Below are 144,179 nucleotides of genomic sequence, written 5' to 3'. Positions count from 1 at the left end.
ATATATATATAGAACCAAACAAAAACACACCAAAAAGGTCCTTTTTTTTGGAAGTTCCTTGAGGAAAATGACAATGCATACAGTATTATTCAAAGTAAGAGTTCACGTTAAAGAACACTATTCACCTGATTCCGTGACTATGGTCGCAAACCACCCCTTGTATATCCACATTTGAGCAACCTGGTCCTATGGATATGCAGTCATCCCCTGTGAATTTACACATACTCACTAACATAAGTAAAATGGAACATATCAATCAGCCAATCAATTCTGTAATTAATCTTTTTCCAACGCCACGTGGCCGCATAATATTGTAGAGAAAAATATTATGTAAAGGAATTCCAAGTTTGAAGATTGCATATTATTAAATTTAAGCACTTGCGAATTATTAAATTTAAATACTAAATATGTAAATATGTTTGATGTGTTATAACGGCACAAAATCCTAAGGAAAGATTAATCTAGTAGAAAATTATAATAATTTTTTTGGGTGCTATACTAATATTATAAATAGCAATATAACGACATACTTACCATTAGCAATCATGGAGTTGTAAATGCCAACATTTTTGGTCTCTTGAACATGGATGCCATCAGTGTTGGGGCTAAATTGGGGAGAATTAATTTGGAGCTTGTTTATGAGTACCCCATCACATCCATCAAACTTTATGTGAAATTGTGGACTATTTTGAATTCTGATCCCACTTATCTGCGTATTATTGCTCAAGAAGAACCTAATCATCTGTTTCAACATTTAATTATGAGTAACACGTACACATATAATTACAGAATAATAGAACAATCATTAAAATGGCTTGGTCTAATAATTATAATTAAAATGCCGTAAATGATAGGTCACACATTCAAATCTTCCACTCCTTTTTTATACTGCCATCGTGATTCATATATAGATATGAAAGTATAAGAAATACTACTAAATTCTCTATATGCATATGAAATCATCTTCTGAAATATTCTTTTGACTTCTTGTTGTTTTGCATGGACCATCGACTACTAGATAAATTGACCGTTTTGTCCTCTGTAGATGCTTTTGCAGAATTGTTCTCCCTTTACAGTTTACAGGTGGTTGAAGAGCAAATGTGGAAAAATATATATCTATCTGAACTTTTTTTAATAGTAGTATATATTTTATGGTTAAACTCTGAAAACTAACCACTTTTTGTTACAAACATATATTTACGTGTGGTATTTTCTAAGATGTACATTTTTTGTAATTTTTACTCAACTTAGAAATTGATGTTATTTAAAAAGACTGAAGACTATAAGAAAACAAATGAAGTAATTTTGTTTCTGAAAGGAAATGGTAATAAGAAAGTGTAAAAGTAAGTTATAGTTAACTTACAGCTGGGCTATCACATGGTCCAGGCAATGTTGATCCATGTGGACCCTGAAAACACAAACAAAACAACACAAACTGTAAATCTACATATGACTTTATTAATTTATTATGGGACTTGGAGCAACAAAATTTATGTTTGCATTAGCAATAAAATAATAAGTATAAGAATTTGTTTAGATTATATATATCTCCTAAATTCCCAACATTTTTAGAAATACTCAATTACTAAATTCCCTCCATTTCTTAATAGGAAAGTTATAAGAATTTGTTTAGATTATATATATCTCCTATAATATGACAAATGAAAATTATAAAAGATATCATTAAATTTGTTTTAAAAAGATATTATAATAATATTATTTTTTTTTATAATTTTTACTAATATGAACATGAGAATTTCGATGGACTGATATTTATTATAACTTTATTAATTTATTGTAAGAGCAAGGCAGTAAATTTAATGAATGATAGAGTAGAAACTAATTACCCTGTGAGGTTTGCAAGGAAGGTCCCACCATTTTTGACCATTGCCTTCAATAGTTCCAGTTCCATTCATGGTAAATTCATTTAACCTGTAAAAAACTAACCATTGTTTTTTACTGTCTGATTCCGGCCAGCAATCTGGTCCATCTGGCGGCATTAATATTCCATCAATCTGTGCCATACAACATACAATCAGAAGGGTAGATGAGGGTGTGCAAAGAGCCCAACAACACAGGGTCTCCAAAATTATAAAGGCCCAAAATATTTTATTTTGAAAATTTTACTTCACATTTGAAGAAATCACCCTTGTTTTCCGTTCTTAATAAATTTGTCAATGATTTATCTTTAGCTTTTCAACTTTTTATCTTTAGAACTCTAACCTTTCATCTTTATTTTGTATAAATTTAGGGGCCCAATTTTCATATTAGAACCGGGGCCTCAAAATCTTCAAGACGGCCCTGCATACAATACATCTTCACTTAATTACAATCTGCTTTTACTTGTAGGAATATTACCATTTTAAATACATACTTCTTAATTAGCTTGCTTCGAGGATCGACTTTTACCATGTTCGACATGTTCCTTGGAACAGGGCCTTTTAATTACGAGGCCTCAAAATAGAGAAGCCTAAGTAGTAAAAAGAAAAGGTTTATCTACTTATTTGGGCTACTCTTTTTTCATAATATGATTTTATGAAATGAAAAATCATGAATGAATGAGCTATTACATTATTGAAATTTTCAAATATGAGTTCGCACAGGGCCTCTATATAGTTTGAGACGGCCCTGATTCAGATACTCGAAATGAGCACATTTATAATGACAGCATTATTAATTATTATGAAAAACTTAAAAGAAAGAGTTACCTGCATGACTAGTCCGGGCTTACAAGGCCCGTTAAAGATGGAGGAGGTGATCATGAATTTCCCCTTAGAAGGGAGAAGAATGACACTGGATTCAACGGCACATGCCGCCTTCCAAGTAGCTTGGAAGGCAGCAGTGTCATCGGTGTTGCCATCACCAACGGCCCCAAATGAGGTAACATCGAAAATGCACGGGCCGTTTTGTGTCGGACTCGAGTACGGGTCCGAAGGAACAAGAGGAGGTGGGACATTAGGATCAGGTGCATAAGCAGGGGAAGAAGGTGCTGATATTATCCCTCCTTTTTTCTTATGATAGTGAGCTCTTCCTTCTACTTCATTGATATAATTTTCAGAGAAAAGTATTGACATTAATACAAACAATATGAGCAAGTTTGAATAATAACAACATTGCTTCATTTTATATTTCTAAAAAAAAGAGAGGGTATGAAACGGTTTTTAACTATAATATTTTTACAATGTGATGAGAAAAATGACCAAAGTTTTTGGCTAATTGAAGCTTAAAAAGAAAGTGTATATATAAAGGAAACAAGGGTGGTGTACTGGTGTAGCTGTAGCCACAGAATTCGCCTAGAATAATGATGTTAATGTTTATTCAGTTGAGATGTTGAGGAGTAGTTATATAAACAAAGGGAAGTAAGTAGCAAACAAGTAAATGTAGTATGAAATTAATGTAAACTGGCAAAATGTACGAGTATGGGACCATTTTCATGAAGTAGAGGCTCACAAGTATTCTTGGAGTTTCAGAGCCAAAAAGATGTACATACACCATACGAATAACATGTGTTGGCTTTTTATTGATCCACAAAACTAATATTACTTTTTTGTATTCTTTTATCTTTCTTACTTACTACTTACCTCTTTGTCTTTGTCAATGCTCTTTGTTAACTTTAAATATATTTGATTACATATTAATTAAAATTATAATAATTAAATATTAATAAAATATTCTTTGAGACGAATCAAACAAACTTACATGATTATATTTTTTCTTATATACTAAGAGAAGTTTTAAAAGATTTTCTTTAGTTATCAATATGTTAAGATTTTAAGTGAGATAGATCAAAAAATACAAAGAAAACATAGGGTAGAAAATAGTCATGTTACTATAATTTAGCAAAGATATCCTATACACAATGTTAATTTTTTTTTATGTCGGCCGCAGGGTTTCTTGGCCTTGTGCTACAGGTCTCCATCAATTTCCCTAAATATATTAGTTTGCTAAATATATTCTACTTTGTATATATTCTACTTTATTTTATTATGTTACATTTACAGGTACATGACTTGGATTGGTATTTGTTTTCGAGTTAATTCTAAGTTGTACTCATAATATTTTGAAAACAAAGATGAAAAGCAATATAATTACAATATACAATATTTGTGTTAAATTGGATCAAATTCTTGGTAGTTCATAGACGGTTTTTTTGGGTGAAAAGAGAAACATTAGATTAATTAGTAAGAGTCAAGATATTACGATCCGAAATATAATGGTACATACAATAACTAGGGGTGGGAAAAATTCTAGTTACACAACATTTCATATACATAGATCTACACGCCTTTGTAAGGGCATTTGCTACTTTTTTATGACCACGTCTGCATAAGCTTCACTTGAGGGTACCTCCCGTGCCATACAACATGCAAAGTTCGGCCATAGTTAATTATTTGTCAGAATGTATTGCTGAAGTATAAGATCTACTGCATTCTTACAATCAGAATAGATGGTAACATTTGGAATTTGATTTGCCACAATTATATTGTAAAAGGCTTCCTGCACAACCATGATCTCAACTGCAAGAAGGTCTTTAGCATACACTTGCTTAACAAAACCAATATTCCACTCACCTTTTACCTCCGGGATAATTACTCCTCCTAACCTAGTCGGGACTAAGGGACCAATAAAAGAAGTGTTAGATCAACATGTATCATGAGAGTGTTTCAAGGGGTAACTTCGCTATAGGTGAGGGGGAGATGGGAGAAATGTTCTGATAAGCCACACAATAGTCCCTTGTATAATAGCTCGCTTTGAAAAGGATTGGCTTTATATTTGATGGATTTTTGCGATTGAAAACACAATTGTTTCTATATAAATATTTCCTAACCTGGGCCGCTGAATTGCTCATTACACAAGAGATTGCCCTTGAGCCAAGAAGTGAGGGGGGGGGGGATCTGGAATCGTGGGGGCATTAGGGAGGCTCCAGATATCAGAGGAAGAGGGATTGCCGCAACAAATGCTCAACATTTTCATTTTCCAAATGACATCGAGCACATGGAGGGTCTAGGGTGAGGCGCCTAATATGCAATAGGGTTCTTTACGGAATTCTATCCAGCCAACCTAACCAGATGAAAAATTTAATTTTGAGCTCGCATGAGGCTTTCCAGATCCATCGCAGGAAGGGCTAGGAGCTGAGATTCATAAGCACGGGCAATAGAGAAATCCTTAAGAGAGACAAAATTTGAGATGAGAAGATCATCCTAGTAGGACGAGGGGAGGGGGTTATTTTGATTTTGATGCGGTATGGCAAAGGAAGCTCAATGGATATTAGAGTAAGATCCCATTCTCCATGAGGGGCCACCCCCACCAGCTTTGATTTCAAACTCGTGTTGGGGAAGCGGCCCCTGGACAAAAGACTGGATTGAGCCAATAGAATGTCGATTATTGTGCCAAAAATATACTTGTTTGCCATTCTCCAAGGACCACGAGTTGTTATTAGTTATGATCTCACAACCCTTTTCAATATTTTCCAAACAACTGATTCTTTTTTAAATTGAGTGACATGATCGGAATGAATATATATTTAGAGATAATACAATAATCCTCGGCAAGGTTTGATTGGGCTTGAGATATCTTCCACTTTGGTTTGGATTTTTCTCAATAATTTTAGATCATTGTAAATGTACTAACTATTTACTTCAAAATAATCATGGAATTAAGGGGGTTGATATTCAACTATGAAAAATGAGTGTATTATTGTAAGATTATAGTAGGTCTCTCGTATTGTAGAATATAAACTATACTCTTAGATATTTTGCTTTATGATTGGTATTTGTTAGTGTAGTCGGCCATCAACAAGTATTTTAGATTTTAGTTATTATTGTAGCCAATCATGTAAATCGAAGCTTGTAGTTGTACGATAATTTCGAGTTTCAAACTGTTTTGTCTCAATCTGTACGTTAGCCCTCAAATACAATTAAGTATTTTGGGCCACAAGAGTGCCATATTTCCATTTTATTTGAACACTATAGATAATGAATACTCCCAATTTTTCTTAATGTAGCACCTAACTAGTAAAAGCTGTAATATATTCTCACGTTAATTATTGTTAATTTGTTATATACTGAATCTCCTACCAAACATTTTTCCCCTCTCCCTAAATCCTAATTTTGTCTGTGGGCAAGGCATGGTTTTTGTTCCATGTTTTGTGGTTGTAGTGCTTGCAAGTTATAATGCCCCACTTTCTACTTTTGATCTATGTTTTCATAGAGCACCAGCCTCCATGGAAAGCTTCTCATCCTTTTATTTCTCCTACCCTTCGTCTTAACTTGCACCTCACTTTCTCTTTCCGCCACCTCACTTTCTACTATCTCCATTCCCTCAATCCCTTGCATAAAAATTCATTAAAAAAATTAAACGACACAATAACTCTCCCCCTCTTACACTATGTATGTATACATTAATACATATTCTCTCTTATCCAATTTATATTAAATATTTCATCGATAGAGTTTGATTATGCGAACTACTCATGGACCATGGTAACCTACTTTGACCGTCAAAATTCAAAAGAAAATTCAAAGTGTCTGAAAGTGTTCTGAAGTGTCGGAAACGTTTAGAGTGTCGGAAATGCGACACGTTGATCTGTATAGAGTGTCCATGCATCAGAGCTTTGACCATATTTAACTACTAATATATACATACAAGATTCATATTCAAAATATTGTTGGATTTATCTCAATTTATATTTTCGAAATAATTTTTTATAATTTTGTTGATGGTTTATTAAGGATATTAATAAACAAAGTATGTGTAAGATTCAACCTATATCAATTAATATAAGATGGAGGGAGTAAGTTTTTTTCTAATTATTTTTGGTTATACCTGATTATCTTATTAAATTGTATCTGCATGGCCACATAAATTACTGCACAACTCAGGAGCCAACTATAATCCTAAATTTTATCCTTCTTTGTAAATTGATCCCAACTTTTGACTAATCGATTTTAGAGGATTAATTCTTTTTAAAACAAAATTCCGAAATTTTTGATTTTTGTTTAGTCTTTGCGTGTTTGTTTAAAAAAAAAAAAAACCGATTCTGCACTCAGATTTACTGCAATGCTAATTAGACAAGGCTAATTGCAAACTTGACTTCATTAAGTAAAACAAAGAGTGATATCCATAGTTTTTCATAAACTAGCTACATATCCCACAATAATAAGAGTCTTTACTGTATAACTTCAACACTATCACCATGGCAGTTGGCACCATCTATCAAGACTATCATCCATGGCCCATGGGCACCACCAGAAATCAAAAGACAAAGACAAAATGTTGCGCGGATCATCCACGGTCTAGAGGGTTAAGTTAGCTAGAACCTTTTCGTAAACATAGATAAACAATAGATTCTAGCTAGTAAATCTATACAAATATATTAAAAGGTGTGTGTGACAATGTATATATATACGTCACCTGGCACATCTGTTACTCCACTAGAATTGTCCAATGTGTATATAAGTCATGTCAATTAACAAAAGTAAATTAGCTTGCAACAAGATTTGAAATTATGACCTCTTGACATTACACATGACACAATTAATACCATTTCAACCAACTTTTAATCATGCTTTAAGTATCCATATTATTATATTTGTACATTTTAAATGGTGAGTTTTTCTTAATATATTTTAATGGGAATGGAAAAAAAATGCATATCAAGTTCGAAAAACAATACGAACCCCGGACAACGCCTAGGCCAAAATACTAGTTGAGAATATAACAAATTGTTGTCAAAATTTGAATTCTTAATATTTTTTTAAAACATAATTTGGTTTATAGCGAGCCAAAAACGGAAATAATGTACTCCCTCTGTTTCATTTTAATCTACACACTTTGACATTTTACACTATTCACAAATTTCTCTTTGTCCGTCATTTGTGATTTATGCGCGGATGAAAATATAGTCATGTGGGATCTTATTAGATTCATCATAACACGTATTTTATTAATATGTACTTTTTATAATTTATACAAATACAAAACTAAAGATATATGTTTTTAAAGTTTTACATTAGCATGCGTGAAATATGTAAGTGTGTAGATTAAAATGAAACGGAGAGAGTATATGAGATTTCATTTCTAATTTCAGTTTTAAGCTAAACAATTTACCAACTAATTATCTTGACAGACACTCATAATATTTCAATTCGACAATCAAATAAAATACTTCATATTCATTGTAACTTCCCTATAACAAAAGTTGTGACGAGCTTGGATTTGACATACATCATTCTAATATCCTCTTCAACATTTTTATGTCATGTGATTCCAATAATGCCTTGTTATTTAACGTGATAAAAGAGATAAAAGGAAAACTTGATAGGGATTGTTTGGCCAGTTTGATGATGGAAAGAGAGAAATAGAATAAAAAAGGACAAAAATAGTAGTCTTAGGGAATTGTGGTTGATGTCAAATAACAATTATAATTACACTAATCTAAATAAATAAGAAATACTCATCTCGTGACTCTTTTTTGTTGTATTGCATCTTGTGGTTTAAAGTAGATAATAATGTTAAGCGTTGCGGGCGAGACACAACAGAATCAAACGGTTCACGGGATAGCATGAAAGTCTCCTACTTCTCCACCATTTCCCACCATATACTATTACAAATAAATATTCAAAAGAAAAAAGAGAAATATAGGAAATTTTACCACCTTTTCTTTTACTAGTAGTAAGGAAAATGAATATTTCTGAGCTTGTAACATGTGACCTATTAAATTATTATATGCTGAAGCTCAATAGTTTCATCATAATCAATGAAATTGTGAGCTTGTAAGTTTGTACATAGATCTACTGTTGGATATCTGTAGAAATGTGAACTGCGACGTTTCTAGACTCAAAACTTTATTTAGTACTCATCATCTGTCGCACATAAGTTCGTCACATCGTTTTCCTGGTTTAGATGTTAAACAATGCTGTTAAATTTCAATTATGATACACTAATATATTTAACATGTCAGTGGATGTCATATTGTTCGATTAGTTTAGTTTTTTTTATAGGGTGAAATACAAAATTTGGTTTCGAATCCCGTCTACATCACTGCATTTAGTCGTTTATTTACACACACGCGAACATTTTTTTTCGTGTCTCCTTTAAGAAAAAAGGAGTGTCCAAGATAATAAGATGCAAATAGAACTCGTGCCTACTTATCTTAATCCTACAAAAGTTGGCCTAATGGGTTAACTCGGAAACATCCCTTTGAAGTCTAAGTTAGAAATTTAGTTTCGAGAGTTAGAAGATATGAGAGAAGTTGTGAGTATTACCGTATTAATTAAGGATTAGTAACATGCATTTTGGATAGGGATCTCCTATTTATAGTATACACTTTGTGGCGCCAAAAGCAATTCTAGACTTGGTGATGAAGGTGAAAGAATATGTACTTATACTATTTGTGGTAATTACTAAATATAAACAAGAAATAATATGGAGATAGTTAATTAAGTTTATTTAGTAATTACATTTACTTGTTAAAGAATAAATGATGATTAGTGGAACAATTGGATTGTGCCTACAATTAAAGTGACATAATTCTATGAGGTCATACATTCTAAGCATCTAATTGAAAAAAAAAGGCCCATAATGGACCTTAAGGTGGCCGGCTAAAAGAGAGAAGAAAAAAATATGATTTTGTTCTCCTAATTAAACCTAATATCCTATTATTATAAAGCTTTATAATGTTAGGATTTAGAAGATCTAAGTTAAGCAGTGATTTTGAAAAAAAAAGGAGAGTTTATCCTAAACTCCTTCTGAACATTGGCACTCCTCCTCTAAAAGTAAGACGATAAAAATTGTTCACATCCTCTTCCGTTGTAGCAAACGTGAGAGTTCAATTGGTGCTTGTGAACCAAATAGAGGAGCAACACTTGGAGCTCTACTTGGAGCTCAATCACTAGCATATTTGTGGAAAACATGCTACATAGGTTGTACATCTAACCGATATTGTTTGATACATATTCATGTTATGCATGCGATTTTATGATAGATGTTTATGAAATGATTTCCTGTAATTCCACTATTATATATTTTCCTACAGTGGTATCAATTTTGCATCTTACATAATATTCATATGATCATGTTTATATGCTAGATTTATTATTTTAATTTTGTTAAGGGATGATTTTTCATGGGTTGATTTGCATAACTAATACATTTGATATTTATAAATTGGAAAATTTTAAAATATTATTTAAATCATATTTATGCTCAATTTTATTTTAATAAAGGGCCTAAAATTTTTTTTATTTGGAAGTGATTATTGGTTAGGTTCCCATGAAATTTCGGCAATTAATGATAATTGCATGAATTTACAATTATTTCTTATGTTAATTATGATTATATAAAATCTAGGGATAACACTTTAAAATTCTGAATTTTATTTGTTAAATAAACTCAATTACTATCCTGCCTTGACATCCTAAAATATGAGTAAATAAATTTGTTACTTTTTTGGAAATTTTTGGAGATATAATAAAGTCTTTGATTTGAAATTATCATTAGATCCTAGGTTTAAAGATCATACTAGGATCACTTTTAGTTATTGCTTATAATTATTTATGCATTTATTTAGTTTAAATGCTTATCTAAGTTTATATGTGGTTATTTAAGCTATGTGTTTACCTTAAATTAACCAACATAGTAACCATAGGTCCCAAAAGATAATATTGAATTCGCTACTTTTCTAAACAACACCTATAAAGCCTTAGATCATGAGTAATAGCATCTATCAAAGCAAATAGGATTGTTAATAGGTTGGGTTGGTGCGGTTTGGTATGTAACCCAAACCAAACCACAAATATACGGTTTGACATTTTTCCAACCCAAACCGCAACACACTTTTGCCCAAACCAATCCAAATTGAACCACACAAAACGATTTGGTGCGGTGCAGTTTGTGATTTAACCATATTTTCCTCCCCGATATCAGTTTCCTAATCTAAGAATTAAAAAAATTGGTTCAAAATTATTGATAAATCAATACATAATTCTCTAAAACTATATAATAAATGCTGAGCAGATGAGTGGAGGTTGGAGGAGCAGGAGCAAAAAGTGAGGGAGGCAAGGGGATTGCAAAGAGGAGTAGATGAATTATGAGTGATGAGTGCAAAGACCTAAACTAATACTCGTGTTAACTTGTATACTGGTATAATTCGTATACTCGTATGCATATTAATTTGTCATGCGCTTTCCGAAAAAAAAATCAAAATTGATAAACATTTTTTTAAAATGATATAGATTTTTGGTTTAGGGTGCGGTTTCGGTTTACAAAAATTCATACCCAACCAAACTGTAAACTGCAGTTTGCTTGAAATATCAAACTAACCCACAATTTTGAAACCACAAACCAACACAAACTGCGAAAAAAACGGTTTAGGTTGCGGTTTGGTGCGGTCCAGACCGCATTGTGAACAGCCCTAAAAGTTGAGTATGTTCATAATTCTGGAGATAATAGGGTAGATTCTTGAAACTTACATTTTAGTGTTTAGTTTAACTCAATAAAATTATCAAAAAGAAAAGTTGTGGGATTTGAAGCTAAGAGATAGGAAATTAGTAAGAAATTGTTAACTTATCCACCAAGAATTATGATTAGTTATAATTTAAAGAAATTATTTACTTACCTCAACTACTATTAATTAAAGGTAAGGTCGAAGTCCATTTCATTGATAGTGGGAAAGGACCTTGGTTATTTCTTAATAGGGGACTATAATTTTGAGTATAAGGTTAGTAATTACTAACATATGTTTAATTACTACTTTTGGTAAACATTTATTGAATTCTTGTTTTATTGTTTGATAAAACAATCATGTCTAATAATAATGATAAGAGAAAATTAAATGATGATAACTTCCTCCATTGGGAAAGGAATCTAAAAATTATCCTCAAACACTAGTGGAAAAAACCTTATATATCACAAACAATCTGATCTGGTTCTCTCAAAACCAGATCATAAGTTTGAATTCTTTTTTCCGCAATTTTTTGGGGCCAATAAACTGGTCCGGATTATAGAAGAACAATATCAGTTAAACAAACTGATCCGGTTCTCCTCCAAATCGGACCAGTTTATCGGTCCAAAATAATTCAAGCCCAAGCGTCCTCCCCTCCCTAGTTGGCCCAAGTGTGTTTTATTAAAATGAAACCCTCCTCCCCCTATCCACTTTCCTCCATACGAAAAACCTAACCCTAATCTCCAGCCTTTATCTCACTTCCCTCCCATCCATCTCTCATTCTCTGATTCACGAACCACTCACTCATCGTCATCATTTCCCTGTCGCCAACCACTACGACCACCAACAACCAAATCAGATCCATCATCATCTCCCCTCGGTGTTGTCAACCACCACGACCACCAACAACCAAATCAAAACCATCATCTCCCTTCGGTGTCGCCAACCACCATGACCACCAACAACCAAATGAAAACCATCATCTCCCCTCGATGTCGCCAACCACCATGACCACTAACCGCCAAATCAGAACCGTCATCATCTCCCCTCGGTGTCGCCAACCAACCTTTCGCCTCTCGTCCTCGTTGTCTCAACCATACAAGCTATCACACCCCCCCTCATGTCGAAGGTTATCTCCGTCATTTGTTGAAGAATAAACGTGGAACCATCATCATCTCCCCTCGCTTTGGATTTGTTATGTTGTTCGATTTATTTTTGTTTTTCCGATTTTTCAGTTTCAGTTTTAATGGAAAGATAGATCTAGGGTTCTTATTTCGTTATCATTCAACATTTTTAATTTTATGTATAGTTTAGCTATTTAATTTCCATTATAATTTCGTTTCCAATCTTTTCGATTTTTAATTAGCAATCACCATCTTTTTTCTGATTTTTTAATTTAATTGGTCCTCTCTATAATTCATTTTTTGTGGAATATATCATATCTTTGTAATTCGTATTTAGTATAATGTAATTCATATTTAGTTTGTATAATATTTTTATAATTGAATTTATTTTTAGTTTGTATAATATTTGTCAGCATATCTAAATTTTTAGTTTGTATAATATTTAGCTGGTTCTTATTTTTGTGCTTTTCTTTCGTTGCAACTATAATCCTCCTGCTTGAGTTTTGGTTTTGGTTGATTCCTCCTGCTTGTTGCTACATACCTACAATGCAAGGAAGGCTTTTTTTTGAAAAAAATTCATGATCCCCAAAACTGAAGCGGTTTTGCAACAAAATCGGATTAGTTAATCAAGTTAACTAATCGGATTTTCTTGCAAATCGAATCAGTCAGTGACAAACTGATTCAATTTTGGACCAGATCAGTTGATTCCTCATCACCGTTGTGAGTCCATCCAATCCATACCAAAACCTGATTAATAAGCCCAATTTTGACCGGATCGATGGGCGTTTTTCCACTAGTGAGATCTCAGGGAAGAGAAAATGTTATTGACACTTTTATCCATGACCCCCTTCCAGCTACCCTTGCCAAGCTAAAAGAACACCAAGGCAAACATTCATGGACAACTTTATGCAAGTCATCACATGTCCCATGCTTGCAGATACAGACTTTTAAAAGTGTTTTCATGGTAATGGATGCTCATACAATAATCAAACAACTGGTAACCATGTTTCAAAAAATGCTAAATTGGAGAGGTTTAAGGCGAACCACAAGCTGCTTGAGTGTAAGTTGGTGAAGGGAAAGCCAGTTAGGCAACATGTGTTCAATATGAATGGTAATTTTTCACCACATGGCCAAATCGTACTTTCCTTCTCCCCAATAGCTGACTATTAATATCATAACCAATTTGGTTATTGTAGCATCCGGAAACTTTCTTTTGAATTTCTACATGCAAGGATGGGAAGCTACCCTGCAATAGTTTCATGGGATGCTTGTTTAGGCTGAGAGGAGTATTCCCAATGAACCAGAACAAGAGTGTAATACCACTCATGATTGCTTTAACGAGTTTTAGTAGGCTACTCATTCAAACAAGATGCCTATTTCTTTTAGGGAGCTTAATTCCTTAGTTACTCCACAGTTAAGCGTGCTTGACTGGGAGTAGTCCAGGGATGGGTGACCTCTTGGGAAGTTTCTCGAGGTGCGCATGAGTGAGGACAAAATACACCGAAAGAACTTGTGTTAGTTAATGAGGACATTTGTTGGTCCTGGATGCGCATTGGTGACGATATACTCGACTCTGGAAGAGTCGGGCTGTTACAAAGAGTGTCAAGATAATCTGATGGTTCGTAAGGGCAAACTGTTAAAGAAGCATGGGGTTTCTGGAAAGAAGGAGAAAAGGTTGTTGTTGAAAATAATACTTTTGAGAAGCCAAGGCCACTCCTAAGGCAAAAGTAACAGCACTACATTAGTGCTACTACCGCCACAAGATTGGTCATTGGAAGAGGAACTTCGCTAAGTATCTGGAGGATAAGAAGAATGGTGATGTTCCACTTTAAGTATCTATGTTTTAACTTAGCTACTTATGCTTCTACATCCCACATTATTGTAATGTGCAGGGACAAAAAAGAAGTAGGATTTTGAGCAAAAGAGAAGTGGACCTCCGTCTTGGCAAGGAAGCACGAGTTGCTACTTTGGAAGTCAGAAAATATACACTACTTTTACCTTCTGGTTTAGTATTAGAATTGAATAATTGTTATTATGTTCCAGCTATTACTAAGAACATAATTTCGATTTCAATTTTGGATTCTAAAGAAATCATTTAATATTAAGAATAATTGTTATTCTGCATATTTAAATGATATGTTCTATGTCTCTGCTACGTTATCCATTGGTTTGTATGTTCTAGATTTGGAAACACACATCTATAAGATAGACAACAAGAAACATAAATCAAATGACTCGAACCCAACATACCTATGACATTGTCAATTAGGCGACATAAGTTCAAATTGCATTGAGAAACTTCAAAAAGATGGAACTCTCAAGTCATTTGATATTGATCATTGGATGTTTGTGAGTTTTGCTTGATGGAAAAAATGTCAAAGTCTCCTTTGACAGGTTCAAAGGGAAAATGACCTCTTAGCCCTCATACACCTATGAGTACATTATCAAGGGGATGGTATAGTTATTTCATCACTTTTATAGATGATGTAAGTAGATATGGATATCTTTATCTCATGTGCCATAAGTCATAATCATTTAAAAAGTTCAAAGAATTCCAAAATGTAGTACAAAACCAACTTGGGAAAAGGAGCCATAGCTACTCTTTTGACCATAAATTTTGATATGCTTATGAGAATTGAATAATTTCAATTGATTTAGAAACTATACTTAAAAATCTTTCAAACAATATGTGGAAAGCTTCGATAAACTTATAGTCAAGGAATTATGCCTTTTGGAAGTTTTTGCATTGTTTCTACTGAAATTTTCTACCTTACATGCACATATCACTAAATTTGCGTATATAATGGTTATTCGTCTTTCCTTATCTTGTAACTTATGTTCCTAGTCATATTAGGTTGCTTAGCCGTCTTATTTATATTAGGAATCACTTCTTATGAAGGTCTCTCTTTGTCATTATTATTATTATTATTATTATTATTATTATTATTATTATTATTATTATTATTATTATTATTATTATTATTATTATTATTATTATTATTATTATTATTATTATTATTATTATTATTAATTGTTTATAGTTTTCATTTTAGTTTTAGTTCTCCTTTTTCTCTCTAGCTTTTTAGTTGTAAACCTAGTTCTTCGAATAATTTGTTTTCACGAGTTGTATTATTTCATTATCTTTCTTTAATTATGTTTTCCCTAGAGATATAGATTTCATTTTTTATTTCATAATTGAGTAATTTTTATTTCTATGGTTGGGAATCCATGTTTATATGCGATGAATCTTGATTGATGTTATTGATGATTTGATGAGTCATTGATATTTCGAATTGATTAGGTTTATTTTATTAATCTTACAATCTAGTTAGTTATCTGATCAAATCTTGTTAATAACGAGACATAGATCGAGAGATAGTACTCCTTATAGGCTTACCTACAATAATTAACAAATTTGGTTATGTTAGAAACCGTACTGCATATGTTGATTTGAGAGCTTTGAAACCCAACAATAGGATATATTAACATGTGTTATAAATATTTGATTCATTGAACTATGATGATATTGATTGATTATAAGTATGAACATGGTGGACTATTACTCTCAATCTTTTTAATTTGATTTACTTATTTATTAGTTTAGAACCTTCATTCCCGTAATTTTGATTTAGTTTCTCCATACCTTATAAGTTAGATTAGAACAACCGTTTATGTTGGTTCGACTCTACTTACCCTACTGTATTGTTAGAAGTTTTTGCTATGAATTATTTTTGAAATGGGTACGACAGCCTATGAATTGACTATGATGAAACCTTCTCACTAGTAGCCATGTTGAATTCCATTAGGATAATACTTGTCATGGTTGCCTTTTATGACTATAAAATATGACAGATGGATGACATACTCCAAAGAAACCTAAGCTTATTCTCTAAGATACTCTAAACTTAAGCGTACTTGGCTAGAAGTAGTTTAGAGATGGGTGACTTCTTGACAAGTTTGTGAAGGTGCGCGTGAGTGAGAACAAAATTATCGGAAGAGCTTGTGTTGGTTATTAAGGATAGTTTTTGGCCCTAGATGCGCCTTGGTGACGATAAACTTGACTTCATATAGGTTGTGTGTTATAAATGGTATCAGAGAAACCCTGCAACCGCATGCTTATCGTTTGGATAAGTAATCCAAGGTTAGTCGCCTAGTGGGGGAGAATTCTGGGAGTTATGTTACCGACTGCGTTCGAATATGTAATTTGTTTACATGCCAGAATGACCCACATGTAGTTTTGGATAGGAATGCCAATTGTTAGGATCTGGACCGGATCCAGATCGAGATCCCTTTTTTAGGAATAGATCCCGGTCAAAAACAGATCCGTTGGGAAATAAGATTGGGGATTCAGATCCTACCGGTCTGGGTCCAAAACAGATCCTAACCTACTTTATTCAAATGACCCTAATTTTCATAATAATTAAATATTTTATAGAACAAAACAACTCTGCCAATGGCGACGACTGGGTGTTGTTCAGCTTCGATTGCTCGTGGCTCATGGCTTCGACTGCTTGAGGGAGTTCTCTACTTCGTCGCTCGTGGCTTCTACTGGTTCGACTGCTCGTGGAGTCGTGGGATCGTGGCTCGTAGCTCGGTGGTTGGCCCATGGTGTCGTCCCTCGATGGTTAGCTCGTGGAGTCGTGGCCGAAAGAAGTGAAGAGTTAGAAGAGAGGCATGTGAAGATAGAGAAATGAGGGAGTAACGGCTTGAGGCCTTGAGGGAATTAGGTTTCAGGTATTTTAGGGATTTAAGTTTTAAACTTTAAAATAACTTTAAAATAACAGGTGAACGAATCCGTGTTTTTAAAACTAGGATCCAGTTGGGTCCAAAATTTGAGGATACAATTTCGCCAAAAACAGAATTGGATCCACGAATTCGGGAGGGGTCTATTACCCATTGACATTCTTAGTTGTGGCCAAATATGTGGAGTCTCTAGACACAACAAGGTCATTGTTGTCCTCAAGTACGGGTGTATCTAATACCCCATGATTGCTTCAAAGGGATTTAACAGGCTATTCATTCTAACAAGATGCATTTTTAATTTTATTTAAGGAGCTCATTTCCTTGAGCTTGTGTTGGTTATTATTAAGACAGTTATTGTTCCTATATGCGCATTCGTGATGATATACTCGACTCCATATCTCGAGAGTTACAATTATGGTTTAGAAAATATAAGTTTAGCAGTAACTTTGAAACAAAAAGGAGACAAAAGAAAACCCTTAACTCCCTTTGAAAACCGGTGCTCTTCCCCTAAAAGTAAGAGTGTGAAAACTATTTGTCCTCTTCCATTCTAGGAAACATGAAAATACAATTGGTGCTTGTGGACTAAATAGAGTAGAAACACTTGGGCTTTTGGATCTCAGTCACTAGCATACTTCTGAAAAACACACTATAGAGGTTGTACATCTAATCCATATTGTTTGATTCATATTTATGTTATGCATGCGATTCTATTATAGATGTTTAGGAAATAGTTTCCTAAAATTCCTCTATATATTCATTTGTATTTTTCCTAGATATATATAAAGGTATTATCATAACATTCGAAATATGAGCTTGCATGGAGCAAAGTACTAAGGAATATTTGAGTCATCCCTTTAGTAAGGACACTTAAGTAGTTACATATCTAGCTGGGCCCATTATAGGCAGGGGTTTGAAAAACTATCCTCACACTTTGCTGTTTAAGTTATCACGCATTAAGAAGAAATTTTCGATAAGATACCGAAAATTTATAGGGCACCTATGCTATCCATCGACAAAGTCGAACCAGTTCCAATAGAGTTTAAGCCAACTAGAGTATGCTTTGAAGTTCTAGTCCCTAGCAAAGTCAAAATCACCTACGTTGGCTTGTTGCATGCGGATAAGTTATTGCTCTAATTTGATATCAACGATACCTCCTTGTAGACACATAATTGTGTTTCCTCATTTGGAACCCTATAACCTGACCGCCCAATCTTGCAACTATACGTTATAACACACCTGCCTAACTAATTCTTCTTCACGCCATACTACCTAATCCTTCCTATATCTTCCTCTACTCATCAACTCATCTTGATTATTCTTCATAGTTTGAGTCAAGCCACTACGACAAACTACTATATTCTCTCTTACTAATTAATCACCTATCATCATCCCAGCCTAGCACCAAACACCAACTCGCACCATAGGACAATATGACATACTCTTAATAATATCTTCCTGCTACACAAAATCCACGCCGCTTTTTTTTTTTTTTGACAAATACAACATCACATCCAGACGCAAGTCTCTTTAAAGGCTTGTTTACATATTCAAATTTCCAAGATTGAGGGTAAATTAATTAACAAACTTTCTTTTCTTTTATTTATTTTTATTATTTTATTAAAGCTACTAAAATTCTATTCATGATGTAGATTGTTGTATATTCTTGCGACTGTAAGTATTGTATATTTATACTAACACCATGCGATGTTTTCTTTTATATTTTTTTTTTCTTTTTCATGAATATTATATTTTATGTTTGATTGCAATATTTATCACTTTGCATATTATTGCTAATCAAGACTTAATTAAATATTATAACTAAATCAAATAATATGGATAATTTGCTAGTAATTAACGAGAAACCCTAGAAAATAAAATCTAACCATCGAAACCTTAAAGAGTGCTAGTAATTAAATGATTTACTGATGCGGTTCTGAAGGAAAACCGCATCAGCTAATCACAATAACTGATGCAGTTTTCGTTCAGAACCGCATCAGTAAACTTTATATTCATGTCAAAAAAGGGCAGACCTACAGGTCGTAGGTCTGTTGTACGCTTATGGCCAAGTGATTGTGGGATCCAAAATAACATATTCTACTTGGGAAGTGAAATGTAAAACAAATTCTAACATATAACAAAATATATAGAAACAATCCAAAATTATACAAAATACATAGAAACAATCCACAACTATACAAAATACATAGAAACAATCCAAAATTATACAAAATACATAGAAAATTTGCTACATATATATAGAAAATTATATAAAACTAAACATAAATACATAGAAACGACATTTCAACATAAATACAGAAAATTATACAAATATACAAAAATAACAAATTAACATATATACAGAATTAACGAAATAAAGCAAAAATTAAGAGCGAAAAAGCGAAAATTAAGAACGAAATAGCGAAAATTAAGAACGAAAAGGCGAAAATAAAGAGTGAAAAAGCAAAAATAAAGAGCGAAAATTAAGCGAAAATTAAGAGCGAAAAATTGTAAGAAAATGGTAGCCAAAAATAGCAAAATAAAAACTTACATCCAAAACCAGATCCAAAAAGTAAATCCCAAATATAACGAAAAAATCTGGTAAAAAAACGAAAAAACGGAAAAAAAGACCAATTTCTTCGGTTCTTCGTCTATTCCTTTCTTCATTTTGCTCTTCATTTCATTCCCCGTTTCTTCATTCCCCAATTTTGCTTTTCGTTTCTTAGTTCTCATTTTTGTTCTTCATTTTCTTTGTTCTTCGTTTCTTTGTTTCTTTGTTTGTGGGTTTTTATTTGTGGGTTGCATGATAGTAGAGAGGAAAGATGAGGGATTTGACTGACGGCGAGATGCATGAGGGAGGAGTAGAGAGGAGAGAGAGAGGGGAAGTGAGGGAGTTAGGTGTTTAAGTGGGAGTGGAGTGAGGGAGTTAGGGTTTTTTGGGAGGTGGGGGTTTGAGGAAATCAGAATATGAGTGAGGGGAGGTGAGGGAGTTAGGGTTTGGGTGGGATTGGAGAGAGGGAGTTAGGGTTTGAGTGGGAGTGAGGGGTAGGAGTGGAGTGAGGGAGCTAGGTCGCGTGAGAGAATGTGAGGTAACTGGGCCGCGTGTTTCTAAGCCCTAAAAAAATAGAAAATCTGATGCGATCCTAGAGACCGCATCAGCTTTTAAAAAAACCGCATTAGTTTTTTAATCTAATAATGCGGTCCACAAGAGGACCGCATCAGATTTTCCTCTCAGCTTTCCTTCCCATTTTTTTTAATTAATTTTCTGATGCGGTAAAACCGCATCTGTTAATAAGTGACAGATAAGATTTTTTCCACTAGTATATGTGAACATTGCGGGTTTCTCTTTAAATGGGCATGGGTATTTCAGGATTGTAGGGACAAGTTCACCTTACCTAATATTGGTGGAAGTGGGGGGGGGGGGGTTGGGTGGAGAGATAAATAAGAGGGAATAGGGTTATGAAAGAGAGAAAGTTAAGGTTTTGGAGGGAAAGTAGATATATGGTTAATTAGAGAAAGTAAGTTATATTTTTTTGGATTCATAGCTACCACAATGCCATCGCTGGACTATGAATCACCTCTCAATCCAAGCTTAGGGGTTTATATCTTACTACCTGTAAGTTTTTCAAAACGTGTTTCCCTTTAACATTTTCCCAACTATATACCTTACCCCCTATGTATAATGGACACCGTCGTTGTTTTATTCACATAATATAAGGTGGTGTGCTCCTAGTTTATAGTTTTAATATAGTTTGTATAGTCTCATATAGTTTGAATCATTTTGTAATTTCCCAAATTTTTCTAAGCTATAATTTATTGGTTTACTCTAAATTAGTCCAAGCATGGGTATTTCAGGATTGTACGGCCAACTTCACCTTATTCTATTCCAACCCAAATTCAGCCAACCTAAACAATAGCCGACCCACTCCCAACCGCCAAATTCTGACCCAGTTCCGAGAGCTCCCTCACCCAGTTGAACCCGACCCAAGTCCACCTAGACCCGACCCACGACACACACTTACCCAGATTATTCGGACCCAAATCATTCCGACCCAGGTTGGGTCAATCCAAACCCATCCAGTAACCCAATTTCACATGACTAGTATATTCTCTCTTGTCAATTAATCACCTATCATCATCCAAACCTAGCACCAAACACCAACTCGCTCCTGTGGTATCCGATTTTTCACTGTCTTAATTAACGGTCTGAATTTCACGAAAGTCTCTCATTGGAATTTTAGTTTTGCAAAAATTGGAAGTCGCCACCCTATTAACATCAGAATAGGGACATATTTCTTTAATAAATCTTTTTTAAATCATTTAAAACGATAATGACTTCATATGGATCGGATAAGGCTTTTTTGAAAATTGGTCTTTCATACCCTGAGATAGGGTTCGGGGTTTAGGTTAAGAGGTGTGAACGTCTGGAACTCGTCTCCTCTTCCGTTCTAAAGAACGGGCTCTTACTAAATGCGTTATTTTCCATTTTAAAGTAATCATGACTATTAAAAAAGGAAAGAAAATCATATAATTTGCACATATACACATTAACCATTTTTATTTAGGACCAATATAAATTTGTATATGGTAGGTTTGAGCTCTGAAGTTGCACTACGTACCAATCATTGCGGAATTGGAATCCACTCGTGGATCAAAACCGTCGTAGTTCGAGCATATGTCTCACCCTAAATGGCCAATTCAATTCGGGGAAGAAGAGAGGGGAGTAGATTATGAATAACTCACTTTTAGAATTAAATAAATCTATTTAAAATGAGGTAATCAATACAAAACTTTTTTTAGGCTTGTTCGACATATTCAATTTTCCAATATCCGTACAAATCAACGAACCAGACGGAGGTATAAAATTTGAGGGTCAATTAAATTAACAACTAACCTTTTTTTCTTTAATTTATTTTTATTATTTTATTAAAGTTACTAACATTCTATTCATGATGTAAATTGTTAATATATTCCTGCGACTGTAAGAATTGTATATTATCCTAACACATTGCAATATTTTCTTTCATAATTTTTATTTATTTTTCATGAATATTACTCCCTCCGTCCCATAATATAGTGCCTACTTCATTTTTGGCGGGTCAAACTTTAAAATCTTTGACCGAATATTCTCATTTGTATATATAGAAAAACATATTCAGGTGGAATTTTGTTAGATTTGTCTCAATGTGTAGTTTCATAATATCAATATTTTCTTTTTGTTATTAATACGGAATTGAAGATATTAAAGGTCAAAGTTACGTCTTAGAGACCGTGTAAAAAAGAAACAAGCACTATATTATGGGACGGAGGGAGTATATTTTATGTTTGATTGAAATATTTATTACCTTGCCTATTATTTATCATCAAGACTTAATGAAATATTATAACTAAATCAAATAATATGGACAATGTGATAGAAATCCAGTAATTTTTATTGTTTAATAACTTACCACAAAAAACATAGTTATTTATGTGTTTCATGAACCAACCTAGACTAATTTCTTAAGGCTGATTAGAAAATATTATGTGCTTGTTCTTTTTCACAAAACTTGTTATGAATCGTATTAAGTAGAGGCCATCAATATTCGAACATGGTTCATGACCATCAATGAAGTTATGACGGAAAAATCTACATTGGATAAGTCCCAAAGTTGCCCCTAAGGTTTCCCAATATCCAATTAGATATATCAGTTTTCCTTTAAAGACTTGTTGGCGACTTCAAAAACGTTTTTAAATAAAAACTTTACAATGGGGTAGTCAAGTACGCGCTCAATTTGGGGACTTCACAGTGGGGTAGTCATACCGCGTAGGAAAATAAAAGCACACCTACTATTTGGCGACTTCACTAGGAAGGATTTTAAAAAATTAATTTGTTCAAAAATGAGTGGTTCAAACTTCAAAAATACGATTCATTCTCTTTTTATGCCTTAGAATAACATATTGTTTTGCATGTGCATGGCTATTGTTTAAGCCACTATAATGACAATTTTCCTTGCGTCATTAGCGCATGTTCTATGTGTGAGGCCACCCCCTCGGGGGTTTTGTATTTTGTCCTTCCGAAAGCTTCCTAAGCGATAGTGTTGGATCTTAGTCATAAACATACCCACCCAACCATGGCATTATTCTCTTATCCCCGACTTGAAAACTGGAGTGCGTCTTACATGTGAACACCTTTTAAAGCAAAGATACGAAGCATGGGATCAATATCTTAGTCATGGACCCTTTTCATCCTTATCCTAAAACATACCATAGTTGAAATGTAGAACTAGACTTTAGGTTGGAACTTTGCATACTATTATCCTACTAGTGCATATTTGCTTGTGTGTGCATTTAGTTGTTTTGTATATGTTTCAAGTCAAAATTATCAAATTAATTCACGCGAAGAAAGCGAGATTTAGTACAGTTTGCATGCCACGCTTCTGACGCGCGCTCCGCGTAAATCGGTTGCATCCCAGTTTTCTATCTGCGTCCACTGCATAGTATTGCATCTGAAGCAATTCTATCCCTACGTTGCGTGCATCATCATTCGCGTCCCTTGCAATTAATCCACGTTCAGCGCACCAATTTCTTGTCCTTCTTGTGTGCATAGTTTGATTGTGCATGCTACGCATATGATATATTGCCTTAGTTGCTTGCTTTGATGTGTCTAACGCTGTTTTCGACCAAAATTTTGAGATATTTATTATCTTCATTTTTTCTACCCATCATTCCTTTCTCATCTTTGAACAATTTACATCCTTTTTTTTTCTTACACCATATCTATTTCAAAAATTCTATCCTCACATTTTACTAAACTATATCTCCTATCCTTTTTCGAAAAGCTATCTCTTAATTTTTTTTTAAACCCATCTCCATTTTTTAAAATTCTAATAAGGTCATTAGAAGTTTATCAAGTATGTGATTAGACTTTCATATCTATTAGGACTGCATTCACATAGAATCCCTTTGCATTGCATAGATAATCTTTCATACACGTCATGCATAACTAGATTTCATAGTCATTTAGGACTCTCATGGCATCCACATTCCCAATTTTATGCATTTCGCATTTAGTAGTTCCGAACTACAAGCGATCTGATTTCCTATTTTGGGATATGCAGGCAGCCTTTACAGATTCGAACATATAGATTGAGTCATGCATTATGTCTAGGTGCCTCTAAAAAAGTCAAGTAGTTATGCCTTTTGGAAGTTTGCACTGTTTGTGCTGAAATCTGCTAAAATTTGCTACCTTACATATTCGCATATCATTAAATCTGCATATTTAATGGTTATTCAACTTTCCTTATCTTGTAACTTACGTTCCTAGTCATATTAGGTCACTTTGTCTTATTTATATTAGGAATGAGAAAGACTCTCTTTCTCATTATTATCATTGTTGTTGTTGTTTATAGTTTTCGTTTTAGTTTTAGTTCTCCTTTTTCTCTCTAACTTTTTAGTTGCAAACCCTATTTCTTTTATTAGTTTATTTTCATGAGTTTTATTATTTCATTATCTTTCTTTAATTATGCTTTCCTTGTAGATATAGATTTCATTATTTATTTCATGATTGAGTAATTTTTATTTCTACGGTTGGAAATCCATGTTTATATGCTATGAATCTTGATTGATGTTATTGATAGTTTTATGAGTCATTGATAGTTCTAATTGATTAGGTTTATTTTATTAATCTTACAGCCTAGTCAATTATATGATTAAATCTTGTTAATAACGAGACATATATAGATCGAGAGATATTATTCCTTCAATAATTAACAAATTTGGTTATAGCATATGTTGATTTGAGAGCTTTAAGACCCAACAATAGGATTAGCATGTGTTCTAAATATTTGATTCATTGAACTATGATGATATTTTGATGGATTATAAGTATGAACATGGTGGACCATTGCCCTCGATCTTTTTAATTTGATTTACTTATTTATTAGTTTAGAACCTTCATTCCCGTAATTCTGATTTAGTTTCTCCATACCTTATAAGTTAGATTAGAACAACCGTCTATGTTGGTTCGACTCTACTTACCCTACTATATTGTTAGCAGTTTTTGCAATGAATTATTTTTGACATGTGTTCGACAGCCTATGAATTGACTATGATGAAACCTTCTCACCAGTAGGGCAGTAGCCATGTTAAAATCCATTTGGATAATACTTGCCATTGTTGCTTTTTATGACTATAAAATATGAAAGATGGATTGTACTCCGAAGAAACCTTAAGCTCATTCCCTAAGATACTCCAAACCTTTTAGTGTGTTGTTAAGGCATCAAAAATCGCTTTTCAAATAATATTTGTAAAACCTAACAAGCAATTACTAAGAATGCAGTAAAAGAAAGTCAAGGGTCGATCCACAGGAAAAATGGGATTAATCAAAGTGTATCAAGTCTAAATTACCTAATTGAGGGGTTTTTGGGGGTTTTGAATGATTTTTTATTCAACTACGACTAGCTACTATCAAATATCTAGCAAATAATACGAGATAAAAATATTAATAGAAAATACACTAGAGTTAAGGTTACTAGTATGAATCAAAGTGGGAACAACGATCATTAATGCAATTGTGATTCAAAGGCGATAATTATGGAAGGTTTAGTTTTCCTCTAAAATACTCGAGTCCTCTCTGGAATGGTCCTCAAGAATAATCGCTTAATTAATCAATTAAATCCTCTCTCGAATGGTCTTTAGTCAATATATTAAGAGATTCAATGAATTTGGAAAACCCGTAATACAAGGATCCCCTTAATTTCTACCCAATATCTTGGCCTAGAAATTAAGTTGATTCATGGGAATGATAAAAGAGTTCAAAAATTCGATTAAGAACATTTGAAACCAAAATACGACCAAAGCATAAATGTGATCAATATCTATCCTAAGGCCTCAAAACACCAAGATGAATGCATAATCATCTTTAGATCATCACAATTACATTAACAATACATGAAAACCATGATCCATAGTTTCACCCTAACCCTAGATAGGGGACTACTCACTAATCATGGATTCTAAGCATAAAAACATGAAATATTTAAGAAACTACAATATATGAGATCTAATAATATGGATGAACAAAGAATAACAATGAAAAGAGAGAATAAAAATTGGAAACTTTGAAATTAAATTAATGAAAGTTACCTTGAAAGTGTAGAAAATCAACAACTTTAATCTATGGAATTCAAATCTAGGAATAAGCAAAGTGTTTTTCTCTCTAAAGTAAACCCTAATAATCTCTCTAAACTCTAAAATAAAACAGAAGTCGAAGATAATAACTTTCTCTTGTTTTTAATAGGTACGAGCATTACAAAACTTTCTGACCGAGTTAAGTGGTGCGGGAGCACCATAGTAACAGGTGCGGGCGCACCATAGTAATAGGTTCGGGCGCACCATAGTAACAGGTGCGAGCGCACCATAGTAACAGGTGTGGGCGCACCATAGTAACAGGTGCTGGCGCACCATTCTTTCTGATTTGGTCGGATAGTTCAACTTAAAATGAGCATAACTTCTTTGTTTAATATCCAAATCAAGCTTATGACCAGTCGTTGGAAATATATTGAAACGAGATTTCACCTCTAACTAGAATTAACTTCATCCTATTTATGGTTTGAAAGTTATATCCATTTGAAGTTCCCCATACAAGATTTTATGGCACTATGTGCTCCTTTGCGCGAGCGGACATGGAGCATGATGCAAGCACACTATTTCTTAACGTGTGCTCTATTTTCATTTCTTCCTTTTGCCAACTCTACAACTCATAGCCATCTTAGGTAGTTCCACCTATGTTAAGAATATGGCAAAACAGGGTGAAAGCAAATGTACTAGAAATTCGGTAAAAAAATGACTGAAAATCTAGCAAAATATCACTATGACCAAGAATGATCAAGTGAATGAAATAGAAGGGGAAATGGAGAAGAAAGAGTGAAAAAAGGGGTGAAAGAGGATCACAATGAGCTAAAAGGAGTCCATAACAGCGCTAGAAACGCACTTATCAAGTTACTAACATTCTACTCATGATTTAGATTGTTACTATATTCCTGCAACTATAAGTATTGTACTACCTCCGTTTCATAAAAATCTTCCTTGTTACTGTTACTACAGATACCAATGAGAATTAATTTGTGTGGGGTGTGGGTCGTGGGGTGGGTAAAGTAGGAGAGAGAAAGGGAGTAAAATTGAATTAATAATGTAATGGTGGACTACTAGACCATATGATAGGGACATGAGAGGATAAAAAGGAGGGAAAAATTCCAAATAAGGAATAAAGTAAAAGAGGGAAGATCTTTTGGAAATGCCCTTAAACGGAAAGAGGGAAAATCTTTAGGAAACGGAGGTAGTATATTATACTAACACCCTGCGATATTTTGCTTTTATAATTTTTAAATTTTTTTCATGAATATTATATTTTTATGTTTGATTGCAATGTTTATCACCTTGCATATTATTGCTAATCAAGACTTAATGTCTATTGCTTAAGCCACCATAATAACAATTTTAAAAATGAGTGGTTGAAGCTTGAAAAATACGATTCATTCTCTTTTTATGCCTTAGAATAATATATTGTTTTCCATGTGCATGGATATTATTTAAGCCGCTATAATGACAATCTTCCTTGCCTCATTAGTGGATGTTCTATGCATGAGGCCACCCTCGGGGGTTTTGTGTTTTATCCTTCCGAAAGATTCCTAAACGATAGTGTTGATGTTAGTCATAAGCATACCCACCCAACCATGGCATTATTCTCTTGTCTCTGACTTGAGAACTGGAGTGCGTCTTACATGTGGCCACCTTTTTAAGCAAAGGTACAGAGCGTGAGATCAATCTCTTAGTCATGGATCCTTTTCATCCTTAATCTAAACCAAACCATAGTTGAAACGTAGAAAAATACTTTAGGTTGGAACTTTGCATACTATTATCCTACTGTGCGTGCCTTTAGTTGTTTTGTATAATGCTATGTTTCGAGTCAAAATTATCAGATTAATTCACGCGAAGAAAGCGAGATTTAATACAGTTTGCATGCCACGTGGTCAGTCCTAAAAGTACCTTAAAATACCATGAGTGTACGGGTCAATTAGTGTAGATATAGGGTGAGCAAGGTATCGTTTCCCACAATGAGGTATGATCAACTACCAAATTAATAAATACTAATATCATTTAGACAATCCCGAAATAGTGAATGGTGGTGATAAACTAGACTACTAACATACAAACTATACTAATTCCAACACTAAAAACGTCAAAGAATAGCTAAGAATCAAGTATAAGAGATAGTTCTAGGACTTAGATTTCGCCAATTACCTTCTACAATGAAATTAAACTAGTTATCGGATTAAAAGCTATTGTATTGCAATGATCGAATTTCCTATGATATATTATCTGTAACACCCCAAAACTTTGGTTCTAAAACTTTATAAAATATTCACTTTTCATTAAAATATCTGACCAAACCTTTAGGGTGTTACCGCCGCATCTATTGTTCAAATAAATGCAAGGCTAATTATTAGAAATAAAAATTTACTCACAAACCAAAGTATCAAAAAAACCAAATAAGTTGTCTACTTTATACCAAACAAAACTAAACAATTCAAATGCAGTACTGTAGTGTTTATTAAACTAGGTGAACTTAAAAACTATAAATTCACTCATTCCTGCAACGTAGTCCCTTTCACCAACCTGCACAATATAAATAGGAAAGAGCAAAGAAAAACAAAACACAAAAATTAGCGAAAGCTAAGTAATTACAACTCCATCCCGTAAAATAATAATAATAATAGTTATATTTTAAAAAAATTTTTAAACATAATACAATATAATACAATCAGACAAGTATAACATAATACAAACAAGTATATAATATATAACCATTTCAATTATTCAAGTTTATATGAGTCATAACAACAATTTTATTTATTAGAAGGGAATTGAACGTCAGTAGGCCGGGACTAATCCCAGTAACCACCTACTTCAACATGGGTCGTCACCCAGATAATTAAGAGTAATGGCCAATATCGTTTTGCAGAACGTCCCTAGTGTGCACACCCCTCACTAATCTAATGGGTATCCGCAATGCGCACCAATAGTATTAGGAGGAAGACAATAAAGAGTTGTAACAGAATAAAATCAAGTACTGTTCATCACCTATGGAGGATCCAATCCACAGGATAATTCCCTCAATAATTTTCCACTTTACGTGATTAATAGATTTTAATAGTTATGCACATCAAAAATACCATTAACATTAACAGAACTATTTAGTTCAAATAATATTTTTCACAACTTAGCCACTTAATAAAATTATAATAATCAACGTCCATAATTCATAGTAACCAATATATATCTATTAGAGCCTCATATAGTCACAATATATATCAACTTATAATCCGTTCGTTACATCATTAACACACTAGTTATACCCATTAAGTACATATCAATATTAGTATAATTTTAATACGATGGTATAATATATACATTATAAATCCAAATTCATAAACAATACCAGTAGATACATATATATTATACGCAGGGATAATATACTATAGTAATAATAAATAATAATAATAATTTTAGTCATAGAAAGTACTATACTATTCTGTCACATAAATACATCTATATAAACATAGAATCACATAACCACTGTATTACACATAGCACATACGATTCCTAACGGGATTCTAGTTGTTGATGGACATTGTAAATTACCTGAACCGTTCTCAAGTATAGCAATATCAACTAAAATCGCCTCTACGAAGTTTCCGTCTACAACAAATAATATTACCTAAGTTAGTCACTTGATATAATATCCGAAAAATAATTAACCAATTTTACAATATTAATAATAAATAAATTTGAAAAGAAAAGAAACCAAATGTTAAAATATTTTCTTCAAAAACGTCTACCACAACTAACTTGCCAAATTGTACAAAAGAACAAAAGTCTTGCCAAGCTTTAAATGTGACAAGCAAGTCACATATCTATAAACTGTATATTACGTGCACTTGCTTGCACACATAAGGACAAGGCCACAGATGTAATATCCCAAATTTTTATAACAATTTTATAAAATTTATTTTGTTATAATAAGATTTTATAAATATAAAATTCTGAAAAATAAAGTAAAATCATAATAAATCAGATTTTTTTTTGAAACTGTTTTTATGTATTAAATCAGATTTTTATAAAGAAATTTCGAAATCAAAATTTTTGAAATTAAATCAGATTTTTATCTTTTGAAAAAAAAAAAATTCGGAATTTGATTTTCTTAGTAAATCAGATTTTTCGTCCAAAAAGAAAAATAGAGAGAAAAGAAAATTCTGAAATTATAATTTGAGTTGGTTTTGGAAAATGATTAGATTTTTGTAAATACTTATCTTTTAGTGAAACCCTAGATTTACATATATATATATATATACCCCCAAAACACCAAAAATTCTCACGTAATTCATTTTCTTCATCTTTTTGGTAAGTTCCAAATTTCAGATCTAAAAATCCACCATTGTTGTATTTCGAAGGTTTCAACCAGAAATAAAAATATTTTTTTTAAAAGAAAAAAAAACCCGACTCCGAGTTGAGTTGGCCGGAGTACGATGCTGTTGATCTTCTTTTCTTTTCTTTTTTCTTCTCTTCCTTCTCCCTTCCTCTTTCTTGTTCTCTCTGGTTGGAGTGCTACTACTATGGTGCTAATACAGGAACTAAACTTCTCATGTTTAAATTTTTATTTCTTTCTTTTTTAAAAAAAAAAAAATAAATAAATAAAGTGGCCTTGTCCTTATGTGTGCAAGCAAGTGCACGTAATATACAGTTTATAGATATGTGACTTGCTTGTCACATTTAAAGCTTGGCAAGACTTTTGTTCTTTTGTACAATTTGGCAAGTTAGTTGTGGTAGACGTTTTTGAAGAAAATATTTTAACATTTGGTTTCTTTTCTTTTAAATTTATTTATTATTAATATTGTAAAATTTGGTTAATTATTTTTCGGATATTATATCAAGTGACTAACTTTAGGTATATTATTTGTTGTAGACGGAAACTTCGTAGGAGGCGAATTTTAGTTGATATTGCTATACTTGGAACGTTCAGGTAATTACAATGTCCATCAACAACTAGAATCCCGTTAGGAATGTATGTGCTATGTGTAATACATGTGGTTATGTGATTCTATGTTTATATTAGATGTATATTTGTACAGGAATAGTATAGTACTTTCTATGACTAAAATTATATTATTATTATTATTATTATACTTATTATTATCCCTGCGTATAATATATATGTATCTACTGGTATTGTTTATGAATTTGGATTATTAATGTATATATTATACCATCGTATTAAATATACTAATATTGATAATGTACTTAATGGGTATAACTAGTGTGTTAATGATGTAACGAACGGATTATAAGTTGATATATATTGTGACTTATGAGGCTCTAATGATGGATATATATTGGTTACTATGAATTATGGACGTTGATTATTATAATTTTATTAAGTGGCTAAGTTGTGAAAAATATTATTTGAACTAAATACGTTCATGTTAATGTTAATGGATTTTTGATGTGCCATAACTATTAAAATCTATTAATCACGTAAAGTGGAAAATTATTGAGGGAATTATCCTGTGGACTTGGATCCTCCATAGGTGATGAACAGTACTTGATTTTATTCTGTTACAACTCTTTATTGTCTTCCTCCTAATACTATTGGTGCGCATTGCGGATACCCATTAGATTAGTGAGGGGTGTGCACACTAGGGACGTTCTGCAAAACGATATTGGCCATTACTCTTAATTATCTGGGTGACGACCCATGTTGAAGTAGGTGGTTACTGGGATTAGTCCCGGCCTACTGACGTTCAATTCCCTTCTAATAAATAAATTTGTTGTGTATGACTCATATAAACTTGAATAATTGAAATGGTTAATCATATTATATACTTGTTTGTATTATGTTATACTTGTCTGCATTGTATTATATTTGTATGTATGTTGTAAAAATTATTTTTAAAATATAACTATTATTATTATTATTATTTTACGGGATGGAGTTGTAATTACTTAGCTTTCGCTAATTTTTGTGTTTTGTTTTTCTTTGCTCTTTCCTATTTATATTGTGCAGGTTGGTGAAAGGGACTACGTTGCAGGAATGAGTGAATTTATAGTTTTTAAGTTCACCTAGTTTAATAAACATACAGTACTGCATTTGAGATTGTTTAGTTTTGTTTGGTATAAAGTAGACAACTTAGTTTGGTTTATTTTGATACTTTGGTTTGTGAGTAAATTTTTATTTCTAATAATTAGCCTTGCATTTATTTTGAACAATAGATGCGGCGGTAACACCCTAAAGGTTTGGTCAGATATTTTAATGAAAAGTGAATATTTTATAAAGTTTTAGAACCAAAGTTTTGGGGTGTTACATTATCTCCTCTTCCAAGGTAGAAAACGTGTATTTATAATAATCTTACGCCTACTTTTGTGATCATAACAATCAATATAAAACCCTTCACGAATAAAAAATTCATATAAAGCCACCCCGGGTGTATAATTATTCCTAAAATTATACTACTTGACGTTTAATAATCCCATTAACTAATATTGAAATTTCACTTCCACTAATAATTCAATATCTTAAACATATAATCAACTAACCAGATCAATTATATGAAAATAAACCAAGATTATCAAATTGCAATAAAAATAAATCAATCCAAACAACTTAGTTCAAATCATTGACAGAAAATAAAAGACTATATCTAGTCTAAGAACATGGAAATTTAGCTAAACATTGAAACTAAATTAACCCAACTAATTGAAAGTCAAAATATCTGAAACTTAACATAGTAAATGACGAAATTTAAAAGCATAAACTAAGAGAAGAGAGAGAAAAACTCTAAATTCATATGAAGAATCAGACGAACGATGCTTTGTCTTTCCTCTGTATTCGTCTCTCCTGCGTGTTCTGGTCTCCGTTCCTCCTTTGTATCTAGTGCCCCTCCATCCCTATTTTCTCTCATGCCCTGTATTTGTTATATGTCACCCTATTGTTCTTGTCCTCTCTTTAGCTACATCAGGCTTAGATGTTTTAGGTTTCTTTTTTTTCTTCCCGTGGCTCCATAGGATTTAAGTTCTTTTCTTTAAAATTGTTGGCCCAACAAGTGCAATCTTCCTTATTTTCCTTTTCTTTTGTTTTATTATTGGTTTGTTGATTTCCTTTGTGGGCTTCAACTACTTTCTTTCTTTTTATTTTCGAAATTTTCCTACAAAACAATTGATAGAGTGATGAATAATTTCGCTCTAAAAATAAAGTATTTGCATAGTAAACATATATCACTATTATAAATATTAAACAAACCAAATTAGCATGAATAAGTAGTATTAGAATCAAGAAAGTAATATATTGAATATATTTTTCATATTTTAAAACAACTTTATTACTCAAGTCACTTAACTCTTAAAACGTTAAAATAAAAGTAGAAAGGCTATTATAAATATCATAACTTATACCAAAAAGTAATATATAATGAGAAAAATCACATATGAAATAGAGCCTTATCACCATGCTTATGACGTGCACTCTGCGTAGATCTATTGCGTGACTGCATCCCACGCTTTCTATCTACCCCAGCAAATAGTATTACATATGACACAATTCTATCCCTCCGTTGCGTGCATCATCATCGCATCCCTCGCAATTAATCCACGTTCAGCGCACCATTTTCTTGTCCTTCCTGCGTGCAGAATTTGCAACGTGTTCCGAAACATAATCTATTAACTGAATGGATCATCCTTGAGGGCTTCCCATATCTCCTCTTTCAGAAAAATTATTGAAGTTTTAAAGGAACAACAACACATCACATCGTATCACTGCATTAGCATCACATCATATTTCTTTATTAGTTTCTTACCGCTGCATCCGTGTCATATCTTTGTATTTGCATTACATATCTGCGTCATACAAACATTGCGTCAAGCATTGCATCCTTCATCCTTAGTCATAGGATCCTAACATTAGTCATGGAGGCACACATATGCATATGCACACACCCATATGCACACATACATGCACACACGCCCACAACTATATGTCTAGAGTATTAGATCAGAGGTCACTCTTTATAGGTCAAGTCTTTTCTTATCCATATGCTAGCACCTACATCATGAGCCATATGCACATCCCATAATAGTTTATCTGCATATCTGTGTATTCTTTACATTTATAGGTAGAACAACTCTATAGGAGATATATTCTGTCAAGGCGTTCGAACCTTATATGAGAAGATCGTCGGAGAGATCATTTGCGCATCTCGAGGACATAAACAACGGTAAATCCAATGTTATTTCCAAAGAACAACGACATTGGTAAGTCCATCGCTAGTTTCGAGACAGTTACAAGTCGAGATAACGAAAAGTCCAGCGTTAATGTGATTCGTGTTCCTGAAGACAACAACAACGATCAAAGTTTTCAGTCATATCTCATCTTTAGAGCGGGTTGAAGCTTCAAACCACAGCGGGCCGAGACAACGAAAAGTCAAGCGTTAATATAGTTTGTGTTCTTGAAGACAACAATAGCAGTCAAGTCCAGCGCTAGTCTTTAGCCAAGTATATTCATGGAGGGGGACGTAGCTCTATACCGTCGTGAGCCGGCCAATAGCCCACATACAGCCCTGGGACGGGTCGTATCTCTGTACGAACATGAGCTAGCCATAGCTCATGATATCATTTTCACATATTTTTTTTATTTTTCAATGTTATGCTTGTTTTGAAAATGTTTTTCTTGTCACATTTTTTTTTTTTGCAAACTTATGCTTATTTTGAAGGTACCAGTGTTCAAAGAGCGCTTTTATATTGCAGAGCATCTAAAAATGTTCTCCGTCCCGACACGAATACTTTGAATTTCGATTTTACAAATCTCAGTCAAAGCGGGGGGGTTTCTGTAGACACGTAATTGTGTCTCCCCTTTAGCACCCCATAATTTGACCGCCTAATCTTGCAACTTTACGCTATAACACACTCGCCTAACTAATTCTCCCTCACACCTATACTACCTGATCCTTCCTATATCACCCTCAACTGATCAACTCATCTTGATTATTCTCCATAGTTTGGGTCAACGCCACTACATACTGTAATATTCTCTCTTGCCAATTATTCACCCATCATCAACCAAGGCTAGCACCAAACACCAGCTCACCCACATCGCAATATCACATACTCCTAACAATATCTTCCTGCTACACAAACTCCATGCCACTTTTTTTTTATGATTACAACATCACATGCAAACACTAATCTTTTTTAAAACTTATTTGACATATTCAATTTTCCAAGATTTTTACAAATCAATGACCCAGACAGAGGTATAATTACCGAGTGTTAACTAAATTAACAACCTTTATTTTATTTATTTTTATTAAATTATTAGAGTTATTAACATTCTATTCATGATATAGATTGTTAATATATTCTTGCGACTGTAATTATTGTATTAATCAACGCCCTGCGATATTTTCTTTTATTTTTTTCATGAATAATATATTTTATATTTGATTGCAATATTTATCGCCTTGCATAGTTGCATAATAATATTGCTAATCATGACCTAAGCAAATATTATAACCAAATTAGATAACATGGACAACCTACTAGGAATCCAATAATCTTGATTGTTTAATAACTTATCACCAAAAAAGTAGTCTTTTATGTTTTTCATGAACCAACCTAGACTTCTTTTTTTTAGGGTGGCTAAAAAAAATATTATGTGGTTGTTCTTTTACATAAAACTTGTTATGATCAATCGTATTAAGTAGAGGCCAGCAATAAGCGAATGTGGTTCCTGACTGTGTTCGTACCCTCACCCCTGAACTCACTTTTTGATTCATGACCATTAATGAAGCTATGACAGGAAAATCTACATTGAATGATAGTCCCAAAGTTGTCCCTAAGGTTTCCCAATATCCAATTAGGTTTATGAGTTTTCCTTTAAACGCTTGTTGGTGACTTCAAAATGTTTTTGATAAGACCTTTACAATGGGGTAGTCAAATACGCGTTCACACAGCGTATGTGAATAAAATCACGCCCTTATTCTTGAAGTTCAGCGTATGTCTCGCATTCCCCTAGATATGTAGTCAAACGAGTGTGATGTGGTGCTTCAAAGTATAGTTGGGGCATGACCTCCTCGAGCTTGTTGAAGAATTGTCGAGGCACTTTCTCAGTGTGGACGAGGAGCTAGTCAAGGAGAGTACATGAAAGGGAGATCCTCAATTTTTTTCAATCAACTACCGTACAAAGGAAGGTACCTTCATAGTGTTAATGATAAGGATTGACCAATGTCAATCATTATCCGAGTATTAACTGTATGATAACATTTACATAGCTAACAATATAGATATACTTATCTAGTTCAGTAAAGTAGTTAGATAGCTTAGCTTAGATACTTTTCTATCTTTATCTCTAAGTATAGTGGACTTATTCTTTGAATATTCTTAGCTTTATTCCTTGTATGTATATGCTTAGCTTCCATTGTATAGGAAAGCCTAACAAACTATTGTATTATATATATAGCTACGGCAGATAAATAATATACAAATCATTCCAACTCTTTCATGGTATCAAGCACCAATCCGAAACTCCACTAAATTTTTTTCCTCTTTCCTCCTTCAATGGCACCTGACACCCATACTCTCTTCAACTTTTATGAGCCCTCCAAGCCTCTTATTGTCATAAATGCCCACTCTGTTCAAAAATTCATATCCACCAACTACATCATTTGGAAATCTCAACTCGAAGCTCTTTTAATTGGTTACAACCTCCATCAATTCATTGATGGATCCTCTACCATTCCTCCTACCAAAACTCAAACTGATGATGGCAAATCAATCCTTAACCCCGCCCATGTCACTTGGGGTTCGCTAAGACAAATTACTTTTTGGAACCCTCGCCGGTACTCTCTCCTCCTCCCTTGGGCCCCTCATGTCTCGTGCTCACACCTCCAAAGAGGCATGGGATATTATTGCCCACACTTATGCTAAAACTTCCCGTGACCATATCAAATAATTAAAAACTCAACTCAAATATCTTTGCAAAGCCCCTACCTCTATTGAGGACTACATGCACAAAGTTCGTCGTCTAATTGATGAACTCGCCTTACTAGGCGCCCCCCTTGATCCCGAGGATATTAGTGACCACATCCTCTTATCGGTGCTGTTCAAGCTCGTGAAACTCCTATCTCATATGATGAGTTACATGAAAAACTCATCCGCAAAGAGATGGAACTTGACAAATCTAGCGCCTCTCTTTCACCATTCCCTGATGTCGCTCACGCCACAAACGCTCGCTCCAATTATTACCGCCATCCTTCACCCACTCAACCCCCATTTGGGCTCCTCCTAACCAAAACCCCAGCAATCCCTTTAAGAGTCGTTGCCAGTGGTGGGATATACAGGGCCATACTCTCACATACTTCCCTAACTTCAAGGAACATCACCCCTCCGTCCCCCCCCCCCGATCCAACCGTCCTCTCAACCTCGTCCAAGGAGCAACTAAGGATGGTGTTTACCATTGGCCTAACAATCCATCACCACTTGCTCTCTCCGTCTCCACCAAAAATATCGATTGGCATCCCCGGCTTAGCTAGCCATCTATTTCAGTCTAAAATAAAATGTTATCTCTGTAACAGCTACCTAAATCTTTCGATTTGCCATGTAATTCTCGCTACATCAATAAAAGTCATAAACTTTCATTTAATACTTCATCTCTTACTAGTACTGCTCCTCTTCAAGTTCTTTTTAGTGACTTATGGTCTTCTCCTATAGACTCCTTTGATGGTTATAAGTACTATGTGATTTTTGTTGATTACTTTACTAAATTTACATGGCTATTTCCGCTTAAAAAGAGATCCGAAACTGAGACTATTTTTATTAACTTTACGACATTTGTGGAAAAACAATTCGGTTTGCCTATTCTCACTCTTTTTGTTCCGACAACGGTTGTGAGTTTCAAAAGCTTGACTCCTATCCTGCCTCTCATGGCATTGCACATCTAACTTCCCCTCCCCACACTCCCGAACACAATGGGTTTGCAGAGAGGCGATACCGCCACATCACCGAAACAAGTCTAGCTATGCTATCTCATGCATCTGTACCGCTCATATATTGGCCCTATTCCTTCCAAACCTCCACTTATCTCATTAATCGCATGCCCACCCCCACTCTTGAGCATGTTTCACCCTACTCTAAACTCTTCAACCATATACTAAAATATCACAACTTTCGAAGCTTCGGCAGCTTATGTTAATCAAGGCTGGATCCCAAGTCTACATCTTGTGTATCTGTTGGATACTCCCCAACCCAACACTCCTATCTATGTCACAACCCCACTACTAATCGACTCTATTCCTCTCGGCACATCCGTTTTGTTGAGACCTCCTTTCCCTTTGCCCAACTCACCTCATCAATCTCTCGCACACCCTTTCCCTCTTCTGATGATTAGTGTGCCTTCTCCTACCCCATCATCCCCACCTCATACATTTCCAGCCACACCTCCTCCTTCCCCTCGTTATTCACCTTCTGCAACCCCCCCCCCCCGATCACTCGCCAGCAATCACTCCCCATCACCCTTGCCAGTACCTCCCTCTCCCCCACCCGGCAGCAATTCCTTCCCTCCTACGTCCTCCCTCGTCCTCCCTCGTCCCTTCCTCTTCTACTGCTTCCGCCAGCTCCACCCACCATCCCCCATCACCCACACATCTCTACCAAACTCGAGCCTCCCACAACATATAAACCTATCCAAAAGTTAAATCTCACGGCTAAGCTCACTCATGTTGAACCGACCTCGGTTAAACAAGCCTTAGCTCAACCATTATAAAAACTTGCCATGGAAACCCAGTTTAATGCTCGCCTCAAAAATGACACGTGGGAACTCGTGTCATCTTCTCCCTCTCAAAACATTGTAGGATGCAAGTGGGTCTTCCATACGAAATATAAACCTGATGGCTCTCTTGATAAATACAAATCCCGCCTCGTGGCTAAGGGGTTTCATCAATGACCCGGTCTTGATTACACCGAAACATCCTCTCCGGTTATCGAACCCGCCACGGTTAGCCTTGTCCTTATCCTAGTCATCACTAATGGTTTGCCAACTCAACATCAATGACACTTTTTTGCAGGGTACTTTGCAAGATGATGTATTTATGGCTCAACCACCGGGTTTTGTTTATACTAAAAATCCCTCTCATGTTTACCGTCTCAAGAAGGCTATATACGGCCTTAAACAAGCCCCTCGAGCTTGGTATATTGAACACCGAAACTTTCTTGCCAATGTTGGTTTTCCAACTCACTCTCGGAGATCTCATTATTCTACACCAAAGGATCCAATGCCATGTATGTCCTTGTCTATGTGGATGATATCATTGTCACCGGCTCTTGTAATACTACTGTGTCTTCATTCGTTCGTTAATTAGGTACTCAGTTTTCTCTCAAAGATTTGGGCAAACTATCATACTTTCTTGGTGTTGAAGTACAACCTACTGTTAATGGTATCTTTCTCAGTCAACGAAAGTATAGTATTGAAATCCTTACTCGCGTCAATATGCTCGACGTCAAACCTGTTCACACACCTATGGATGTTAATACTTCACTCACTCTTACTACAAGCACGACTCTAGATAACGCCACCGACTACAGCACTCTTGTTGGAAGTCTCCAGTATCTTGGTCTCACTGATGAGTCATATTAATATAGGTAATTCATGATGCATTTAGGTTGCATTTTAGGATCATTTAGTTGCATTTTTAGTCCATAATTGCATATAGTTACTTAAGTTGAGAAGATATCACTCTTGTGTGTGTTTTCGGTGTTTTTGATAGTTTTCAGGTATTGAGAACACAATTGGAGTATTATTGGACAAGCTTAAGCATGAGAAGCATCTAGGAAGGAGCTAAGTCAAATGAGAAGTCCAAAGGGCATCTTCGAGTCAGATTGCAACCAAACATAGCGGAAACATATTAAAAGAAGTATGGAAATTGAGTCATGTGCACTCTTTTGATCATAACTCATTATCCAGAGATCGGAAGTTAGTGATTCCAGTGGGGTTGGAAACTAGACTTGAAGAGCTTTCTAACGGTATATTACACGCCCCGATACGACTTCTAGTTTGCGAGATATGGTCTTTACAAGTTGACGCTGTTTTGCAGGCCGAAAACCCGCGGTCGCGGGTTATTCCGGGTTTCCTAGTCGAATAAGGCTTTATCTTTTGACGAATTAGACTCTATTTTTCTAGTTGTTTTAGGAAATAGAAAGGTATAAAGACTCAAGGGAATATTATTATTTCCTATCTTATTTTCTATTTTGTTTTTCTCCATCATTAATTCATTAAAGATTAGAACTCTTTTTCTCTCAATTAGTGAAGAATCCTAGTTTTGTTTTCTTCCCAATTACATTGAATATTCAATAGAAGCTTTGATTTTTGGCAAGATTGGTTCTACAATTGGTATTATATTCTTTCTCTTCTTATTCCTATTCAATCCTTTATTATTAATTCATGTTTGCTTATTTAATTATGAATATGTTTCCCCAATTATGATATGATGAGTAGTCTATATTCTAGGGTTTAGGGGGATCCATGATCAATTAGGAAGGGATGTTTAATTAAAGTATTGATTTTTATTGATGCATGTTGATTCCTATTGAATGTTTTTATGTCTATTCAATCCAATTTGGCCAGATTTGATTGTTATAGTGTTGCAATATTAGGTTATGCGCCGAGAGGTATAAACTTGATATTAAGGCTAGTTTCAATAGGTAGAATTGGTATTAATAAATTGCGAGAGCCTGTTAATACCATTCTATGGTTGATTTAGACTTGAGAGAGCGAATAACTATTTAATTGCATTATTATTGTTGATTTTTGTGTTTCATCCCGAAATATTGATCATTGGTGAACCTATGCCCTAGACTTTTATTATTGATAATTCTTGATATAGTTATAGTCTAGTTTAGTATAATTACTCACAAACACTCGTTCCTATACTCTAGATTTGACTGACAATTAGGAAAAGAACACTGTTTCTCTGTGGATTCGACCCTACTTCCCTGACTACTATTTGTTAGAGGACTTTAGGATTACTTTTGATAAGGTGATACGACTTTAGCCTGTCAAAATTTGGCGCCGTTGCCGGGGAAACGGTTTTGTTCCATTTTCTTTAATTGTTTTAGAGTCTAGATTATATACTCTCGTCTCAGAGAACACTTGTTCTTGGGACAAAATCTCTTAATTGTTTGTTCTTTAGTTCTTCTATGCGCAGGAGTTTGAGTTCAGATTGCCTACAATTTGATCCTGAAATCGAAAGATCCTTTCATAGACAAAAGAACTTTTCCAGACAGTTGCGAGATAATCCAAGGGAAGATAATCCTTTGGATTCTGACTCTGATTCTAGCAGCATTGTCTCTATTGCTCCACCAGAATCAGAGATGGCTCAGAGGCTTACTGACTTTTCCCAACCCTCTTTGGCTGAACTTCCCAAGAGCAATCAAATGCCTGAAATCGAAGCTGTAAATTTCGAGATCAAACCTGCATTTAAACATGATCGAAAGAAAACAATTTGGTGGTGGACCTAATGAAGACCCTAATCTCATTATCAGGATTTCTGCCAATATTGCTCTACCATTAAGCAGCAGGGAGTGACACAAGATCAGATTCGGGAGATTCTTTTCCCATTTTCACTTCGAGACAAGGCAAAGATGTGGTACAATGGGATTAATCGAGCCACTCTTGGGATCACTGATTGGAATACCTTGGCTCTAGCTTTCTACAGAAAGTACTACCCTCCAGAGAAGACTGCTAGGTTGCGTAGTCAGATTACAAATTTCACCCAAGGGACTGATGAGTCTTTACATGAGGCATGGGAAAGATTTAAAGATCTTCAGAGAGAATGTCCCCATCATGGTCTACAAAAATGGTTCCTAGTTCAGGGATTCTACAATGGTTTGGGGAACAACTCGAGACTTATCCTTGACTCTGCAGCAAATGGGAGATTCATGAAACTAGAAATTGATGTTGCACATGATTTGATCGAGGAGATGGCTATCCACAACTCTCAATATGGTAATCCTCGAGGACTAGCTAACAAGGGTGGAAAGCATGAGATAGATTCTATATCCCTATTAGCTGCACAGATGAATGCAATCAGCAATAAACTTGACAATATGCAACTCTCCTCTCCTGCAAGTGTTGCTGCTTTGGGTACTACATCCGTGATTTTGTGTGATAATTGTGGTACAGTTGGACATTGGGCACAAGATGTCGGAGTTCTCTCGAACAAGTTAATGCTTTTCAAACATATCAGCCAACAACCCATACTCCAACACATACAATCCAGGGTTGAGAAATCATCCTAACTTGTCTTACAAGAGCACTAATGTCCTAAATCCTCCTGCACCACAACCACAAGCACAACAATTGAACCAGAGGTACTACCAACAACCTTCCCAACACCCTCCTGGTTTCTCTAGACCACCTTTTAAAACATCTCAACAAGCACCTCCTGCCGATCCAATGATGGTTGAGATGAGAAATATGATGCTACAAATGCAAAAGATCGACAAGCTGACAAGGCACAAATTGAGTCCATTCTAGCTCACAATAAGATGTTGGAGAATCAGTTGGCACAATTGGCTACTTCGAACTCTACTCGCCAACAAGGTGCTCTTCCAGCAAACCTGTTCAGCCTACAGATTGGCAAATGCCATCACTCTCCGAAGTGGTTCTCACTACAATGGACCACCCATGCCTATTGATGATACTTTGAGTGTGAAAAATGATGAGGAACAGGTCCCAGCTGAAGCTAAAAATGACAAGGAGAACTCTAAGCAAGCAACTGAACATGAAGAGACCAATGAAGCCAAAAAGCCTGCTATTGAGGTTCCTCCTATCAAACTTCTTTCCCCAATCGTCACCTCAAGAGTAAGCTAGACAAGCAATTTGGTAAGTTTTTGGAAGTCGTCAAGAATCTTCAGGTAAAGTTCCTTTCACGGAATTAATTACTCAAGTGCCTGCTTATGCAAAATTTATGAAAGATATCTTGACTAGGAAAAGGGCTTTTAACGAGGTGGAGACAGTTGCTTTTACTGAAGAATGTAGTGCCCTTTTACAAAATAAATCTCCACCAAAATTAAAAGACCCTGGTAGTTTCTCTATACCTTGTCACATTGGTAGTTTGTTCATTGATAAAGCTTTATGTGATTTGGGGGCTAGTGTGAGTGTTATGCCATTGTCTGTTTCCTCAAAATTGAATATGGAAGTTTGAAAGTTACCAATATTACTCTACAAATGGCTGACCGTTCTGTTAAATACCCCCTAGGTATTTTAGAGGATGCCTGTTAGAGTAGGTAAATTTTTTATTCCCGGACTTTGTTGTACTTGATATGGAGGAAGATCGGCAAATTCCAATCATTTTGGGTAGGCCATTCCTTCATACTGCAGGTGCCGTCATTGATGTGAAAAATGGTAAGCTTACACTATCTGTTGGAGATGATGAGGTCACTTTTAATCTAAGCACTGCTTTGAAAAGTCCTATGCTAGAGGAAAAGTGTTGGAGTATTGATGTGGTTGATGTAATTTGCCATGATAACATGCCCAAGCTCTCTATAGAGACCCCTTGGAGGCGGTACTTTGTCTTGATTCTTCCACAGGTGATGGCAGTATATGGAGCAATGAAGTAGATGTTATTGAGAAGATGCTAGCAAATGAAGAATCTGACCTCGATGGATGCCAACAGGTAAAGAGGTTCGATCGATCTGTGTGTAATGTGGAGGTAAACGGTCGTGTGGGACCTGCATAAACCAGCGCTATTCGGGAGGCAACCCGAATCTCTAACTCTTCCTTTTTCTTTTACTCCTAATTTTTCTATTTAAAAAAAAAAAAAAGCGCAACGAACAAAAATATTTTCATCTTGAATTCACTTGAATTCGTTTCTTAATATTTAGTTTAGTTAGTTTCTTTTCGTAGTTTCTTTTAGTTTTTGAATTCACTTGAATTCCATCTTCATTATTTTAGACTAACCATGCTAACAAGTGTTGTTTAGTGGTTTTGGTGTGTAATTTTTGACCATAGGTGAAAGCACAAGCTCCAACATGCGCCCGCGGGAATTCGGCTCCACTATCACCCTTTTTCCTCCAGCCCGCGGGGTATAACCCGCGCCCGCGGCCAGCCACGACCCCTCCCTCACCAATGTTCTACCAGCCCGCGGGGTAAAACCCGCGCCCGCACCACAAAACCTCTTCACGCTCACAATTCATCTGTCCGCCCGCGGGGTCAAACCCGCGCCCGCGGGTTTTCGAGTGCCACTACCCTCCCGCACAAAACAGACGACACAGAATAACAATAAAAAAAAAACAAAAACAAAAAAATAACCCAACCAGCCCTCCACCACTCTCACCACCCATCTCGACCCCACATCACTCTCGACCTCCCTCCTCTATCGACGACCGGCGGGAGTCCGACCACCCCCGACCCGCCGACGCCGCGCCCCACCCTTCTCGACCCTCAAAACCTTCAGCTCCCCTCACGCCCATCCCGACCCCACACCCCACCCGTCTCGATGCTTCGCCAGGCGCAGCCACCCTCCTGAACCGCCGGCGAAGCAACCCTTGGCCACTTCCCCTCCACAAAGCCACCTCCCTCCTTTTTTTTCCATTCACATAAGCTTCAAACCCTAAACTTTCTCCTTGAATTGGGGTTTCTTCTTGAAGGTGCTTTGAAATTTCAATTGCGACTCTTGGACACATACTCGGATTCCCTCAATCCAGTCCCCTACATCAATCAATCTTGTACTTCACGTGGTACTCGTTTTGAAGTTCTCATTGCCATCGACACTACTCCTGAGCCATCCTCGATGGACGAAGCTCCCGTTGCGTGAGCTTTCTTTTTTCCCTTCCCTTACTTTTTACACAGTGAGACACTGTGCTGTATTTAGCTTGGGGGAGGGATATTGTATCCTTTATTGCTTTCTAGTGTAGTTTTTTATTTCTTTGTAGTTGTTACACACTTTTTCCTGTTCATTAGGAATAGGATTTTACGTGTAACCAAAAAAATGTACTGCTTTCTTAGTTGCATCATAGTTGCATTTTAGCTAGCTCATTTCATTCTAGTTTTCATCTATGGGACTATTGTTGGCACACCTTCGAGAACTTTGTGGATATCTCTACTACAGCTCTTCAGCTTTGTTGTACAGTGGTTTCATGATTCTTCATAGCATAATTGTGATACGATTGATTGGCCGTGGTAAGACTGTTTGATCTCTCTGGCTGGCTTTAACTTTACTGTGCAGCAAAAATTGACCCATGTGAGCTTCTGTGCCTAATAAACTGACGAATCTGTGTCAGTTATGTTCTTTCATGAGTGATTAGTTCCTCAGTTGATGTATTGATCTTGATTTTGACCTGGTACTGCTTGATACTTGATTGTGTACACTATTTGATATGATTGAGGCGTTCATTTCATGATTTTAGCTCCAGAGTTCTACTTGTTTACATATTTCCCGTCTCTAGCCCCGCTGAGCTTTCTTGACCTTTGCTTGCTACTTTCACCCATATTACAACCCTTAACCTCATTTGATTATTGTCCCAAGCCTAGCTTGGGGGAGCAAGTGTTAGTTTTGGCATACTGTATTACATGGATGTAGTTAATGCGTGGTTTTGTTGAAGGAAAGTGTTATTAATGAGCTTTATCATCGAATTCGAATGTGGTTCAAAGAGATTTTGGCAATATGAAAAAGAATGAAGAAAAAGAAATGAAAGAAACAAAGAAAGTGAACATATTTTGAAAGAAAAGTGAAAAGGTTATATATGGGTTACTATGCATGAAAGATATTGTGGCGATATTTTGGTAATGATGGTGTTATATGAAGTGTGAATGATTTGTTAGGCCGTTTTACATTGATATTTGCTCCCTTCTTGGCTTTTCCACCACATTTCCCAAAATATGATCCATACCCTTAACCCTAGCCTCATTACAACCCTTGAAAGTCCTCTTGATCTTTGTGTGTTGCATTTTTCGTGTTGAAGGTGAGTCAAAAGGTCAAAGTTAAAGAGTACTGCTTCTTCTGAGTTGATATATATAGGTTGAGATCGTTGAGTGTCATTGATTTTCGCCCTAAACACAAGAGAGTATTAGTTCACATATCATAGTGAGGTCTGTCAAGTTTTTTAAGTCCAGCTTGGGGGAAAGGGTTTGTGGTAAGATTGTTGAGTTGATTGGTCACATGACGTGCTATGCGGCTTTGTTTCATTATACTCGATGCTTGGTTCATGTAGTATTGATATCTCTCGTGTTTTGGATTGTGTGCTTGACCCTGTTTTAGTCCCATATTGTAGGTTATCATTTTCTTCCCGTGTCTATTGTTTGATTGCTTGAGGACAAGCAACAGTTTAGCTTGGGGGAGTTTGATGAGTCATATTAATATAGGTATTTCATGATGCATTTAGGTTGCATTTTAGGATCATTTAGTTGCATTTTTAGTCCATAATTGCATATAGTTACTTAAGTTGAGAAGATATCACTCTTGTGTTGTTTTCGGTGTTTTTGATAGTTTTCAGGTATTGAGAACACAATTGGAGTATTATTGGACAAGCTTAAGCATGAGAAGCATATAGGAAGGAGCTAAGTCAAATGAGAAGTCCAAAGGGCATCTTCGAGTCAGATTGCAACCCAAACATAGCGGAAACATATTAAAAGAAGTATGGAAATTGAGTCATGTGCACTCTTTTGATCATAACTCATTATCCAGAGATCGAATTAGTGATTCCAGTGGGGTTGGAAACTAGACTTGAAGAGCTTTCTAACATTATGTATACACGTCCCAATACGACTTCTAGTTTGCGAGATATGGTCTTTACAAGTTGACGCTGTTTTGCAGGCCGAAACCGCGGCCGCGGGTTATTCCGGGTTTCCTAGTCGAATAAGGCTTTATCTTTTGACGAATTAGACTCTGTTTTTCTAGTTGTTTTAGGAAATAAAAGGTATAAAGACTCAAGGGAATATTATTATTTCCTATCTTATTTTCTATTTTGTTTTTCCATCATTAATTCATTAAAGATTAGAACTCTTTTTTCTCTCAATTAGTGAAGAACCCTAGTTTTGTTTTCTCCCCAATTACATTGAATTTTCAATAGAAGCTTTGATTTTTGCAAGATTGGTTCTACAATTGGTATTATTTCTTTTCTCTTCTTATTCCTATTCAATCCTTTATTATTAATTCATGTTTGCTTATTTAATTATGAATATGTTTCCCCAATTATGATTGAGTAGTCTACGTACTTCTAGGGTTTAGGGGGATCCATGATCAATTAGGAAGGGATGTTTAATTAAAGTATTGATTTTTATTGATGCATGTTGATTCCTATTGAATGTTTTTATGTCTATTCAATCCAATTTGGCCAGATTTGATTGTTATAGTGTTGCAATATTAGGTTATGCGCCGAGAGGTATAAACTTGATATTAAGGCTAGTTTCAATAGGTAGAATTGGTATTAATAAATTGCGAGAGCCTGTTAATACCATTCTATGGTTGATTTAGACTTGAGAGAGCGAATTAACCTATTTAATTGCATTATTAATTGTTGATTTTTGTGTTTCATCCCGAAATATTGATCATTGGTGAACCTATGCCCTAGACTTTTTATTATTGATAATTCTTGATATAGTTATAGTCTAGTTTAGTATAATTACTCACAAACACTCGTTTCTATACTCTAGATTTGACTGACAATTAGGAAAAGAACACTGTTTCTCTGTGGATTCCATCCTACTTCCCTGACTACTATGTGTTAGAGGACTTTAGGATTACTTTTGATAAGGTGATACGACTTTAGCCTGTCACTCACTCGACCCGACATTGCATTTATTGTTAACATATTATCTCAATACATGCATCGTCCCACCACCGCTCATTGGCAAGCTATCAAGCATCTACTTCGATCTAAATTGTACGCTCACTCATCGTCTCAATATTTCTGCTCACTCTCCTCACACGTTACATGCCTTCTCCGACTCGCATTGGGCGGGAGACAAAGATGATTTTGTGAGTACAAGGGCATATCTTGTGTATCTTGGTCGTAAACCCATTGCTTGGAGCTCTAAGAAGCAACGCTTCGTTGCTCACTCTTCCACTGAGTATCGTTCCGCAGCTCAAATCGCGGCCGAATTAACATGGTTAGGCAATGTCCTCCTAGAGTTGGGTCTCTCCCCTACATTATCTCTTACTATTTACTTTGACAATATTAGGGCTACTAATCTTGCTGCTAATCCCGTATTCCACTCTCGCATGAAGCATCTTGGCATTAATTTCTATTTCATTAGAGAGAAAGTTTAAGCCGGCTATTTGCGTGTCACTCGAGTGGCTAACGATGACCAACTAGCCGATGCTCTAACAAATCCCCTGGCTCGTCGTCGTCTTACAATGTTGCTGTCCAAGATTGGACTTACTCCAAGGTCGTCCATCCTGTGGGGACATGTTAATGATAAGGATTGAACAATGTCAATCGTTATCCTAGTATTACTTGTATGATAACATTTACGTCGCTAACAATTATCCTAGTATTACCTGTATAATAACATTCACGTCGCTAACAATATAGATATACTTATCTAGCTAGTTCAGTAAAGTACTTAGATAGGAGAATCTTTATAGTAGACCTGGGTGTACCATGAGCATGGTACACCCAGGGATATTTTCGTAATTTATTGCAACTTAAGTACACGCAGCCCAAACTTTTGAGCCCCTAACTTTTGAGCCCATGTAGATATTAAATTTCTCTGATTTCTCTCTCCTCTTTTTCTTTACGTTTCTCTCTCCTCTTTTTCTTTACATTTCTCTCTCCTCTGTCACTATGTCTCTTGAGCAAGTAAAACAAGCCTAATGAGCAGGTTATTTTGTGAAAAGTTTAGCACAATGAGAAAACAACTATACTTGAGCAAAACATACTTGAACAATATATTTCTGCACATTTTTGAAATGATAAAACAATGTATAGTTTTTAAATGAGTAGTTGTTATGTTTTTCATGAGTTCAATGTTCATGATCAATATTCATTATGTTATTAATGAGCAAATAATGATATAACAAAGAATGATAATGAACATGCTTATTCTACATTCAAAGAGTATAAGCAATTGGTATGAGCAGTAAATTTTTGCTCATTGTTGTATGAAATGAACAAAAAATTTCGGTTTTTGGATTAATGAGCATTAAATTTATGCTCATTGTGGTTTAAAATTGTAGTAAATAATCAACTGCTATTAAATGAACAATCAATTTTTTGCTGCAATTAATGAGCAGTAACCTGGGAATAGGTATTATATGAACAAAAAAATTTCTCTCCTCAACGACTATCATTATAATAACATGCAAATCAAATTATCAATATAGGACGAAAAGAGAGAAAATTACAATCTCATATTCATCAAATCCTATAACTTGCAACCTGTAAAACAATTTCGAATCATTTTGATTTCGAAATTTCAGATCTGGAAGTTTTAATTTCATGATTCCGGCGAGAAAGAAGAGCGAGAAATAAACGCCATAGTTTTCACCGGAAGAAGACGACGCCTTATCGACGGAAATGAGCAGCAACAAAAGTAGCGACAGCATCGCCGGAAAAAATGGCAGCGAAGCACACAGAAGAAGAGAATACGCAGAAGAGGAAGAGGAGAGAGAGGTTGGGTTGTTTCCTCTGTAGTTTTTTCTGTTTCTAAGCGTTGGAAGGAAGAAGGAGAAAGAACAAATATTACCCAAAATTACCAGCGTGTCCTTAGAGGTCCAATTAATTACGAAAATACCTGGGTGTACCATGAGCATGGTACACCCGGGTGTATCATGAGTGGACTCCTTAAATAGCTTAGTTCAGATACTTTTCTATCTTTATCTCTAAGTATAGTGGACATATTTGAATATTCTTAGCTTTATTCCTTGTATATGCTTTGCTTCTATTGTATAGGAAAGCCTAACAAACTATTGTATTATATATATTGCTGCGGCAGATGAATAATATACAAATCATTCCAATTCTTTCACATAGGACTCTAGGTGTTAATGCAAGTACCCTTCGAACTTGGACAAAAGACTAATGAACTGTGATCCCCCATAATTTTAAAGAATTTTGATAAATATATTTAAGTATTTATCTAGTTATATTTAAATCCAAATGAGTTTGGAAAATGTTTTGACTTTTAAAAAGGGTTGACTATTTTAAAAGTCAAATGAAATTATTTTTTATAGCTTAATAAAATTAGAAATATTTTAATTAAGCATGTTTTAATAAAAGTTTTAAATATTAAAAGTATATTGAAAAGGAAGTTAATGGAATCAAAAGCCCAAAAAGTGATAAAAAGGGAAAGAGTCATTTGATGACTAAAGTCTTAAATAGCCCATCTTATTAGTCATCAAGTTTCATTAATTAAAATCTCTTTTCCTAAGCCCACAAGTAAAAGCCTTTATATAAATATCCTAAAAACCCAAAATATTTTCACCCTACACATTATCCTTCTCCTTTTCTCACGTCACTCTCTCTCCTACACCTTCGACTTTCTATTCTCTCTCTCCCTTCACTCGTTTTTTTCTCTCACCCGAATCTGATTGGCCAGATTTCTCATAGTTCCGTTTCTTTTTAGCCAAAACTTCCTTCTTAGAAATTGTAGATCTCAAAAAGTTATTGAATTTAGGCTCAAGAATCACTCAATTCCGATTCTTATTCTATCAGTTATGGCTTCTGCAAGTTTTACAATTTTGCTGCCATAGTTCTCTCGCGATTTCGGTATTTCACTCTTTTTCTTTTGATTCGTTTCCTCGTTTTCTTATATATTGATTATTTCATATATATTATATATTGAAAGAATAATTTTCAAATTTGTTATTTTTTAGATTGAAGTTTTAATCATAAAACATGGATTTTTAGGGTTTTAATTACTAGAAAACCATAGTTGTATGTTATACACTATGAGATTGTTTTGATTTATGATTTTAAACATGCTAATATGTTTTAAAGAAAGTTATTAAAGTTTATAAGTGCTGTAATTTCAGAAAAGAAGTACTTAGGGAGTTTTAAAGGATTTTTAATTACTAGAATAGTTGTACTATACTAGGGATTAAAAATAACATAAGTTGGTACGTAAAAACGATTTTAAAACATGTTTTAAGGGGGTTTTGATCGTTTTAAAGTTGCTGGAATTTTTAGTTCAAGTTATTAATTTTCATTACTTTATTTTCTAGGCGTAGATTTCGTTGTAGGAGACTTTTAACGAGTTAAAAGTGGCCTACTACTTAGATTTCGTACATCGTCTACGTGCTATGTGATTTAGAAGCATGCTCTAAGAGTATTTTATTTATTAGTATCATGTATAGGACTCTATTTGTTCATATATATGATTACTGGAATTGTTTTTACATGTTATTTGCCTGTGTGCTACATGTAAAAACAATTCCAGTAATCATATATATGAACAAATAGAGTCCTATACATGATACTAATAAATAAAATACTCTTAGAGCATGCTTCTAAATCACATAGCACGTAGACGATGTACGTACCTTGTATATACTAAGTAGTAGGCCACTTTTAACTCGTTAAAAGTCTCCTACAACGAAATCTACGCCTAGAAAATAAAGTAATGAAAATTAATAACTTGAACTGAAAATTCCAGCAACTTTAAAACGATCAAAACCCCCTTAAAACGTGTTTTAAAATCGTTTTTACGTACCAACTTACGTTATTTTTAATCCCTGGTATAGTACAACTATTCTAGTAATTAAAAATCCTTTAAAACTCCCTAAATACTTCTTTTCTGAAATTACAGCACTTATAAACTTTAATAACTCTCTTTAAAACATATAAACATGTTTAAAATCATAAATTAAAACTATCTCATAGTGTATAACATACAACTATGGTTTTCTAGTAATTAAAACCCTAAAAATCCATGTTTTGATGATTAAAACTTCAATCTAAAAATAATAACAAATTTGAAAATTTATTCTTTCAATATATAATATATATGAAATCAATATATAAGAAAACGAGGAAAAGAATCAAAAGAAAAAGAGTGAAATACCGAAATCGCGAGAGAACTATGGCAGCAAAATCGCAAAACTTGCAGAGGCCATAACTGATAGAATAAGAATCGGAATTGAGTGATTCTTGATCCTAAATTCAATAACTTTTCGAGATCTACAATTTCTAAGAAGGAAGTTTTGGCTAAAAAGAAACGGAACTATGAGAAATCTGGCCAATCAGATTCGGGTGAGAGAAAAAAACGAGTGAAGGGAGAGAGAGAATAGAAAGTCGAAGGTGTTAGGAGAGAGAGTGACGTGAGAAAAGGAGAAGAATAATGTGTAGGGTGAAAATATTTTGGATTTTTAGGATATTTATATAAAGGCTTTTACTTGTAGGCTTAGGAAAAGATATTTTAATTAATGAAACTTGATGACTAATAAGATGGGCTATTTAAGACTTTAGTCATCAAATGACTCTTTCCCTTTTTATCACTTTTTGGGCTTTCGATTCCATTAACTTCCTTTTCAACATACTTTTAATATTTAAAACTTTTGTTAAAACATGCTTAATTAAAATATTTCTAATTTTATTAAGCTATAAAAAATAATTTCATTTGACTTTTAAAATAGTCAACCCTTTTTAAAAGTCAAAACATTTTCCAAACTCATTTGGATTTAAATATAACTACATAAATACTTAAATATATTTATAAAAATTCTTTAAAATTGTGGGGGATTACAGTCTACCCCCCTTAAAAGAAGTTTCGGGACCGAAACTTGACACAAAATCCTCGTACTTTCAAAAGTTTGAACTCATCATTTCGAAAACTTTTGAAGAAAGGTAGTGCCTCAGGTGCACTTTCCCATTTTTAAAACACTTGTGTTACTTATGAACACTTTTCTTATGCGGAGACTCTACTTCTTTTGCACTAACATGTGCGAATTGCCCATCATAGGCATACATATGCATGAAAATCTCATAAAAATAGACAAAAATGCGAAATTTATCGCATTCTACTGTAAACTAGAAGTGATTATGATTATAAATTTTTGTATGGAAGATTGATGCAAGCAGGATAAGTCAAGTTATTTATTAATTCGTGAGTGAATTAATATAAGTTAGAGTGAATCATGTCTTACATGTATTATTTGAGTATTATTTTATTATCTTATAAGGACCGTGGACCTTATTTGGTAAGTTACAAGTTCTACCTATGTAAAGGTAAAGTTTATTGTTGGCTAGGTTCAACAAGCAAATTAGTAAAGCTTAAAAAGGAAGTTAAAGGAGTCTTGATTGATGAGTTGTGATCACTTGTTAATCCAAAGATAAAAAGAGATTTTGTTATGACTGTTTGAGTATTAGTTATGTGTTGCTTGTTTGTTGTGTCAACACAAGTAATAAAATATATACAACGTAAAGTGAAACGAGAATAGGTTATAGACTTTAGACTGGTGCACGTCTAGAGTTGGACACTAAGGGTTGGAATGCATGGTGAGCGTGCCATGGGTTCTTCTAGAAATGGATTGATCACCATCCCTCTTTCAGTTCAAAGGTTCCTCGATATCGCAGGTCATTTTTGGAATATGTGGTAGCTCTCATATTTCCTATTTTAGATAAGTCAACTCGTCCAATAACTATTCCATTTAAAGAAAGAAATAAAGTTTAGAGTCTAGTTCAGTAATAGTTGTCTGCAGATTATTATATGTTTATATTATTATTTATCCCTGCAAGTTATTTTTGTAGTATCATGTTTAGGATTATTTATGCCTGATATGTAGTACTCAGCTTTGCTGATTACGTGTTTGTTGTGTGTGTGATCATGACTTTGCCTATTGATCCTGTGGTGATCCTTCGGGGGAGCAGAGTCGAGAAAGCATTGACATTACAGGTTCGCAGATGCATCTCATTGGGAATCTGGAATGGAGAGACTCATTGTATTACTAGTATTATTTAAGTTGCTTCCGTAGGAACTTATGTTTTCAGACATTAGTTTTAAGTTGGTGTGTTTTAGTTTCTGACATTGTTATTGGTTTCATAAGTTTTAATAAAATTGTTTTAGTAGTTGTTTTCCGCTGCAAAATTCTGAGTAAGCCGAAACGTTATCACACGGGCGATAATGCCTGGGTAATTCTCTGAGGTTTATTATAAAAGTATTTTCTAGAAAAAGAGAATTATCGGGGTGTTACATGAACCCCCAAGTTCTCGAGAACGTATGTGCTTTCACGGAAGTGCTTTTACTTATAATGTTTTCTAAATTTTGATATAAGGTATACCCTCGAGTTTGGATGGGCGGCTAATTATGAGCCTCAAATGCTCCATGAGTGTACTTAGTAGAGACATTCCTTCTCAAATCTCAAGTTGAGGAGGGAAGGGGCAGTTAAGGAGGGAAGGGTGCCCTTAAGGTCCGACAAGATCAACCCCAAAACTAATTTTCATACCCTCCATGTAACTTATGGTCTCTCTCACATCATGGCTCATAGAATCTACACGGTAATCTCTACTTTGGGCACTATTCTCGGCCTATCCTATCATGATACACTGGCTGTTTGGCAAATAGAATTTAGAGTTCAGAGTTAGAGTTTTACCTTTTTGTTTAGCAGATTTGACTAACTTTTCGCATAAATATGTATGGTAAAACATAACTGATTGCTAAAAGTTAATTACCCTTTGTTTGTATAAAATGACATTTATGTACATAATAACGGATATATTTGTATTATAATTCTGGGCAAAAAAATCATTCACACATTCTCTCACCTAATCCTCTAGAAAATAGCTCCAAAGATGAGCTTTTTCATTTTGAGAGTTTCATCCCAAAACTCTCTCTTGAAACTCTCCTTATCAAACACTCCCATAGAGTTTTTTGACTAATCAAAAACTCTTAAAATGATCTAAAACTCTATTTTTACCCCAAAACTCTAATTGCAAAATACTCCACAGAACAGTTAGATGTTTGTTTCATGAAGGTCCATTGCTACAAGTCCCTGTGTAAACTAGGATACAATTTTTGACTTTAGAACAGTGATTCTTCGTAACACCACGACATTATCCAGATAAGTTTGTTCTTTTTCAATGCCATAATAATACACACATACTTCCTTACAACATCGTCATTCAAGGAACTATACAAAAGGTGAAATACATCTTTTCCAATCAATGACGCTAACATTCAACAGTAAAATAATGTGAAAAATAAGATGGGAAATTTTACGAGAATATTCCTCAGAGGATGAGCCAGGCAGAAAAACCTTCTGACAACTTTGTTTCCTTTTTCACCACTGCTTCACAGATAATCTCTCTGTTGATAAGGAATTAACAAGGTATCAATGCTATCAGAGATATTATAAAAATAGTGTATACTACTTCAGAAATGACAGGAGCAAATGACTTATTAATTATTTAAATCCTGAATGGATATGGTGTAATACAAGAAAACAATAGTAAATATATATATGCTGCTATAACCTATATGCATAGATTTGGTTTTGCTATTTGACCTCCTATAATTTTTTACTAACACTCTAAATACATACTTTCATACTGAATTTATACCTTTTCATTTCTTTTTATTATACTCTCTCTTTCTTGATCTTCCCTTCCCCTCACTCCCACTCCTTCCACCCCCCACCACTGGAGCCACCGCCAGCCATCACCATGCCCCACCACTAGAGCCACCGCCGGCAATCATCATGCCCCACCACCGGCCATCCAAACAAAATAAATCCCACAATACAAAAATCACATCCACATAATAAATCTCACAAAAAGAAAGTAAGATTTGAATTTATGAGAAAAATAAAATTGAATTTTAAAAAAAAAAAAATGGTGAGGGCGTCTACTTTGGACGCCCTCACCATTTTTTTTTTAAAAAAAAAAATCAGTTTCTTGGTTATCGGGGTCAAGCTCGCCGGAAATTTTGTAACAGTTCGCCGGAAATTTTGTAACAGTGATGGTGGTGATGGTGGTGCAGGGAAAGGGAGAAAGTGGAGGGTAGATAGGAAGTGAAGGAAAGGGGTAGATGAAAGAGAGAGTTTTGAGAAAGAGAACCTGGAGGTAGATGAGAATATCAATTAGTTGAAGATGATTGAGATTTGAGAGCAGTCCATCTATGTCTATTTTCAGATCTTGCTGCAATGTGTGTGTGATGTTAGAAAAGATGAACTAGTCACTAATGTCTAATAATTGTAGAATTTTGCTATTCGTATACATGGAGGGGTATTCCAATGAGTATAGTACATGAAGGTGGGCTATTGTATTTATTGTGATGTATTTAGGGCGTTATTAGGAAAAATTAGGGCGTCATTTAGCAAATGAGTAGATTTTCATGCGTTGTAAGACTTGTAACTGTCACAACAAATTTCTAATGCTACGTCAAGCTTTAGTATGTCACCTAAGACCTAAGTATTAGTATTTTTCAAGAATTTCACCCCAGCTCAATCTCTTACTAACTCCCTAAATATAGTATTTTTACCTGCATCATTAGCCTACCTCTCTTTCTTTTCCCTCACCTCCACTTCCCTTTCCCCTTCCCCTTCCCCTTCCCCTCCTTCCACACAACCACTGGCACCGCCACACCACCACCGGCGTCGACGCCACCGCTGTACCACCACCACCATCATCACACTTTGGGGGTGTTTTTGTAATCTTTCTCCTACTCTTCTTCTGAATTTTTTTTTTTTGAAAATATGGTGTGGTGGACGCGCCACCAAAAGTGCAGGCGCCTACAATGGACGCGTGTGCCTGTGGTGGGGGCGTCCATGGTGGACGCCTCACCATATTTTTAAAAAAATCAACGAGCTTCTTGATAATCATCTCGTTTTGATTTTGACTTCTCTTGATGCTGTAAAACTGTATAATTATGGTAAAATTGAGGTACTTTTCTCATTAATTTTACTAGTTTACAACTTGTGGTTTGATTTGGTAAGAAGTTTCAGTTCTTTTCCTCAGAATTGTGCTTGAAATTTGGGCTCCTTGTGAAAGCGGGGTTGATTTTATAAAAAAAAAATCAATTTGTGGACTGGTCGACGATTATGCGAAGCCTGCCGGAAAATTGATGGTGCTGGTGGCTTCAGTGGTGCAATCCATAGTGCCTAGTGGTGGTGAAAGAAGGAAAGGGAAGGACTAAGGAGAAGTGAGGGAAAGAGTAGAAACAGGATACAAATACGGTATAAAATACGTATTTAGAGAATTAGTAAAAAAAAATTAGGACGTCATTTAGCTTTTTTTTTCAAAAAGGCCTATCTGCCTTATTATTGGCCCATTGCAAAATAAAGATAGTGTTGATTGTCGGAACCCCAAATTACTACTCACAAAACCTATAGAATTGACACCCTAAAACTAGAATCCTAGATCAACCATTGCCCGAGCTTCCATGCCATTCTTTCCAACGAACCCTTTTACTGGTGTGGAATGTGATGGGGCAGGGAAACATAGAACAATAATAAAACTATCACGAAGATAAGACAAGAAGTCCAATTTTAGATTTTTGCATTTTGTTGGCTTTCTGGTACATTATTATTAGAGTTAAGGGAGGGGGTGTTCTAACTGACAGGGTGCATACTTGAAATTAAAACACCCAAGGTTGGATCAAATGATACAAGGAACCAAGAAGCAGGTCTACCTATCTCAGGTTACGACATAAACCTATTGTAATGAACCAACCTAATGAGAGCAGCAATCTTTTTCTTTTTGGTAGCAAGAGAGCAGCAATCTTGGTACTGCATAATCAGCTAGTTTTTGTTGTAGCTTGAAGAATAAGTTAGAGAGCTAGTGAGGAAGGGAATGCTATAAATAGAGGACAATGGACATTAGGGAGAGAGAGCATGCTGACTTTATTGGAGAGTTTAGTGGTTTAGTTTTAGGTGAGAAAAAAGCCTCTCGAAAGCTTGTTACTATCTCTACTTTGCTGTAATTGTATAGGCTATCGTTAAAGATAATCTTCCTTTCTTAATATTCTTCCGTAATCTGCTTTAAAGATGTCAGTTCATTACAAAACTACTAAAAGGAAAGACAGAGCCAACATGTGGGAGTGGAAGATTGAGGCGGAAAAACCCAAGGAGACTCTTTCTTCCTTTGGAAGATTAACGAATGGTTTTCATGAGAGACTAACAACATGCATAGCATGGATGCTAAGGTTTATAGTTAGTGGTGATGATAATGAAATAATATGTACGCTTCCATAAAGTCTAAGGTCAATACGCATGATAATGAAACTTCATCCATTGAACATATGTTTTTCCTCATAACTTGTCATAGTACTCAATACCACCTATAAAGTGGTAATGCACATGTATATGAAGAAAAAGAGGTATTTGGGATACACAAGCATTACCATAGACATCGCCATTACAATCATTAATAAACGCCTACCAAACAGGTAAGTGTTGTGACAAGCAGAGGTTTTCATTGGAATAATTCAGACTATGAATGGTGTAACGTGCAAAGCTGGGCTCAAAATTTAAGCTTTAATTATGCAAGAACAGTTTGTGGAAAAGGAAGCTGTACTAATACGAATATGCTCAAGTATAAGCTCAATCTAAACACCGGAAAAATAGACTTACTTATAAGCTCATAAGTCACAATCATTGAGGTTCCATAGAGTGACATGTTCAGAAAACGCGGTCCAAATCCTCTATAAAATCCCCACAATCCATCTTGTTCAAGAAGCACCTTGGATGTTTTGGTAACTGAAGGTCTTCCATCACCATAGTTGTCCATGACCTAATCACACAAACAAGTCAACAAAAAAAAAAAGTCCTTGATAACAAGCTCAGCACCCACAACAAATTGTAGCAGGTTAGCTTTATGCCCAAAACATAATTTATGTGTTTCAAAGATGCTCACCTGGAGCCGTGTCTTGACAGTGTCTAGGGGAGTTGTAATCACGGAGGAAACTGCACCAGCAGCCATTCCTGCACTGGCTTGAACAGTTACCATTTCAATAAGAGATGGCTTCTTGTCTGCCTCATCCTTATATCCCAAGTTTCTAAAATTGTAAGCAAAACAAAGACATGATAAGTTCAAAATACTGCAGTCAAGGAAGTAAAACAAAACAAACTGAAATAAGAATGTAAGTCTACCTCCAAATTATATGCTGGGCTGCACCATATGTGCCCCACCAAAGTGCTGACGCAGGGGACTGAGTCAAAGCTGTCAACAAAAACCATCTGTAGATGCCACGGATTCCCTCAGACCTCATCACTTTACGTATAACGTCAAACGGGCCATTGCATGGTGTGGTTCCTGGAATCCCTTGAACCATTAATCTTTGGCACACCTGGGAAAATACAGTTAAAATTGAAGCCTAACATAGCTAATTTAAAAAAGAAGAAAAAAAAGAAACAATTGAAAGTGATGCATATTGTTGCTGAGTCTTTATAGCTATTCTAATATTCTACAGAAGATGTCAAAGTGTCGTCTTTATCAGCAGATACAGTGTTTTATGTTCCTTTAAAATCATAATTCATCCAAAATTTCTTTCCCAAGCTTATGTGGGCACAGCCTAAGTAGGCCGATCGGTGTCAGACTCAGATATATACAAACAGAAATAAGGATCAAATATGAAAAACGCAGAGATCAATCCTCATATACACCCAAATTGAGCAACCAAAGATACTAGAAAAACAAGAGAAATAAAAGTTGAAATATCGAGCCTGACATACCTTAGAATATAACTGTAAAAGTGTTACAACGGAAACTCACATGTGAATTGTGAGGTTGTTACATAAAAGGATGACTAACATATAAATTTGATGGGATTCTTCACCTATTGCTAGTTGGTTTTACGCTGGAACCCCATTTTGTATATGGTCAGACATTCCTCCAACTTGTCCCTATGCTAGGCCCCATTTTGTATATGGAAAATAACTGTAAGAAGTGTCACAACGGAAACTCACATGTGAATTGTGAGGTTGTACATAGAAGGATGACTAACATATAAATTTGGTGGGCTTCTTCACCTATTGCTAGTTGGTTTTACGCTGGAACCCCATTTTGTATATGGTCAGACATTCCTCCAACTTGTCCCTATGCTAGGCCCCATTTTGTATATGGAAAATAACTGTAAAAAGTGTCACAACGGAAACTCACATGTGAATTGTGAGGTTGTACATAGAAGGATGACTAACATATAAATTTGGTGGGCTTCTTCACCTATTGCTAGTTGGTTTTTCGCTGGAACCCCATTTTGTATATGGTCAGACTTTCCTCCAACTTGTCCCTATGCTAGGCCCGTTACTAAAAGGATGGTTCAACATCCTAAATGAGTTGTAGAATTGGGAAAAATATTAGAAGACACTACAGAGAAAAAGAGCCTTATTTCACTCGAATTTTACTGGTCAAAACTTAGTGTTACTAATTGAAACTTACTTTTGCTGATTAAATTTTTTTGATGAATATTACTCTTAGGTCAGAGCTCTAAGTTCCATTTTTGATTTACTGAGACCATTACATGATGAAGCAGGTCTACTCTACATCACTTCGAAGCTCCGAAACAACCCCTCCCCCCAACCTCCCCACAAAAAAAAAGAAAGAACCAGAAAATAGGAAACAGTATCTATTTAATATATTTAAGATTAGGGGCTCTGGGTTCATTTGTTAATTTCAGAGTATAGAAATTAGATGATACATTTTAGTTTCCGGTGAGGTTGAGTGCTCAAAGTTTACTCCTTTGCACCACTATCTCATTATATAATATTAGAGTAACATTGTATGTAAAAGGATAGTATGGTCTTTTACTAGTCATAGGCATATATTATGAATATTATATATATTGAATGTCAAGGTTAACCTAATCAGGTTAACACAATTATTCTCCACACTTATACATGGTATCACAGCTTAGGTTTTTCTAAAGAGAAAAAAAAAATCCAACCATGGATTCTTCAATCCCCACCTCCGCCACCGCCGCTGCTCACACGCAGCCCTTGACATCGCGTCCCTCTGCCGACACGCAGGACCAGCTGGCGCGTGCACTACCCTTCACGCACGACCAGCCGGCGCATGCACTACCCTTCACGCACGACCAGCCGGCGCGTGCACTACCTTTCACGCACGACCAGCAGGCGCGTGAAACCTCCTTCACGCAGTCCCTCGCTGCGACTTTTTCGCAGCCCTTCATGGCGCCTTTTCCGACGTCAACCCCACCTGCTGCAGCCTCCTCCTCGCTGCAGTTTCAAGGCTACTCCTCGACGCTTCTTCATGCTGCATCTCCTGCTTCCTCGTTGCGGACCACTCCTCGTTTTTCACCAGGTTTCACAACCACGTCCGCGCCACTAACCACCGGTTTCGGCCAGCCGTTTTCCACGGCTCCCTCCTCTTCAATCTTTGCTCTACCGTAACTTTATGCTCCTAATCTTAGTAACTTGGTAACTATAACTCTCTCTTCTCGTGAGGATTATTTGTTGTGGAAAACTCAGATTACTTGTTTGTTACTTTCCCATCAATTGCTTGGTATGGTTGAAGGCATTGTTTCCATTCCCTCTACTATTATTGATGAACGTGATCTTTCGGTTTCTAATGTACAATTCTATGAATATTTGCGTGTGGATCAACAACTTAAATCCTGAATTTTTGCCACCTTGTCTCGTGATGTTTTTGTTGACGTGCATGATTTATCCACCTCTGTGGAAATTTGGAATCGTTTGCAAACTAGATTTATGCATGCTAGTATGGCTCGCTCTATGGAATTAGGTCGTCTTACTCGCATTAAGAAAAGTGATTCTCAAACTATGGATGATTATTTGCATGAGATTAAGGCTATTGCAAATTCTTTGGCTGCTATTCAGTGTCCTGTCTCTAATCAGGATTTAGTTCAGCATACGTTGTTTGGTTTGGACCGTGATTTTGAGTATAATCATATAGTTACCACTCTGCTGCATTACACATTCCCTCTTAGTTTTGATGATTTGCACCATAAGTTGCTTCTTCATGAACAACATCAGAAAAATTCGAAGGATGGATTTGATTCCTCATCTCACCATGCCTTAGTTGCTGTTCAGTCTTCTACATCTGGTTCCTCCCCTAAACCTAATTCAGGAGGGAGGAATAGGGGGAGATATAACAGAAATCGTGGGGGTCAAAATAATCGAAACAACAACAACCGTGGAAATGGTGGTGGTAATGGTGGTAACAACAACAACAATGCTAATCGGGGAAGTCCAAATGGTATGAGTAATATTCTAACTTGTCATCCTATAGTATGCCTTGCATAGACTCTGTTACTAATAATTTTGTCTTTAGCAGGGAGTAATTCGTTAAGTAGCAATTTAAACTCTACGCCTACTTCCAGTACTTGTGGCCTATGTTGGTTTCCAGGTCATCAAGCTGCCTATTGTCCTTAAAGATTCAATTCCAGCTTTGTTCCCTCTTCATCTGAAAGTATCACTCGAGTAGTTGCACTGTCTGTTGGTGGTGAAGCTAATGATTCAGTCGGGTACCCGGATTCGAGAACGGGTTCTCACATATGGGTCAAGTTCTGTTGTAGTTGGTAATGGTACCTTACTTCCCATTAAAAGTACTGGTAATTTCACCTTAAAAACTACAAGTCGTCCCCTCCTATTATTATCTATCTGTCATGTTCCTAAATTGGAACATAATTTATTATTAGTTAACAAGTTGTGTCAAGAAAATGATTGTGTTGTGAGTTTTGATAAGAATTTTGTTTCTGTAAAGGACTAGACAATAGGGGCGGTTCTGCTTCGGGGATCCAGTAAGCAAGGTGTCTACCCTCTTGAGCTTATTGTTGTCCCTCCTGAGTCTCCAGTTCCTGCTTTCCTCGCCACTAAAGAGTCGGATGACGTTTGGCATTCTCGTCTTGGTCATACCTCTTCTAGCATCTTAGGATCTTTATATTAAAATGATTCCATCACATGTACTTCTAAGTTTCATGATGATTGTGTTGGATGTAAGTTAGGAAAAATATATCGTTTACCTTTTGAATCAGTTGAACATGTTTCTCCATATCCATTATATAAAATTCACAGTGATCTTTGGCAATCACCTGTTTTGTTAAATCAATTATATCGTTATTATCTTGTGTTTGTTGATGATTTCTCGCGATATTCATGGATTTATCCTTTATGTCGAAAATCGGAAGCTTAATCTCAATTTCTTGTGTTTCAAAAGATGGTTGAAAATCTCTTTAATTGCAAAATTAAGATTTTTCAAAATGATGGAGGTAGGAAATTTGATAATTCTCCTATTCTACAACATTTTCGTGACAATGGCATAATTTTTCAAAAATCTAGTCCTAATACTGCAGCTCAAAACAGTGTTGCAGAACTCAAACATAGTCATATCATTGAAATGGCTCATATTATGATACTTCATTCTGTTTTCCTACTGAATTTTTGGTTGATGCATCATACACTGCCACCTACATCATTAATAGATTGTCCGGCTCGGTTTTAGAGGGTGTTTCTCCTTTTGAAAAATTGTTTCATCGTCCCCCTTCCTATCATTTTTTGAAAACGTGTGGTTGTGAATGTTTTCCTTTGTTTCTGAATTCTAAAAATCACAAACTCCAACCTAAGTCTAAAACTTGTGTTTTTATTGGATATGCATTGATTATAAAGGGTATCGTTGTTTTGATCCTAAGTCGTCATCTTCTTTTTCATGAACATAAGTTTCCGTATCGTGCTCTGGTTGGTCCAGCGTCTACTGTGCCTTACACCTCACCTATGGTCTTGACTCATGAGTGGTCCCCAACCAAAGTTACCCGTGTGTCTCCTGAGTCGCAGGTCTCCCCCCAACAGTCATGAGGCTGTCTTGGCCCTTGACCCGCAGCTCTCGCCACCTCCTGGTGGCTCTCCAGCTCGCCATGAGTCTGTTGTGCCTCCCCCTCCCCTCCTTCCTCGTCTATTTGGCACGTTGAGGATCCAGCGCCCGATGGGCCCACTGAGATTCCAGCGCACGCTGGATCCCATGCTGGCCCAGAATCCGTGTCTCCCATTTCCCGGCGCACGGAGATTCCTCGTGTTGATGTTGGCCTTGTCTAATGCACATCGGGGTCCCCTCCTACTTCTGTGAGCAGAGTACCTCCTCTCTCATTGACTTCGTCTCCTCAGGTTGTCCTTAATTGTCATCCAATGGTTACAAGGTTAAAGGATGGTATGTCGAAGCCTAAAGTCATAATGAACTTAAACACTGAAATTGTAGACTCTAAACCTACTAATTTTAAACAAGCTTATAAAGACTCACGTTGGCGTCAAGCTATGCTAGATGAATATAAGGCTTTAATTAATAATGACACATGGGAGTTGGTACCTCGCAACTATGATAAGAATTTGCTTTGTTGTAAGTGGGTTTATCGAATTAAATACAATTCTGATGGTTCTGTGGAGCAGTTCAAAGCCAGGCTTGTCGGTTTTTACAATCACCAGCAGCAGGTATTGATTACTTTGAAACTTTTAGTCCTATTGTTAAGCCTACTACTGTTCGCTTAGTTCTTACTATTGATGTTTCTCTTAAATGGTCTATTCGATAATTAGATGTCAAAAATATTTTTTTTCATGGTTTTATTCATGAAGAGGTTTATATGCGTTTGTTGGGAAAGATCACAAATAATCTTGCAGGGGAATAATATTCGTTTTCCCTTTCGTGTATAAACAAAATAGGCTAACAATTATATCTTTATGATATAATAAAACAACTTACAAAATGTTTATAAAACATAAAATAATATTTGATGGTATAACTCAAAATGTAATGTTTCTCAATAAATATGAACTATCTTACAATGTTACAATTTCTCAATATATTAACTATCAATTTGATTACATATTTATAATCAGTCTATTACTAAGAAACTATTGATGCAAATTATCGCAAAATAATTTTCCAATAAATGTTTCTTGATTTTTCACTTCTCTCCTTTTTCTCTCCTTTTATTTCTCTTATTCTTTTCTAATTACATTTTCTCCAAATAAGGAGGAATAACCAACAAATCTCCCCCTTCCGACTTATTATAAGATTTTTGATAAACCCGCTTCCCCTCGACATACATCAAGCTTTTGCACGGTCAATACTTTGTCATCATATCTGAGTCATTCTGGTCAGTATGGATCTTTTCCAAATGCAACAGCTTGGCTTCAAAGACCTCTCGTATCCAATGATACCTTACGTCTATATGTTTAGAACGGGCATGAAAGGTGGGATTTTTCCCCAGATGAATAGCACTCTGACTGTCACAATAAAGTATATAATTTTCTTGTATAATTCCTAACTCTTGTAGGAAATTCTTCATCCACAACAACTCTTTGCAAGCTTCTGTCACACAGCAATATACTCAACTTCTTCTGTTGTTGATAAAGCAATACATTTTTGTAATCTTGATTGCCATGATTTAGCTCCCTCTGCAAAAGTCATCATATAACCTGATACTAATTTTCGCAAATCAATATCATTTGCCATATCTGCATCTGTGTATCCTTTTAACATAGGATCTCCTTAACCAAAGCATAGACACATTTCTGACGTGCCATGTAGATACCTTAATATCCACTTCACCACTTAATGTTCTTTTCCTGGATTAGAAAGAAACCTACTAACACCACCTACTGAATAGGCAATGTTGGTCTTGTACAAACCATAGCATACATCAAACTGCCAACTGCACATGCGTAAGGAACTTCATCCATCTCTTTTTTTTCTTTATCACTTGTAGGACATTGTTGAGAGCTTAATTTAAATGACCTGCAAGTGGAGAGCTCACCGGCTTAGCCTTATGCATATGAAACCTCTCAAGTCGTTTCTCTATATATCTTTCCTGTGACAGCCATAACATTTTATTTTTCCTGTCACGGGAGATTTTCATGCCAAGTATCTGTTTTGCGGGTCCTAAGTCTTTCATGGCAGAGAACTTATTCATCGCCTTTTTCAAATTCACAATTTTATTGGTATTATGACCAATGATTAACATATCATCAACATAGAGGAGTAAAAGGATAAAATATCCCTCCGTAAATCTTTTAATGAACACACAATGATTTAATGTCGTCTTGTGGTACTTATGGTCCTTCATAAAGGATTCACATTTTCGATACCACTGGCGTGGAGCTTGTTTTAAACCATACAAGCTCTTATTCAAACAACATACCATGTGCTCTTTTCCCTTAACCTGAAATCCCTGGTTGTTCCATATATATTTCTTCTTCCAAATCCCCATGTAGGAAGGCTATTTTCACATCTAGCTGTTCAATTTCTAAATCCATGCATGCTGCCATCCCTAGAACAACTCACATTTATGACATTTTCACCACCGATGAGAATATCTCTTCAAAGTCAATACCTTTCTTCTAACTGAACCCCTTTACAACCAACCTTGCTTTGTATCTTGGTTGCGGATTATTTTCTTCAGCCTTCAATCTGAACACCCACTTATTTTTGAGTGCTCGTCGACCATTTGGTAATTGTACCAAATTAAATGTGTGATTCTCATGCAAGGATTTTATCTCATCTTGCATGGCTTGCATCCACTCTTTATGGTGGTCATCATCTATATGTTGAGGTTGATCTTCTTGGTGTACTTCTCCCTCGTGATCATTAATAAGATCCTAAGAAGGACCTGGATTCATGATTATAGGTGATTCTTCATGAGATGTTGTTGATTTTCCCACTTTTTGTGTGTTTTCAATGGTTTGATCTTCAAAGAAGACAACATCTCTACTCCTGACTATCTTTCTTTCAGTAGGACTCCATAGCCTATAACCGAACTCATCTTCGGGATAGCCAAGAAAAATACATTGTTTTGTCTTGCTATCAAGTTTTGATCTTTCATCCCTCGGGATGTGGACGAAGGCTCTACAACTAAACACCTTTAAACTTTCATAGTTAACTTTTCTCCCATACCATATCATTTGTGGAACATCACCATCAAGTGGAACTGAAGGAGAAAGATTAATCAAATGAACTGCAGTCTTTACTACCTCCCCCAAAAAGATTTGGGTAACTTTGCGTGTGATAACATCGAACGAACTTTCTCCGTGATCGTTCGATTCATTCTCTTAGCAAGACCATTTTGTTGAGGTGTTTTTGGGACGGTTATCTCAAGCTTTATCCCATACTGCAATATTCTTCAAATGGACCTCTACACTCACCACCATTATCGAATCGCACACATTTCAATTTCATGCCAATTTCTCTTTCTACTTTTGCATGAAACTCCTTAAACGCGTCAAAGACTTGGTCTTTACTTTTTAAAAGAAAGACCCACACTTTCCTGGAATGGTCATCAATGAATGTAATAAAATATGATGCACCACCAAGAGATTTCTCTGTCATAAAACAAACGTCTGTATGAACCAAATCTAGAACCCGGGATCTTCTAAATGGTGGATTTCTTCGAAATGAAACTCTATGTTGTTTTCCTGCCAAACAATCAACACATGATTTCAAATTAACATCCTTCAAAGGAAGGAGTTGCTTTCGAGTGAGGATTTGCAATCCCTTCCCACTCATATGTCCGAGTCGCTTATGTCATAGCTCGGTCGAACATTCTTCAGCTAGATTCAACTGCGAGCTAAGCTTCCCATTTGTGACATAAAGTGTTTGTTGCTTTTTTCCGTGAGCAACAATCATCGAGCCTTTTGACAATTTCCACTTTCCATTTGAAAAGTGATTTCCATACCCTTCATCATGAAGATACAAACATGTTTCTATGGTGTTATACAGAATGAGTCATAGAAATGGCATAAACGTTTTGGGATTTGCATTTCAATTGCCTAAAACTTCTGCAATCGAAGAATATGGTGCATGGCTTGCCTACCATTGAAGATCCTAAACAAGTTTGTGAGATATGCATGGCTGAAAAACAAGCTAGACTTCCATTTCATAAGAGATTATCATGGAGAGCAAAAGCACAAGTAGAATTGGTACACACAGATATTTGTGGACCACTGGACCCGGTATCTTTCGGAGGTAATCGTTATTTTATTACCTTCATCGATGATTATAGCAGAAAATTATGGGTGCATATGAAGAGAAATAAGCTGCATTCGATACATATATGCAATTTAAGGCTCGAGTGGAGCTAGAAAGTGGATATAAGTTGAAAACCCTAAGATCATATCCAGGGGGTGAATATAAGTCGAATGTATTTAAAAATTATTGCAAAGCTACTGGAATACGGCAACAATTTACAGCCTCTTATACACCGCAACAAAATGGAATTGCCGAAAGAAAGAATCGAACAATTCTAGGCATGACGCGAAGCATCTTGAAAAGAAGGGGGATTGGCGAAGCAATTCTGGGCGGAAGTTGTTGCTTGGACAACTTATATTCTTAATCATTGTCCTACGAGAAGTGTGAAAAATATGACTCCACAAGAAGCATGGAGTGGTGAAAAGCCAAATGTTGAGCATTTGAGAGTATTTGGGTGCATAGCCTATGCTCAAATACCCGAGGCACAAAGAAAGAAGTTGGACGATCGTGGTGAAAAATGTATCTTCATTGGATATAGTTCACAATTAAAAGCTTATAAATTATATAATCCAATAACTGGAAAGCTGATTGAGAGTAAGGATGTAATATTCAGCGAAGAAGAATCTTAGAAATGGGATGAACACGAAAAAGAAAAAGAGAAAGAGAAAATTGTGTTTGAAGAGTATAATGATGTTACAGAGAAGAATTCTGAACAAACTCCACCAAGGACTCCAAGAAATAACAATGATTCATCGTCATCATCATCAAGAGAAGGATCAGGCTCATCATCAAAAACTCCTGTTAAGATAAGAAGCTTAAGAGACATTTATGAGAACACAACTGAAGTTGAAGAAGTAGATTTATTTTGTCCATTTGCCAATCATGAATCCATCAATTTTGAAGAAGTTGTTGGAGAAAAATATTGGATATCTGCTATGAAAGAGGAGATCAAGTCAATAGAGAAAAATGATACATGGGAGCTTGCTACATTACCAAAAGGTCAAAAGGTTGTTGGTGTAAAATGGGTATATAAGATCAAGAGAGGTGTTGATGGAAGCATTGATAGATACAAGGCAAGACTTGTAGCAAAAGGTTACAAGCAAAAATATGGAGTTGATTATGACGAAGTATTTGCTCCCGTAGCTCGATTAGATACAGTGAGATTGTTGATTTCACTTGCAGCACATCATAAATGGAAGATATACTAGCTTGATGTTAAATTTGCATTCCTAAATGGCATTCTCGAAGAAGAAGTCTATGTTGAACAACCAGAAGGTTTCATTATCAAGGGACAAGAAGATAAAGTGCTCCGCTTGAAAAAGGCACTTTATGGTTTAAAAGAAGCACCTCGTGCATGGAATGCAAGAATTGATGGATATTTGATACAAAATGATTTTACCAAATGCCCGTACGAACATGTTGTCTATGTGAAGAAAAATGGTGATGATATTCTTATAGTAAGTTTATACGTTGATGATCTATTGTTCACTGGAACAATAAAAGTATGTTTAAAGACTTCAAAGTGGCAATGTTTAAAGAATTTGAAATGAATGGTTGTGGGCTAATGAATTTCTTTCTTGGGATAGAAGTCCAACAAAGTGAAGATGGAATTTCCATTTCACAAAATAAATATGCAAAAGAGATTCTTGAAAAGTTCAAAATGGACTCATGCAAACCCATGAGCACTCCTGTTGCAACAAGATAATAGATAACGAAAGTTGGAGAAGGAAAATTGATTAATCCAACTTAATTTATACAAGAGTCTAGTTGGAAGCCTAAGGTACTTAACTATCACAAGGCCCTAACATTGTATATGGAGTTAAAAATTGTTTATGATTGATAAGCAGATAAAAGAAAAGTCGTTAAAAATTGTACTAAATATGAAGAGTCGTTAAAAATTGTGATAAATATCATCCCTCATTTATTTAGCATAGTTTAGATTATATATAATGAGTTTTGTTTATGATTGATAAGCAGATAAAAGAAAAAAGAAAAGATTGAGAGAAAGAGCAGGGAGATAAAAGGAGATATATCTTGTAAAGATACATATATTATTAGAAGAAGATTATTTTTATATTTTGGGTTGTAACCCATATTAGTATCTCCTTTATATAATCCTTATTATTATTTGGGTTAGCAATTTGTAAAATGTGTAACTCCTACATTCAGCACTTCCTTTCTTTTTATGTTTTCTCAATCCGATCCCTTCTTAATCTTTTTCTGCTGAGCGGTTACAGGCTATCTTCATCTATATAAATTACAAAAGAGGTACTATTTAAACAAGGGAAAGAAAATTTACCAACCACATCCAGAGGAACATAGTATATGCAGGAAACTGAGTTTGATATCATGCCTGCTGCCCCATTAGCGATGCCAAGACGAGTAGCCTCTGGCATATCGAACCTATCTAGATACTTGAGCGACATGTCCTTTGACAGTTCAAGAGAGCTCAAGACTAGAACCCTCCCAGGTATTGATCCAATGGCTGAAGTGCCAAAACCTCTGAAAATGCCAGTAATGCCGTCAGTCTTCAATATTTGTGCAAATAATGATACACCTCGTGTGTGAGAGAAGCCTGAACCAGCCACTTGCATTCTAGTCTTTACAACTGCTGTAGGATGTAGTAAGGCAGACTGAGCAGTAAAAAGAATAGAACCTATGACATGGAATTTTGTCTTGTCCAACCTGTATCAGATACATTGACATACATTAAACAGGTTTATACAGTTATCACAGAAGACTGGATCCACTGCAAACATCATAGTTGCATGTTCACTATAGTTCTTCTTATGCTGGTGACATTAGAAGGGTTATTTCCAATATGACCTATTCAAAACAGGCACGCATTCATGAAAGGGTATAGTTCTAGAATTATGGATGTCATGGTGGAAGTATATACCAACAGAACAAAAAATAGGGGAGGCATGAGGCAAGTTGTTTCCCTCAATTTCAAGGGGCCCTCCTAATGAACCTAAATGAAAATAAATTGACCTTATTTCGTGAAAAATGGCATCATCTTTGAGACTTCTTGTGTTAAAACTCCACAACAGAATGAGAGAGTAGAGAGGAAACATGAACATATTTTGAATGTTGCCCATGCTCTTCGTTTTCAAGCTAGATTACCTTTACACTTTTGGGGGGATTGTGTTCTTATAGCTTGTCACTTAATTAATCGCACTCCATCTGTAGTCTTGGATTCAAAAACTCCTTATGAATGTTTATATGGTAAACCTCCTCCTATGACGCATATTCGTGTTTTTGGCTGCTTGGCCTATGCTTATAAATAACTTAAACCATGGGGGAGATAAATTTGCTAGCTGAAGTTAGAAGTGTGTTTTTCTAGGCTACTCATTCACTCAAAAAGTTTGGCGATTATATGACTTAGAAACCAGAAAATATTTTGTGTCTAGGGATGTTAAATTTATTGAGCATCAATGTCCTTATCGTGAGGCATTGGGTGATGCTATTGAGGTTGATGAGGGGACTCGATGCGTGATGGATGATGGAGGGAAGGAGGAGCTTGTCCCTCCCCCTGCGGTGGACCCCATGGTGGCTGAAGGGGGTGCCGCGGCTGCCCGTGCTGCTGGTGCAGCAGCCCCCGGATGGAGCTGTGAAGGACCACGTGCAGAGCCCGGCTGGTGATAATGTGGCTGGTGCTGGCGTGGTTCCTGAACTGGCAGAGGGTGTTCTGGCTCGGGGCTTGCCTGAGGAGCATGGAGCTCAGGAGTTGGTTATGGAGAGTGGTAGGGGCAAGCGTGTCAAGTTGCCTGATAATAGACTCAAAGATTACGTAACTCACACTGTATCTGAGAAGGAAATAGACTCCTAACAATTTGCGTTAGAAGTAATTGTGGAAAGACAAGGTATTTGACGTAATACCTTAACTCACTTATCCTGGCCTAAGAGTTCCAGTTTCATGTATCAATTTGATCTTGTTTCTTCAAGCAGCAGTGTGCTCCTATAATAACAACAATAACTTCTTTCACGCATCAATTTGTCAATTTGATCTTGTTCCTACAGGAAGAAAATTTTTTTACAATCCACAGTAAGGTCTACACTATTGGTCTTGTTATTTCATAGGTTTGATGATTGATCTCTATTTTTTATGATTATTGAAGAAGCAATTGCTAATCTCTTAGAGTCGGGATTCAGGAGATGACTGAGAATTAAGTCAAGGAAGAGAATACACTTAAAGATAAGTCTGTAGTTAAGTTTGAGTCAGGATATAAAGAAAAACAATTATCGAGGAGAAGGCATCAACTGGAGTTCTTAGTTAAAAGAGAAGACTTCTTTAGAGGTGCACCATACACGAGGAACAACAGTTTGAGGGAACTGTTGTAAGGGCTTGAGTTTTCAGTGGAACTCAAGTGGTGGTCCAAGATCGTACGTAGCCATAGAGTGGTACACTGAGTGATTCAGCCTATCACAATTAGTAGAGCAGTTAGTTCAAGCATCACATGGTACCGGGTTTCTTCTTTCTAATTAGGCTTTTAAGTTTTTCTCATAGAAATTTTTCTTGCCTTTGTTGTTTTATAATCCACAAAAACGTAGATCTAACATCTCCTTTTAGCATTCGTCCCCCTCTAGTAGCTATTCATCTAAAGTGATTGTGGCAAGAAAGCCGTTTAGCAAATAGGTTTGGTTTGGGTTGAAAATTTTAAACTGCTTGTTATCGAAAACATAAAAATTTGACAAATTCACCAGCTCTAGCCTTGTCTAGTGTCTGTCAAATAAAAAAACAAGGCCTTGTCTAGTGAACTAGCACTTGCACGAAACTCACAACCCACTACTTAACCAATGAAGTGAAATTCAATAACATTATAAGAGCAAAATGATTAATCTGTGAACAAGAGGGAAAATACAGGCAAGTAACATCCTTCACGCTATATATACAGGTTCGACCATTAACTCAAGAAAACCCTCGAGTGCTGAATCTATGTCATGGGGAATGCATAGATTAATGTGCGCCTCAAGAAGTATGCAATAAGATATGGGGTTCAAGCAGTATGCAACGGGTCAAGGATTGGGAATGAGAAAATCAAAAATATAACATAGCATGTGTGGATCAAGAATTCTCCTATATCTTTCAAATGCTCTCAACCAGGATTTTATCTTGGCTTCCCTTCCCATATTACGGACCTTATAACTAGTGGCAGATTCATGCAGCATCAACTTGAGAAGGAGAAAAGCCATCCATATCCTAGCAACTCACATCTCTGAACCAGTAGAGGAAGATAGCATAGTTTGGAATCCCTCATCGATAGGGGAGTACTCAATCAAATCTGGCTAGTGGATCATGAATGAATGAACCCAAACCGACATTCCCTACTAGAAAAGCCTATGAGTAGCTACTTATGAATTTGAACACAAGCATACATTACTCGTTTTGCACCCTGAGGTTATAATCTATGCCAAAATACAAAATTGCTACTCCCTTCGTTATAATTCTTTTTCCCTCTTTCCATTTTTGGATATAGTCCCACCTTCTTTTTCATTGTTCCACATCGACTTTCACATTAGTCAATGCACAACTTCTAACTGCTATTATAATTCATTATCAATTAGTAAAAATTAGATAAAAGTGGAACAATTAAGAAAACAAGAGAGTATTCTATTATTTGTCCTCCTTTATCCTACATCTCTTTCAAAATCTTGACTTATAGATCATATCACATACTATTATCTCTTGATTTGTCTGGAAATAAAAATGAATTTACTAGAACAACAACAACTACGACAAAGGCTTAGTCCCGAAATGATTTGGGGTCGACTAACATGAATCTTCATAAGAAATCATTTCCATGACAAATCGAACACAGAAAAGTTTAAGAACAAAGCCTTGTTCTTTTGGGCTGAATTGTAAAGTAAAACTGTGAGAGTAAAGTTTTAGCTAAACTCAATTGAACTAAATTGAAATGTACTGAAGTGAACTAAACTGAAAGTCTGAAACTGTGCCCAAAAGAACAAGGCCTAAGAGTTCAAACAAAGAAAAAATAGAGATTGCATTTCCTTCAACCGCCCAAGAAAAGATAGGGTGAAAAAAACAAGGTACCTGTCCCAATGAATGTCAGTATCGGCCAGAGCTTCAGCCAGTTGAGGTGCTGTACCAGCATCTGCACTCTCTAAAACCGCCATTACTAAACTGTTCACCCAGAACTTTAATTTTTAATTTCATACTATATTATTCCCAACAAAAGTCTGAATTATAGATTATGATAGATTTGCTGCTTTTGATTTTGTGGGTTCCTTCATAGTACTTGAATTTTCTGGATCACTTCAGAATCTTCGGAAAATTCAGATACCTACCAACAAAAGTGAGGAAAAATGTAGAAAGATTATACAAGTTCATATGAATATATGATGGAGGAAAGCGAAAGCTGTGTTTAAAATATTGGCGCAAAAAATTGTTAGTTCAATTTGAGAAGCTTCTAGTGAAAAGTTATATTTTTGACAAAGTAGTTTTTTTTATATGCAAGCGATGCGTGCAAAAATATGTAGAAAATTAATTTTTTTTTCAGGGGATGTAGAAAATTAAATTAATTATTAATTATATCTAATGTTTTAGAAATATTTGAATTGTTGACGGTTTTCTTTTTTTAATGTCTTTTTTTATTTTTTAAATTAGTTAGGTAGTTTTCTTTTTTATTTTTAAATTTTAAATTTTAAAATTTTTAATTAAAGTAAGTATTTAGAATAGAGATGCTATGAGGGTAAAATGGAGTTTCTAATATTTTGGTGTCCTACCCCTCTTCCCATATAGAATAGAAATAATGTCTTTTTTTATTTTTTAAATTAGTTAGGTAGTTTTCTTTTTATTTTTAAATTTTAAATTTTAAATTTTAAAATTTTTAATTAAAGTAAGTATTTAGAATAGAGATGTTATGAGGGTAAAATGGAGTTTCTAATATTTTGTTGTCCTACCCCTCTTCCCATATAGAATAGAGATAATGTCTTTTTTTATTTTTTAAATTCGTTAGGTAGTTTTCTTTTTTATTTTTAAATTTTAAATTTTAAAATTTTTAATTAAAGTAAGTATTTAGAATAGAGATGTTATGAGGGTAAATTGGAGTTTCTAATATTTTGGTATCCTACCCCTCTTCCCATATAGAATAGAGATTCTAAGATTTTTTTTTTTTTTGAAAATAATATTATTAAGCAACATCTAACTCCGTCAAGGTTAAAATACCTTGCGAAACATCATCCGCATATACTTGTTCCACCCCATTAGTGGGATGTTGTCTAGCAAGTAATTGAACTACCGTGTTTCCTCTCCGCTTAACATGAGAAGAATTAAAAAAAAAAAAAAAAACTAGAACCCAACATACAAAATCTTCTACCACAAGATCAAAGGGGGGAGCACCCCACATTCTTTAAAAAGATTGCTTTTGACATATTATAGGCACCACATTCCAGTTCAACATGAGTGCATCCATATTGCTACGCCAACACCACTCCAAACTTGACTGCCATGGCTTCAGCTAGAGCCACGGGACATCATGCTTCATACTTGTGCACCGCAGCGAGCACCACTCTTCCTTGCGCGTCACGAATAACAACCCCCACCCCCGCCAGATTTCCCCTAACATGGTTGCATCAGTGTTCATCTTATAACTCCGCACCATTAGACAAACCCAACTCGATCTCGAGAGAACAACAGATTTCACATCTCTTCTTTAAACCTTTGAAATGTGCCCATCATAGTTATTTACTAGTTTCAAAAAATCAGCAGCAGTAACCTCAATATTACTCCATGGTTCATCATGTACTACTGAGTTACGATATGACCATGCGGCCCACGCGAGAGCCATGCACGCCAATAAGCCTTGCACATTCAAATTTGACTTCAACCACATCAACATCTCCATAAAAGAAGTGTTAGGGCCATCAACTAAATATTGAAAAAAATAAGGGAGAATGCTCCCATATAAGCATAACAAGAGGACAGTGAAAAAGAGTATGAATGATTGTTCTTGGTTCCCTTGACACCGATCACAACCACAATCATCCAATATATGTCGCTCGAAGACGATCTTTTGTAGCAAGGGCACCCGTACAAGCTCTCCAAATAAAATGACTGAGCTTCGGAGGCCCTCCCAAGTTCCAAACCGTCCTCCACGTATCAGCTCTATCCACACCAAAACGGTTTGTCCATCCTGGAACGTGACCGAGATGATCTGGAGAGATAAAGGGGGAAGGTTGATGGCGTGAGCGAGGAAGCGTCGGTGGGTTTGTTGTGTCGAGCGAGTGTTGCGACGAGGAGATCAGGAGAGATAGAGGAGGAAGGCTGATGGCGTGAGGGAGGAAGCGCCGGTAGGTATGTTGCGTCGGTGAAGAACGAGGAGATACTGTGAGGGAGGAAACGCCGAAAGTGAAAGTGGAAAAGTGAAGGAGGAAGGAGATCTAGAGAGGGTGAGGAGATATACAGTGAAAGTGAGGAATGAGGAGGAAGGAAACGGCGCCCTCAGTTTTATTAAACCCTAATGACCCTATTGCTACGGTTTTTAGAAGGAACCGCAGCAATAGATTAAAATAATATTATTTTTATATTATTTTAGTATATTGTTGCGGTTCTTGCCAGAAACCGCAACAATATGTTTGGTCAAATAGTTAAAAAAATTTCAAAAAAAATCTGTTGAAACCATATTGCTACGGTTTTCGGCCAAAATCGCAACAATATGGTTATTTTATATTTTTCTTTTTCTTTTTACATGATATATTGCTGTGTATGGGTAAAACCGCAGCAATAAGCAATTGTTCTATTAGTGCCAGCCAATACCCCGACTTGGTGGTATACACCCCATCAAAACTGGGCCACCAATACAAGATATCGTTCGGTCCCCTCGAGGTAGTAGCAATACGTCGCACCAATCTTGCATCATCCTCGGTAAGATGTGTCATAAGAGTTGTTTCATTCCACCCACCGTCCTCCAACAATAAATCTGAGACGCGAACAATTGTCGGGCTTTCTAAGTTCGGCGTTGGAACAATTCCAGCAGATTCACCAGGGAGCCATGCATCCTCCGACACGCTAATCTTAGTCCCATCTCCCACTCTCCATTTAAGGCCTTCAAGTAAAAATGCTTTGGCTCCCCATATACTTCTCCACAGAAAGCTATGATCAAAGCCTCGTCTAGCCTCTAGAAAAGAAGACCTTGCATAATACTTTGCACTCATTAGTTGATGGACTAGAGAATCAGATTCGCATATTAAGTGCCAACCTTGCTTTGGAAACAAAGCTTGGTTGAGAACCTTGAGGTCTCGGAATCCCATACCTCTATGTGACTTAGGAAGGCACGTCTTTTCACAACTAACTCAATGCATTTTTTGTTCAAGTCTTGGGGAACCCCATCAAAATCTCGCACACATAGAATTGATTTCATCAAGAATGCCATCCACAATTGCAAATAGAACATCATATATGTGGGAATAGATTGAACAACTTTTAGTAACAATTATTTGCCTGCATGAGATAATAACTTCTCTTTCCACCCCTATAACTTTTTCCACACTCTCTGTTTCAATATTGTAAACACCATTTTCTTTGATCTGCCTATCACTGTGGGGAGCCCCAAATATTTCTCATGTCTCTCAACCTCCCTAACACCAAACAGAGCTCGAATCTCCTCCCTTCTCGTCTCATCAACATATTTACTAGACGACACTTTAGATTTATTGAAATTTATTTTCTGACCAAATGCTCTTTCATACGTACTGGGAATATCAGCCACCACAGAACATTCATGAATTGTCGCTCGAGTAAATAATATACTATCATCAGCAAAGAATAAATGAGAGATAAGGGGAGTAGTACGATATACCCAGCACCATGAACCAATCCATCATTCGCAGCTTTTGACAACAACGTTGAAAAAGCTTCAGCACATAGGAGAAATAAATAAGGAGACAACAGATCTCCCTGTCAAAACCCCCTCTATGGTATAATATTCCCCTTCACACACCCATTTAATTTAAAAAAGCATAGGACACAGTAGACAAGCAGAGCATAATCTTATCAATCCAAGCACCACGAAAACCCATGTAATCCCCCATAATTTTAAAGGATTATAAAAACTAGCCGTTAGAAAGCTGTCGTGGCGCATGATTAGGGTTTTGTTATTGCGTGCCTTCTGATCTTTATGGCTCGGAAAAAAAGACGGTGGTGACGGGGAGTAGTACTCCGGTGACGGCAAAGTCTGTAGAAGAGAGTGGAGGTAAAGAGAACTCAAGCCAACCTAGTAAGGAGGCTCTGTCCAGTGGAACAGTAACTCGTCAGAATGGGAGTAAAGAACCTAGTGATGTGAATCCACCGGAAAATGACGCGATGCAACAATGGAAAACATTCACATCTTAGAGCAGGATGTCGGATAAAGGTATGGGGCTTAAATTTATTGCTTCTGAGTTGATTGATGGTAAACCTATAGCTAAACTTGACAAAAATGAGGTCTCTAAACTCAGTAAATCTGGATTAATTCAATCATAGTGTATGTAGTGGGTCAAAATCCAACACTTACTGCATTGATGTCATATGCTAAAACTCATTGGAGTCTGGGTTGTGAACCAAAAGTTTTTAAGCATGAAGAAGGGTATTTTGTGGTGAAGCTGAATAATTCAGAAGATAAAGATAGAATTTTACTTTCAGGTCCTCACATGTTTTATAGTAAACCTCTTATTGTGAAACCCTGGTCACCAAGCTTTAACTTTCACTCTGAAATTTTGAAAGTTATCCCCATCTGGGTCAAATTTCCCAGTTTGCCATTACACTACTGGAGTGATGACTCTCTTAGTAGGATTGAAAGCTTGTTAGGAATCCCTATTTATGCTGATGAGTGTACCTCTAAGGCTCTAAGGGTTTGTTTTGCTCGGGTGTTGATTGAAATGGATATAACTAAGGAGATTCCTAAGGAGATTCAGATAGTGGAACCAAATGGTGTGACCTTTGCCCAGAAAGTTACATATGACTGGTTGCCATCCTTTTGCACTAAATGCTCCATGATTGAACATAATTGTGATAGCTTAAAGGCTAACCCTAAGTCACAGGCTAAAGTAATTAAGAAATGGGTTCCTAAAGCTCTTCCTACAATAGAGAGAACTGAGCAGGTATCTGCTGAAGTGGTCACTGGTAAACCTCCTACTGGTGATCCTGTGGTACTAGTAGATGCTGGGCTAACTGGTGATCCTAATACTACAGTAGATCTAAGTATGGTGGTGACCCCAGTGAATTCACCTAATGTTTCAGCTCTACAGGAAGACCAGATTGATGATAATCAGGGAAAATGGGAAGTTGTCACCAGAAAATCCAAAGATAAAAGCAAGCAGCTAGCTTTTCAATCTGTCAAGACTGTTAGTTTTCACCATAGTTGGCCAAGCTCAGGTATACCTGGGGATGCTAAGGGACCAAACCCTTATTTGTATTGATGTTGATGATAGCTTGGAATGTAAGAGGGTTCAATGACCCTCTTAAACAAAAAGAAGTCAAGCACTTCTTTAAGCATCATAAATGTCAGTTGTGTGCTCTATTTGAAACCATAGTTAGAAGAAATAATGTGGATAAAGTAAGGAAGAAATTGGGCTCAGAGTGGAGTTGGGAAGATAATAATGATTATTCTCCTAAGGGTATAATATGGATTGGCTGGAAACCAGGGAGTCTAAAGGTCCAAATGGTTTCTAAATCAGAACAAGTTATAGTGGTTAATGTGGAAACTCTTGATGGAGATACGCTGATTTGGGTGGCTGATGTGTATGGTTTACATACCATACAGGATAGAAAAGCCTTATGGCAAGAGCTTTTGCAAATCTCTGAAGAAAGTGATAAACCTCTCATGCTGATTGGGGATTTTAATGCAATTTCTAAGGCTGCTGACAGATTAAATGGAGCTCCAGTTACAGAAGCTGAAACTCAAGATCTTTCTAACTTTGTTATGGAAAGTCAACTGATGGAGGCTCCTTCAACTGGTCTATTCTACTCTTGGAGCAACAAGAGCTCAGGGGATGATAGAGTGGACAGTAGAATTGATAGAGCCTATGTAAATGAGGCTTGGAATATGAGGTTCCCTGATGTTTCAGTGCAGTATTTGCCTAGTGGAATTTCAGACCACTCACCTTTGTTGGTGGATTTAGGGAACCATGATAAAGGAGGTGGAAGACCATTTAAATTTCAGAATATTTTGGCTGATCACAAGGACTTCATGGAGAGTGTTCAAATAGCATGGCAGTCTATTGAAAGAAATCACAAAATGCAGAGTCTATGGGTTAAATTGAAAGCAGTTAAACAAGCTGTCAAGAAGCTTCATCAAACTAACTACTCTCATGCCTCACTGAAAATTGAAGAGAATAGGCAAAGACTTGCTGAAATACAATCCATGCCAGACATACACATGAATACTGAAGCTCAGGCAGAGGAGAGACATTGCTACAAGCAACTTAAGCACTGGTTGAAAGTTGATAATAGCATTTGGCATCAGAAATCTAGAATTACATGGATTTCTCAGAGTGATACAAATTCTAAGTTGTTCTTTACCTATGCAAAAGTAAGGAGAGCTCGGAATAACATTACTTTGATTCAAAGTGAGAATGGAGATATGTTGCACACTCCTGATGATATTCAAGGGGAATTAGTCTAATTTTACAAGAATTTGCTTGGTACTAACTCTCCTTCTCTCGATGCTATTGATTTGGTTACCATGAGGGCTGGGCCTAGGCTAAGCCAGGAGGCTTGCACTATGCTAATACAACCTATTTCTATGCATGAAGTTGATAGAGCTTTATCTGGAATTGAAGACACTAAAGCTCTTGGCTTGGATGGCTTTAATTCTTATTTCTTCAAAAAGAGTTGGCCTGTGATTAAGGATACTGTATATGATGCTGTGAGTGAGTTCTTTGACAAGGCTTTATAACACAAGCCTTTGAACTCTACTTCTATTACACTTATCCCTAAGGTTGCCAATGCTATTCATGCTAAAGATTTCAGACCAATAGCATGTTGTACTGTCATTTACAAGATCATCATTTCAAAGATTATTACTAATAGGTTGCAAAAGGTGATCCATGAAGTTGTTAATGAAGCCCAAGCTGGTTGTATTCCAAATAGGCACATATCTGACAACATTTTGCTTGCAACTGAGTTAATAAGGGGGTACAACTGAAAAGGGATGTCACCTAGATGTGTGATCAAGGTGGACATAAAAAAAGCATATGGTTCAGTGCAATGGGTTTTCTTACAAAGTATGCTTCATGAGCTAGGTTTTCCTAGCAAATTCATTGCTTGGATTATGGCTTGTGTCCATAGTGTCTCTTACTCTATTTCGGTTAATGGACAACCTGCAGCTCCTTTTAATGCAAAAAAGGTCTGAGACAAGGAGATCCCCTGTCTTCTTTCTTATTTGCTATGTGCATGGAATATCTAAGCAGATGTTTGGGAGAGTTAAAGAACAACCCTGATTTTAACTTCCCTCCAAAGTGTGAGAGATTGCATCTAACCCACCTGATGTTTGCTGATGATCTTCTCATGTTCTCAAGAGCAGATCACAGCTCTGTTACTAAGTTGATACATGCTTTTATGAAGTTCTCCAGGGCTTCTGGCCTTCATGCCAGCCCTGAAAAGAGTAGCATATATATTTCTGGGGTCAATCTTGATGAGGCTCATGAGCTTTCTAATGCCTGCAATATGAACTTGGGCTCTCTCCCTTTAAAATATTTAGGGGTCCCTTTGAGTTAAAAAAAAGCTTAATTACACTCAGTGTAAGCCTCTTATTGATCAGATAACTGCAAGAGCTCAAGGTTGGGTGGCTAAGTTACTATCCTATGCTGGAAGATTACAGTTGGTAAGAAGCATCCTCAGTAGTATGCAAAACTACTGGGGTCACATTTTTCCTTTACCAAAAAAAAATCATAAGAGCCGTGGAGAATATATGTAGAAAGTTTCTATGGATAGGAAATACCATAGAGTCTAAAAAAGCTCAAGTGGCTTGGACTACCTTTTATGTTCCTAAAACTTGTGGAGGATGGGGTTTAGTGAATATGGAGTTATGGAATAAAGCTGCTATTTTGAAGCATCTGTGGGCCATTTCTTTTAAGGCTGATTAACTGTGGGTGAAATGGGTTAATATTTACTTATAAACAGAGAACTATCAGTACAGTTGAGGTGAAAGCTTCCACTTCATGGTTGTTGAGGAAAATTATTGAAACTAGGGAGTTGCTCACTGACTTAGGAGGTTGGGATACTACATTATTTGATAGGGGTAAGTTTAGCATCAAGAAGGTTTATCAACTGCTTCTTGGTAACTTCCCTAGGGTGGAATGGGAAAGATTGATATGCAATAACCAATCTACTCCTAAGAGCAAATTCATATTATGGATGGCATTACAAAACAGATTGGCCACCGCTGATCGTCTCAGCAAGTGGAATATACCTTGTGACAAGGTTTGTAGTCTCTGTGGGGTTGCTGATGAATCAACTCAACACCTTTTTTTTGAATGTGGTTATGCTGCTGCTATCTGGATTCAGGTATGCCAAAAGCTTCACTCTAATGGGCAGTCTGGTGATTTTGTTATTCAGAAGAGGTATGCTATTACCAAGGCTCGTGGTTGTAGTAGATTTGCAAGGTTGTAAACCAAATGCTTCACTGAAACTGTGTATGCAGTGTGGAAACAAAGTAATAGCAAAGTGTTTAAAGGCAGATGTGCTACTGTTATTCAGGTGGTTAATGAAAGTATTTTCACAGTAGCTTGTAATTGCACTGACCAAGATAGGATGTATCTACTGGGTTAGCTTCTTGCTGGTTGTATTCTGCCTGTGTACAGTTTTGTTTCTTGCCTCCCTTCTGAGTTTGTTCAGGGGTTGGTATGTTTTGGTGTAAGTTTGATCCCTTTTTACCATTTTTTTTGGTAGTCAATAAAAATTTTGAATTGCCAAAAAAAAAATTTAAAGGATTTTATAAATATATTTTAGTATTTATATATTTATATTTAAACATAATTTAGTTTTAAATGATTTGACTATTTAAAAAGGTTGACTATTTTAAAAGGCAAATGAAATTATTTTAAAGATTTAAGAAAGTTAAAAATATTTTATTTAGGCATGCTTTGAAAAAGGTTTGAAATACTAATTTGACTTGGAAAAGAAGTCTAAGTGGACTTGAGGAACTTAAATTCTAAGTATATTAGGAAAGAGGAGTTATATTGATGTTAGGAGTTCTCATTTATTTATCCTATTCATCATCAATTTTAATTGAACCCAATCTCCTTTTCCTAAGCCCAAAAGGAAGCCTCCTTATAAATATTCTAATACCCAATTATTTTACCCCACACAAGAATTATTTTCTCTCTCCTCACACTCAAATCTCACGGCATTCTCTCTCTTTTCCTTCACGGTTTTCTTTTTCTCTCTCCTTCTTTCTTTCTTCTTCTTCAAGTAACGTTTCTTCTTCAACAAGAAACATCACAAAGCCTTCAAAACGACCAAGTTTCCTGCGCTGCTGCTGCTGCCGTGAGTCCTCTGTTTCGGCGCCTTCTTTGTCTTTTTATTGTTGATTAATTTCTTTTCTTCTTCCTCAAGTTTCTATTAAATACTACTCCCTCCGTTTCATTTTAATCTACACACTTACACTTTTCACGCATGCCAATGCAAAATTTTGAGGACATACTGTAACACCCCGATAATTCTCTCTTTTCAGAAATACCTTTACAATATAAAACTTAGATAATTACCAAAGCATTATCGCCCGTGTGATAACGTATCGGCTTATTCAGAATTTTGCAGCAGAAAACAAATAACTAAACTTTCAACTTTATTATAAATAAATGAATAAACAAGTACTTAATAATCAATAATCTAAGTAAGTCTTATTCAAACCAACTAAATAATGCAGGAAAATAAAATAAACTAGTTAGACATTCTCTCCATTCCAGATTTCCAATGATGCACATCTGCAAACCTGTAATGTCAATACTTTACTTAATCTGCTCACCAAAATGGGTCATCACAGGATCAATAAGGCAAAGTCATGATCACACACACAAACAAAGCACGTAATCAGCAAAGCTGAGTACTACATATTAAAACATAAGCATTTCTAACATGATACTAAATAAATAACATGCAGGGATAAATAATAATATAATCATATAATAATCTGCAGATAACTTTAACTGAACTAAACTCTAACATCTTTTTATTATTCAAATGGAATAGTTATTGGACAGCTTACCGAGCTGTCCCACCAACAATGCCTTTATTAAGAAGACGAAATACGGACGCGACACCGTATTCCAGAATGACCTGCGATATCGAGGAACCTTTGAAATAAAAGAGGGATGGTGATCAATCCATCTCCTAGAAAAAGTCATGGGCTACCATCATGTACTTCAACTCCCAATGTCCACCTCTAACGTGCACAGTCTAAAGTCTACAATTATTCTCGTTACACTTTACGTTAATACCAATTATTACTTGTTATGACATACATACAACAATACAGAAATAATAATCAAATAGTCACAACTGAACTTCTATTATCTTAGGATTTAATAAGTGATCACAACTTACAACCCAAGATTATTTTCCCTTAATTCAATCCATCATATTTGTTGAACCTAGCCTACAATCCAACTTACCTTTACAAAGGCATAATCTATCAACTTACCAGATAAGGCCCACAGTCCTCATAAGATAGTGAAAATAACAATATAAGGGAACATATGAAAACATGATTCAATCCCTATAACAAATATTAATTCCTCACATAATAAATAAACCTCTTCCACATGCTTGCATCAACTATTCCATACAAACATGAAATCCTTACTCATAATAAATCTCAAAATCACATGCTTGCACACAGGCATAAAACATGTAACAATCAATAATACCAGTAATCGCATATGAACTTAAAAAGTTCCTATACATGATACTAAAATTCTTTCTCCTTAAATCAGGATACTAATCACATAGCACACATGTATGTACGTACCTTGTGTAAACTAGTCGGCAGGCCACTTTTAACTCCTTAAAAGTCCCCTACAGAATATTCTCCGCCTAGAAATCAATATAAACTAAAATCAATACCCTTACATAAAAATACAACTCTAAAATATTTAAAATCCCCTTTAAATATATTCAAAAGTTGATTTTACTATCAAAACTTCCATTACTTTTAATTCCTAGCATAGTACTACCATACTAGTAATTAAAATTCTTAAAACTCCATAAATAAAATCCTTTCTGAAATTCCAGCAACTTTAAAAATCATAAAACCTTCTTTAAACATATATAAACATGTTTAAAATCATAATCTAAATCAATCTCATAGTATCTAATATGCTACTATGGTTTTCTAGTAATTAAAACCCTAAAAATCCATGCTTTAATGATTAAAACTTCAATCTAACCATAATAAACAAATCTGAATTTTTATTCTTATAATATATAATATACATGAATCAACATTACTTATTAAAACAGTAAACAAAACCAATAATCATGATTAACATTAAAAGAAAGCATAAAAACATAGTCTTTAATGGAATCAATAGGAAGAAGAAAAGAAAACAACAACAAGAAGAAGAATAAGAACACGCCAGAAAATAAGGACCCACGGCAGCAGGCCAGCAGTATAGACGCACGAATTCCGGCGATTATGGAGAGCTTTGTGACGTTTCTTATTGAAGAAGAAACGTTACTTGAAGAAGAAGAAAGGAAGTAAGAACTTGAAAGAGAGAAAGAGAGAGAAAGCCGTGGAAGAGAGAGAGACGTGAGAATTGAAAGTGAGGAGAGAGAAAATAATTCTTGCGTGGGGTAAAATAATTGGGTATTAGGATATTCATAAAGGGCTTCCTTTTTGGGCTTAGGAAAATGAGATAAGCTTAATGAAAATTGATGATGAATAGGATAAACAAATTAGAACTTTATCATCAATATGACTCCTTTTCCTTATTGGGTTCCTCAAGTATTAGACTTCTTTTCAATAAAATTAGTATTTAAACTTTTATCAAGCATGCTTAATTAAAATATTTTCACCTTTCTTAAATCCTTAAAATAATTTCATTTGACTTTTAAAATATTCAACCTTTTTAAATAGTCAAATCATTTTAAAACTAGATTAAGTTTAAATATAAATATTAAATAATAAAATATATTTATAAAATCCTTTAAAATTATGGGGGATTACACATACATCTTTAGTTTTGTATTTGTAAAAATTCTAATAAGTACATATTAATAAGATACATACTAAGACGAATCTAACAAGATCCCACATGACTATGTTTTTATTCACGTATAAATCACAAACGAGGGTCAAAGTACAATTTGTGAATAGTGTAAAATGTCAAAGTGTGTAGATTAAAATGAAAGGGAGGAAGTATGATTTTATGCTTTATTTTAATGTTAATCTTGATTATTGATCTTTATTTATTATTTTAATAAATAATCTTCATTCATATATATTACATATTATAAAAATAAAAATTCAGATTTGTTTGTTATTGTTAGATTGAAGTTTTAATCATTAAAGCACGGATTTTTAGGGTGTTAACTATTAGAAAACCATAGTAGCATGTTGTATACTATGAGATTGGTTTAGATTATGAATTTAATCATGTTTACATATGTTTAAAGAGGGTTTTATGATTATAAAAGTTGCTGGAATTTCAGAAAGGATTTTATTAATGGAGTTTTGAGAATTTTAATTACTAGTATGATAGTACTATACTAGGAATTAAAACTAAAAGAAGTTTTGATAGTAAAATCAACTTTTGAATGTATTTAAAGGAATTTCAAATATTTTAAAGTTGTTGTATATTTATTTAAGAGTATTGATTTTAGTTTATATTGATTTCTAGGCGGAGAATATTCTGTAGGAGACTTTTAAAGAATTAAAAGTGGTCTGTCGACTAGTTTATAGAAGGTATGTACATACCTATGTGTTATGTGATTAGTATCATGATTTAAGGAGAAAAAGTTGTACTATCATGTATAGGAACTTTATAAGCTCATATGTGATTTCTAGTATGATTGATGTTTACATATTTTATGCCTGTGTGCAGGCATGTTGATTATGAGATTTATTATGAGTTAAATATTGTCATGTTTGTATGGAATTATTGATGCTAGCATGTGGAAGGGAACTTTGTTTATTTATTCACATGGGGGAATTAATATATGTTATAAAGATTGGATCATGCTATTCATGTGTTTCCTTACAAATATTATTTTCACTATCTTATAAGGACTGTGAGTCTTATTTGGTAAGTTGATAAGTTATGCCTTTTTAAAGGTAAGATAATTGTTGGCTAGGTTCAACAAAATAAGAAAGTTTGAGATTAAAAGGAAGTAGTATGGGATTGTAAGTTGTGATCACTTATGTAATCCTAAGATAAAAGAAGTAAGTTGTGAATGATTGATTTGTATTTCTGTGATTGCTTGTATGTGTGTCTTAACAAGTGATAACATGTAAATAACGTAAAGTGTAACGAGGATAGTTATAGACTTTAGACTAGTCCACGTCTAGAGTTGGACATTCGGAGTTGGGGTTCATGGTGAGCGTGCCATGGCTTTCCTGGGGGTGAATCACCATTCCTATTTTTCAAAAAGGTTCCTCGATATCGCAGGTCATTCTGGAATACAGAGTCGCGCCCGTATTTCGTCTTCTTAGTGAAGACATTGGTAGATAAGACAACTTGGGTCCGAGTAACTATTCCATTGAAGTAATAAAAATATGTTTAGAGTTTAGTTCAGTAAAAGTGATCTGCAGAATGTTATATGATTATATTATTATTTATCCCTGCATGTTATTTATTTAGTATCATGTTAGGAATGCTTATGTATTAGTATGTAGTACTCAACTTTGCTGATTGTGCTTTGTTTGTGATATGGCTTTGCCTTATTGATCCTATGATAACCTATTTTGGTGAGCAGATTCAATAAGGCATTCACATTTACAGGTTCGCAGATTTGCATTATTGGGAATCTGAAATGGAGAGAATGTGTAACTAGTATATTTTACTTTTCTGCATTAATAAGACAGTATTTTATTAATTTTGCTTGAGTAGACTTATTTAGATTGTTTGATTTTCGAAGTAGTTGATTTTTATTTATAATAAAAGGTTAAAGTTTAGTTAAATTTTTTCCGCTACAAAATTCTGAATAAGCCGATACGTTATCACACGGGCGATAATACTTGGGTAATTCTCTACTTTTATATTATAAAGGTATTTTTGAAAAGAGAGAATTATCGGGGTGTTACAACCCATCTTTGACATTACCTTCTCCAGAAAAGACCATTCACCCTATCATAAGCATTACTCATATCTAATTTTAAAACTCTCCCATACCCCCTTCGTTTCGTTCCATGAAAAATTTCAAAAGCCACCATAGCATTGTCTGTTATAAGTCTTCCAGGATCGAAAGCACTTTGTGATTTGGAAATAAGATCAAGGAGAAACAGTTTGAGTCTATTAGCCATTATCTTAGAAATTATTTTAAACACATTACACAGGCTTATTGGTCTAAAATCACTCATCTGAACAGGATTTGGACATTTAGGAATCAACACAATACAAGTTCTGTTCAAATCATTAATATCAACATCACCCTTCCACCAATGTCATCCCCCGTAAATTTATGGATTTTATAAATATATTTTAGTGTGTATATATATATATATATATATATATATATATATATATATATTTAAATATAATTTAGATTAAAATAATTTATTTATTTTAAAAGGTTGACTATTTTAAAAGTCAAAGGAATTATTTTAAAGATTTAAGAAAGTTAAGATATTTTGTTAAGGCATGCTTTGAAAAATATTTGAGATACTAATTGGATTTGAAAAAGGATTTTAAGTGGGTTTGAGGAATCCAAATACTAATTGGACTAGGAAAAGGAACTTCTAATAATGTTAGGAGTTTATTCATCCATCCTATTCATTATCCTATCCTAGTTAGGATCCAATTGCCTTTTCCTAAGCCCAAAAGGAAAGCTTGCCTATAAATAACATTAAGCCCAAAAATTTTACCCACAAAAAAATATTATCTCTCCTCCTCCCACTCACAATAGTCGCCCACTCTCTTTCTTTCTTCCACGTAATTTTTTTCTTTCCTTCTTTCTTTCTTCTTCCTCAAGTTTTGATTATAGATTATGTTTGTATGATTTGTAATTTTAGTACTAATTATGATTAAAAGCTTTAAATTACTGTTTTAATTATGAATCTATGATATATAAATTATATATGAAAGAATAAAAATTCAGATTTGATAATTATGTCTAAATAGGATATTTAATTATCAAATCATGGATTTTTAGGGTATTAAAGATTGGAAAATCATAGTAGCATGTTATAAACTATGAAATTGATTTAACTTATGAATTTAAGTATGTTTAAAGGGAGTTTTAATAATTTTTAAGTTGCTGAAATTTTTAAAAGTTGTTATTAACGGAGTTTTACTGGTTCTCATGAATAGTATAGTAGTACTCCCTCCGTTTTATTTTAATTTACTCACTTCACTTTTAGAGAGAACCAAGGAGCAAGTACAAAAGTATGAAAGAGAAAATGAAAAGGTGGAGAAAGAAACTGAAAAGTGAGAGAGAGAAACAAAAGAGTGGGTTAAAATATTAAAAAGTGAATGACATGGGTGGAAAAGGAGGAGAAAGCAGATGTGATATGTTACCAAAAATAGAAAAGCAACAGTGTGTAGATTAAAAATAAGAAACGGACTAAAAAGGAAAGTGTGTGGATTAAAAAGAAACGGAGGGAGTACTATACTAGAGAATATGAGTAATTGAAGTTTTAATGATAAAAAAAACTTTTAAATATTTTTAAAGAGAATTTAAAATATTTTAAAGTTGCTGAAATTTATTTGGAGTATTGATTATAAACTCTATTGGTTGTTTTAGGCGGAGATTCTCTATAGGCGACTTCTAAAGTATTAAAATTGGTCAATCAATTTGTCTACGCAAGGTACGTACATATCTATGTGTTGTTTGATGTAGTATGATTATGATTTTAGGAAGGGAAAGTTATGTAGTATCATGTATAGGAATTTTCTGAGTTCATATATGATTCCTATTATGATTGAATTTTACATGTTTTATGCATGCGTTCGAACATGTTAAGTATGAGATTTAATTATGAGATTAATATCATGTTTGTATTAAATATTGATGCAAGCATGTTGGTTGAGAACTTTAGTTATTAATGCACATGGGGGAATTAATATATTTATCAGTTGGATCATGATTGAATCATGTGTTCCCTTAATTATATTATTAATTTCACTACTCTATGAGGATTGTGGGTCTTATTTGATAAGTTGATAATTTAGTCATTTGAAAGGTAAGTTGGTTGTTGGCTAGGTTCAATAAATAAGAATGATTGGATTAAAGAAGGAATTATTCTTGGGTTGTAAGTTGTATGATCACTTATTTAATCCTAAGATAAAAAGGAATAAAGTTGTGAATGTTTGATTATATATTATCTGTATTGCTTTTGTGTCATAACAAGTAATAATTGGTAAATCATGTAAACTAAAATTTGGATAGTAATAAACTTTAGATTGGTGCACGTCTGAAGTTGGACAATCAGGAGTTGGGTTCATGGTGGTCGTGCCATGACTTTTTCTGGGAATTGGGTTGATCATTGTTCCTATTTTTATTAAAAGGTTCCTCAATATCTTAGGTCATTATGAAATACGGAGTCGCGCCCGTATTTAGTCTTCCAAACGGAAGGCTGATTTTAGATGAGACAACTCGGTCCAATAACTATTTCATTAAAGTAATAAAAAGATTGTTAAAGTTTAGTTCAGTAAAAGTTATCTACAAATTGTTACGTTGTTATTTATCCCTACTTATATTTATTAATATCATTTTAGGAATGTTTATTTATCATTATGTAGTACTCAGCTTTGCTGATTACGTGCTTTGTTTATATGTGTTGATCATGGCTTTGCCTTATTAATCTTGTGCTGACCCATTCTTGGTGAGAAGATTCTTTAGTGCATTGACATCTACAGTTATACAGATGTTGCATCATGGGAATTTGGAAATGGAGAGTTTGTGTAACAGATTGATCTATTTATTGTTTTATAGTAGATACATTTACATTTAAGTTTAGTTTGAAGTTAAAGTTAACAATGTTGTTTGATTTTAAAGTTATTTCGATTATTTATTAAATTTCAATTCTAAAGTTTGGTTATATATATGTTTTTCGGTGTAAAATTCTAAAAAAGCCAATACGTTATCACACAGGCGATAATGCTTTGATGATTCTCTAAGTTTTATATTGAAAAGGTATTTTGGAAAAGAGAGAAATTATCGGGGTGTATTTACAACCGTTTTGTAGATAGTGCAGTGTACTATTAGGAAGATGCAAACGCGTCAAAATACGGGTCAATAAAGCATAAATTGTAGCCTTATTAAACCAATTGTACACTCGAAGAACATATTTTGATCTCCAATGAATATCGAAAAACATAAAACTCTTTTTTAAAATTCATTTTAACATTTTCCCACACAAATTTTTGGAGACTATCTCTCTCTTCTTTCCCAATCGTCCAACATCTCTCTAACTTCTGTCTAACCTCTCTCATCAAATTCTTCAAATTCTTCATTTTCTTGCACAATTCTCATACATGAAGATGAAAACAAATAGCAAAGCAAAATCAACAACATATAGTATAGATCTATGGATTTGATGAGAAAAGGAAACATTTCTTTATATTTTGAATTTTCGTTTCTTATTTAGAAATGGATTTATGATATTGAAAATAGTTTGTGAAAAAATGAAAATAATCGTACAATTGATGTCCCAATGAACGAATGAGAGATACCATGAGGGAACGAGTCCGACATCATGAAAAGAGTGCAGCGAAAAATAGGTTATATTCTTTGTACTATTTATATATGTTTGTTGTATAACTATAATGTGTTTATTGAATTCATATTAGCCATATTTTCATTACATTTTACACCCCGATCCTTCTGAAGTCAAGTCTATCGTCACCAATGTGCATTTAGGGCCAACAACTATCCTTAATAATCAACACAAGTTCTTCTAGCATATTTTGTCCTCACTCATGCGCACTCTGAGAAACTCAAACTTCCCATGAAGTCGCCCCATCCCTGGACTACTCCTAACTAAGCACGCTTAACTGTGGAGTAACTAAGGAAATGAGCTCTCTAAAAAAAAGGTGCATCTTGTTGGAATAAGTAGCCTGCTAAATTCTTTAAAGCAATCATGAGTGGTATTACACATTTAGCCATATGTTCATTGTGTGTTTGTTCAGATGATAGATACATTAGGTCATATTCTTATATATTTGGCAAATATTAGTTGTATTAATACCATGAATTTTGACATATGTTCATTGTCCTTTTAGCATGTGTTTGCTGAAAACATATTAGTCAAATGTTTGTTGTAATTCAGTTATATGTTCATTGTGTGTTATTAATATGTTCAATGAAATGATATAAATTAATGATGTGTTAATTATCATATATTTGTCTACAAATGTGTGGTAATTGTTCAAATGTTCATTGTATGATTATATGATGTTTATTGTAGTATTTATAAGTGCGGAAGACACATAGTTGGGCTAATGTTAATTGTATTATTAATATGCGTTCACTAGAATCATTTTAGTCAGACAATACTCGTTATATCTGATCATATATTCATTATGTGTCTAGGAACATGTTCATTGTATTATTAAAATGTGTTCCAGTATTGTGTGTGTTTGAAAAATGTTCATTGTTTTTTAAACTTGGAGAATTTTGTTTTAACTATTGCTCTTTTCTTTCTCGTATCAATTCAGTTCGACAATATCAGACAACTAAGGATACACTACGATGTCGAGATCCCACAAATCAAATTAATCGGAAAGTGAGGAAGTCCGGAAGCAAGAATATATTCTTAATGAACTCAATAGTTTTTAGTTAGCAATATATGGTATATTGTAAGGCCGTGTTCATATGGGACATACTGTATTATTTTGGTTACATTTTTGCCTTTGGATACATACTGCATTTTGAATTTACCATCATTTTGTAATTATTGTTTTTTGGATATTTATATAATTATTCAATTGGGATATTCATTATAGATAGTATGTTGTTCATTGCAGAATCATATTTGTTCATAACAAAAAATAATAACGACAACATATATATGTTCATCACTATGAACATAAACGTAATTTGAAAAGATATTTTGAACAATTCGAATGAACAAATTAACAATTTAAATCAGCATTAAGCTAAATGAACTGAAAAATGAATCAAATGAACAACGGTCAAGTTGAAACATATTTTGAGAAATCGTTCATTCAACTATTAGAATGTGTTCATTAGACTATAATTTTTTATTGGAATCAACTAAATGTTCTTTTGTTTTAAAAGATTTTAAAATTTGAATAATTCATAAATGTTCATTTTATAAAATTGCAAATGTTCAATAAAAAAATAGCGCGTGTTCACTATATAGTACAATATTTGTTAAAGATTTAAAGTAAACTGGATGTTCTTTCGTCCGCACATGGGATTAAAAAGTTGAGAAAATAGAAATTCAGCTAGGCTCTTCAAAACATAACAAAACGGTACCATTTTGTATTGTGCACACCTAAAGGAGATGCAACCATGTGCACCTTTGAATTTGCACATTGATGTCTCCTTTGACAAATTCATAATTTTTCCAAAAATACATTTACTAAACATCATTTGTATTTATATATAAGACTTTTTTTCTTTCTCCCTCTACTACTTCTTCCTATTTTCTAACTTATCATAACCATCACTAGCATAGTAGCACCCCGCAACCCCTACCACTGCCACCACCTCCCACCCCCTAGCCCCCTGTACTATAATTCATAAAATTATCATCTTACAGTTGCAATAGGAGATGATTTGTTTGACTTGGGAGACTTTCCGTCTTCATTGCTTCCCATAATCGCTCACCAACACCGAATTTTGAACCTAATATCAGTCTGGCACACTAGTCATACTCATTAGTTAACTAGATTGCTACACGTCGTCCTATTTTTTCCTACTAACGCCCTGTATTTTTGTATAAAAATACAAGGGCATTTCCTTCTCTTTCCCCTCCATTCCCCACTCCCTCACTCATTCCCTTTCCATCCTTTCTCCATTCTTCCTCACCTCTTGCATTCCCTCTCATCATTCACTCTCTCTCTTTTCCTTCCATTTCCTCCATTGAAGGACTACGAGATTTTCGACAAGTTCATATTTTCCAATGACTTCAAGTTTTTTTTTACCATCTCGTTATATTATAGGGAAATGCTAATGTAACTAAAATTTATTCGAATAAAACTGGTAGAATGTCTTAAACATGGCGTTTCGAAAAACTTAAACTGGTAGAATATCTTAAACATGGTGCTTCGAAAAACTTAGCACGAGGGTAATCATTTTTTGTTTCAGTCTCTATTTTGGCCGATTTTATTTATCTTTATTACAACATCTCATAGTAGAGTAAAATTTATCAAAAATTGACTTGAAAATGCCAAATAAGTACCTAGGCGCCTATTTTAGGTGCCAAACCACAAGAACATGCGCCTAAAATAGGCGCCCGAACCTGGGTTCATGCGCCTAAAATAGGCGCCCAACCACAGGTACAAGCGCCTGCGCCTATTTTAGGCGCCTGACCACAAGTTTGGGTGCCAATTTTAGGCTCCCCACCACAGGTACAGGCGCCTAAAATAGGCGCATAGGTACTTTTTTGGCATTTTTAATTTTCGAAAAAGTTACACGTATTGTAGGAAAGGTTGTCGGAGAAGTCGCTCTTGTCACTCTTGTTTCACAAACCCCACGTTGCTCAAGGGTGCGTTCTATTCAACTTATTGGACCTGAACTTATTGGAACTTATCTGAACTGAACTTATTGAACCTGAACTGAACTTATTGGAACTTATTAAACCTGATTGGACCTGATTGGACCTGATTCAACTTATTGGACCTGATTGAACCTGATTGAACCTGATTGGAACTTATTGGACCTGATTGAACCTGATTGACCTTATTGGACCTTATTGGAACTTATTGACCCTCATTGAAACTTATTAGACCTTATTGGACCTGATTGAAACTTATTAGACCTTATTGAACCTGATTGAAACTTATTTGACCTTATTAGACAAAAACATTGACCATGAATAACATAAATATTACCACTAACGTAAATACTACCCCTCAAATTTTTTTATGGAATAATAATTATTATAATTCGTCCTTTAAAAATAATGATTATTAATTATCTCTTATGATAATTAATTTAACAAAAAAAATACTATTTATATATTTGCCTATACATAACTTTCATCACTAATATATCTAATAGTGTTGTTTTAATTTTATAAAACACTAGTAGAAAATAAAAAAATTAATTTTATAAAATACTAGTAGTTACTAATCTAAGATGAGCAAAAGAAAGATACTCCAGTGATGATAATGAAGCAATCAATTGATAACATTTATATCTTTCATAGTTATTAGTAACGAAAACATGTTATCTCTAGTTATTTAAAGACGAATTGCAAAATATTGTAATTATAATTATTATTATTATTATTGTTAACCTTAATTATTTGACCATGATTATAATATTATTCAATAGCAATATGAATAATCAAATAATAGACAATAATACAAGTATAATACTATACATTGTGGTACTTTAATAAAAAAATCTAATAATAACATAATGAGCTAATAGTAATATGAATAATAAAATAATAGACATAATATAAATAAATAATAAAATAATAGACATAATACAAATAAATAATAAAATAATAGACACTAATACAGGTATAATACTATATAATCATTGTGGTACTTTAATTAAAATTCTAATAATAACATAATCCGCTAATAGTGATATCAAATTATGAATAACAAAATAGTGGACAATAATACAAATGTTTATTAAACATTGACTATTTGGACCTTATTGGACCTTATTAGACTTGATTGGAACTTATTGGACCTGATTGGAACTTATTGCACCTGATTGGAACTTATTGCACCTGATTGGAACTTATTGGACCTTATTAGACCTTATTGGAACTTATTGAACTTATTAGACCTTATTGCAACTTATCTGAACTTATCTGAACTTATCTGAACTTATCTGAACTTATTGGACCTGAAACTTAATTTTTTAAGTTGAACAGAACACACCCCAAGTGATCAACTCTATAACCTTTAGGGTGCGTTCTGTTCAACTTAAAAAATTAAGTTTCAGGTTCAATAAGTTCAGATAAGTTCAGATAAGTTGCAATAAGGTCTAATAAGGGCAATAAGTTCCAATAAGGTCTAATAAGGTCCAATAAGTTCCAATCAGGTGCAATAAGATCCAATCAGGTGCAATAAGTTCCAATCAGGTCTAATAAGGTCCAATAAGTTCCAATCAGGTCTAATAAGGTCCAATAAGGTCCAAATAGTCAATGTTTAATAAATATTTGTATTATTGTCCATTATTTTGTTATTCATAATTTCATATCACTATTAGCTGATTATGTTATTATTAGAATTTTAATTAAAGTACCACAATGATTATATAGTATTATACTTGTATTAGTGTCTATTATTTTATTATTTATTTGTATTATGTCTATTATTTTATTATTCATATTACTATTAGTTGATTATGTTATTATTAGAATTTTTTATTAAAGTACCACAATGTATAGTATTATACTTGTGTTATTGTCTATTATTTGATTATATTCATATTACTATTAGGTGATTATATTATTATTAAATAATATTATAATCATGGTCAAATAATTAAGATTATGATTGGTGACTTCGTGTTTGTGTCTCTAATGGAGTATTGGAGAAAAGCAAAAAACAGAAGGAAGAAAGGAGAAGAAATGAATGAAGCGATGTTGCAAAGCTGCGTTGATTTTGAGCATTTTTTTTTCTCTTTCTTTTTGTTTTCTTTTTATCTTCTAGTACATTCACATAAATGAAAGGAGAAGAAAGGAGAAGAAATGAAGGAAGGAGTTAATGCTATCTACTTACCTTCATATTAATGAAAGTGAAGTGAGAATTTTTTATATGTGCCAATTTTAATTTGTTAGCAATAAATGTTATTTAATTTTTGATTTTCTACTAGTGTTTTATAAAATCAAAACAAGACTATTAGATATATTAGTGGTGAAAGTTATGTATAGGCAAATATATAAATAGTAATTTTTTTTGTTAAATTAATTATCATAAAAGATAATTAATAATCATTATTTTTTAAAGGACGAATTATAATAATTATTACTCCATAAAAATTTTTGAGGGGTAGTATTTACGTTAGTGGTAATATTTATGTTATTCATAGTCAATGTTTTTGTCTAATAAGGTCAAATAAGTTTCAATCAGGTCCAATAAGGTCTAATAAGTTTCAATCAGGTTCAATAAGGTCTAATAAGTTTCAATCAGGGCCAATAAGGTCTAATAAGTTTCAATAAGGTCAATAAGTTCCAATAAGATCCAATAAGTTCCAATCAGGTTCAATCAGGTCCAATAAGTTGAATCAGGTCCAATCAGGTTTAATAAGTTCCAATAAGTTCAGTTCAGATAAGGTCCAATAAGTTCAGGGCCAATAAGTTGAATAGAACGCACCCTTAATGCGAGTATTCCTACGGGGTTTGAATCTTTCAGTAGCTTTTCAGATAACATTGAAATATCAATATAATGAAGGTATCTCTAATAAATGACTCACATATTATAAAGTCTGATTTGGTTTTTTTTTAAGTTAGGTAAGATGAAGGGGAGTCACTTGAGTGGATATAAGAATTCCTCGAGTCTCATGAGGTTTGATCCCTATACCTCAGGGATACGAGATGACAAATGATGTCATTACTCCTCTACCTCTACCTTTACCTCATAAAGTTTGATTTTGTTATATATCGTTAAAACTCTAACTTCTCATTTGTGTATTATAATATTTTTTATTTGATTGGTTTAATTAGGATTCCCCAAATTTAAAATCCTAAATTTGCTTCTGGTCATAATCATTGTAACGTAGTATATTGCTTCACCTCTTGTAATGATTTGTTTTCTTATATCACACATGTTCTTAATCCGAGATATTGTGGACCTTTCTATGGAATGTTTAAATCTTAAGATGAGTCTTTTCTATTACTCCATAAATTTCTTTTTGAATCAAGAAAACGCAGTAGTAGAATTATAGCAACTCTTTGACAATGAGAGAAACTATGGTAAGAGGAGGTCCACTAACCCTTTCAAGTTCTTGTGGAAAACACTACTCGTAAGAACTGGTCAAGCTAAATAATAATAATTCGACTAAAAATTATATGTGCTGCAAAAAGGATTATGTTGAAGAATCTTTTAAGTTCATTACATGCTTTTCGTTTAGTTTCTTTTATGGCTAATGAAGTTTCTCTTTGCAATGACACTTTTGAATGAGGCACTAGTTTTTAGGATGGGCTACACCTTGAGTATCTATTTATTTAAAATGATTACACTGAATTTTATTTGATTTAATGGTTAAGACTTTAGTATAAAGATTGTAATCATAATTAATAAGTTCAGAATATCAGATCTTATACAATGCATTTATTAACGTTTGCCTGTGAAGTATGCACAACTTTAACTATTAATATCTTTAATTACTACTCCCTCCGTTTCCTAAAGATCTTCCCTTTTCCGTTTAAGGGTGTTTCCAAAAGATCTTCCCTCTTTTGCTTTATTCCTTATTTGGCAAAACAAATTTCCCTATTTACCCTCTCATGTCACTATCATATGGTCCACCATTACATTATTAATTCAAATTTACTCATTTTCTCTCTCATACTTTAACCCCTTTATATTTGTTTATTTATCTTAACCCATTTCTCTCTCCTACTTTACTCACACCATGCCCCACACAACTTGATTTTCCTTGGTATCTGTAGGAACAGTAAGTGGGAAGATCTTTAAGAAACGGAGGGAGTATTTAGTAAAAAATATTCGATTTAGATATTTTGAAAGTATCAATCGAGACAAATCTAACCGGATCCAACACTGACATGACTATATTTTTCCTTACGTAGAAATCATTAGAGATAGTGAAAGGGTGGTGAGAGAGTAGTGTAAAAATTTCATTATTGCAATAGAAAAAGCACAGAAGAAGTACGGATTGAATAAGGAGAGACAAGATAAAATTAGTAGGTTACTAAATAACGCCCTAAAATTTCCTACTAACACCCTAAATACATGTATAATACTACATTGATATACTTTCCATCTCTTTCTCATTTCTTCCCTTCCTTCTTCATTTCCCCTCCCCATCTTATTACACATCACCACTAGCCGGCACACCACCACCACCGCACCACGACCACCAGAACGAAAATGCTCAGACATTCACTCTTTAACCAACATGCTAGTAACTTCATCATTGAATTTATCAGGAATTCCATGCCTATTAATTATCTACTACTACTACATATAAACAGAAATTACCCAAATTGAAGACACAAATTGAGAGCTTTATAAAAAAATTGCAAGGAATCACCAAAATCCAGCAATAATTTCACAGTAAAAGGAAATCAGATCTGGAACATTGTAATCAATGCATGAATGACTCAAAACTACAATTATTCTGGAAATATAAATAATCACAAATAACCAATAACATTTCGTTAATTAATTAAACAAACAAGTTCATAATAATACTTCGAAGAAATTGCTAACTGAAGAAGATGAAGATTCACTGCCGTACCGCCACCAGCCCACCACCATCACACCCCAACCTTCTTCTCTCTGTTTTCCCCTTTCTAACCATTTCTTTAATTTACCAAAAAAATCAAAAAAAAAAAAAAAAGAGGCTCCACCATGGACGCCCACAACCGGTGGAGGCATCCATGGCAGGCGCTCCACCACAAGGTGAGGCGCCTGCCATGGACGCCTTCACCGTTGGTGGGCATCCATGGCAGGCGCCTGTGTGTTTTTCTGAAATACAGAGAAGAACTGAAACAAGTCAACATGAACAAGCCGACAGGGATAATAGCTCATCAACTAAAAAGTATGGTATTATAACAAGTCAACATGAACACCAGAAAAATATCCTTGTCAAGGTAGCAACCAAAAATGAGAACATATAATTGCAAAAATAAAGAGGGTAGCACAACACTAGCAGTAATGACAATCCTCTGCCTATACTCCCGGCTTCTTTTCTGATAACAGCTACGTTAAGCGTTTTTCTTTTAGGCCTGCAAAGACCACGAAAAGATATTATCAAAAAGAATGTACACATAGCAAAACTTTGCATAAGAACAGTAATACAGACAGCATGGCTTCATTGATCAAATGAGCACTTAACTCTAAATACCAAGTGGTTGCAGGATTCCAGCAAGTTAACCACATAGCACAGCACATTTGGCAGGCAGTTATAAATGGTGGTAATGGATATAAAATTTATGGGTTCTTTTGTGAAGAAACTATTGTGTTGATGTCCATGGTAATGCTTGTTCATTTCCAAATACCTAAATTTCATTACCACTTTAAAGGTAGTATTGAGTGGTAATGAAAATTAATGAAAAAAACCACGTGTTTGGAGATGAAGTTTTCATGGACATTCATAAGAGGCTTTCTTCACAAAATTAATATACATGAATAAACATTACCACCATTTATGATCAACGGGACGTCAAAAAAACTCAGTATCATATGAAGTAATCAGCATGCTAGAAATGCCTCAAAGCTAAAGAGTCGAGACAGCTATAAACTGTGTGCATAAACTATGGCCATGTGGTTTTAAAATAAATACACTCTTGTAGAAGCATTCCTCCATCCCTCAGTCCCCAGGATCTGAGGTGGAGGCAGGAGACTGAAGAAATTGCAAGTGAGACTGGCAGAATGAATACATTATGAAACACACCTTGCTAGCGATGTTGTTTGAAAGCCAGTCAAGTCCCTCGTAAAGCCCTTCTCCAGAGGTGGCACATGTGCTCTGTATGTACCTGTAAAATAAAGACACAGATAAATAGCAGTCAATACAAGGCACAAACCCACAGTGACTGTCATCATAGCAATAAGCAACTAATTGAAGAAAAGAAGAATGCAAGCGTTTGCAGGTTAGCTGAAGATAGAAGAAACAAAAGGAGATCAAAAGTACCAGTGTCGTTGACGTAGAGAATGAAGGCCAAGCTTGTCCGTTATTTCAGCAGCATTCATTGCGTTTGGAAGATCTTGCTTGTTGGCAAACACCAACAACACTGCATCTCGTAATTCATCCTGTGAATTTGAATGGGTGAGAAGAATAGCATAATCAGGATGCATACTTATGAATATTATTATTGGTTCAATGTGGATTGCCTTAAAAACCAATCTTGATTCGTTAATTAGATACAAAATGGCGACAACAAGACAAAAGAATTAAACACCACCTCATTTAACATCCTATGCAGCTCGTCCCTAGCCTCAACAACACGGTCACGATCGTTACTGTCAACCACAAAGATGAGTCCTTGGGTGTTTTGGAAGTAATGTCTCCACAATGGACGAATCTGAAATCATCAAAAAGAAATTAGGGTGGAGGCTGAAAGAAGGCCAGATTATCTATTGTAAGAACCTCATAAACCAACAAACTATTTATTTGTCAACTTCTTATCTAAATTCCAGAACACATGTACAAACATTACCATGTATCAAGCATAAGAAGTAAAGAAAATCATCAATAACAGAGTGGGTTAGAATATCTTAGTTTGCAGTAATAAACAGAGTGTCTCTTGTAGAGAACACAGATTAAACATATGATTAAACAAAAATCATAGTGAACTTCACCATCAGTTCAACCATGAGCCTATATAGGATCCTAGGTAATCCGATACATGAGTACAGGTCAAAAAGAAAATAACCACAGATTATCTTTGATACTTATAGAAGTCATGACTTGCCTTGTCTTGACCCCCGACATCCCACACGGTGAAGCTGATGTTCTTGTATTCAACAGTTTCAACATTAAATCCTGCAAGCACATAAAAGGCAAGTTCCAAAATATAGTTAAGAACCCAATCTATCAAATAGAACGTCAGAAGATCGCAGTAACAGGGCCAGGAAAATCAAGAAACCAAACACGAAATGCGAGAAAAGTTCCTTTTAGAGAGGGGTAGGAGGACAAGAAGAGGATCAATAGTACCTTCCCGAAGTATATCCTTTCTCAATATTCTACAAATTACACATTACAAATTAAGAGAAAGCAAGACATGAACCTTCACTGCAGATAAACAGAAGTTCTACACACTAAGGGCCAACGAAAAGCAATTGTGATTTTGTAAGTTAATAAGAGTCAAGTAGCTTAGGAGTGCATAGTACTGAAATGTTATCATTCAAAAAGCTAATCAGAGAGGACCAAGATCACTACCCTTTGAATTACCAGCATAGTGGCTACACAAAATACACAATAAAAGACTTCAAAAACTGCATATAAGTGGAAAGTACCGTCAAGCATGTCGCAAAGACTAATATGAGATCAGCTCTAGAACTAAACAAGAAAAGGGAAACCAAAATAAACGTTTTTAAGGGTGGGGATGAAGCATACATAATAGTTAAAGGATCAAATTCACTACTCTCTGAGTCTTAAGGAAAGACTTTTCAAATAAAGTGAAAATCCCTACAATGACGATGAAAAAGTAAAGGCAAGCCAATTAATTCAAAAAATTTAGAAGTCAGAAAATGTAAAGTTGAACGCAACTAACCAAAAAAACCTCGATAGAAGTCAGAAAATGTAAAGTTGAAGAACAAAATTGATAAAACCAATAAAATACTACATTACATTGCGAACGACCACATACCGATGGTAGGAATGGTGGTGACAATCTCTCCCAGCTTGAGTTTATACAAGATTGTAGTTTTACCAGCCGCATCGAGACCGACCATAAGGATACGCATTTCCTTCTTGGCAAAAAGCCGACTAAATAGTTTGGTAAATGACAGCCCCATCTTTCACCTACCAGATCCAATCCCCAATTTAATTGAATTTCCATAAATCAAAGCAGAAACAACAGGAAAAAAGCACACATATAATTGATTTACGAAATGAATTCACAATTCAGTTCCATTATTCACAACTAATCTCCACCATCACAATTAAACATCAGATTCAAATCCCTTAGATTTTCAAATTCAGCGATTCTCCTAACAATCACAGTATAATTCAAATGCAGATACACCAAATGAATCAAGAAATTCAAATCGCACATAATCATTTTAGCGAAATTTCAAATCAAAATTCAAACAATCACAAAAAAACAACAATCAAAAGCATTTCTACCTCGAAAACAGCTAGATAACTACGATCAATTGATAGATCGAATCGAAATTGAAGAAAAAAAGAAGAAGAAACGAAATTGAAATCGAATTTGACAGATCTAAAGCAATCGAAAATGGAGGAGAGAGAAAACTTACGATGATGATGAGAGAGAAAGGAGGAAAGAGAGGGCAAGATCTCAGAAAGCTGAAGCGTCCACGATCACGAGGGAGAGAGGAGAGAGAGAGAGAAAGGAGAAGAAATGGGGGAAGAGAGAGTGTATATAAGTGCTACGGAAGATTTTTCGTGAAAGACGGACGTTTGATTGAACTGTCATGTCGTGCTATACCCTTTAGACGGAATGTTTGACCTCCGTTACCGTCGTCAATGAGTCACGTACCTTAGGCTTTAGGCCTTAGGGGCTAGGGCTGAACTTCATTTTAGTCCCTCGAAATATTTTTGGTGCTATTGTCTTAACTCTCAACTCCGAAAGACTCAGGGGCGTTTGGTTGCTATGGGGTAAAGGGAATGGAATCAAGAAAGGGATAGAAGGGCAAAGGAAATCAAAATCCTTAGATTTAGAGTGGTATTTGGTTAGTACAATGTCAATCCTCTTTCTTCCTCTTCTTGCCCTTCTCCCACCATAGCACCACCACTCCTTCCTCTTTTACTGTTCCCCCGCCGCCTCCCCACCCCAGTAATGCTACCTCGTCACCCCCTCCACTTCCCATCGTCGCGTGTTCCCCCTCCCTCCCTGATCCGTCGCGTGTTCCTCCTCCTCCCCTGAGTCGTCGCGTGTTCTCCCTCCCCTGAGCCGTCGCGTGTTCCCCCTCCCTCCCCTGAGTCGTCGTGTGTTCCCCCTCCCTCCCCTGAGCCGTCGCATTCCCCCTCCTCTCCTGCGCCGCGTTGTCGTGTTCACCCCCTCCCCTGCACCGTCGTTTTCACCCTCCCCTTCTCTACGTCGTCGGCGACTGGTTTGTGGTGGTAGGGTATGTTGGGGTGGAGGTGTCGAGTTGTGGTGGTAGGGTGTGCATGTGGTGGTGGTTGATGGTCAGTTGTGGTTTAGTGGTTGGCTTAAGTGGTGGTTGGGTGGTCAAAGACATGGTCAATTATGAGTCAAAGAAAGGGTAAGTGAAACCCTTGGGGGGTAGGGGAATGCAAGTAGAGGACTTTGGGGGTAAGGAGAGGGTAAAGGGTTTCATTGATTTGAGCAAACAAACAACAAGTAAGAGAATTAGGTTCCCTGGTTCCCTTACCCTTTCCATAACACCCCCAACCAAACGTCAAATGTTTGTAACGTAACCATATTTTTCATGAAATTATATTGTTAGCAAAAATTACTCTCTCCATTTTTTTTAATTAATTTATTCCTTTATTTTATTACGATCACTAAAACATATCTTTGGCTATTAATATTTTTAATTATATATTAATAAAAATTATAAAAGTTAATAACTTAAATATGCATATTAGGACACAAATCTAATCAGATCGCACAGGATAATGTTTAGTGGTATATATTAGTGTTAGAATATGGTCAAAGTTAATGAACTTTGACTTTGAAAAAGCAAAGAGATAAACTTATACAAAATAGAGGGAGTATTTATAAATAATTCCATGCATCTACAATATTTTAAGTTATGATAATAAATCAGGACATGGCCTAAGGGTAGATGGACCATGAGATGATTGAAACAAAGGAAAAGTCATGAGTTTAGGGCTTTGCATATAAATTGGCGTAGTTAAATTCTTCTTGTACCCCCGGATCAAAACGGTAGAGTTTGATCGGCGAGCATCTCACCGTTAGATGAAAATGTAATTATTTTGATATGCGGGTAGCCAAAAAAAAAGTCTACTTATATACGTCAAACGTGTGAAGTGCAGTTGGCAAGTCTGCAAGCGACACACATCCGATGTTTGAATAGTGTTGTCTTATAATTGAAATTTGTAATCTAAATATCTCAAAAATTACAAACTAAGAAAAATTATGAATGGTTAACTTTTTGAGATTATATAAATAGTTGGTCATTTTGCTATATTTTGATGCACTTGTAAGATTATTTATTTTCTTTCAACATTTGTGTACTTGAAGAGTTATGGGTTGGGTGTTATTCTCAACAAAAATCCAAAATTAATTGATTCTTTTAATTTTAAAAGATTAATTAATAATAAGCATATTAAAGAAACAAAAAAAACATAGTACAAATTGACATGAATAATCCCAACTTTAATCCGTCTTTTCAAAATAATCCCAACTTTAACTTATTCCAAAATAATCCCAATTTTTAAGTGAACCTTCTCAAAATAAGCCAAACTATCCTTTTTCTTGCCTACACTAATCCATTTAAGGTCTATAATATGTTAAAAATTAATAGTTCGGATTACTTTGAGAAAGTATCCCCTAAAGTTAGGATTATTTTAGAATAATTCAAAGTTGAGATTATTTTGAGAAAATTGGTAAAAGTTGGAATTATTCATGTCAATTCATGAAATTATAAGAATTCATTATATATAGTATAATTTATTGATATAGGAGAGAAAAAATATTATGAAGTACTACAATGAAAATGTAAGAGGCAAAGGAAACAATTTTTTTTTCTTAGTCATGAGTAGACCTGGTTATTGGACGGGTCGGGTCAGGGTCAGTGCCGGTCGGGTCATAAGAGGGTCGCTTCATAAAGGGTCGGTAGCAGATCGGGTCAAATGGGTAGCGGGCCGATAGTGGGTCGATAATGGACGGGCTGGCAAACAAGCAAGAAAAACAAGGAACAAAGAGAGCCAAAAGTGAGTTTAAATGAATATGAAGCCAAATATATAATTGTTCTTATAAACCTATTTTATATTTCAAAATTGTTGGATTTTTTTATTGGCCCTGTCTAATAATGACCCCATCCAATAAAGCCCTGTCCAATTAAAGCCCTATAAATTTGACCCCAACCCTTTAATCATTGGGCTACCCTGTCCAATAACCAGATCTAGTCATGAGTAAGAACATGAGATCACTAAGATGCATTTGGTGAAAGTGATCTTGAAACACTATACATAGACAGGTTATATGTTTCATTGGGTGATGGATGGCCTTACTCTAAGGGCTAGTTTGATAGCAGACCCTCGTAGAGAGGGTTAATTGATAAGTCATATTTATATATAGCTTTTAGGTGTATTTAGGTTGTATTTTAGAGCATTTAGTTTCATATTTAGGTTCAATATTGCATCATATTCTTAAGTTATGTTATTCTACTCCTATTCGATATGTTTTCTTATTTTTGATGAATATTAGGTCATGAGAACGTATTTGGAGTATGATTAGCTAAACTTGAGGATAAGGAGAACTTGGAAGAAAGCTACAATGCATAAGGATAGTATGGATATGTCATAATTAATACGAGCTTGAGCGAAAACAAAGCGAGAAATCATTAAAAGAAATGTGAAAAAGAGTCACGTCTACTCTTTGGATCGATCATAACTTTTTATTCGCTTATTAAAATCAGTAATTCCAGCATATTTGGAAACTAGAATTGAAGAGCTTTCCAACGATAGGTGACACGCTCCTGGGAGACTTCTATTCAGGGAGCTATGCCTTCCGGAAGATTGCACTGTTTCCGCTGGAATCTGCCACGCGTACGCGCATATCACTAACCCGCCCATTAATGCTTTATTCAAGAATTTCCTTCTCTTGTAAATTACTCCCTTCGTCCTCTATTAGTTTACCCCTTTCTTTTGCATAAATTTTAGGAGGAATAGTATTGTGGGGCATACAAAGAGATAGAAGATATTATTTATACTTAAAGTTGGATGTGTGGGAGAAAGGTGGGCCAACATTTTTGATAAAACCGAGAAACATAATAAAAATAAAGAGAAACAGAAAAACTTTAGCACAAAACAAATAATAAAAAATTAGTGGGCCCATTCCAAAAACAGCAAAAAAAAGAAAGGGGTAAACTAATAAGGGACGCCCTTAAAAGGAATAAGAGTAAACTAATAGAGGACAGATGGAGTACTTTCCTAGTCATATGAGGTTACTTAATATTATTCAGATTAGGTTTTCATTCTTTCTCTCTCCTCCTCTTTTCACGTTATTTTCTTATTCTTAGTTTTAGTTTAGTTTTCTCCTCTTTTTCTCTCCAATTTTTAGTTGTAGACCCTAGTTTTTATTCTTCTTCATTAGTTCATGAGTTTCATTAGTTTATTTTCCTTGATTTCTTTGATTATGCTTTTCTTTGTAGATTTAGATTTCATTATTTATTTCATGATAGAGTAGTTTTTATTTCTAGGATTTGAGAATCCATGTTTATATGAGATGATTATTGATTGATATTTATTCATGGTTTGATTAGTTATTGATTTTTCTAATTGATTAGTGTTTTTATTGTTAATCTTGCAATCTGATCAATTGTCTGATTAAATATTGCTAGTATCGAGTCGTAGATCGAGAGATAGGACTCTTTAGAGGCTCACCTAAAATTAGAAAATCTAATTATGTTGAGCGGTCATACTAGCATATGTTGATTTGAGAGCATTAAGACCCGACCGCATCACTACTATATAAATGAGCTATTGCAACCCCTAAAAACCGTTGCAATAGACTCAATAACCGTTGCAATAGCTATTGCAACGGTCAGACAACCGTTGTTGTTGTTGCCCTTGCATTAGCTCTAATGCAATAGTCTTGGACACCTAATGCAACAGGTAGTTGCAACACCAAATAACCGTTGCAATAGTACTAATGCAACTCATGTTTATTGTCTAATGCAACGCCTCTATGGTATCCCATGAACCGTTGCATTACATATGATGCAACATATTTCATAGTCTAATGCAACACCTCCATGTTATCCCATGAACCGTTGCATTACATATGATGCAACACATTTCAATGTTTAAGGAAACGCCTCTATGGTATCCCATGAACCGTTGCAAATTTTTTTCCATATTGTGGCTATTGCAACGACGAATCTATAAATATGTATATATTATCCTGTTAACTTGATGTTGATGCAAAGCTGAAATAATTCAAAAACAATTCCAAATATAATGATAAAAATTTAGATTTCCAAAAAGACCCATAAATATATTCAAGGTCATCCAATCGTTCGATAATTTCCAACACAAGTACTAAATATAGTACTATCGTATATATATCAAATCCCAAGAGAAGTTTGATCACCTAATATATTTACTTCCAACCTAATATATATGCACCAAAAAATATCTACTTCTAGCATAAATATATTCCCAAAAAAAAAAAGATTACTAGCTAGTTGCCTAATTAATTCCAAAACCATGCTCCACTTTTAAGCGAGATCCACCGCCAAAATTGTCATTCGTGCAACTGCAATTGTTCTTCATGTCATACATTTTCCTCTCCTTGATGTACCTATAGAATTATACAAAAGTTTAATAAAGCATGACATATGGTTATAATAATATACTTAGAGACAAGGGACTAATCTATCATCACGGGACATAACCAAGGTTAGAAGTAAGCTCTCAATGGAGTTCATTTTGTGCAGTATAACAAGCTAGCAACAATAATAGTATAATAACAAAAAGATGATAAAAATACTTCATCATTCTGTGTAGGGAGTTGATAGCAGTGAAGGATTTTACGTCACCTACCTTCAGTATGATTTCTAGAGGTATACAATTAACTAGTAGCTCATACAACTTCCCTCGAACCTGAAAGAGCCTGTAAAAAAAGTTAACATTGTAAGATCATGATTTGCAGATTATAATGTGTAACTGCAGCTTTGATAATGAATTTAACACGACCCATTCTTTTCAAGAAACTGAAAGTTGAGGCAACTAAGCAGCAAAGCAGAACACGTCAGAATCCTCACAGGCAGATCACTGAGTCAAGGAATGCGATTAACTGCAAGAATGGTACTCAAGTTGGTGTAAGTTTACATGGAATATCCCATGTAAGCACCATATGAAATATTGTAAGTTTTCTTCATTCACTTTTATGTTTAACTTATCAACATATAGAGATATCAACATAACAGGTACCTAAAATGTATATAGGAGAAAAGAAAAGTGCATCACCTTAGATGATCACATAAGATATTTTACAGTTACCAAATGAGCTATCAATTGTTGGTATATAATCACCAGTGTATTCACCTTTAATAAATATTCATATTTTGCAAAATAAGATTGTGATGACTGATGACATGTAACAGCCCGCACTTCCGAGCTGCTAGCTAATCATACTTAACATTCATAAAACTCAATTAACGCTTGATAACCTCGAATTACATTAACTCGCAGCGGAAACAAAATCTATGAAACGATCCTGGACCTGTGGGTTATGGGCCCACAACACATCGTCCTCAAACCAATATCTGGTTTTATAATACATTACTCAAATCCCAAAACAGTACAATACTTAAATGAGAGCTTAATATTCAACAATTATATATTCTATATCTAACTTCATTTTTATCACCAATTCTTTATTTCTAATCCACTATGCTCCCAATACAAACCTGCAAATTACAGAAGAAAATACAAAACAAACAAAACTAAAATGAGCGAAAACTCAGTAACTTTACTTCAGCCCGTCAAAACGATTTTGGTTCGTAAACATTTTTCATATCAGAAACAACTTGGTAATTGTTCGGAAATAATTCATCCTTTAAAAAAAAATATCGCTGGCATAGCTTAATTACTTAACACAAATCGCTGGCAAGTACAGGCTTATAACATAACTTAACTTAATATTCGACCTTATCTGGTCTTAACTCATATACGAATTGTTTTACTCCACCTGTACCTTGCCCACTATTCATCCCAGTTCATAAGCTAAGCCAGCTAAAACCATTTCGAAAAACCTTTCCTCATTATCATACTCAAATCACATTTTTAGAATACTTTATAGTTTCCGAACAATTCCAATAATATCACAAAGTCATACACATTTCACAAATCCATACATGAAGACGCATCTATAACCATGGCCATGACTATAAACGATATACGAAATTAAAAATACCATTCAACACATATACGGGCATGTAAATACTTTTTGCTGAACATAAAGGTTACCTCACTCGAAATCCAATTCTTTACAAACCTCCAAGATCTTGATATTTGGTCACCAACTCAATCTTAAACTCCGCATAATTCACCATAAACAATAATTATCATTAGAATAGTGAATACACCTTATGGTTTAACTAAAAACTCAACTATTCGATTAATCTTTTTATAACACTTCCATATACTTACTAAATGAACACCCATATATATAATATCGATCATTTTAATTTAGACACCAACTAGTTTAATTCCAATGTGGATTCCAAAAGCCTTCATCTTAGCTTGAATTATATACTTCTCAAAAGCCTTCTCCAAGATTCACCTCATAACCACAATAACAACAATTTACATTCTTTCCAACTATAATTCAGATAAATGAATTAACTTGCTAATCCTTTCTAACTCTTCCATGAACTATCTACAATTCATCATATACCAATCATCCCACGAATCCAATTTACAACAACAACCTTTCAATATTAGTGCAATCAACCAAATAAACTTTGAATATCAAATTACTTGTCTTGTGACATATTATATAATCACAATGTCTTTAACTTGAAAACATAATAGCAAAATAGATTATAAACTGATATACCAAACATTGAGTGAAGCTTAGGAACAAACATTATTATCCAATTTAGCAAGATTAGAAGTGAAGTAAGTTCATATAAATTGGTTTTAAATTGATGAAACAAAAGAAATAACATAAACAAAGTTTATATCTTTGCAAGTTAAAATCCGAAATTTGTTTTGTTCACCTTCTATTAACCAACGAGGGTAAAAACCAGGGGTAAGAAAGCAAGGCAAGCGGCCCCATCAATCTCGGCTCACGGCAGCAACGCCAACGACCCATGCATGGCAGCAACACTGCGTAAGCAGAGGAGAGAGAAAAACGCTGCAACAGTGGCAGCAACAACTACAACTTCCAGAGAGCATAACTTTTAGCTCCGAACTCCGATTGAAGAAATTTTTGTGCCTAAATTCAATATCTCGAAGAGATCTACAATTTTGATGAAGGAACAAAGACTAAAAAATGAGTGCATGTGGCTTGAATTCGACGGACAGAACAGAGTGAGAAGAATGAAGAGATTTTGGGGTTTACCCCTAAACAACTTGTTTGAATGAATCAATTTTTTTCCTCCACCAAGAAAATAACTCATCTCAAATTATAAATTGAATACTTTGAAACAGATTGAATTTGAAATATTTTGTGGCTGATTCAATTGAAGACATGAAGAAGATGAGAGTGATGTGGTGTGTCTTTAAGGAGATGACACGAGGAGTAAAAAAAATATGAGAATGGGGATTTTTTTTCCTATTTGAGCTTAAAAACATATACTAAATAACTCATTTTGATGAAATCCACACCATCATAATTGTATTTAAAATAATAATTCTTAGTAATCTCTATTGATATAAAGCTTAGTTAAACTAATAAACACATTACTTAATTTAAAACATGCTTAAAAATACGGACTGTTATATGACAACAGTAAGAATTTCAATAGTCAAATAAATAAGGAGGATATCCTTTCCCCTTCTGCCCTTCAACGTCTTGTCTGAGAGGGGCATTTAATTGGACTGACCAACCAAAGTCCATCATAATTTTACCAGTAGAGTTCAATCCTATAAACAGGTCAATGTATGAAAATTCACACAAGCAATTTCATATTCAGAAGCTGAAAGAAAGCAAAAGCAGAAAAGCACACAGAAAAGACAAGCTCAAAGAAATTTTGCACAACTAACAACTGTTTTTTCTCCCTAAAGCAATAAGAGAAACAGAAGCCAGAAGAATAAGTCAACTAACACTCTCACCTTCGGTTGAGACTTGTTAAAGCGGTTCGGTACGTCATCATATCGTCTTCATCATCTTTACCCATGAGCATTTTTTGAAGTGAAGAGCTCCCTGATTGTTTCCCCCTCTTAGAGGCCTGTGTGGAACCTCTCCCCTATCTCTTGGTGCAGCACGTTTGCGACTTTTTTCTTGGAGTCTTTCATCGTCACCCTAGCCAAAAGAAAAATAATCTCTTCAAGCATACTTTATCACGCAATAATAACAATTAGTCAATAAGCAAAGCCTCTTAGGAGCCTCCCACCAAGGCTAGGCAAGCTAAGGGAATGGATGTAAGTAGCTTTGTCCCACTTGCAGGGAGCATGTTTCTATTACCTTAACTTGTTTAAAGATTGTTACCCATACACTAATTTTATTGTGTACTTCTGAAAATATGTTAAAGGCATTAATTTCTTCCACCAATACTTTCAAATTTTACTGAAAAGCTACCCTCTGGAATTAGATACATATTAGATGATTTACTTGGCAATTACCACATACTGAGCTTTCAAGAACCTCTCGAACTTCATAGTCCTCTGCTTCATCACTCGAGGCAGAATCAACATTTTCATCACCATCTGCAATACTACGAACTGAGCCCGAAGCGGCAACTGATGAAGATCTGTTGTTTAATAAGCTGATCTTTAGAAACCATAGACCGTCAAAGATACGAATGAGGTGTTTAAAGTAGATAATATGTACAATATTTGCCAGATAGCTGACAACATATTAACAACTTAGCTAGCTTGTCTACCGAATTTCACCTCGGGATGAAGGGCATGTACTATTCCCTGCTTAGGGAAGTAATTACTAATTAGATTGATAATAAAGATGTAATTACTAATTACTCATCAATCTCATATTTTATCCTTATCATACATATATTTTGCTTTGTGCAGATCCAGTAATCAAACAGAGCATGTAAAACGTTAATACATCAATTATTAACATAACTACATCATATATACAATGGTTAAAAACACAACATATATCCAAGACACATCAACATTGGGGAAAGCAACTATCAAATTGATTGAATTCTATGCAAGAGAAACCAAACATCCCAAAAGATGGAATTTGGGTAAAATTCGAAGACCCAACGCAAGCAGTGAGCGAATTTAGAGAGAGAAAGGGAGGGATACCAACCACTACAAGCAGCGAATTCCGGCGTGGCTTGAGAAAAGCAGAATTCTGGAGGGATACCAACCACTACAGAGCCGACGCAATTCTCCCGACGAGCGTTAAGAGAAACAGCTGAGTTCCACTTGAAAATACACCGCGGAAGAGAAGTGCTAGTAACAGAATTCTCGGCGCCGGTGAAGAAGAGGTTCCGGCGTGTGAAAATTGAATTGCGAAATAACGGATTGAAGGAGAAAAGTATTGTACGTATGGTGTGTAACTGTGTATAGGGTTTTAGACATTGAGGGAAATTGGAGGAAAAACAATAGTCAGCGCGGGTATTAGTGGGCTTATGGTAATTTTTAAGTTGCGATATGTTAATGCAATGATATACGCTGCAATATACTTAAATGATGTTGCATTTATAACTCTAATGCAACGGTTGAATTTAACTGTTGCAATCAACGTTGCATTAGCACACATCATTGCAAAAACGTGTTGCATTAACATATGTCGTTGCAACGGACCGTTGTTTTATAGGTAACCGTTGCATTAGACCGTTGCAATTGCTTCAAAATGTAGTAGTGGCAGGATTAACATGTGCTCTAGATATCTGATTAATTAAAGTATTGATGATTTTTTGATAGATTATAGTGATAAACATGGTAACTATTCCTAGATCCTTTTTTTGGTTTGATTTTCGTAGTTTGATTAGTTTAGAACTTTAATTCAAATATTTGTGATATTATTTAGTTTTTCTATATATACCTTAGAAACTAGATTAAAACAACCATCTCTCTGTGGATTCGACTCTACTTACCCTACTACATTGTTAGAAGCTTTTGCAGGAATTATTTTTGACAGGTGTACGACAGCCTATCAATAATACATAATATAATTAGATTATATGCAGTTAATTAATAGTTTAACGAAGTTAATCTTAAGCAAATATTTACATACATACTTCCTTCGTTTTTTAGTTTGACTCTATTTACAAATTTCAATTTGACATTGTTTAATTATCTCTATTATACTTCCTGTATTTCACAATAACTGAAACATAGAGAAAGTATACATATCAAGGAGGGTAGAGAGAGAAAGTTGGGACCACATTTTAATAGAGCAATTAGGATTTTTAAACAATAGCACGTGGGTCAGTAATAAGAAAAGTACCCGGTTTTTCTGTTCCAAAAAAGGAGAGAACTTTTACTTTTGCACCAAAAATTGAATTTTGGCACTTCTTCAAAAAAATTCACTTTATCATTTAAATGAAACTTCTGGGGAATTTCCCACCAAAATTGTTGTGCAGTCCTATTAAACAACTATTGAAGAAAAAATTTTCCTCATTTCCACTTCTGTTCACACACCAGCACACACTTACAATGAAAATTTTAAAAATTCACAAGTGAACACACTAACTTGCACACACAAGCACAAAGGTCTTTTTAATAGTTCTAACACAAACAGACACAACATTGTAATTAATTTGCTGGCATGGAATATGATGGGGGCTTAGAGCAGTTCATTTTATCAAGTGGAGTAGCGGACTTTTTTGAGATTTGTGAAGAGGAGCGGCTGCTACAGCTTCAAGAACAACAGGAAGAATATCAGGAAGGCCATGTTGATGTTGATGAGCTACGGTTTTTGTAATCATACATGAATACAAATGATGATGTTGAGGATGACGCTGAGGTATGGTGTTTTTCTGATGCTGAGATATGGTGTTTTTCTGACTCTGATGATATAAACACTAAAATGGAAGATGGAAATAATGTTAATGACACTAATTGCAACTTAGGCAAAAAACCTAATTTACCAAATAACATGAAAAGTCATAATTGATTTATTCTCACAAGCATCACATGACTTGTCCTTACCAAGAGGTTGTGTCAAGAGTGTCGCCCTAAAGTATGCAATTAGTAGAACAACATTGTTCAGATTGTGGAGAGTAGCTAAACAACAGAAATTTAAATGGGGATGAGATCAACGTTGCAAGCAAGAAGGCTGGCAACTGTAGGAGGAAGTTTGCTATTAGGGGGGAGGAAGAATTGATAGAGGTCACACTAAAACTGAGGACCACAATCAGGTCCTTTGCTACATCTTTGGAAGGCAGTCCATCAATAGTGTATAAGATAATCAAGATGGGTATACTTAGATACCATACAAACTCCATCAAACCAAAACTCACAGATAAACGTAAACCACAAGATTGCAGTTTGTTTTGTCACACATAATCCCAAGAACAGTAATAGAGAAACCAAGGTTTGACATGCTTTCCAATATGATACACATAGGTGAAAACTGGGTTTTCATGAGCAAGATAACACATAAGTTCTATCTGGTATCAAAAGAGGAAGATCCATAGAACATGTCAGTCAAAATACTTCACAACTAAGGTCATGTTTATGGGAGGTATTTCAAAACCAATTTTTGATGATAATGGTGTGTGTATTTATGATAGTAAAATAGGCATATGCCCATTTATTGATGAAGTAGCAAACCAAAGAATAAGCAACACAACAAAGAAAGGGGCACTTTAGAATTGAAAGCAAAAACAGAGTATCACTATTCACTAAGGAAACCATCAGGAATATGCTCATAAATACACTGTTGCTGGCAATCAGGGCTAAGTGGCTAGCTTTTGGATACAACAGGACAATGCTAGACCACACATAGCAACAAATGATCCAATGTGGTTAGAAGCAGCAAAACATGAAGGATTTGACGTCAACCTAATACAACAGCCAGCTTAGTTCACAGATCTCAATATGCTTGACTTAGGTTTTTTTTGCAGTAATACAGTCTATACAACACCAAGCTTTCCCATACATAGTTGCTAAGTTGGTTTAAAGTGTGGTGGATGCTATAACAGCTATGATCCCAAATTGACCAACTACACTTGGTTTCACCTAATGTATATCATGGCTAAAATATTGAAGGTAAAGGGTGGGAATAATTACAAAAAAACCCCACAAAGGCAAGATAAAAATGGATAAACTTCGTCAGTTACCAACTTATGTAGAAGTATTAATGAGTTGTTAAATGACATAGCTAGTTTCCTTAATCAAGACACAGTCAATGGTGCAGACCCTATGTGGGATGGAATTGTCCTTGGACCAGAGGAGTAGTTGAAGCAAGGCAGATCACAGAAGACTCGTCACAGAATCAACTAAGAAACAACATGTGATTAGGATAGTTCGGATTTGGTGTAACAACTTTTTGTAAATGATAAACATTTTGTAAAGGGAAACATTTTGTAAATGTGAATATGAATGGAATTTTAATTTTGTGAAAACAAAATCATCATTTGGTTTTCATTTGTTGATACATGTAAAGGGAACCAATTAAAAACACAATCAGGAATAGGGTTGTCCTCTCATAAAGTCCTCAATCACCCATACAAACAACATAAATGACCATACCTATACAGAACAACAAAGTCATACATGAGTGGCAGTATGGGGGTATTAGTAAACTGGTAAGGTCTTGTACATAAACATCATTTCATCATAGAGGATATTAAACCTCTCAAGTCAATATTATCAATCATAAAACAAGACATCTCACAAGGTTAATTACCCCCCTAATGTTGCCTCTTCAAATGTAAACAAGTCCTACTCTAGATGGCATACAAGCTAGGCCAACTATATGCAATTTGTGTAAGGAATTATGCAATTATTTTCACATCATTGAGGACCAACCCTTACAAAAACAAATATAGTCTACACTCACATGCCAATATTCCCACCTTTTTTTCAAGCCTCTTCTTACCAACTAAATTGATTTAAGTGTGCAATACAATTACTCCAGTTCAGTCGAGCAGAAGAGGTTGAAAACATAATAAACAACCCACACAGATAGTTGCACAAACAAGAGAAACATGCTAGGATACTGTAATCCCTCGTAATTTCTAAATTTTATAAATATATTTTAATTTATGTTTGTATATTTTAACATATTTTAGTATCTATATGATTTATTCCCTGAAATATTTTCTATTTGAAAGTCAAAGAAATTATTTAATTATTTAAATAACGCAAATATTTTATTTAGTCATACTTTGAAAATGATTTAAATAGCTTAAAATACGTTTTGGTTTAGCAAAAGAGATTTTAAATTGGATTAGAGGAACCCAACTACTCAAATTACCAACCATTAAGAATTATTTTAGCCCAAACACCTTGCAAAGCCCAAAAGGGAAAAACTATATAAACCCCCAAAACCCCAAAATTTTCCCCATACACTTATTTTCTCTCTCTTCCTCTTCCCCTATTTTTTCGGCTCCTCTCTTTTTTTTTCCTCTATTTTCTTTTTTTCCCTTTCCTCTCCTCTCATCCTCTCCTCCTCTTCGATTTTTCTTCCTCCACCAGCACCCGCGTCGCTCCTTGTGTCGCGGAGCCTCCCTCATCTCCTTTGCTTTGGTTATTTCTTCCTACTCAAGTTATATCTAATGCAAAAAGTTTATGTTTTAAAGAATTGTTTACATATATATATATATATATGTTTAAAGTTATAAATTGATGATTTAAATATAAATCTAATATTATGTAGTTTATATAATGAAGTAATTAAATTTCAGATTTATTTAGTATTATGTTTGAATTGAGATTTTAAGTATCAAAGCATGGAATTTTAGAGTTCTATGAGTTGAAAAATCATAGTAGTATATTGTAGTTTATGAAATTGAGTATTCTTATGATTTTAATTATGTTTAAGTATGTTCAAAAAGGGTTTTATTATATTATAAGTTGCTGAAAATTTTGTAAAGATACTTATGATAGAGTTTTTTTATGATCAAAGTATGAATTTTAAGGGTTTTTAATTAACAACTAGTATAGTAGTACTATACTAGGAGGCTTTAATAATTAAGTTTTAATGATGAAAAATGTTTTTAAACATTTTTAGGGGTTTATTTTAATATTGTTGGAAATTATGGAACATTGATTTGTGGTTATATTTGGTTATTTTAGGTTGAGATTTTCTTTAGGCCGACTTTTAAGCTTGTGAAAGTGGCCTCTCAATTTGTCTACACAAGGTACGTACATACCTACCTACGTGTTGGTTGGATTGGTATCTTGCCCTACGGATGAGATTTATGTAGTATCATGTATAGGGAACTATATTTTAGTTCATATGTGATTTATATTCAATTAGATTTGCATGTTTTATGCCGTTGTATGAAGCATGTTGATTATGATGATATTATGTTTGTATGGAATATTGATACAAGCATATGGAATTTGGGAACTTTAATTATTTTATTAATTCACTTGAGGGATTAATATTTATGTTGGTATTGGATCATGATTGAATCATGTTGTTCCATTTGGATTATTTAATTACTTTATGAGCACCGAGTGCCTTATTTGGTGAGTTGATTATTACACCTATATGAAGGGTTGGTTGGTTGTTAACTTGGTTCAACAAATAAATAAAGGTTATGGACTTAATATTGGAACTAATGTTGGATTGTTAAGTTGACGATCGTCACCTTATCTAATTCTAAGATAAAAATGGAAGTTTGTGATTCTTTGATGCTTATATTATTTTTCCTACTTGTGAGTCATAACAAGTAAATAAATTATTAATCATGTAAAGTGAAACGTGAATAACAATAGCTTTAGACTTGCGCACGTCTGAAGTGTTGGACAAGTATGAGTTGGAGTACATGGTGGTAGCACATGGCTTTTCTTGGGACTGGATTTGTACAAATTTTATTTTAAACATTCCTCAATATCGTAGGTCAGGGGAGTACGGAGCCGCGCACGTACTCCGTCTTCTAGATTGAAGACTGGTTTTGGTTTAGACAACTCGTTCCATTGACTATTCCATCTAAATTAATTAACTTATGAATTGTGGAGTTTAGTTCAGTAAAAGTAGTCTGCGATGTAAATATATTATTTATCCCTACTTAATATTTATTAGTATCATGTTAGGTTTATTTATTTACTATGCAATACTCAGCTTTGTTGATTACATGCTTTTTGTGTATGTGTCGATCATGGTTATGACTTATTGATCCTGTGATGACCCAATTGGTGAGCAGTCTCTCGGGATCAATAGAGCATCGTCCTTTATAGGTTTGAAGATGATGCATCATGGGTTCAAGAATTGGAGAGCTTGTGTTGACTCTATATTTTACAATTGACTTTATACTTTTCATAGTTGACTTTGACTATTGTGATTGACTTTTACCTTTGAGGTTGACTTTTGACTTTGTGTTGGTTTGACTTTTGGAGTTGATTTTTTGGTTGACTAAGATTTATTTTCAAAGTTTATTTATTATTATTTCCGCTACAAAATTCTGAATAAGCTGATACGTTATCATACGTGCGATAATACTTTGATAATTCTCCAAGTTTTAGATTGAAAAGGTATCTTGGAAAATGGAGAATTGTCGGGGTGTTACAAATACACTATAATAAGGTATAATAGCTTTATATACAGAGAAGCAGCAAGGTATAAACAACATAAACAACCTACACACACAAGATAAACATGCTAGGATATACTATAATAAGGTAACACAACTTTATAAACAGAGAAGCAGCAAGGTATAAAAAACATAAATAGCCCACACAGACTTGCACACGCAAGAGAAACATGCTTGGATACACTATAATAAGGTAACATAGTTTTATAAACAGAGAAGCAGCAAGGTATAAACAACATAGACAAACCACACACACTTGCACACACAAGACAAACATGCTAGGATACACTATATAATAAGGTAACATAGCTTTTCATTCCATCTACCATACCATTGACAGATACATCACCCAATTGAGGCAGAATAACACATAATAAATCGTTGTCATGTGAGCATCTCACCCCATCTAGGAACGTACCTGCTGTCTCAGATTGGGAGATGGACATAAATATCATAAACAGCCCACACACACATGTTTCAAACAACAACAATTTACAGCTTAATTAACTAATATCAATTAGGTCCCTAATAAACTAACAACAATCCTTACCACATTCAAAGTTCATCAACAAACCAACAACAATGATCCACAAATACCACAAGTTTAGCCAATATTTTTGAACCCCTAATGAAGTAACAACAATTCCAACCCTTATCAAATAACAACAATCCAACCACATGCAAAGTTCATCAACAACCAACAACAGGTATCCATAAAAACAATAAATACTCAATTTTTTGAAACCCTAATCAAGTAACAAAAATTCATACCATAATCAACTAACAGAACAAGTAATCCACGTGCAAAGTTCATCAACACCCAGCAACAACACTCCATAATCAATTTATACTCCATGAGTATCACAATGAAACTCAATTTTTTGAACCCTAATCAACTAAAAACAATTCAAACCTTAATAAATTGATCAACAAACCTAACCCACATGCAAAGTACATTAACAACCAGCAACAATATACTCCATGAATATCACAATGAAACTCAATTTTGTTGAACCCTAATCAACTAAAAACAATTCAAACCCTAATAAATTGCTCAACAATCCTAACCCTCGGGCAAAGTTCATCAACAACCACCATAAATACTCCATAAATATCACAATTAAAGCCAACATTTTTGAAACTCTAATCAACTAACAAAAAGTGAAACCTTAAAAAACTACCAGCAATCCTAACACACAGGCAAAATTCATCAACAACCACCATCAATACCAACAATTTAAAGCTACACACATGAATTCAAAAAGATTAAACAAAAAAAAAATGAAATTAGACATGAGTTTAGGAACATTTCACCATTGGGGACAGTGCAACATCATTTTTGGAGAACCCTTTTTTTTAGGGTTTTCGGATGAAGTACTAGGCATATTAACTTCTCTGGAAGAATGATCTATAGCAGCAACATCGCCAGATTTACCAAAATTAGTAGCTACATCATCACAACTACCAGCATCAGCAAAATTGAGGGGACTTGAATCATCAAAGATGAGTTTCTTCCGCACAGAAAACCCAGATCCATAGGCTTCATTTTCGAAACTGAAGTGAAGCTCTGGTGTCCTCAACTTTGAAGTTAGTGTCTCAAACTTCTGGCGAACATAAGTCAAGTTCAAAAAAGAGTTATAAGAAGAGTCGTTGTAGCGACCCAACTTACGTGGCAACCAATACTCTTCTTCAGATCCCATCTCGGATTCACCAAAAAGCAACTCGCACGTATCATCAAAGGGAGGCCATCTAAGATCTACAACCAAATGGGGAGAAAAAACTCTCAAATGCTACCAAAAAACAGAGGCCCAGAAATTTAGGTTTCTTAAGGCAATAGAGGAAAAGACAGAAAATTAGGGTTTTTATGAAGAAGATAGAGAATCACATAGTCAAGTTGGGGTGAAGAGAGAGGAAGGAACCCTAGGGTTCTTCAGAGGAATTGAGGCAGAGAAAGAACTAGAAATTAGGGTTTTTCAAAGAACTCTCAATAATTGAAGAGAGAGAGAGAGAGAGAGAGAGAGAGAGAGAGAGAGAGAGAGAGAGAGAGAGAAAGAGAGAGAGGGGGGGGGATAAGAACAGATAAGGAAGGATCGAGAATGTGAGAAAGAGTGTTTAAAAATTCTGATGTTTGATTGGGGAGGGGGATAAAAAGGGATGGAAAGGTTAGGGAATTAATTGTTGTTATTTGGTGGGAGTGATGATACATTAATGAGTGTTAGGTGAGTGGGTGGGGAAATTAAATAATGGCAATATTGTAATAAATAATAACTTTTTTGTCATTTACAACTTGATTTCACTTATTGTGAATATGTCATATAAGGAAAGTGTTTCACTTATTGTGAAACGGAGGAAGTATAAGGCAACTCTTGAGTAATTTGATGTTCACTTGTAATAACACTTTGAGAGTGCGTTCTCTTCACCTGAATGACCCTAAACTTATATGAATTGAATTTATTGAACCTAAACTGAACTAAACTTATTAGACTTTATTGGACCTGATTCAGCTTATTAAACCTTATTGAACCTGATTGGAACTTATTGGACCTAATTGAAACTTATTGACCTGATTGGAACTTATTAGAACTTATTGGACATGGTTGAAGCTTATTAGACCTAATTGAGACTTATTATTAGACCTTATTGAACCTACTTGGAACTTATTTGACCTCATTAAACAAAAAAATAAAATAATGAGTAATAACATAAATATTACCCCTAACGTAAATACTACCCCTAAAAATTTATTATGAAATAATGATTATTAAAATTTGTCCTTTTAAAAAATTATTATTATTGATTATCTCTTATGATAAACAATTTAACAAAAATATATACTATTTATATACTTGCCTATACACAACTTTCACCACTAATATATCTAATAGTCTTGTTTTGATTTCATAAAGCACTAGTAGAAAATCAAAAGTTGATTAACATTTATTGATAACAAGTGAGAAATTGCCACGTATGGAAAAATTTCTCTCTCACTCCACTTCAGTTTTATGACGAAATTAGTAGAACTTATTAACTCTCACTCCACTTTCATTTACTTGGAGGTAGTGAAATTCATTAACTCGTATGAACCAATAATTGATAAGATTTATATCTTTCATTATTAGTAGTAACGAAAACATGTTATCTCTAGTTATTTAAAGACGAATTGCAAAATATTGTAATTATGATGATTATTATTGTTAACCTTATTTGACTATAATTATAATATTTTTTTAATAATAATATAATCAGCTAATAGTAATTGATAACAAGTGAGAAATTGCCACGTATGGAAAAATTTCTCTCTCACTCCACTTCAGTTTTATGACGAAATTAGTAGAACTCATTAACTCTCACTCCACTTTCATTTACTTGGAGGTAGTGGAATTCCTTAACTCATATGAAGCAATAATTGATAAGATTTATATCTTTCATTGTTATTAGTAACGAAAACATGTTATCTCTAGCTAGTTATTTAAAGACGAATTGTAAAATATTGTAATTATGATGATTATTATTGTTAACCTTATTTGACTATGATTATAATATTTTTTTTAATAATAATATAATCAGCTAATAGTAGTATGAATAATAAAATAATAGACAATAATACAGGTATAATACTATATATTGTGGTACTTTAATTAAATTTTTTAATAATAACATAATCAACTAATAGTAATATGAATAATAAATAATAAAATAGTAGACCATAATACAAGTATAATACGATATAATCATTGTGGTACTTTACTTAAAATTCTAATAACAACATAATCAGCTAATAGTGATATGAATAATAAAATAATGGACAATAATATAAATGTTTATTGATCATTGACTATTCGGATCTTATTGGAGCTTATTGAAACTTATTGCACTTGATTGAAACTTATTGGGCCTTATTAAACCTGATTGGAACTTATTGTCCTGAATGAAACTTATCTAAACTGAACTGAACTTATCTGAACTGAACTTATCTGAACTGAACTTATTGGACCTGATATTTAATTTATTAAGGTGAAGACTTAAGAGAACACACCCTAAATATCCTTTATTATTATTTTAAATGCTTTACAATTTGATGTTAATATACTATTACTATTATACATCTTTATATAACATTGAATCACGTATTTGAGTGCATTTGAATTTAGTCTACTAAAAACAAACACGCAATATTACTCTTCTATGATTTTGTAATTACTCAATATTAAAAATATACAAATCGGCTTATAGGCATAATCAAGGTCAAACATATGCAAGTGAAAACATTATTTCAGATGTTCATATAATTTCTTAGTTATTCTATGAATAATTTTTCTTTGACAAAACTTTGTAAATAAATTGTTGTTAGGAATAATTTATTTATGTAAATTAAACAATTTATTAAACTTTAATAAAAGTTTTGCATGCATAATATATATATACAAGGCTACTTTATACATAAGGAAAAACATATTCATGAATCGAGTTTGGATTAGGTTAATATCAGGAAATTGGGTCTGTGCCTATGAGGGTCGAGCAATGACGTAGCTAGTGAGGTAACTCATGCAAGGTATATAAAACCCTAAATCCTTCTGCATGTTTCAGAATTTCCTTGACAAAACCCCCCTCAAAAAAAAAAATAACAGAAAGAAGATGGGCGGCAAGAAGCACAAGAAGAAGACATTTACAACGCCAAAGAAGAACCACCATGAGAAGAAGAAAGAGCCTCTCGCGGTACTGAAGCTGTACAAGGTTAATGAAGATGATGATAACTCTTCAAACCTCCAAAGATTGCGGAAGGAATGCCCTTCTCCTCAATGTGGTGCTGGCTCTTTCATGGCTTCTCACTTTGACCGTCTTTCCTGCGGCAAGTGCGGCTTCACCCTTATATACAACAATCAGAATTCTGAGGTTCCTCTTGTGAGTTGTGACTAAGTTTGGTGATGTCAGACAGAATTCGATATCAGATTTTGGGTGCCACCCACAGGAATTCGTCAACTAAGTTAGATGTCATCCGTGTTTTTAGGAGATTTTTGAATTAGATTATAGTACTTCTTTGAGAGATATGAAGATTGAATGATTTTTCAGTTCGTTGTTATTGTTGATGAGCGTATATAAAGTTGTTTGTTAAGTTTACCTGTTGCCTCTTTTGATTGCTTTTTATTGAAGTTAGTTTAATGGAATATTGATACACGTTCTCTTTCAGGCTAATTTATTGATGAATATTGCTTTTAATCAATCAAAATTCTCTAGTTCAATGTTGCCTTCATAGATAATGAGCAGCTTTTTGTTATTTTGAATGTTAGAGCAATTCTTGCTTTTACAATGATAAGTTTATTACCCAAAAGATAATTTTTTCAGTGTATTTCCATGACCTAAACTGAGATTTCAAATATCCAAATTAGCATCATACACAATTGGCTAAGTTATTTTGAATCTTCATTAATCAGCATTAACAAAGTTTTCACAATCTCTACAACAAATATAAAGCTCTCACAAACATAAAAAAAAAAAATGACAGCATCTTCATCTGATAGATGCTGTAGTTCCTTGATAAAATGAAACAGAATTGTGCACTCAATCATATACAAGACATACTCCAATATAATTCAACGAATCAATAGAAGAAAAAATGATCACAATATGGGATCCAATCTGAATGTGTTGGCTCGAAGGAATATGGGTGATTTAAATACATACTGGGTGAACAGAATGGACACAATCAGCTCACTGAAAGAACGTGGTGTACTCTGGAAAGATGCTTAGCAAACTTGAGATAAGCTCTGGAGATAGAGACTCTTGTTTTATAAGAATTCCATGATACCTCTCAAGTAATGATTGCAGTATTATCTGTGGATCAAGATCTTCAACTGAACCTGCGCATATAACAAAAAGAATCAATAGTGGGAGGTTGACAACACCAGGATTCTACCAAAAAAAAAATAGCACCAGGATTGCTGTCAGCTTGCGCAGGGCAGCTTGACCAGCCTAAACAATTTGTCTAAAAGATAACCTATGTTCATAAACTCGAGTATTGGCTGTACGGATGTTGTGTATGGGTACATATTCAAATTGACTAGCCATGAATTAGAATTTAGGACACTAAAGATTTTGACCTGAGTGCAAGGATACAATATTCTAAACTATTGCATAAAGTTCCTATAAAGAACGGTTTTTCACCATATACCTCTGACAAATTTTTTTTTGCACCATATACCATCGCAAGTTTCTAAATTCACCATATACCCTCCACTTTTCAAAAAATACAACCATTACTCTGAATGACTAACGGTGTTAAGGTCCGTTAAAAATTAACCCCTAATCTCCCTTCTAACCCTAATTAACTAACTTAAACCTAAGCCAAACCCTAATCACCCTCCCCCACCTCTTACCCCTTACCCCTTACCCCTTCCCCCACTACCACACCACCACCCCTCCCTTTCCCCTGTTGAATCATGCCACCCGCCCTCTCCCTCCTCTTCCCTTGCTGAATCACACCACCCCCTCGCTCTCTTCCCCTGCTGAATCGCCACCCTTCCTCCCCCTGCTAAATATTGCGGGGGGAAGGGGACGAGGGATGGGGGATGCGGAGGAGAAGGGCAACGGGGGGTGAGGCTGTCGGGGAAGGGTGGTGGGTGTGTGGTTAGGGTTTAGGGTTTAAAGTTTAGGGGGATTAGGGTACGGTTTAGGGTTAATTAAAGCTAGAGGGGGTAGGATTTAGGTTAGTTAATTAGGGTTAGGGGGAATTAGGGGGTTAATGACTCACGAACGTTCAAGCCGTTACTCATTAAGGGCAAGTGGATGTATTTTTTAAAAAGTGGAGGGCATATGGTGAATTTAGAAAGTTGAGAGGGTATATGGTGCCAAAAAAATTTTGTCAGGATTATATGGTAAAAAAAGCGTATAAAGAATAATATCAAAGTTGGAGTAACAATGTAACATTGAAGAGAAAGAAAACCCTAAATCGATTTTTCTGAAAAGCAATACTCAAAAAACAGAGTCCTTACAAGCTTGCATTACAGGAAACAATTAGAATTCATTGAGTTTGTTTTCACACTCACTTGTGAGACATAAACAACAGCAACATCAGCAAAGCCTAGTCCCAATCGTGTTACATATATAGGAAATTTTACTCACAAGATAAAGCATGTATGTTAGTTCATGTGCTAAAATCATCACCCTAGCACAGAAGCATGCAATTATTTTGCCTTTGCATGGGCCTAATAACTCTATCCACTATGTCAACGCATGTCCACCTGCATTGGTGTAGATATTCTTCTATTTTCGTATTTTCTGAAGCTTTGTTTGAAAAAGGGAAACAGACATGCATGTTTGTTTAATTATCTGTGTCTTTAGTTATGTGTCCTTAACCCAGTGTTCGCACTAGTTTAAATTCCGTCAGTGTTAAGAAATGGACAAATTAGCAAGCAAGTTGATTACTTCCTCGGCTCCAAAATTAATACAACACTTGCCTTTGGCACAGAGATTTAGGTGGGAGTTGGAAGTGGGTATTGTGTTAACATCTATGTTAATTTAAGGGGAGAGAAAAATTGTTTAGTGCAAGTAGTCCCATGTGTTGGCAGTTGGTATATCTTTTTGTATTTATAGAAGTGTTGCATCAATTGAAAAACTACTAAAGAAGGCAAGTGTTGCAATAAAGTAATAAGCATCTGGAAAGTGGGAAGAGAATGTCTGTGTGAGTATTTGTTAAATGGAAATTAAAGATCTAGCCAACAATTAGAAAACCACAAAAACCCAAAATTGAATAGCATGTAAAAACTATAGGATGGAGGGAGTACAACTTTCTCTGCTGAAGTGGTCTACAAATACTTAGGTGTTCCCGGTGCTCTCGGGAGCACCTAGAACTATGTGCTCCCAAGCATCAAAAATTTCACATATTTTGTGCAAATGAGCAAAATGTAAAATGGGATAATATATATTGTGCAAAAAAATGTGAGAGTAGATGCCTAACCCAGTTCAGGTTCTTCATCAAAATCTTCAGAGTCCCCTTCTTCAGCAAGAGCTCCGTTTTTCAAAGCAGCAGCAGCCTCAGCATATCTTTCTAGAAACTCCTCTTCAGTTTCTTCATGTACATCAGCATCAGAGTCCTAATACCACCATGTTTTTTTTTACATCAAAAATCTCACCAATTGAGGACACATTAATGAAGATGTAAAAAGCTACATCACATGAAGTTGAAGTTGCATATGCCGTTTTATTAAAAAATCTCAAGCATCCATATTCATTTCCTTGATAGATATACAAAGTTCTCACATCATCATGGTACATGAGCACGATAACCCTTTCCTCAAATTCTTTTTATTTGCCCAGATTCCAGTTTTTCACTACAGTTCCTTTCAATTTTAATGATGTAATGAAAGGAGAAATACACCTCTGAATCTAAAGTGAGCAACTTGGATAACTAGAGTTGGATATGAAAGAGAAGCGACATAGGTCAAACCTCGTCGTCATCATCATCAGTTTCCTCTTCCTCTTCATCTTCAGGTTCTTCAATTTCTTCATCTGTGCCCTTTTCTTCCTGAATTTCTTTCAACCGTAAAAATGACGCCAACAGTGAACTAAAGCATTCCCTTAATATGCCACCAGTTGAACTTCCCATAGTTAATAATTGATCAACCACCTTGGCAAGAGTGAAAACTGAAATCAAGGAAGCAATAGTAGCCATGTCTCACTTATTGAATAGCAAAACCTCGAAGCTAATATAGCATAAAAAAAAGAGAAATTAATAGTGGAAAAACAACTAAACTTAATGCATCTTTCAGAGAAGAGGGAGCGGGTGGTTATGGGCTCATGGCATCCCTGTGATGAAGTATTGTCGCATAAGAGGATAAACCCAAAAATTAATCAGGAAACATCGCAGATTATCTGAGAAGTTTAGGCATGCAACATTGCAACCATCGATCAGATAGGTTTTTTGCTCTTCACTTAGCTAAAAACACAGGATCTATGTACATGTCACAACAACAAGAAGAACCATTCATTGGCAAATCATTTAAAAGACGTTCCACGAAGCTTATAGCAGAATTCCCAAGTTGCAACATAAAATTCAAGATCGGTTGTTGCCACTTAATGCAGCCATAAATAGAGCTAAAGCAAACTATATCTGCTTGGCTTGGGTGTTGCCGTGTTGAAACAGACTATGAACAGCAGAACTGTTTTACTTTAACAAGAAAGTAATTTAGCACCCAAATACAGCCAATTGTAGGACTCATATTGGGTTTGTTCATTCTTGGTGGTGGTGTTCTTGTTGTATTGGTGATATGTAACTTGCTCTTTAACATAAGATCAATCTCTTGTGTGCAGTGCAACAATTACAAAGTCACTTATCTGAACAACTGGAAGCAATCCATCCCCCACTTGAGCTTAAACAAAACTTAACTATAATGAATTAGATTATTCGGGAACAAGAACAAATTCGTAAATCAGAACCCTTAAATTATCCATAGCACCAAGAAAAACCATGGGAAAATCTGCTTTAATTGGTTAAGATTAAGAGAAACTGGAACCATCGACTTTGAATAAAAGGAGCAACACAGGTAATGTAGATGATGAAGATTACATATTGTAGTAAAGAGAAATTATGAGCCAAAAATCACGAAAATTAGAATCGGAAGCCAGAATTAACCTACCAGTTAATTTAATTTCTGATTCTGTTGAAGTGTTCGGTGTGAATGAGGTAGAGGAAATGGAATTGACAGCAGATGCCCATACCATGAAACCACCTTTTTCAACATTTTCTAGTACCATTTGGACTGCATCAGGATAATACAGATAACATGATGATACTGCAAGCAACAGCGGTTTCCAAAGAGGACAAGGTTTGCTTTGAACTTCTCTGAATCTAGATGCTGCAGCATGACTAAAAGCAACAACCAGTGAACGCTTGACTTCTTCTGTATCAGAAGAATAACATGGCATATGCAGAAGGATATGGACACATGCACAACCCCTTGACACAGCGGAAGGATACTGTGAGATGGCCTCACATATAAATGCTGCCATATTTTCAATAAGAGACTTTTCTGGTACAGGAGGAGCTGGTGGTGAAGGCATCTTTGCAATGAAAAAATTTGGCAGGCCAAGGTTCTTTTCTAGACTAACAACCTCCTTAATGCAGTCAAAGATAGCTAAGTCCTCTGCTTCTTCCCACCCATGCCAATCAGCAATGAGCTCGGCCCAAACTGACAACAAATCTGACACTTTGAGTTCTAAAAGAACATCATTGCTAGTACTGGACTGGATAATAAAACACAGCATTGACGATGCATCATCAATGCATGATTGAGGTGAAGTGCCATCATCACCCTGACAATTGTCAGCACAAGCAAAATGAATAAACCTTTCTGAAATTTTGAATAATGAAATCAGGACATAGAAAGCTTAATAGCTAAATGAAAACCCTGCCTTCTGCAGAAAGTAAAGCTAAAATGGCCATGTAAGTGCCCTCTCCGTGTCACTCATACATTTTCAAGTGTAATTCTCAACCATACGTCAGTTGAATGGCAGTGAGATCCCTCAACTCATTAAATAATATTATTCCTATTACAACCAGATAAAATCGCCAACCTAAAAGTTCATCCTTTATAAGTCAATACTCAATACAGTGAATACACCTCAGTCTACTCTCATGCGGTCTGACCGTCTGAATCAAGGAGTTTGCTGATTAAACTGTTCTATACAGAAAAATACTTTAGATAAAAAATTAACTTCAAAATTTTCATATTTTATCCTGTAAAAGCAAGTATACTTAGAATAGTGAGGTGACCATAGAGGGTCAGCATTATATGCTGATTATATATTTATATCTATTAAATTGAGAAGAGGCATCAATTTAAAGCATCGACGTGAATAGTTAATAGATGATGTTCAAAGAGTATGTTCAGAGAGGCATAAACTACATTGACAAAGAAAAAAGGGAGCAAACAGAACAGTACTGTGAATTAAAAACATATATCCATCAACAATAGAGGGTCAGCATTGCATGCTAATTATATCTATTAAATTGAGAAGAGGCATCAATTTAAAGCATTGACATGAATAGTTAATAGATGATGTTCAAAGAGTATGTTCAGAGAAGCATAAACTATATGAGCGAACAGAACGGTAAGGTGAACTAAAAACATATATACACAATGATTGAATACCAATTATGAATTAAGTTAAAAATTTTAATGCGCTGCTTATGTTGTAGTTTAAGACTCACCACCAGTTCCTTGGTTCCAAGCCAAGCCTGCTGCAAGAGGGCAGAAAAAGCTATAGCCATTGTTTTCTGATCAGTAGCCCACTTTTCATTTAAGTCGTCCTCTTCATCTTCTTCAGGTACTGTATTTTGCCAAGATTTAGCCATTACAGCTAGAGTTGCAAATCCCTGTGTAACCGCCTGCCACAAAAACGAAGGTACACTTGTTAAGATCTAAGAAATTACACTAGCAGATGAACTAAAGTCCAGACAGAAAAAATCAACACTGTTTATAGAAAGATAAGAGACCAAAGAAAGGGAAAAATAAATAGGACAAGGACTTGGCAAGCAACAACCATGTATCGCATAAGATTTGTCAATGAAATAGCAGAACTTTAAGACAAACATGAACACACTCAACGTCCTAAGAATCTATCCGTAATTTTAAATCGTAAGTTCTCTTAAGTTTTAAGTCAAAAATCAACTATCATGAAGACCAAAGAAAGCATAGCTCCAAAACCACAAATCATCTATGCTTGTGCAAAATAAACATCTGGGTTTTTTGTCATAAAGGACCTAATAAAATACAAGTTTTGTGGGTAAGGACCTAATAAAATTTTTTTTTTGTCAAAAAGGACCTAATAAAATACTTCCGATTGTGAACAGGAACCACTTTATGAAATTCCGGCCAAATTTACCATTTACCGGCGTTGACCCTTTTTTTTTACCCCTAGTTGACTCTTTAATGTTTTGTTCCTATTTTAATTGACCCAAACATATTGAATTCTCACACTTTCCTCCCAACAGCGCAATCTCCATTGAAGGGAAGCATCAACCTATTCGATCTTATCCTGCAACCTTCATCAAATCCAAGGTATTTTTTGCTCTTCAAATTTTTCTCCCTCAATGTTTAAGGGTTTTTGAAATTTAAGGCTCCTATTATACGTTTTTCTCAATATCTCAAATTATGGTTCTTAATTTTACAGTAATTTCTCTTCTCCTCCTAATTTTACGGTAATAGGAACAAAACATTAAAGAGTCAACTAGGGGTAAAGAAAAGGGTCAATGTCGGTAAATGGTAAATTTGGCTGGAAATTCATAAAGTGGTTCCTGTTCACAATCGAAAGTATTTTATTAGGTCCTTTTAGACAAAAAAAATTTATTAGGTCCTTCCCCACAAAACTTGTATTTTATTAGGTCCTTTCTGACAAAAAAACCCTAAACATCTCAATTATGGCAAATCCAGTTCTCTCTCATGATACCAAAATGTATGATCCATGAACAGCCGACTAATTTACTGTAGAAGATGACGAAACGTCAAAACCACAACCTCATAATGGACATTGCTGACTTTTAGCGCATTCGGCCTATACATTGCCATTGTACATCAAAATTGATTTTAACCAGCAGCTGCCAGAAAAAAAAATATCCGACCAGTGTTATCTAATTCCCTAATTCCCCCGCGAATTGCGAATTGAGAAAAGTGAATTATGGTGGGTTTTGGTTCATTTCTTGGCCCATTTTGGGCGAATTGGCGAATTCAAAAGGCGAATTAGATGGCGAATCAGGTAACACTGCATCCGACTATAACTCTAAGAGATATATCTAACTCCAAACACCATGATAGGACAAGAACTATGGTAGTGATGCCTAAAAAGCATTGATACCGGGAACGTGGTACGTGGCCACGTTCCAGGGGACGCGTCCCGAAACGTGGAACGTGGTACATGGTTTAGGAGTCCATCTGGTTTACTCTAGAGGCTGTGTTCCGCGTCCCGTTTCCGTACCACATTCCGGAACATTCTACGTTCCATGTAACAATGCTGAAAAGCAAACTCTTATACTTCTTCGAGCATAATATACACTCCCTTCATTTCATATTCATTCTTTTAAGAAAAGCCAAGCAAATTAAGGATTGTTTATGCATTGCTATTTGAACTAGCACGGTTTTATGATTCTTTAATGTGACACGTACATTACACATGGATTGTTTATACCTAATTTTATGTAATGGCATGCTTGGATTGGGGTATGGATTGGGAGAGTAATAGAAGTCAAATCACCTGAATTAAAGGAGATTGAAGGTGAATTGAGGTGGTTGCAAGGGGAATGATGTAGTGTTGTTGTGATGAGAAGGGAGGGACAAAGAAGTTATTACCCCTAAATAAGGGTAACAATTACCACCAGGGTGGTGGGTAACAATTAGTCAATTACCCCCCATAACGAGGGTAACATTTTCATCCTTACATTCCCTTTTCTTTGTACCAACACTAGCTTATCCTTTTCACCACCACTTCCCCTTCATAATTTCCTCTAAACACCTTAAGTTTCCTTATAATTGACTTTTGTTACTCTTAATGCATTACCCTCAATCCAAGCATGCCCTTAAATAGAGAAACAAGAAGATGCTTTAACCCTTGTGTATTATTCTTATCACTGGATTCCAAGGCTAGCATTCAGAGACTCAGACATTGGCAATCTAGAACATCCTACCATTTTTTCGCACTATAAGCTATTATAGCAGCAATAGGCTGCAGACAACTAATTTCAGGCACAGACTATGACGACCTGCCACACTAGAACAGTAATCAGCAATCCTGGGTTCTAGGAAAGTTACACCACGCTGTTGAATCCACAAAAAATCAGAAGACAGTGAAGTTGTGGATATATGTCACAGCTTAATGCCACTCTTAACCACAACACAATAATTGCTAACTTCTAAGCCAAAATCAAGTCTTTCCATTTGTATGCTACAATAAGTTTTTTTCTTTCTTTTTTTTTGTGAAAAAAAAGAAAATATATCTTAAACTACAGTAGAAACTAGAATCAATTGATCCCTGACGCCTCTAAAATCCATTTTCACGATTCTTGACATAGAGTTGTATTTTCTCAGGCAGCGATAGATAAACAAATATAGTATATTGCTCGAGGAAGAAGGCCTGAACTTACTTGAGGCCATGGCTCTATGTTGGAAGGCATATAGTTGGCAATTGCATCAACCAACTGTGATACAACTAAAGGTATATGAACTGCTACATCTTTCTCTCCAGCCTCCACCACAGAACTAAGAAGCTGAAATAACATGGAAATCTCCTCTTCTTTATTACCAATTCTACCAATGACTACTTGGAGAAGTGGTAACCAATCAGGTGGCAGGAACTCGTTCTGCAAAGTGTTGAATATATTTTTCAGAATGAAAGCCAAAGAGGCATAGAATAAGATAAACCAACCAGTCTAATCTAGGAAAGGGATTACTTCAAGAAGCTTGATCATTGCCCCAGCAGCACTTGCTCGCACAGGATAACAAGACATATCTTCACAATCAGATATCACCAGTGTTTTGAGCAATGCAGAATACACATCAGCTGCCATAGCCTGCAAACCAAAAATCTCAGAGAATAAGTACCCTTCAGAAAACTGGAAGAAGCAACAAGCAGCGGTGGATTGAATATCTGCAAGTCTCAGACAAAATACAATGAGATAAAAGAGGAAGCAATAGGATATCACAAAGTACTAACTTCAGGTAGACAAGATGCAAGCTCTCCAAGTATCCAATTTGCAGCAGCAAGCAAATAAGGATGGGTTATGGACACCTTGTACAGCGGTAGCACCCGATTCCTCAGCAAGGTTGCTGTGTGTTCGGGATTCTGCTCTCCCAAGTACTGTCACAAAAAACATACGAAAAACTTATAACCAAAAAATAATATTTATCATAACTTATTAGGCCAATAGAGGAAGACATTCTTACATCCTGTAGAGCACCATATCCCATAAGAACGCCATAATAACTGTCATTGACATGGAGAAACAGATAAGAAGACAGATGCAGAGCAACTAAATGCATTTTATCCAATACAAATAGTCTCTTAAACATAAAGGGAAAAGGGTTATGAATATTAAATCCATATTGCATGGACACGGCCCACAATAAGCTTATTGTACACCCATGTATAAGTAAATCTTTTATATTTTTGAGCGATCATTTATACATGACCATGTTACAGTTACCATTTTTATGCATTCAAATTATTAATATATAAGAAGCATAACTCATAGCAGTTACACTAACTTCATCAGCAAAAATAATTACAACACTCTACAATTACATCATAACAAATCTTGCAGACCCAGTCCATACTCCATCATAACAAAGGCTTGCGGACGCAGTCCATATGAGAATCTATGATAAGCATTAAGCATCATACTGTCAAAATAGAAGTATCACAAAAAGGATACCATGGCAACACTCTACAATTACTTAGTCAAATAATTAAGCACGAAACAGGGAAGTGGATAGTGGATAGTGGATACAACTGAAGATTAGGACTGCCAAAAACCGATGGTAATCAGTAACTTACTTATCTGATATACTAGTATCAGAAGCATTTGCATCACTAGGAATTGGAAACTTCGACAGAAAAGGAAGCACTAGCAATTGTCCAACTGAACAGCGTTGGTCTTTTCCCTTCTTTTCACCCTTTTTGCGTTTTAGAGATGACACAGAACTATGACTATCAGTCACCAACGGAGGCCCCTACAAGAATTAAGAGATAAGATACGATTTCTGGTCTTTGATCCTGAATCGATGAGAAACCAGAATACAATTTCCTTTCACAAATAAAGAAGAAAGCATCTATACTGACCTTTGACATAGAAATGACACCGAGTAGATTCATAGCACTTTTTCTGGCGGTAAATAAATCCTCTCTCCACCCAGATATTTCTTCCTGAAAGTAAATGCAAGCCCTCGTTACAGAATCCAACTTAAACTAAGAACAGCTTGGAGAGAAAGACCAAAAAATATCCTACCAGATCAGACGGTAAATTCTTGCTTATGAATTCATCTGCATCTTCTTCCCAATCCAAAATATCCTAAGTACAAGATACAAGTGGTGAAGTCTAAAGAAAGACAAAGAATATCAAGTAAATATCATTATAATGGAGGCAATATGAATCTAAATCTACATGATAGCGGTGGTTAAATTCTGCAAATTTATTCTCAAACAATCCCATAATTTGAAGTTTAGACTTTAGAGCACCTATCTCTTACATGCTTCATCACGCTTCTAATATAATCAAAGAACCAACGTCACTGATTCAATTAGTTATAACAGAAAGATCAAACTGCTTGATTATTTTGCCTCTAAGACAACATATTTGACGTAAAAGAAAGTATCAGTAGATAAGTTCATGCACGAAACTAACCTTTGCATTCATCATGAGCGCTGGAAAAATTGCAAAGTCCAGTATTGATGAAAAATGGGGTGAAACCAGTCTCCATCCCTACTTCCAAATGGCACTATTAGAATACTTTGTACGATAAGGCAGTATTAGAGTATTGTAGTAACTTGATGGTTGTTTGGTTAGACTTAGGAACTTAGGAAGTAACAATTCTCATAAGCTGTGGGAATTTCAGAAATTGCTTAGATGAGCACAGGTAGTAGATTCAAGTTCTACTTACCTAGGAGGGAATCAGTAAGCAATTTTCTTCACTGGACAGAAATAAATTCCCAAAAAGTTGTACTTACTATGTTTATGTCAACCAAACAACAATAGAGATTTTCACTTCCCAGAAATTTCAATTTCCTATGCATATATATTTGTCAACCATACAACCACAAAAACCACCAAGACAACCAAAAGACTATATTCAATGCAAAGTTTTGACTTTTATACTATTCATATATAAATTGTGACCATATTCTTTGCTAATATGTATAAAATAAATGTTAATTATGTAATATGTTGTTGCATTACTGTCAAATGTATATTTTCAAATCATCAACTTTTTAAAATTTTACTGGTTGAATCTTAGAGATATTGATGGTCAGAGTTATGTGTTAGTGAGCATGAAAGTCAAAGCGTTGCTATTATAAATAAAAAAATTAGATGAAGAGTAAGGTAATCAAAATATTAAAGATGAACTGCAGCATGTGTTCTCAATAGAAAATTCATTTAGAAATAACAAATAGTAATAACTAATGATAACAAAAAATGCAGAACTCACTGGACCAGTCTCCAGAATGTGGGAAACAACATCAAATGCCAATGAGATGATCCTCTCTGATAAGTGGTCTAGCTTCTGCATAAGTTGGGAACAAACACAATTCATTTAGGGCATACTTGGATTGGGGATAATGGATTAGAGGGGTAATGAAAGTCAAACCACCTTAATACAAGGAAGATGAAGGTGAGGATTAGTATTTCAATGGTCAATACTTGCATCAAAAGCCATTGAGATGATCCTTCCTCCATATTTCAGATTGTTGCCACAATTACTTTACATTCATTTATATTATTATCATACACTAATAATATCAAGTCAATAATATTATTACATTACTATGTTTGATATATAGTATTAGTATATCAAGGGTTGCTATTTTCACTTAATGCTACTTCCTAGGGGTTTCCCGGACGCTGGGAGCAATACAATACTAGTCTAGGCTGACTAGGAATAGCGTCTTATACGTTTGGAACCACCCTAAACCCTTAAGGTTCACATTGGGTTCTGTTGTTACACAAATTTCTCTCCACAAATGTGAAAGCAACAAAGAGAATTCACAAATCAAGTCATGGGAAATTCTTATTGAACCCAATGAAAACAACTCTTAGTTTGTTAGAAGCCTAAACGGCAGATAGTTCTTGCCAATTACCAACCCTAATTAATGAAACTTGAACCCCATATATATGGATCACTGTATAAAAGAAGGCCATACGGACATAATGAACAACAGTCGTGATAGTCACATGAAAAACGTTTATTCTGTCCAACTTGAATCTGCATAACCTTATTTAAGCAGCAAATGAACTTATTCCTTACTAGATATATGGGACACGATACAGTAAACATCTAGATATTCAAACTCCAAAATTAATAGATCCCAATTCTCAGAATTACAAATCTAGGTTTTGCTCGAGATTCAGGGACCTATTTTTTAGCATAATACAAGAGAAAAAGAAGCACTAATGCCAAACAATATATTTTCACACAAGTATGTTACTTTCACTTGGCTTTTTGGTTTCCCATCAGTGTTGACATGACATAACAAGGATATGGTTATAAAATTTGTGCATGACACTTTATCTTGCACTCAAACACTTCAAGTCACTTGGAATTCACTCTGTTCCTTTAAGATCTTCATGGTCCATGTAGCAACAGAAACCAAATAATGAAGGTGGGATACTGGGAAATGGACATTGGATCCTATATTAAGTTTTTCAGTAGGAGAGAAGAAGTGAACTAGAAATGATGGACCAGAATGAGTCCCATGTCATGTAGTAAGGTTAGGTGAATGAAGAGAGAAAATTCTAATCAAACATGAAATAAAGTAAAAGTAAAAAGAACTAAATGGAATGAACAAAAAGGGAAAAAGAAAAATGATCTACAAGGAACGGAGGGAGCATATTACAAAATTTAGTATTATGTGTTCCTACACACGTGTCAAAAACTACAGCGTATTCATGTCCTAAATTTTGAGCCATGGGGTGTTAAACACTTGGATAGTTGGATATATAATTGTTCCAACAACCACGACCAAGTCTAAGTAACATAGATCCCAATACATATTAAGGTCTCTTTTTCTCCCTCTAGTTGCTTTTATACGTTTCATATCGTAAATAAAAACTGCAAAATCTGTGATTTTGATTTGAGATATTTGCAGTCTGCTACTGTTATGATCCTTGACATGACAGAAACATCTCATGTGTATCTAATGAGCCTCACTGATAAGTTTCCCAAATTAGCATGAGTCAAATTTCTTTCAACAGATTGACAAAAACAAAAGGCACCATGTGCACCATCAATGCCCAACATAAATACCAGACATTCAAAACTGCTTAGCATGCGGCTCAATGATTTCCTTATCGTCAACTTGGAGAAAATTTCCAAAAAAATAAATAAATGTAGAATACATACACTAATATTGGCACTAAATCTCGTAATGTGCAGAACACGTTTCATGATATCAGACATCAACCTGAAATCAAGGGGGAAAATAATATCAATACGAGTCAAGAAGTTCCACACACTGGAATAGACGAATAGTGTAATCACTGGTAACTTACTTATCAGAATACTTTCTGTGTCGAGTAACGAGGGCACAGAAAAGAAGCAAGATCCTCTTCCCAGTTTTTAATCTCACATACTGACTCCCTTCTGAAGATACTGATTCTACAAGACTTAATGAGTCCAAAATGGCACATAAGTCACCACAGAAAGAAGGCAGCAGAGGTACAATAGACTCTGGCATATATGACCTGACCTAAAAATTTAAGCTCCAATCAGATATAAGTATGGAATGACGAGAGGTGTTTATGCATCACCTATCCAGTCATTTAAAGCTGCAGGCCGACAGGACGCAGCAGTAGGCCATAATTTATAGAAGAAATACAGCTAGAAGGAAAAATATATAATAAAAAAAATAGTTACATAATCAGTGTCACTTACGGAACTAAGTTATTTCCATAGCACTTTAGATGTATTTTTTGAGACCATAAACGAGAAATTTTAAAAGAAACATATAGGAACATAAGAGGTCAATGACATATACACTGAATGAATGATGAATAAAAGATTTACATAAGAACATAAGACGTCAGTTATCACATCAATATGGATGTTCAATGACTTACAGCAAAATATGTGCATTTGCAGACAATGAGAAGCACACTCTCTATCTCAATGTTCGAACTTCCTGTATTAGCTAAATCCTGTAGATATATTCTGGTGTTTAGACATTATAAGTGTAAAACGAGGACAAGCAAAGAACAGCAGAAGCCAGTAATCAACCTTTTCAGCAAAATTATGAAATATAGCCAACAAAGGCACCAAAATATCATTTGCAATTTGTTCCAGCTGCGGTGGGACAGGTTCCTTTGCAACTTTTGGGTTCAAGAAGTACTGGAGAATATTACAACTGAAACATAAACAGTAAATTCGAGAAAAGATAAAATAATACCAAAATATTCCAGGAAGACATTATAGACTCACTATTCAAATAGTTATCCCACTCTACCTTCTTTAACAAAAATTTGTAATCTAAAAAACTAATTACAGAGGAGTGAAAATTATACATTCATTCACAATGTGGGAAGAGTCTCATTAGATTCACATTGGAAAATACCTTACCTGATATATATAATTGACACATCAATATATAATTGTATGGTCAAGTTTGATACTGAAGAACATAAAAGGTCAAACAAGACAGTTTTCAGGAAAATGGTACGTTCGTATCTTATAAGTTATGTCCATTTTCTAAAAGTAACACCCAGCAGCGGATCACAGTTACCTGGAAAGGCTTAAGTAGTGTTTGAAGAGCTTTAAGCGCGTTGAGAGTTAACATCCCGCAATTTGCATTTCCGCTTATAATATCACTATTTTGGATAGCATAACGAAGATGAGGCACAAGTTCAGGCCATGCGTTCTTCTTCACAAATTCAGCATCAACAACAAAACTAAACTGCAAATTGCACACGTAAATTTAACCTTACGATTCCATAAAGGGAGAGACAAAACTCAAATAAATGGATATCGAGAACTTCATCTACAAAAAATAGGAAACATCTACATAAATAATCCCAACTTTTCCTAATCTTCTCATCACAATCCAAACTTTTAGGAATAATACCAAAGACCTCAAAATAATCTAAAATGAAGCATTATATTTTCTATATGCAACACATGAAAAATAGCACATTGACTTTTTTTTTTAGGAAGGCCACTCTAAAAACATGGAATTCTATTGAGAAGATAGGCGAAAGTTGAGATTATTTATGACGATTTTTACAAGAAACAATAGGATACCGCTTCAACGAAGACTCTAAGAATTGGCAATTCCACTCGAAGTAACGAATCGAGTAGCCTGTCCTTAAATTCCTTACTAAATGGAGCAGAATGACCTTCCCCATACACATTCCGTCTCATCAAGTTCTTGAGAAATGTAGCAGCAGCTACTTTTTGACCTCGATTTCCATCTCCTACGCCGTAAAATCAAGTTCAAAATTAAAAACTCAGAATCGCAATAAAGAAAATTCAGTTGATTGAAGGGATGCGGGGAGTATAGTTGATAGCAAGTAAAATGAAATACCGGTGGCAAGGGAGAGGAGAGAGAAAGGGAAATCGGAGGAGACGGAGAGACGATCCAGTTGCTCTGTGGCGTTGTGAACAACTTCGCCATTTGAGTTGAGAGTTTCGTTGAGTAGGTGAGCAATTTGATGAATTTCCGCCATTGATGATATGATGAGAAAGATAAACCCTAGCTGAAGAAAGTTGGGGTTTGAAGTAGGAGGAAGAGTGGGGAACTTGGAAGGGTAAATGGCGGGAAATTCAAGACCTTTTTTACAAAGTACCGACCGTAGTAGGGAAGGGATACAGTGCCGGGTGAATTTGTGAAACAATAAGGGTGCTCCATAAATTTTGAAATACCACATAGTTACATACTGGTGAAAAAATTGTGCAATTAAAAAAGGTTTGTTATTTGACATCTTAAAATTACTTTTTTTTTTGGCCCTTTCGAAACCTGTGGTAAGATGAATGAGTTGTTTTCGCACGGGACTACTCACCTAGAGGCCCAACAAGCCTAACTCTTAGGTGATATGAGAGAGAGCAATGGAATGGATGTGGTGTATAAATACATGTGGATTATGTATTTAGGTGCGTAAATAAGAAATGATAGTGTGTCATTTAGCAACCCAGATTAAAAATAGAAAAATTTAAAAAAAAAAATTATAATGTCTATTTTGTGAAAAGCAACCTTAAATTTTTTTGTTACTTATAACCTTTAATTTTAACTTATTTGCGAGATGAAACCTCGTACCTCTTCTCCGACGTTAACTGGCACTTTCAAGCATACCCACAAATATTATTTAACAATTTGTTGTAACGCCCCCAAAATCCATACACGTCTAATGCTACATCGCATCAACTTTGGGAGTGTTACCGCCGCGATGGAAAGCAAGGCATAATTAGAAATACGGTAACTCAAATTCATTGTCTCAAAAACCAAATTGCAGCGGAATAGAAAAATGTAAATACAACTCGGGAATCATTGATGACCCCTTTTTATTCAAACTCAAACCATTTAACAACGTTCTGTAAAATTCAGTGGTACTCAATCCAAATGTTTAACTTCAAAACTACAGACTAGCCCCCGTATGCTTGATATCATGCAGCAGCACCAGCTCACCTAGTCTGCTCCCCATTGAAGTGTCAATGGTTCATCACAGGTCAACAAACACATAATAACACACAGAATCAGCTATGCTGAGTACGTAATGAACCATCGAAAACATATGAACATAAATGATGCACACATTACAAACTGCTATATGAAACTACGTTATCTCACATCCTTTAGTCTTTCTTTATTTGGCATCGAACGGGCACCGTCATCTTACTAGAATCATACGGGCTACTGAATCCTTAATAGACAACTTGGTCTATTAGATGAATGCAAATACGGTTTTGTTCCGTCTCACACCCATCACTTCTAGTATGCATACCCCCAAGATCAACGAACCTCTCTCGCCTACGTTATCAAAATATAAGGACACTACTGTCGTCACAGTAGGCCTGCGTAGGAGTGTAGACAAGTCCCACACTCCCCCATTCTATACTTGTAGGGAATCCAACTACAAGTTATTGCCATAATCTTCTTTTACTACTAACTATTCTTTTATAACTTCAAAGAGTCATTTATATGCTCTCTTACTTACAAAGCTCAATCTTATCTCTTGTAACACTCATTACACCATGGATTAGATTAATAATGCTGATGTTACACTACGATAGAACTTCGCATCTCAATGCAACATGTTTCAATGACATACTGATTTCACGTTATAAACGTCTAACCAAACAATCACAATCAAATGTTCCCTATCATGGTACTAGGTTCCATTAAAATGAACTGCAACCTAATCATGATACTAAAACTTGAAAGTAAACTGGTACGGGTACGTACCTTGTAGCGGAGAATTTTCGCTGACTTAATTGAACGAGCCGCTTATGAAATTGGACCTAAACCGTTAATACAAAGCTTTAGTGTTACGTCCTTGATAACACTAACAACTACTACGTACTAAGACCATAACGATCTAACGATTCGAATTAAACGATAGTTAAAACCTTATTCTAGAACTTTCGTTACAATTCTAATCTAGTGGATTTAACGTCTTTTAGAAGTCAAAGTTAGTGAGTACTAAACTTAGTTAGTGTTATTAGTCCACTACTTTACCAACCCAAAAGGGTCATAAGTCCAACATGTCTTATGTCCAGAAGTTAAGTCATATGTCCAAAAAGGTAAGTTCCATGTCCAAAAGTAAGTTCCATGTCCAAACAAGTTCCATGTCCAAAAGGTAAGTCATATGTCCCAAAAGTCAGACTCCATGAAACAGGTCACGCATAATACGATAATAACTTTAACTAATAATAAAACACACTTTTCCTACTTTCATCTTATTCCAATTACAAACCTAACCAGAATTTTAACTTAAAAACAGAATAATAACTTAACTAGTTAAACACTCTAGTAAATTATTACACAACTTTACTTACTAATTAATAATTACTAATTACTAAAATACAAGTTACGTAATTACGAAAAACAGTAAATATAAAAATAAACTAATAAACTGATATGGTGTTAAGTACATGAATTATACCGGTAAAACTCGCCGGCAAAAGAATTCCGGCGACCGAACCACCACACCACACCACGCGCACAAAACCGAAACGTCGCACCACACCCGTCCGATTTCCGTCGCCCACACTCGCACGCGTGACTCAGATCTGTCGCGCCACCACACGGACACCGCTCGCACGACTTCACACACCACACTTGCACAACCCACGACACACACGTCGCACGAAAATCTCGAACAAAACCCTCGACACTCCCGCACAAAATCACTTCGCACCAAACTCTCGAGCACCCTCGAACCACGCACCAAACCTTCGACGAACTCGCACCAATCTCTCGACGGAACTCCGTCTCGCACCACCACCACTCACGCACAAAATACACAAGCGACGAGAGGGAGGAGACGAGAGGAAGAG

The 144,179-nt window shown here is 35.0% G+C and overlaps 6 protein-coding genes, 1 long non-coding RNA gene and 1 other non-coding gene across 13 annotated transcripts in view; 2 read left to right on the top strand and 6 right to left on the bottom strand.

Annotated features, from left to right (window-relative positions):
* LOC104889135 (polygalacturonase At1g48100) overlaps positions 1 to 3,320 on the bottom strand; it is a 4,529-nt gene extending 1,209 nt beyond the window's left edge. The window contains exons 1-5 of the mRNA XM_010674282.4: positions 2,709 to 3,320; positions 1,848 to 2,015; positions 1,364 to 1,408; positions 535 to 742; positions 126 to 207 (exon numbers count right to left, since the gene is read on the bottom strand). Coding sequence (XP_010672584.1) covers positions 126 to 207; positions 535 to 742; positions 1,364 to 1,408; positions 1,848 to 2,015; positions 2,709 to 3,122 — 917 coding nt within the window. The 5' untranslated portion in view covers positions 3,123 to 3,320. The remainder of the gene's footprint in view (positions 1 to 125; positions 208 to 534; positions 743 to 1,363; positions 1,409 to 1,847; positions 2,016 to 2,708) is intronic.
* Positions 3,321 to 42,129: 38,809 nt separating this feature from the next.
* On the bottom strand, positions 42,130 to 42,236 carry LOC125496117 (small nucleolar RNA R71). The gene has a single exon (XR_007272820.1). It is a non-coding gene; the product is annotated as a small nucleolar RNA R71 (small nucleolar RNA).
* Positions 42,237 to 55,377: 13,141 nt separating this feature from the next.
* On the bottom strand, positions 55,378 to 74,925 carry LOC104889134 (uncharacterized). 3 transcript variants are annotated; one of them, XR_008968775.1, is made up of 6 exons: positions 74,303 to 74,925; positions 70,550 to 70,935; positions 59,412 to 59,574; positions 59,176 to 59,317; positions 55,885 to 59,052; positions 55,378 to 55,630 (listed from the first exon to the last, which is right to left on the bottom strand). XR_008968775.1 is itself a non-coding variant. In XM_010674281.3 (6 exons), exons 1-6 carry the CDS (start codon positions 74,383 to 74,385, stop codon positions 55,605 to 55,607), a joined length of 990 nt encoding a protein of 329 aa, XP_010672583.2. In that variant the 5' UTR covers positions 74,386 to 74,925; the 3' UTR covers positions 55,378 to 55,604. The 3 variants fall into 3 exon arrangements, 1 of the variants encoding a protein (XP_010672583.2); XR_008968774.1 differs by having other exon boundaries at positions 59,412 to 59,608; positions 70,554 to 70,935; XM_010674281.3 differs by having other exon boundaries at positions 58,893 to 59,052; positions 59,412 to 59,608; positions 70,554 to 70,935.
* Positions 74,926 to 78,768: 3,843 nt separating this feature from the next.
* Positions 78,769 to 79,665, top strand: LOC125495558 (uncharacterized). The gene has a single exon (XM_048640313.1). It carries the CDS (start codon positions 78,769 to 78,771, stop codon positions 79,663 to 79,665), a length of 897 nt encoding a protein of 298 aa, XP_048496270.1.
* Positions 79,665 to 80,870, top strand: LOC125495557 (uncharacterized). The gene has a single exon (XM_048640312.1). It carries the CDS (start codon positions 79,665 to 79,667, stop codon positions 80,868 to 80,870), a length of 1,206 nt encoding a protein of 401 aa, XP_048496269.1.
* Positions 80,871 to 100,267: 19,397 nt separating this feature from the next.
* LOC104889133 (ADP-ribosylation factor) lies at positions 100,268 to 103,827 on the bottom strand. The gene is made up of 7 exons (XM_010674278.4): positions 103,669 to 103,827; positions 103,056 to 103,210; positions 102,159 to 102,229; positions 101,649 to 101,768; positions 101,378 to 101,496; positions 101,141 to 101,222; positions 100,268 to 100,472 (listed from the first exon to the last, which is right to left on the bottom strand). Exons 2-7 carry the CDS (start codon positions 103,201 to 103,203, stop codon positions 100,467 to 100,469), a joined length of 546 nt encoding a protein of 181 aa, XP_010672580.1. The 5' UTR covers positions 103,204 to 103,210; positions 103,669 to 103,827; the 3' UTR covers positions 100,268 to 100,466.
* Positions 103,828 to 108,542: 4,715 nt separating this feature from the next.
* On the bottom strand, positions 108,543 to 111,306 carry LOC104897653 (uncharacterized). Its single transcript, XR_007272612.2, has 3 exons — positions 110,558 to 111,306; positions 109,130 to 109,199; positions 108,543 to 108,887 (listed from the first exon to the last, which is right to left on the bottom strand). It is a non-coding gene; the product is annotated as an uncharacterized LOC104897653 (long non-coding RNA).
* A 14,030-nt stretch (positions 111,307 to 125,336) lies between these two features.
* Positions 125,337 to 141,454, bottom strand: LOC104889132 (hypothetical protein). 4 transcript variants are annotated; one of them, XM_010674277.4, is made up of 21 exons: positions 141,211 to 141,447; positions 140,928 to 141,100; positions 140,413 to 140,583; positions 139,911 to 140,021; positions 139,754 to 139,831; positions 139,187 to 139,383; positions 139,038 to 139,098; positions 137,127 to 137,201; positions 136,325 to 136,402; positions 135,929 to 135,991; positions 135,763 to 135,846; positions 135,478 to 135,653; positions 134,868 to 134,907; positions 134,638 to 134,781; positions 134,375 to 134,494; positions 134,069 to 134,284; positions 131,144 to 131,320; positions 129,570 to 130,245; positions 128,381 to 128,577; positions 127,892 to 128,027; positions 125,337 to 125,795 (listed from the first exon to the last, which is right to left on the bottom strand). In XM_010674277.4, exons 1-21 carry the CDS (start codon positions 141,350 to 141,352, stop codon positions 125,647 to 125,649), a joined length of 3,264 nt encoding a protein of 1,087 aa, XP_010672579.2. In that variant the 5' UTR covers positions 141,353 to 141,447; the 3' UTR covers positions 125,337 to 125,646. The 4 variants fall into 4 exon arrangements, with proteins under 4 accessions (XP_010672579.2, XP_048497236.1, XP_048497238.1 ...); XM_048641279.1 differs by lacking the exon at positions 141,211 to 141,447 and having other exon boundaries at positions 141,005 to 141,100; XM_048641281.2 differs by lacking the exons at positions 125,337 to 125,795; positions 127,892 to 128,027 and having other exon boundaries at positions 128,421 to 128,560; positions 141,211 to 141,454.
* Between the last annotated feature and the right edge of the window lie 2,725 nt (positions 141,455 to 144,179).

The sequence above is a fragment of the Beta vulgaris genome, chromosome 3, assembly GCF_026745355.1.
Source record: "Beta vulgaris subsp. vulgaris cultivar EL10 chromosome 3, EL10.2, whole genome shotgun sequence".
Taxonomy (NCBI): domain Eukaryota; kingdom Viridiplantae; phylum Streptophyta; class Magnoliopsida; order Caryophyllales; family Amaranthaceae; genus Beta; species Beta vulgaris.
The sequence above is the reverse complement of the archived record's forward strand: the minus strand, read 5'-3'. Positions and strand labels throughout refer to the sequence as shown.

Coding starts and splice junctions, on each gene's coding strand:
- LOC125495557 (XM_048640312.1), top strand. CDS start 79,665: ATGTTGATGATAGCTTGGAATGTAAGAGGGTTCAATGACCCTCTTAAA.
- LOC104889132 (XM_010674277.4), bottom strand. CDS start 141,352: ATGGCGGAAATTCATCAAATTGCTCACCTACTCAACGAAACTCTCAAC. Junction 135,992..136,324: donor CGCTCATGATGAATGCAAAG/GTTAGTTTCGTG, acceptor TCTTGTACTTAG/GATATTTTGGATTGGGAAGA. Junction 134,908..135,477: donor GATACTAGTATATCAGATAA/GTAAGTTACTGA, acceptor TGTCAATGACAG/TTATTATGGCGTTCTTATGG.
- LOC104889134 (XM_010674281.3), bottom strand. CDS start 74,385: ATGGCGGTTTTAGAGAGTGCAGATGCTGGTACAGCACCTCAACTGGCT. Junction 70,936..74,302: donor ACTGACATTCATTGGGACAG/GTACCTTGTTTT, acceptor TATCTGATACAG/GTTGGACAAGACAAAATTCC. Junction 59,053..59,175: donor CTGTCAAGACACGGCTCCAG/GTGAGCATCTTT, acceptor TTGTGTGATTAG/GTCATGGACAACTATGGTGA.
- LOC104889133 (XM_010674278.4), bottom strand. CDS start 103,203: ATGGGGCTGTCATTTACCAAACTATTTAGTCGGCTTTTTGCCAAGAAG. Junction 101,497..101,648: donor TGCATAGGATGTTAAATGAG/GTGGTGTTTAAT, acceptor TCAAATTCACAG/GATGAATTACGAGATGCAGT. Junction 101,223..101,377: donor TCTCTACGTCAACGACACTG/GTACTTTTGATC, acceptor TTTATTTTACAG/GTACATACAGAGCACATGTG.
- LOC125495558 (XM_048640313.1), top strand. CDS start 78,769: ATGTCATATGCTAAAACTCATTGGAGTCTGGGTTGTGAACCAAAAGTT.